The sequence below is a fragment of the Mustela putorius genome, unplaced genomic scaffold (assembly GCF_011764305.1).
Source record: "Mustela putorius furo isolate JIRA1106 unplaced genomic scaffold, ASM1176430v1.1 tig00000196_pilon_pilon_pilon, whole genome shotgun sequence".
In the NCBI taxonomy this organism is placed as follows: Eukaryota; Metazoa; Chordata; class Mammalia; order Carnivora; family Mustelidae; genus Mustela; species Mustela putorius.
The window spans coordinates 1,943,482-2,080,910 of NW_025421310.1; the positions used below are offsets into that span (position 1 = coordinate 1,943,482).

Here is a 137,429-nt window from a genome sequence, read left to right on the forward strand (position 1 = left end):
CAGTCTCTGAATGGACACACACACAAACACACGAGGAGGATGACAGCAAACGTGTTTCAGACACACCCCACAGGCACAACGTGCTCAGAATACCAGCGAGGCATACACCACTCACAAGCCTTCCCCAGAAACAAGTCGCCCACAGACACAGAAACCCCAGGAACTGCCCCCTGCCACGCACTGAAAACACAGCTCAGCTAGCAAACCGAGCACAACAGCTCCCAGAAACACACCTCCCTCACAGACATGCACAGAAAACATCCACACTTCGAGTCACGCTTTACCGAAGAAGGCACCAATTTACACAGAGAACAGTAGCAAAGAGGCTGAGAAAATAATTAGACACACCATGTGTCCCAGGGTTACAACTCCTACACACAGACTCATGTCGCAGAGCCCAGAGAGCACAGCAGCTTCTGGTCAGACACAGACACACCATGGGGACACATGCCAGGGGCACACACTTGGACAGAACCTGTCCATACTCAGCATAGCCGGCGGCCACCCGCTGGTGTGTTAGAAACCTTTCATGCTGGACACACAAAATTCACTGCACAAAACCTACACACACACACACACACACACACACACGTGTCCTGAACCTGTTCAACTTTACATAAACACAAAAGACACCTATAATGAGGTTGAGGGCAGAAGGACCTTTCTCTCTAATCCCCCCTCCCCCTCCCTTGCTCTTCCCACTCCTTCCAGCTGACCCAGCTCCCAGGCCTCTCTGGGGGAGGGGGCAGGAAGGCCTGAGCTGGCCTCCCCAGCCCTGCTTCCTGCCCCATGGGGGCTGGACGGGAAGCTGGGGCTCCAGCCGGAACCCGGGCTCCCCCCACGACTTCCCTCCCCTCCCGGGGCAGCCCGCAGGAGTGGGGGAGGGGAGCGGGTCTCCCTGAACCCCAGGGTCCTGCCTCAGCGCTGGTTGCTTGGCCAGGGCCAGGACTGCCTCCCCCCCCACCCCCCGGACTGGCCCCACCCTGTGGGGCTGGGGGTGCTGGGTAGTAGGGCAGGGGCCGCCTGCAGGCAGTAGAGGAAGGTGCTGAGCCCGCAAGTTTCCCTTCCTGGGCGGCCTCAGCGCCAACTCAGCCAGGCGGGCAGGTGGGCGGGGTGTGTCACGAGGGCGTGGCAAGGGCGACCACGGGGTGTGCAACCCGGGTGTGCGGCCAGGACTTGTCCTCAGGCCGAGGCACGGGCTGGGCGTGTGAGGGCCCCGACCCTGGGGGTGTGTCTGGGTGTGTGGGATGGCTCTGTCTGGGACCCGGGGTGTGACAGCGTGTCTGGGTATGACGGGGCCAGCTGCTGTCTGTGGGGCCTCGTGGGACTCCCCAGGCCTCAGCGTGTGGGGCCACAAGATGTCAGACTGAGTGGGCACGACCGGCCCACAGTCTGCGCGATCGTGACGTGTGTCTCCATGTGTGGCGTGTGTCTGGGTGGAACTGGGACATGTCCAGTTGTGTGTGAGTGCACTATGCCTGTTTGTGAGCATGTCCTCACGGAGGCTGTTTGTGTGACTGTTGGTGGGTCCCGGCAGGAGTCTCTGTGTTACTTCCTGATGGGGCTCTGAGCCTGGGAGGTGTATGTCTGTGCGGGGCACTCTCTTGAAATCTGTACCTGGTTTGCAGTAGCCGTGTTCGTGTGACTATGTTCTGCCACATCTGGTAGATGTTCTGAGGCCAGGCTGTGTATAGGTAATGCGGTGGCATGTGTGGACTATGACTAGTGTCGCAAGTTTCTGTGTAGCCACTGTGGCTCTGAAAGGTGAACATGTCTGCAAGACTGTGCAACGTGGTCCATATTTGAACCTCTGTCATGAGTGTGAACATGTGCATAGCTGTGTGTAGCTGTGCCGCGTTTTCATGGGGCTGCAGGGACAACAGTCTGTGTCACCGTGTGCCTGCGAGTCTGCACACAGGAGGCTGGTGAAAATGGCAGCATGTCCTTACACAGTGACCCCACCTAGGGCCATCCCTGGGCCAGGAGGTCAGGGCCCAGCCCTGGGAAGGGCAAGAGAGCATAGAGGGGTAGGGGGCACCAAAACCTGGGACAAAGAGGAGAAACAGGAGGGGCCGAGAAGGAGGAAGCAGGGGAGAGTTCATGGGAAAGACCAGAGCAGATGGGAAGAAAGAGGGCAGCCAACAGGGAGCTACCCTGGCTCAAGCCCCTAGCATTGCTCACTTGGACAAATGGTCTCCCTATGGCTCTCCCCTCACCCTCTTTCAGTGTACTCAACCATCAGCCAGAGGGACCCTCTGAGCAATGAAGTCGACTCACACTCCTCTTCTGCTCCAAACCCTGACAGGGCTCCCATCACCCTAAGAGTACAAGTTCCCACAGATTCCCACAGGCCCTATGTGGACCCGGAAGCAGTGCCCGTGCCGAGGTTATGTGCCTAGATCCTCAACTCTAGCTGATTGGACTCGAATCCCAGCTCTGTCATGTGCTAGCTGTGTGACCTTAATTGTGCCTCAGTCTTCCCATCCGTAAAGGGGGGGGGGGGTACAAAGGATCTCTATAGCAGGAGCTGGCCAACTGTTTCTATAAAGGGCTAGATAGTAACTATTTGTGACTCTGCATTACAGTTTCTACTCAGCCATGCCCTTGTAGCACCAAAACAGCCCCAGGTGACCACAAAGGAATGAGCATGGTGGCTGTGCTCCAATAAAACTTTATTTTACAGACACAGGCAGCAGGCCAGATTTGGCCTGCGGGTGGTAATTTGCCAACCCCTGCTCTGCTGGGCTGCGGGGAGAATGCGGCGAGCTCCTACAGCCATACCTGGCAGGGGAAGTACCATTACTCTCTGGCCCATGAGCCTTAATCAACTGAGTCAGCTCCCAGTCCCCTTCCCCTGTCCCTCCCTTCCAACCACATTGGCCTTTTCTGTGTCACTCACTCCAACTTCATCCTCATAGCTAGGCTATGCCTAGGTCTTCCTACCGGGAACACTCTTCCCCAGGGCTCCCCCAGACTGCCTTCTTAACTTCCTTCAAGTCCCAGATGCTGCCTCTTCCAAGGAGCCTTCCCTCTTCCCCTAAACCATCTCTCACTCTATCCTGCTTTCCTTTCTTAGCGTCACTTCCCACATCTGTCTCCTCCCCAGAAAGTAGGCTCCTGGTGGGCAGGAACTATTCCCTTAACCTCTCTGGGCTCTGGCTTCCTCAACTTTAAAGTAAGTGTCATCTCAGATGACACTGTATCTCAGAGTTTTGTTACGGTGAGTACATGAGTTAGTCAATATAAGGCATTTGGAACAGGGCACAAAGTGCTCAATAAATAAATCTAGTCTTGCGGGGAGTACTTGGAACTAAAGGAGGTCTCCGCAGGTGTTTGTGGGAGGAAATGAATGGTGGAGAGAGCGAAAGAGGGGGCAGATGCGGTGGGAATCCGGGAACGTTGGCAGTGTTGGGAGGGAGACCCCAGTCAGGGACTCAACGACACGCACAGAGACCCCAGTCCTCTCTCCACTTTTAATGGCTCCCAGGGGGCCTAGGGAATGGTGTCCTTAAATACAGCCCGGCGCAGCGGGCAGGGGCGGGGCCGGGCCTGCCGGGCGGGCGGGGCCTGTCGTTCGGGGCGGGGCCTCAGCTGCACTTGCAGGAGCGCACAATCATGTTGGACAGCTGCTCCACCTTGGGCTTGCGGCCCACGTAGTACACGATGGGTAGGGGCTCCAGGGCTTGTGGGACGCAGCACGGCGCCGCCGATGCGCCAGGATTGTGCTGGTTGTACAGGGCCAGGACCTGCGGGCGGTTGGGGGGGTCGGGGTCAGGGTCGGGGGTGGGGGGTGTGGGCAGGGTGCCCCCACCCTCGCCCACCTCTCCCGCCTCCCTCTCTCACATCTCGGTCTGTTGTATTCTCAGTATCAGTCTCTTGCCTTGTCTTCATTCTCCATCTCGGTGGCGGTCTGTGGACTCTGGCCTTTTTCTCTGCATACTGACTCTCCCCTCCTCCCGTGCTGCCCAGTCCCTATGTCTCCCTGGGTCTCCCCCTGTGCCCAGTCTCTCTACCAGCTCTGACCCAGTCTTCTCCCATTTCTGCACCGCCCCCTCTGATCTCCCCCTGTCTCTACTTCTCAGCTGGTCCATTCCTCTCTGATTTTACCTGTTCATCTCCCTCCACTCCCTTGGTCCCTTTTCCCCCAGCCCATCCCCCGTCGTCCCCACCCCCCCCCCCCCCCCCCCCGCCAGACGCACCTTGCTGTACTGCGTGTCCAGGCTCCAAATGTAGGGGCAGGGCCCCAGGCAGAAATTGGCGTGGTAACCCTTGGGCTCGTGGATCCACTTCCAGCCCAGATCCTTACGGAAGTCAATATAGAGCTGCCGCACGCAGCAGTTCTTCTCCGTGGAGCTGCAGGCGGGAGGGAGGAGGCGGGGTCAGGGGCAGCGGCTGCAAGGGCCAAGGGGGGCAGGTTGCAGGGTGGAGGGCGGGGGACACCCTGGTGGCCCCCAGCACAGTCCCCATCTCAGTGTCCCTTGCATCGCCTGTGACAGTAAAAGCAATAGCTGTGATAGCAACCATAGGCACTAACACCGATAAAGCACTCCAGCTAGTCAAGCCCTGTGCTAAGGACATCACAGTAAACCTTATCTCATGCAAGAAGCCAAATGACCATCCACATGCACTAAGTTCTATGTGTGCACCACATGTTTGTTTAGCCTCTACCCTGTGCTTGGCTGGGATGTACTAGGGACTCAGTATGAATGACACAGACAAAAATCTCTGCCTTCTGGGGCCACATGCTAGAGATTGTCGTGTTGCTCCTCGACTCCGAACATGGCTCAAACATCACTAGGGGCAAATGCCCAACTCCTCACCAGGAACCCCAAGATGCTGCCTGGCCAGCTGATTGCAACTTCCTCCCCACTCTCCCTGACTCCAGCCACACTAGCATCCTCCCTGTTCCTCAAACACACTCCTGTCCCAGGACTTTTGCACTTGGTCTTCCCTCTTCCTGACTTGCTATTCTCACAGATACCCACTCTGGCTCGGTCCTTCACTTCATTTAAATGTATGCTCAGGGGCACCTGGGTGGCTCCGTGGGTTAAAGCCTCTGCTTTCGGCTCGGGTCATGGTCCCAGGGTCCTGGGATCGAGCCCTGCATCGGGCTCTCTGCTCGGCGGGGAGCCTGCTTCCCTTCCTCTCTCTGCCTGCCTCTCTGCCTACTTATGATCTGTCAAATAAATAAATAAAATCTTTAAAAAATAAATAAATAAATAAATAAATAAATAAATGTATGCTCAGATGTCCTTCAGGCAGGGGCCTTACCTCCTAGGACACTGGCTGACATGCAGCAAGTGCTCAATTGATACCCAAAACACCTATCCAAATGATCACGAATTCCACTCAGTGTAATAATAATTATATTTCAGTTATGCAGGAAAATATGGCAGTGTCTATATTTGAAGTGGGGCAAATTTTTTAAAAACAGATTTTATTTTTAAGTAATCTCCACCCAACGTGGGGCCCAAACTCATAACCCCGAGATCAAGAATCGCACGCTGTCCTGACTGAGCAGCCAAGGTGTGCCAAGTGGGAGAAATCTTAATACTTGTTGAAGCTGGGTGAGAATTCATGGGGCTTCTTTATACTATATCTTTGTTGCTTTTGTCCACATTTCAAATTTTCCATAATAGAAGAAAATTTTAACTAGAATAGGAAGAATAGTCTCCAATATCTAGTTTTTTGTTTTTTGTTTTTTTCCCTCTCCTCTTCCTCTGATTTATTTTCCTTCTTAAAACTTATTGCCACATGGGGTGCCTGGCTGGTTCAGTCAGGAGAGCATACAACTCATGATCTTGGGGTTGTGAGTTCAAGCCCCCATTGGGTCTAGAGATTAAAATAAATATATGTTTATATGTATGTGTATGTTAGGTTTTTAAAAAGCACATTGGAGAGTAGTGATGTATAATACTGTACAGCTCTGGGTTCATAATCTCTGTCCCAGGCTCAGAAAGCAAAAGCCAACCCTTCCTAGCTGGGGGCCCAGGCTCCTGCTTATCTGGAAGGAACTGGGACATTTTATGTGCTGGCTTCTGGGGCCATGTCTGAGCTGGGCAAGGACCTTGGCTAAAATGCTTGATTCATCTGCAGCCGAGAACACTTTATATTCCAGGTTCATAACCTATGAAAGAAACACTAGGCAAAGCTACAAGGACGGTATGATCCAAATTCTGTTTTTGTGTGAAAGGACTGGAAGGAACTATATTCAAATATTGACTTTTTTATATGTGGTGATTGATGGGTGAAACCTTTCTGTATTTTCCAAATTTTTTTTTTTTAATTTTCCAAATTCTTGACAGTGGGTGAGTTTTACTTTTCAAATAAGGAAGGGAGGGAAGAAGGAAGGAAGGAAAAGACAGGAGGAGAGAGAGGGAGGGAGGAAGAAGTCTCCAGCATTCTCTCCACATCCCCCCCACCAGAGGATTCTACAATTTGGGCAAAATAAAAAATATATGGAAGGATGGCTGGATGGCTCAGATGGTTAAGCATCTGCCTTCGGTTCGGGTCATGTTCCCAGAGTCCTGGGATTGAGCCTGCTTCTCCCTGTCCCTCTGTCTGCCACTCCCCCTGCTTGTGCTCTCTCTCTCTCCCTCTCTCTCTGCCAAATAGATAAGTAAAATCTGTTTAAAAAAAAATATAGGGTTATGTGTAAGTGTTTCAAAGGCTGTCTCTAGAAGGAGACACAAAGACAATAAAGCCAGCTGCCTCGTCCTCAGAGAGGGACGGGGGTCAGAGCTGGAGGGTCTCGGAGTATTCTATCTGGGTTTGGTCCACATGCAGGTATTTACCTAGTCAGAAATTAATCAACAGGGATGCCTGGGTGGCTCAGTGGGTTAAAGCCTCTGCCTTCGGCTCAGGTCATGATCCCAGGGTCCTGGGATGGAGCCCCACACCGGGCTCTCTGCTCAGCAGGAAGCCTGCTTCCCTTGTCTCTCTCTGCTTGCCTCTCTGCCTACTTGTGATCTCTGTCTGTCAAATAAATAAATAAAATCTTTACCAAAAAAAAAAAAAAAAGAAATTAATCAACAGGGAACGAGTTCATCTCAAAACACTGGGAAGCAGGCCTTATTACTATTCCCATTGGAAGGGTGAAGAAACTGAAGCACAGCGGGTAAGTGATGGAGCTTGGGGCCTGCTTCCCAGCCAGCTCTGCACCACCCAGGAGCCTGAGCACGGCCATGTCAGCTCAGACAGAGCAGGAAGAGGAGATGATACAGCATTTCGCTGAGGCAAGACAAATCCTCTCCAAAAGCCACAGAACCCTGAGAAGGGAGCCAGGAATCTGAAATCCCTATGAGTTCAGCCCAGTTCCTCCCCAGTCTGGTGGGGCCTCAGTTTCCCCATCTGTCCAAAGACCCAGGGGATGTTGGAGCAAATAAGGTGTTGTTAAGGGCCAAGGAGGCATCATGAAGTCCTTGTGTGGGTTCAGCGAGAGGCCTGAGCTCCTGAACCCACGGGCACATGTGTGTGCATTTATAGACTTATTTCTGGGCAGACTGCCTGGCTTTCCACTTTTCGAGGGGGTCCTAAACTCACAAAAGGGAAAGAACCCCTGTCCAGAATAATTTTTCACTTCTGGTTCAACTCTGACCAAAGGTTCTGAGGTCCTAAGATTTGAATAGTCTGTGACTCTTAACACCCACCTGGGACGTTCTCCACATGCGGTCCCCACAGCAGCAGATGGAGCATCTGTGAACTTGTGCAAAATGCAAATCCCCCCCCCAACCAACCTACTGAGTCTGAAACAGGGTTGGCTTGGGGTGGGGAACAGCAGGCCATATTTAACAAGCCTGCAGATGATTCAGGCACTATGTAACCCATGTGTTCAGTAAGAGTTGAACTCTCACTGAACACAGAAAGCTTTTAAGTGCAATCTATGCTCAGTGTGGGTTTGAACCCACAACCCGGAGATCAAGAGTCACATGCTCTACTGACTGGGCCAGCCAGGTGCCCCTCTTGCTAACCTCCTGCAGATTCCCTCTGCCGTCCAGTCAGGGCCTGAGAAGTAAAAGAAACCCACTTGGGGCCCCAGGACAGGCCAAAGGGCCTCACATCGACCTTGGATGCTGGGGAAGCATTCAGGGAGGCTAGCTTCCGCAATCCCACATCATGGCCAAGTTCACTGCATCTCTGCCCCCTCTCACTTCCTCTCCCCCACTGGATGATTTCATAGCCCATGCCATCCACCATGACATCTCTTCCACCTTCTCTCCAAGAAACTCAGGACTATTTTAAAACATCACCACAATACCACATAAGAAAGATTCACGATGATTCCCTCATATCAAGTGTGTAGTCAGAGTTCATACTTCCCTGACTGTCTCACAAATGTCTTTTGTTTTTACTCCTCTGCATTAGGATCCAAATAAGTTCTACCCATTGCAATTGGTTGATCTACCTCTTCAAATTCTTTTAGAAATCTACAGAATCGGGGCGCCTGGGTGGCTCAGTGGGTTAAGCCACTGCCTTCGGCTCAGGTCATGATCTCAGGGTCCTGGGATCGAGTCCCGCATCGGGCTCTCTGCTCGGCAGGGAGCCTGCTTCCCTCTCTCTCTCTCTCTCTCTGCCTACTTGTAATCTCTCTCTGTCAAATAAATAAATAAAATCTTTAAAAAAAAAAAAAAGAAATCTACAGAATCATCTCTCTCCTTCCCCCTGCTCTGCCTTGTGTTTGTTGAAGAAAGCGAGTCAGGTTTCCCACCTTCTAACTGTGGCTGATTTGCAAGCGCATGGTATGGTTTAAACTGTTTTCCTATCCCTGGGTTTCTGGAAAATTGGCAGTTGGATCCACCATCTCGATCAGTTGCACATTCAATTTTTTTGCCCAGCTTCCTAGGTGACACTGTGTCCCTCCCTACAGAGCCTCACATGGCTGGCTGCCTCCCTTCATAAGATTATTAATGTTAGTAGCACTCAATTCGTGCATTCATTCACAGGGTTCCTGGGTTGACTCTCCAGCAGGGAAACGACGTAAAAAGAAAGAGCAGATGTACCATCAGAATATTAAGCAGGGGAGGGACAAGGTCAGGTTATCATTCTAACTCTGCAACATCCAACTCTGAATGTCCACATTCTAAGGAATTCAACTTTTTGACTTTCTTAGACTGTAGTACTTGAGCATCTCAAGGTTCTCACACTCCACTGGCATTTCCAACTTGCTGGGATTGCTACATTCCTGCTTTCTGGGGTCCTGCCATTCATGGGTTCCACCATTTCGATATAGCATCAAAGCATCCCACAATCCGGAGCCCATCACTCAAGAGGTCCAAGCTGCCACTTCCTAAGATCCCAGCCTTGCCAGATTCTACCATGCCAACACAGCCACAACACTCTAGGATCCACTCTGGCTTTCTCCAACCCCAACATCTGTGGATGCTGGTATTTTAACACAGGCTTCCCCCATCGTGATCCCAATATTCAAGGACTCCAGTCTGCCATGGCATAAGGAATCCAATATGCACCTTCCTCCAATTCTGAATTCCCAAATTCTAGGAACCCAACATTCCTGGAGCCCAGCGTTCTCAGATGTCATTCACACGGAATCCTAGTGTCCTAGACTCAACCTTCTAGATCCGCAACCTGCCACCACTGAATTCCCACACGCTCGTGTCCCTCATTTCAACAGCCTGATTCCAGCACACCATCAAGAAGACAAAGTGACCTCAACATTCTAGGGGTCCCAGGGCACCCATCCCAGCATTCGAGCACTCCCAGTGCTTGCTTGTCTTTTGAGCCTCCCAGGTGGGAGGAGAGGCCAGGCCACGCGTAGCCAAGTGCCCAACAGAGAGCACCTGGTCAGTAGCCAACCATCATGTCCCCCAGCCTAGGAGCCCCAGGCTCCTAGAGAGATGATTCTGTGGATTTCTAAAACAATTTGAAGAGGTAGATCAACCAATTGCAATGGGTAGGCAGAAAGGTCACCTGAAGCAGTAGTTGGTGTCCAGGGCCCTGCGGTGCCGGGAGGTGTGTAGGTGTTGGGCCCTCTCCAGTGGTGTGGCCATGAGGAGTAGGAAGGGCCGGTTCATGCCATGAATGGTGGCCAGGTCACCTCGGCGGCTGGAACTGAGCCCTGCTTTGGTTTGGAGGGGTGGGGGTTGGGGGAAGCAGAAACACACACTCTCAGATGGATGAACCGCAGCAGGGGGCGGGGGAGGAGACGCACGCACGTACGCACGCACACACACACTCCGGGCCAGGGAGATGGGCCTCACCGTTGATGTCCACTTGGAGTGTGTTATCTTTGCTGTCACAGGAACAGTGGGCACTGAGGCGAAAGCCCTCTACTTCCTCTGTGGGAGTGGAGAGAGGGAAGGCAGTGTGAGGTATGGCTCACCCTGAAGCTGCAGGGGGCTGGAGCAACGCTGGTTGATGAGGGTGGGGGCTCCTGCCTGCCTTCCTCTTCCCTGTCTACCCTCTCCCTGCATCCTCTTGCTTCCTCCTCCTCCTCTTTCAGGCCTCAGCTCAGTGGTCACCTCCTCCAAGAGGCTCTCCAGGACACAGGCCCCTCCCCCACAGTGACATCACTTTATTTTCTCCATAGTGCTTACCCTCCCTGACATTTGTGTTTGGCTGTTTATCTCCCCCATTGTTCCCTCAGTGGAAAGCAGGATACAAGGGGCAGGGATGCCTGTTTTCTCCTTCCCCGCTGGGCCTAGCCCACAGTCATAAAAACATCTACTGAGGGGCCCTGTTCTAAACACTCTGTGAGCATGGGAGCATTATATCCTTCAACCCTCACCAAAGCTCCCCATTTTGCAGACATGGAGGCTGAGCCCCACGGAGGGGAGAGGACTTGCCCCAAGTGGGAAAATGTAGGGCTGAAAGGCAAACCCACAGGGCTGCTGTGGGAAAAAGTTTTCTTGAATGAATGGGTGATTTTCTAAGCTCCTCCTGGGTGCTCGGCCCCACGCTGGGTGTTCTAGATTCGGCAGTGACTGAGGCTGGCCTTTGTCCAGCTGCACAGGACATTACTCCCAGCTCCCACCTGCTCTTGAACCCCCATCTTTCAACACCTGGCCGAACCACCACTTATCCCACAAGTCTCAACACTATCACTTTCCCCCAGGAAGCCCTCCCAGAGCCCTCAGATGGGTCCAGGTGCCTGAGCACCTCCCGGCCCCCACACTGCTCCTTCCAGTTATCACTGCCTTCTCCGGCTTTGGCAAGGCTTTCTAGATGTCTGGCAATGACTGTGGGCCCCTCGAGGGCAGGATCAAGAAGTGGTCTTAGTTGCCACTGTGTCCCCAGCATCAAGAGGGAGATTAGGAAAAGGGACGTGGGCACCATGGACTCCAATGGGCAGGACAGACACAGTCCTCTGACCAGTCCTCTTACAGACAGATCAGATGTGTCAGGCACTCCCTGGACTCAGGGACTGCCTCGAACGCTCTTGCCCCTCCTTCTTTCCCTGACTGATTCCACTCATCCCTCAAATATCAGCTCCGGGGACGCCTGGGTGGTTCAGTGGGTTAAGCCACTGTCTTCAGCTCGGGTCATGATCCCAGGGTTCTGGGATCGAGCCCCAAATCAGGCTCTCTGCTCAGCAGGGAGCCTGCTTCCTCCTCTCTCTCTGCCTGCCTCTCTGCCTGCTTGTCATCTCTCTCTGTCAAATAAATAAATAAAATCTTTAAAAAAAAAAAAATATCAGCTCCGATGTCCCCTCCTCCAGGAAGCCCTCCTTGACCCGAGGCTGAGTCAGATATCTCTTCTGGGCTCCCCAGGCCAGCCCTACCCAGTTTTCAGGTCTTTCTTCCCTTCTCCCACCCCAACAATGGACCAAGGGCTCTGGGAGGGTAAGGATGGGGCTCTTTGGGTCACTGCTGCATCCCCAGCATCCCCCAGCGTTAGGCAGGTGGTCAGAAAATGGATTAAGGGGGAATCACTCAGGTTTTTGAGGGTCTGGGAGGAAGGCCAGGTCTTGGCTCTCTGGCACTAACATGGGGCAGCAGCTGGTAGGCAATGAGATGGCTCCCATTACAAAATGGGGTGGGGCAAAGAAGCCGTCCTCACCTCCATGGCTCAGCCACTGCCGTACGACTCCAGTGACATCAAAGGACAGCCATTCTGGTGTGTCGCTGGGCGCCAGCAGCCGGTTGCTGAGGTAGCGCCAGGAATCGTTACTGTATTTCTAGGAGATGATGAACGTGGGGGAAGGGTGACAGTGAGTAGATAGTTCTCCGCACCCCCCAAATGCACTGACTGTACCCCCACTCCTGCTCCGCCAAACAGGCCTCCAGAGAGTCCCTCAGATGGTCCCCTCTCAGACAGCCACACTGTGGGGCCCTGCAGGAACCACCACCTGCAGAGCAGACCTGGGAGGAGAGTGGGGAGACCCTGGGACCAGGGAGGGCACAAGGCACTTGGATGGCTCAGCCTCTGCCCTCAGCCCAGGCCTGAGTTCTCTCACTGGTGAAATGCCAGGCCCCCTTCAACTTGTACAACCCACCACGCTAAGATCATCCGAAGACATCCTGAGGTCCACAGAGCAAGCTACAATTCTGCAAAGCTGATGCCCTGACTTCTGAGAGGCTGCAACTTTCTAGGGGCTTCTGTTAGAAGTCATTCCAGAACTCCAGTGCTCGGGAGCACCCCTAGAATTACAAACTCAATGAGCCTGAGAAGTCCGAGGACACCGAACTCCTACATGCCCAGGAGTCTGACACACCCCAAACCCAGATGCTGCTGACGCCTCCCAGACCCTGTGGGGGGATCCTCTGGCAGCCGGGCAGAACACTCCAGGCTCTGGCTTTACAAAGCCGGATTCTCCAGACTCCAAGAAGTTTTGACAATACACCACATTCCTTTGTTATAAGAGTCTACTGCCCACTGTTAAACCTCATGTTCCATAAGACGTGGATTCTAGATCATGTAACTTTCTGGAGACTCCAGCCCTTCCAGGGGCCCCAATCTTCCCAGAGACTCGAAATCTTCTAAAACAGAGCTATTCAAGGGAACTTTCTCTGACGATGGAAATATTCTTTATCTGTGGCATCCAAAATAGCAGCCGCTAACCACATGTGACTATGGAGTACTTGAAATATGGCCAGTGAGCCTGACGAATTGAATTTTTTTCTTTTATTTCATTTTAGTCAACTTAAATGGCCATGTGTGGCTAGTGGCTACCCTATTGGACAGAACCGGCCCAGAGCCTGCGACCTTTCAAACTCCCAGCCTTCTGGGTGTTTAATACCCTAGAGGTGCTAGGAATCTGCGAGTTTCCAAGAGCCCTACGATTCCACTGGGCGTGCGCCTTGGTTCTCCGAAAGTTTGTCTCTGTGGACCTGGCAGCCACTAGCCACCCGGACGCCCACCTTGGCCCCAGCGCGCAGGCGCGGTCCGGCCCCACTGCCCCGCACCTGGTACAGCTCCACGTGCTGCTCCGCTTTTAACTTGAGCCTCAGCAGACGCAACTCTGCCCGGGAAAGCAGGACCGGCTCCGGCACCGCTTCTCGGAGCTCCGATGTGTTGAAGAGCATATATATGCTGTGCGGGCTTTTCTTGATTTTGTCATAGATTCCTAGGCAGGAGGAGCAGAGGTGGGGGGATAGGGATGTCAGGGGTTTGGCGAGGAGCCGGCAGGCACACCCCAAGTCTAAGAGCTCTCCAGAGCTGACAACCTTGGCTGGGAACCCGACTGTGACACTTTTGGGCTGTGGGGCTTGGGCAAATGGCTTGCCCTCTCTGGGTTTGTCTCCTTACTCTGTAAAACGGGGCCTGACCCCTTCTCACCCATCGTGGGTAAAGTGTCCCCTCAGTATGTGGCAGTAGGGGGCCCCTGTGCTTGCTCAGTCCTCCTCTACTTGGAGCCTCAGGTGCAAATTAGGATCAAGAGCATTTGGAACAAGCTCTGTGACTTTGGGCAAGTCCCATTCCTTCCCGGAGCCTCACTTCCCTGCTATTGTTTAGGAACCAGCAACCACATGGAACACCCTAACTCCCAACCAGGCTCTCCTCATGGAAGGCTGTGTAACTTTGGGCCAGAGAATTGCACCCTCTGAGCCAGACCCTTATCTGCAGAACGCCTGACCACAGGGTTATCATGTGAGGTAAGTGAGACAGCACAGTTAAGGCATGCAGCAGAGTCCGCTTGTTGGGGGGGGGGCATGCATATGTTAAAGAGCACTCACTATTTGCCAGGTGCTATTCACAACCCTTCACAAGGGTTAAGACGTTTAAACCTCACAACCACTCCATGAGGAAAAGACAATTATTATACCATTTTGGAGCTGGGAAGCAGGTCATTTGCCCCAGGCTGACAGAAGTAGGGAGCTACAGAGCTGGGATTCAAATTTGAGCGGTCTGGTCCCAAAAACTGCGCTCTTAACCCTGGGCTATGCTGCCTCCCTGCTATTTTGACATTATTATTACTATTATTATTATTATTAATTCCTTCCTCTCTTCTCTCCCTCCCTCAGCTGGTTAGATAACACAAAGTTCATTCTAGGTAGGAATGACTTTGGGCAGGGAGGAAGAAAGTTAGAAAGAGTGTTTTGTAGTCTCAGAAAAGTCTAGGATGAGTAGGCAGGCCGTGACCTTCTGGATGGACTGGGGCACATGCTTTAGGCCCCTGCAGTAGGGGTGCAGAAATGGTGGAGACAGGATCTGATGAGAAAGGGCAGAGGAAGTTCCTTCCATGGGCCCCTGCCTCTACTCCTCCCTATTCTAGCTAGGCCAGCCCCTGTCCTCCAGGAAGAAGCCCTATCTTGACCCAAGGGTTACTCAGCAAACCCCAAAGGAAGGGTAGTGCAGGAGCATTGAAGGGGATGGGGGGGACAGATAGGGAGGAAGAAGAAAGGAGGGGCAGGACTGGTCAGAAAGAGAGATGGAGAGACTGCAGAGATGGAGACAGGAGGAGCAGGGCGTGGAGGAAAGAGGGAGAAAGAGGAAGGAAACAGAAACGGGGAGACCCATGCATGGGGATGTGGGAGAGGTGGAAGGCAGAGATGGGGTAGACACACACGGGAAGAGGAACATAGGGTTTGGGGGCGAGATGGAGGCTGACTGGGAGGGGAGACGAGGATGGAAGGTGCGGTGTTCAAGAAATCTCCACAAGGGGGGCGAAGCGACCACGGAAAAGGTGAGGCCGAGGGGTGGGTGGGGAGAGGCGTCATCCAGCTGAAGCTGCCAACTAGGCGCGCGCAAGGCCCGGGGACCCACAGGTGCACCACCCAAGACCGAAAGGGCAAACCGAGCGGACCCCGCGTGGGCGCCCAAGGGGGGTCGGTGGGCGGACCCAGCGGCAGCCCCGCCCCGAGCTGAAGAGGGCGAGAGGCGCCACTGCCGCGAGGGCGGGGACCCGACCTGCCCCGTCTCGCCCCAGGCTCCGCGCGCCATCCCCGCCCCCCGGGCACGGGAAGGAAAGGGAAGGGAGGGCGAGGCGGCCGGACGCTGGGGTTTCCCCAGCCTCTGCGAGAGGAACTGGGACTCTGGGGTCCAGACTCTTCCCCCTTCAACTCTGCAGGGTCCTCCTCCCCGCGCTTCCGAAAGGACAGGCTCCTCCCTTCGCGCGTGGCACCCACGTGGGGCTCCCTTACGCTTACCCCGACCCAGTCAGTTTTCTCACCCCGATCTTGCAGAGTCGCACCCACCCTTGGGTTGACTAGGGCTTGACTCCTCACTCAGCCCACTTCCTTCCCTCCCGCGACATGGGGGGCTCGCTGCTCCCGGGACAGCACTGTTTATAGCTCTCTATACTCCCTATCGGTCCCCCTTTTCTCGTGCTTGTCTCCCCCCTCTCTAAACCCCTTCTAAAACCCAGTACTCTAGATGTTTTGGGGGTTCGCTTCCCCCGCTGAGCCTGTCCTGTCACGTCCCTATGTCAAATACTTGGGGCACCTCGCGCATATCCCCGGCGTCCCCGAAGGGTCTCCGCTGCTCTACCGTTCTCACCTCCCCCCACCCCACGACCTCGGGTCCACTTATTCCCCGCATTCATCAGCCCCCTGCCTCCTCTCTGCGGGCCCTCCCCCAACCCCGCCTGTTCGCGCAAGCTGCAAGCGGCGCCACACTCCACTTTCCCGGCACCTTCGGGATTCGCTTCACTTAGTTTTTCTGTTCTTGAATTTTCTCGCCTCGTGACCCCTGAGCTCTGGGTCAGCTTTCTCCACTGCCTCTCCTTTCTCAAATGTTGGGCTCTTCGCTTCTCCCAAAGCGGGCTCCCTCCCTGTAGCCCTCACCCCACGAGCCCCCACACTCTAGTGCGGGGTAGAGAGGGAAGTCTTTCTACCCTTCCACCCCCCAATCGCTTCTACCCCTTAGGGGACTGCCTCCACGATCCCGCATGTTCCCATGATCTCTTCTAGAAGCGGTCCCCTTCGCTCACTATCTCCTCGTCTTCAAGGCCGGATACCTGGGAGCTAGAGAGCTCAGTCCTATCCTCTTTGAGACCCCCCGCCCGCGTTCCCGGCAACCCCGGGGGTCCTCTTCCTCTAGCCAGTTTCCTTTGCCAGTAATTTCCTCCCCCGTGACCCCTGCACTCCGGCGCCCCCTGGGGGCTCCCCTCCAGGGTCCCCGGCCCCTCTGAGCTCACTGTTGGTGGTTTCCACCATTAGCACGCGGGTGACCTCCTTGGCGTAGTAGTCCGCCTCAGGCTCGGGCTCCGGCTCGGCGCTCTCCCCGGCCACCCGGTCGCGAGTACTGTTGTACAGGGCCAGCACAGCCTCGGGCAGCGGACCGGGCGGAACCTCCCCCTGGCTTGGGGGGCTGGCGAGTCGCAGCTTGGACAGGATCTGGCCGCGGATGGCCTCGATGCGCTTCCGCTTCACCAGTTCCATGTCGATGGTCTTGCAGGTGGACAGTCCCGCAGCCGGTCGGCCAGGCGTCAGCACTAGTAGCCACAGCAGTGGCAGCAGCAGGGGCAGCAGCCGCAGCCCGGAGGGCGGCATGGGGGAGGCAGCGCCCCCGGCACTGCCGAGAGCGTGAGCCGGGCTGGGGTGGGAAAAGGAAGGCCCCGCCCCTACAGGGGCTGGAGGGTCTCCCGAAGAAAGGTAGGAGGGTCGGGGTGGGGTGGGGGGCTTGATGCCCTCAGAGAGAACGGAGCGGAGGTGGAGGGGAGGCTCTGATGGGTGGTTTCTCGGTATCCCAAGGAAAAAACCGAGATGGGCGAGATCTGGTACCAGAGGTGGGTGGTCTTGAGGAGGGGAGTTGAGGCAGGTCTGAGAGATATCCCGTCTCCCGGATCCCGGAGGAGAAGGGTCCGTGGATGCGCGGGGGCTCAGGAGAGAGGCTGGGGGTGGGGCGCGGCGTGCAGGGGGGTGCGCCCTAGGTCTGGGGTCAAGTCTTCGCGGGAGTCCGGGCTGGCGGCTCCTGAGGGCTGGTCCGGAATGGGGGAGCCTGGGGAACGACGTGGAGGGGGAAGGGGGGAGCAAGCGTCCGAGGCGTTGGTGGGGGCGGTCTGGGGTCCCCGAGTCCTGCCTCCTGGCAGGGCAGCGCCGCGCTAATCGGTCCCCGCGCCTCTGGCTCCCAGCGGCAGCGGAAAAGTCTCAAAACTTTTTTTCCTCTTCTCCCAACCAGCTCGTCCCTCCTCCCGCTCCTCCTCCCCCTCCTCCCCGCAGTGGCGGCGGCGGCGGCGGCGGGGGCGGCGGCGGCTCGTCTCAGACTCTGGGGCCTCGGGCTGCTCCTCGGCGGCTCCTTTCTCCGCTCCCGGCCGAGGCCAGCCCGCGGGCGGCTCCGAGCCGGGGGGGTGCCCCGGAGGGGGCGTCCCCCCTGCCCCCGGCCGGGGGCCTCGCTGTCTCACGGATCCGCGGCGGGAGGAGGGGGTGGGACGGCCCGGGGCGCGAAGGGCGGCGGCGGCGGCGGCGGCGGCAGCGGCGGGGACCGGCTGGAACGGCGGGGGGTTTTGAAGCCGCCCCGGCCCCACCCAGGAAGCGCGCGGGGCGGGGGCGGCCCCCAGGGGGAGGACATGGGGGGGCCGGGCCACCGTCCTCATCTCGCGTGGGCGGGCTCCGAGGGGGGTCCCTTAAGCCCCGGGGGGAGGGGGCGGGCACCCCGGCTCCGCCCAGCGAACGGGGTGCTGCCTCCTGGCGGCGGAGGGCGACCAAAGCGGGCAGATGGGTTGCGTGTGGCTCTGAGGGCTACGCGGGTCACGGAGAGAATGAAAACCTGGCAGGGAGGGCTCACTGGAAGGTTGGGGACACTGGGTCGGGGGGATCAGAGGGCAGGATACCAGCGGACAGAGAGCGGGAAGCTGAGGAAGAGGGCCAGCCAGAAGATGGGGTCCCAGTGGGGAGAGGGGCACAAGAGAGAGAAGCCCCAAGGAGAGGGGCACCCAGAGTGGGGAGGGGGCAGAGGATGAGGGAAGTGGGTGTGTCAGGAGGTGAAGGCCTGAAGGAGGATGTCAGTGGGAAGATAGAGCACAGGACATCTGACCGATGAAGGAAGTCAGAAAAGCACCCACACCTGTAAGAACTGCTCTCCTTTATTGAGCACTTCCATGGGCAAAACAGCCTTTCTTCACCCAGCACCCTGAGACCCCATAAGCTTACTGCCCCCCTTTTACAGATGGGGAAACTGGACCTGAAGGGGCAGCCATGGGGCCTGAGGTGCTCACCAAGACAGAAGCCATGCCAGCTGTTGGCTGGGGTCAGATCCGACAGTGTCCAGAGCCCGCGCTTCTGGGCACTGGGCCATCCTGGCCCTGGGCAGGTCAGCAAGGGTGGGGGTACCAGCCTGTCCTTGGAGGCACCATCAGCACTCCACGCCATAGCGGTCGAAGTGGCGCAGCAGCAGTCCCAGCTCCAGGCGCACGATGCCACCCGCCGCTGTGTGCAGGCGGTAGCGGTCAGCCCCGCTGTAGATGGCGTCCCCGTGCAGCAGCTGAGGGCCGCCACCCACGAAGGCCCGCGCCAGCTGCTCCCTCCAGCTGCCCAGGGGCCGCCATGTGGGGCAGTCCAGCTGGTGGGTGCCTGGACTGCTGGGCACGTGGCAAAAGCCATAGCCTGCAAGCTGACAGCGGCCGAAGCTGTCCTGCGACCACACCTGGAGATGGAGCCGGGGCCAGCCTGCAGGATGGGGGCGGTGGGGTGGAAAGGAGCGATGGTGTAGATGGTCTCCCTGGCCCTGGTCCCCACCTCCTTGATCTCCACAGGCCCAGCCCCCTTCCCACTGGCTGTCTGCACCAGCCTTCTCTCTGGGAGCCCATTCACAAGGCAGCCAAAGGGATCCTTCTGAATCTGTGTTCTTCCCCTGCTAAAAACCCTTTTGTGGCTCCCCAGTGCCCTCAGCATAAGTCCAACCTCAACATTCTGAATCTGGCCTCAGCTGACATCCTCTCTGTAGCCTCCTCTTCTGTGTCCCCCAATCAGGGCAGTGCAGTCCCCAGCTGAGCACTTTGGGCCTAGCCCTGGACACCTCCCTCTTCCTTCACCATGTCCCACTCTGTGTGCTCTGGGCCCAGGACCAGCCTTCTTTCACCTTCCATCTGGGGGTTGGAAGCATCGTTCTCCCACTTCCCTGGGTTTCTCAATATCCTTAGAACATGAGGTTCAGCTCATCAACCTGGTAGGCAAAGCCCTTGGAGATCTGGCCCCATTTCACCCTCCTTCCTGTGCCTCTCTGGGCTAGGCCCTATTCTGGAAGCTGGGGACACAGTGGTGAACAGAGCAGACAAAAATTCCTGACATCCTAGACAACGAATGTAGTAAATAAGCAAATTATAGGGTATGTCAGATGGTGATCACCGCTCTGGAGAAAAATAAAGCTGTGTATGGTGGGGGTAGGGACGCAGTTTTAGAAAGGGGTGAGCAAGGGAAGCTTCACTGAGAAGGTGACATGTGGGCGAATGCCTAAAGGAGGGAAGGGAGTGGGCCAAGTAGATGGATATCTAGAGAAGAACGCCCCAGGAGAAGGAATAGCCAGTGCAAAGGCCCTGAGGTGGGAGCTGTCTGATGGGGGCAGCATGGCTGGAGCGGTCTGAGAGAGGGAGAGGAGAGGCGGGGGCACACCAGATTGAGCAGGGCCTTAAGAATTCACAATAAGGCTTTGGCTTTTACCCTCAGTAAGATGGGGACCATAGAGGGTTCTGCATAAAGAAGGAATGGGACCCAACTTGGGTGTTCATAGAGAGACCCATTCTGGGGGCAGGATGGGAGCACAGAGAAGAGGTGGCTATCATTGTCCAAGAGAGAGGTAAGAGGTGAGGCTGGGAAGACTAGGGGGCCCAGGGAGAGAAGTGGAGGGATTTAGGATACATTTCAAAGGTAAAACCAAAGGATTTCCCGATGGGCAGAATGGGGGTTGAGGAAAGAGGAGGCAAGAATGGGGCCCCCACTAGAGGAAGTGGGGTCTGTAGAGCTGGAGGACAGGCTACCTGTCTCATACTCCAGTCCGTCCCCCACAGACAGCCAGAAGAATCTTTTAAAATTGAGATCTGACTCGTGAGTCACGTGTTGTGGCTCCCTGGTGCCTTCAGGACATGGCCTCAGCCCTATGGCCTGTCTCCTGTACCCTGCCACCTCACCCCTGGCCCTCCTGTCTACCCCTGATCCTCCAAATGCCCCCGGCTCAATCTCCCCTTTGGGCCTTTCACACACAGCTCTCTGCCCACTTCCACCCCTCCAACTTATCAGCTCCTACTAGCCCTTTATGGCAAAGCTCAAATATCCCCTCTTCCAGGAAGCTCTCCCTCAACTCCCTGGCAGTCAGGCATCTCCTCTGGGGCTTCCCTACCCTCTAGGATCCGCACCCCCCCCCCACCCCAGACCTGCCCACTCTGGGCTGCCCTGTCCAGGGACAGCTCTGTCTCTCCCAAGGAGATGGTGAACCACGTGAGGACAGGGCTGGGGGTGTGTGTGTGCTGTCTCAATCACCAACATTTCCCCCTCATCACCCAACACAGGTGGGGCACAGGGCAGACACTCAGTCAATATTATTTATATTGTTGAAATACATGTCATGTTTACCTGGGCTATTTCCTAGAATCCACTCCTCTCCAGTGATCTAAATTTTCCACAAGAAAAGGTTTTCTGATACCCTTCCTCCCCCGCATACTCATTTCCCCTGCGAGCAGCTGAGCAGAGACTGCAAAACAGAAGGGTTGCAGGCCCTGCCTCTCTCCCTCCCAGCCCCCTCCCAGCCTCCTACTGATTGAAGACTCCTGTTTGTCTCTTTGAAAGCCACCTCCCTTCTCTCCCTGGTCCCCACCTTCCCCCCCCTCCCCCTGCAGCCCTGGCCTCTGGCCTAGTCCTACATACTCCAGAGCCAGCCTGCAGAGGCCCCAGCTGAGCCTCTCCAGGGCCAGGTCTGGCCAGGGAAGGGACCCAAAGGGCCTAGGGAACAGGGATGGGGCTTGGTGTGCCCAGGTGCAGCAGCTAGCCCCCCTCCCCTCAGTTTGCTCCAGGGCTCATGCTGGGAACCCACCTTGGAGGCCTTTGGTGGCGAAGTGCAGGTCGATGGGGTGGGACCAGTAGGCCATGTCCCCTACTTGGGGTGTGTCCACCTGCGTTTGGCCCTCCCGCACACCTGACAGGAGCTTCCATGCCGCTCCTGCAGGGAGGGGTGGGAAGCAGACATCAGGAAGGGGAGGCCACTGGGGCTGGGGACCCTGGCTCTCCCTGGCAGTGGGGAGATCTGGGGTTACAAAGTATGGACTCGAGAGCCAAATGTCTGGGTTCAGATTCTGGTACTATTTTGTCCCGCCTGTGCAACCTTGGGCGAGTTACCTGTCTCCGCCTTGGTCTCCCCTTCTGTAAAATGGGTGCATAAGAACACATCCCTCTTGTGAAAAGATTGAATGAGCCAGTATACAGAACGCCCTTGGGACAGGGAGTGCTGGTTAAGTGCTGGATAGCATTTTGTGGCTCTTCTCAGCCCATGTTAGGCCTCGTCCGAGGACTAAGATGAGGCCGAGGGTGTCCTTCAAGAGCTCAAGCACATGGTGAAAGGTACATAATAATAGCAATAGACGGGGGCTGATAATAACAGTGACAGAGAGCCAGATGCTGTGCTCCTGGTTTAGCCATGAATTCATTTCATCTGCCCTCTGGGATTTTTATTCCCCCCTCCTCCCCACTTTAGACTCCCTTCAGGATCCTTACAAGGCCCTGCATGGCCTGGCCTGGCCTGTGCCCCAGTCCTCAACTCACCTCCCACCACTCTCTCCATCCCACACCACCCTGGAGCCTCACTGGCCCGATTTCTACTCCCCTCCTCAGAGCCTTTGCACTGGCTTTGGCCTCTGCCCAGAAAGCTCTGCTCCTGGATGTGCCCGTGCCTGGTTTTTTCTCATCCTTCAGGGATGAGCTCAAGTGTGCTGCCTCTCACAGATGGGTGCTCCCTCATCCTCTTATCTGAACGCTAGTCCCTGGCATGTCATCTCTCCTTTCTTCCTGTAGTGACCACTGTCAGTGATCCCTGTGCTCATTTCCTTACCTGCTTTTTAAAAAATTTCTGTCCCTCTACTTGGGAGCCCCAGGAGACCACGCCTCTTACACACTGCTGAGTCCCCAAGACCTCAAACTTTGATCTCAGTACACAAAAGGTGCTCAATAAATGTTTGCTGGACAAGTAAGTGCTCATAGGATGTGGGTGCTAATATAATCCCCATTTTACAGATAAAGAAACGGACTCTGAGAAGGGAAGTCACTTGGCCATTTATTCCATTAACATTTACTGAACACCTGCTGTGTGCCAAGCACAGTTGCCCACGCTGGGCACAGCAGGAACATGGCTGACTACTGTCCCACGGTGGCACTGGACTCAAACTGTGCTCTCTGACTACAGTGCCCAAGCCCTTGATCTGGCTGCTCCTGAGCTCTCTGTTGGAATAACTGTTCCCCTACCAAGGGGCCCCTGAACTACTAACAGTCATGTTAGTTACTGCTCCCTCCTGGGCCAGGTAAGGAAAGTACCAGGCCCTGAGTCAGGCTCTTCACGTACAAGATTTGTCAGTACCCCTCTGAAAGACAAATATTCCCACTTTACAGATGAGAAAAAATGAGACTCCAAGAGGGGACAGCACCCGGCCAGGGTCTCAGAGCAGGTGAGTGGTAGGGTCCAGATTGGAAACTAAGTTTGACTAGAGCCTGCCTCTTATCAGACCACCCTCCCCCTTCCCCAGAGATCTCAGCCTCCATCCTACCCTCCACTGAAATCGCAAAGGACTCAGGATCTCCAGAGATGACAGATGTAAGCGTTTTCTCTCTGTGGGACAGCACACGCAAGGCTTCACTAATGAACCCCATCTAGTTCCTACAAGCCAGGCAAACATTGCACCAGGCCCTCTTCTCAGTGCTGTTGATACTCATTTAGTCCTCAAGACAAGCCCATGAACCAAGCACTGTTATTATTCCCATTGTGCAGACAGGGAAATCAAGGCAAAGATGAGGGCCAGAGGCCACATAACTAATGTGGTTTTGAACACAGGCAGTCTGCTCTTAACCTCAACATTCTGCTGCCTCTTAGTTGCTGTTAGCTTCATTTTTAGACAAGGAAACACAAAGGTCAAGTCCAAAAGCCATCAATCACTAGGTGAGAAAGTTAGTATTTGAGCCCAGAGCTGGTGGCCTATGGTCCTACCCGTTACACTGGTTGCTATGCTGCCTCTGATGGGGAAACATGAAAATTGGGGTCTCTGCAGTCCCTCCCAGTCTGTGTGGATGAACATGGATGACTGATCGGAAGGGGTTCCTCCATTCTCATAGAGAATTAAAAATACAGGAGGGTGGCCTCTCCTCTGTAAATCTGGGATGGAAACGCATTTCACAGTCAGAACTCAATAAAGCAAAGAATGAAGATAGGGGAGGGACCCTGGGCACCACTAAATTCAGTGGGGTTAGGCTGGCTAGTGTTTTGAGGATTGGGAATATTTGTGGGGGGAGGTGTCTAACCCCATATCTTTGGGGACTGTGTTCAGAGAGGAGCCAGAGTACTCAGAGAGATGGGATGGGAAGAACAATGCCCGATTCACATTGTCAGAGTGTGGCCATGACTGGGGGCCCTGGGAGCCAATGGAAGATGAGGATCAGGAACTAGGCCAGGGGGTGAAAGAAGGAGGGTAGAAACTCTGGTCTGGGGGTATGGGTGGGGAAATGAACCAGGCCCCGGAATACCTGTGTGGACGCCCCACTTGCAGAAGAGGCTACTTTCCGAGAAACCGGTGGCCCCCATGATCTGCCCGATCACGTGCACCTCAGCCATGGCCCTAAGGGAAAAATGTAATCAGAGCCCTAGGAAGTCAGTGTACTGTTACCTCCAACTTGACAGATGGGGAAAGTGAGGCCTACCAAGTCAAGGGGCAGTACCAGCATTCCCAGCTAGTTTCGTCAAACTACTGAGGTTGCAGTCTTAAACGCGATCCTGACCGCCTCCCCATGAGAGCCCCGGAAAAATAAGTGGGGAGAGGTGAGAGCTGGGTGAGGAGCTGTTGACTAACCACCCACCACGAAAACGTCTTCTTTCTGCTCAGCTCGGAGGAAAACCCCGCCCCAAGGCTCCGTGGCCCCACCCACAAGCATAAAGCTCCGCCTCTTCGCGTCCGACCGCCGAGTGGCAACGAGCGCATGCGTCTTCAGTCCAGGGCGGCTTTAGCCCCGCCTCTAAACCCGCGCATGCGTTACTCCTACCTCAGAGCACCTAACGGTTAGGTGGGGCGAAGAGGTAGTGGGGATTGCAGTTCATGGGCCTGACCTGTCCCTGTCTCCACGGACGCCGACTTCCTAGGCTCGGCTCGCGCGTCTCCCAGGATCTTCCTGGCAGCGAGAGACCCGAGGCGCGGACCCTTCCGAGGCTGCGCCCGCCTTCGAGCGCCCAGGTTGTTGCTGGGGAAACAGCAACCTCCTCTCCTACTCTGGCACCCGCCCTGCCATCCGCTAATTGGCCCTAGCGGCTGGCGGGGGCGGGGCCAATATGTGATGGACGTTTTCTCTCCCCTCTCCATTTTGGGAAAAGCGTCTTTCCCAGCCAGACTCGTGGTTCCGCCACTTGGGGCGTGGTCGGGCAGCTGCCATCTTGAGTGTGGCTGAAGAAATTTGCGCGCCAACTGTTCTCCAGGACGCCTTTCTCACAAAATACGCGGAGCCCTCCACGCTGCGAGCCTCCTGAAACTCTCTTCCACCCGGGACCACAAATCAGAGATTTGAGCCAGGACCAAGGGAGAAGCTCCCTATGGTCACTGCGTGCATCCCGAGGTCTTATCATGAGAAAAAAAACCTTCCTCCTTCAGAGAGAGTCAAGTTTGGGAGGGGGTTTTCCTTCCTTTTTTCAGTTTCCCGTGGCTCCTCAAGTGATGATAAATGCAACTTCCTTCTCCTTACTGCCCAGTTCACTATTAGTACGATTCTGAGCGTGGGGAAAGGGGTATGAGAAATGAGGAACTGAGGCCCCTTTATCTGAAGAAAATCTGGTTGTTGAAGGCTGGGCCCTGCCAGTAACTTGTCCTGTGACCCTGCAGGGCATCTCTGTAATGGGTGCAAGTAGCGACTGACTCAGGCGCTGCCTGTGATTTCTTGAGCACTGCGCCTTCCCCATCTTCTAAAACCACTTAAACGCTAGTCTGTTTTTTCCACATTTTCCTATTTTTTTAGCAAAGTAGGAAAAAAATGTTCAAAATTACAAAGAGGGGACATTTAAATAGGATAGTATTTATATAAATAATTCAATAGGATTACATTTCACTGAGAGATCTATTTGTAAGCTACCATTTAGCGAGTATTTTTTTGTGCCAGACCCCGTAAACTGATCGTTTTTGCATGATTTTGTTTAATCCTCAGACATCCCACAGAGTGGTTAATTTTATCAGCTTTCTTTGAGATGAAGAAATTAGGGCAAAATCATTTACTTTAAACCAAATTAACTATAGTTTTGTCTAACTCTATCCCTAAACCTTGTATACTTTTCTTTTTCTTTTTTAAGATGTTATTTATTTGACAGATAGAGATCACAAGGGGGGGTGGAAGCAGGCTCCCCGCTGAGCAGAGAGCCTGATATTGGGCTCCACCCCAGGACCCTGAGACCATGACCTGAGCTGAAGGCAGAGGCTTAACCTACTGAGCCACCCAGGCACTCCCTTGTATAATTTTTTAAAAATATTTTATTTATCTGACAGCGAAAGAGAGACAAGCACAAGTAGGGGGAGCAGCAGACAGGGCGAGAAGCAGGTTCCCCATTGAACAAGGTGCCCATTGTAGAACTCAATCCCAGGACCCTGAGATCATGACGGAGCTAAAGGCAAGATGCTTAACCGACTGGGCCACCCAGGTGTCCCTAAACCATACGTTCTTAACCTCTCTGCTGTCCTTCCTTTCTTGGATGTATGTCTTTCAGTATTTAAAGGAATATGGAGGTTGTGCATGGGTGTCATCCTAGACTCCCATCACTTACTACATCTAAACAGTCAAGTCCTGTCAATGCTCCTTCATTTTTTTTTAAAGATTTATTTATTTTATTTTTAAAGATTTTATTTATTTATTTGATCGACAGAGATCACAGAGAAGCAGGAAGAGAGAAGGAAGCAGGGTCCCTACTGAGCAGAGAGCCTGATGCAGGGCTTGATCCCAGGACCCTGAGATCATGACCTGAGCCGAAGGCAGAGGCTTTAACCCACTGAGCCACCCAGGCATCCCAAGGTTTATTTATTTTAGAGAGAGGGAGAGAGAGAGAAAGTGACTGGGAGAGGGACACAGAGAGAGAGAGTATCCCAGGCCAGTTTCGTTCTGAGTGAGGAGCCAGAGGACCCTGAGATCATGACCTGAGTCATGAGTCAGACCCAAGAGCCCAAGGCTTAACCTACTTGCCACCCAGGCAACCGCACCCCCCCACCCCCCGCAGTGCTCCTTTTTTTTTTTTTTTAAGATTTTATTTATTTATTTGACAGAGAGAGATCACAAGTAGGCAGAGAGGCAGGCAGAGAGAGAGGAGGAAGCAGGCTCCCTGCCGAGCAGAGAGCCCAATGTGGGGCTCGATCCCAGGACCCTGAGATCATGACCTGAGCCAAAGGCAGCAGCTTAACCCACTGAGCCACCAAGGCGCCCCCGCAGTGCTCCTTCTTAAATATTTTCTCTTTAATTGGTTTTCTCCCTACTGATTGATATTAATGATTACAAAAATGGTTCCCAGGTCAACTACCTGGATTCAAGCCTTGGCTCAGCCCCTTTTGTATGACCAATAACCTCTTTGCACTTTGGTTTTCTTTTCTGTAACGTGAGGACAAATGATAGGACCCACCTTATTGGACTGTTGTCAGGATTGGATGATTTAATATCATCTAAGCTGTTTTAAACTATGCCAGCAGATTCGATTCTTTTCTTTCTTTTTTTTTTTTAAGTAAGTGCTGTGCCCAACTGTGGGGCTCAGACTCATGACCTGGAGATCAAGAGTGGCATGCCCTTGAGGTGCCTGGTTGGCTCAGTGGGTTAAAGCCTCTGCTTTCAGGTCAGGTCAAGATCCCGGGGTCCTGGGATAGAGCCCCACATCTGGCCCTCTGCTCAGCGGGAAGCCTGCCCCCCCCCCACTTGTGATCTCTCTCTCTCTCTCTCTCTCTGTCAAAAAAAAAAAAAAAAAAGAGTGGCATGCCCTTCCGACTGAGCCCGCCAGGCACCCCTGTCCACAGGTACTTTGATATGCCTTTTATTATTTTTTTAAATTACTCTTATTATTATTTTAGTTTTTATTTCTTTAATCTCCACACCCAAGGTGGGGCCTGAACTCAGTCCTGAGATCAAGAATCTCATGCTCCAGGGGGCGCCTGGGTGGCTCAGTGGGTTAATCCTCTGCTTTCGGCTCAGATCATGATCTCATTTTGTTGGTGGTGTTGTTACTGAAATGGAATATTTCACATCTCTTTTTAAAAAAAAAAAAAAAAAACAAGGATATTTTACATTTTTTTTCAAGAAGCAAACTGAAGGGACGCCTGGGTGGCTCAGTTGGTTAAGCGGCTGCCTTCGGCTCAGGTCATGATCCCAGCGTCCTGGGATAGAGTCCCACATCAGGCTCCTTGCTCAGCAGGAAGCCTGCTTCTTCCTCTGCCTGCCACTCTGTCTGCCTGTGCTCACTCTCTCTGACAAAAGAAAAAAAAAGTTAAAAAAAAAAAAAGAAGCAAACTGAATATTTAACTACTGGGTATTTTTAAATTTTAAAAGAACTGTGGTAAAAGATATATAATGTAGGTGTTATGTTTTAGCCATTTTTAAGTGTACAGATCAGTGACATTAAGTCCATTTACATAAATATGCAACCAATCTCTAGAACTCTTTTCATCTTGCAAAACTGAAACTCTGTACCCATGAAAGAAAAACGTCCCTGGGGCCCCCCCGGGTGGCTCAGATGGTTAAGCATCCGACTCTTGGTTTCAGCTCAGGTCACGATCTCAGGGGCATGAGATGGAGCGCTGTACTGGGCTCCACACTAGGATTTTCTGTCTCCCTCTTCCTCTGCCCCTCCCACCCCTCACTTCAGCTCCCTCTCTCCCTGTCTAAAGATAAATAAACAAATAAGTAAAAATAAAGCATCATCTCAAGATGATGCTTTCTGATGGTTGCTAGAGGGAAGGGGAGAGGGGATGGGCAAGCTGAGTGAAGGGAAGTGGGAGGAGGAGGCTTTCAGCTGTAGCACGAAGGAGTCGGAGATGGAACGTGCAGAATAGGGAGTATGGTCAGTGATATTGTAATGGCACCTGTAGTGACACCTGTAGTGAGTATAGCATAAGGTTTAGGGCACTTGGGTCACTATGTTAATACCTGAAACTAATGTAACACTGTGCGTCAACTATACTTAAAAAACAAAAAATAAACACTAAACTAAAAACAAACAGGGGTGCCTGGCTGTCTCAGTGGAGCTTGTGACCTTCGATCTCAGCATCATGTCTTGAAGCTCCACATTGGGCTTACTTAAAAATAAAATAACGTAACATAAAAATAAATAAAAACAAACACACAAGCTATAAACAAAAACCAACACCCCACCCTCGTCTTTCCAGTCCTGGCAACAGCCATTCTACTTTCTGTCTCTATTCCTAGAACTGTCTGGATGCCTCGCAGGGGTAGAATGGTTCAGCTGTCCTTTTATAATGTCCTCAGGGTAGTCCATATTGTCGCGTGCATCACAATCTTCTCCTTCTTTGTTTTTTTTAATTATTTATTTTTAAATATTTTATTTATTTATTTGACAGAGGGAGAGAGATCACAAGTAGGCAGAGCATCAGGCAGAGAAAGGAGGGGAAGCAGGTTCCCCGCAGAGCAGAAAGCCGGATGTGGGGCTCCATCCCAGGACCCTGAGATCATGACCTGGGCCGAAGGCAGAGGCTTAACCCACTGAGCCACCCAGGCACCCCTATTTAATTAATGTTTTTAAAGGAGTTTCCATGCCCATCATGGGGCTTGACCTCACAACCCTGAGATCAAGAGTCGCTCACTTTATTGACTGAGCTGGCCAGGCACCCCTGAACTTTCTTGCTCCTTTTTTTTTTTCCCCAAAGATTTTATTTATTTATTTGACAGAGAGAGAGATCACAAGTAGGCATAGAGGCAGGCAGCAAGAGAGAGAGAGAGAGAGAGAGAGAGCGAGCTCGGGAAGCAGGCTCCCTGCTGAGCAGAGAGCCCGATGCGGGGCTTGATCCCAGGGTCCTGGGATCACGACCTGAGCCGAGAGCAGAGGCTTTAACCCACTAAGCCACCCAGGCACCCCTTCTTGCTCTTTTTAAAGGCTGAATTATAAATAGATGCCCCATTTGCTTCATCCAGACACCTGCTGATGAACCCTAGGATTGCTTCCATCTTTTTGGCTATGGTGAACAACATTGCTATGAACATGGACCACTTCAAAACCCTGCTTTCAGTTCTTCAGGGTAAGTACCCAGAAGTAGAACTGCTGGCTCATATGGTAACTCTGTTTCTAATTTTCAGAGGAACTGCCATACCATTTTCCATAGCAACTGTAGGTATTGTTTTAGATCTTGCTTTTTTCCCCTCAGTGATACATCTTCGAAAGTTCCCCAGGTCAGTCTGTAGAGACTCACTTGTTGTTTTTTTTTAAACTGTTTTGAAGTATAATCTCGATACAGAAAAGGGACATAAATCATAAGTGAACAATGGGATTAAATTCCAGAAACTGAACACACCTGATAATCACAAGTGAGCTCAAGAGAAGAATATGATGACCTTTCCCCAGAGTGCCCCAAAGGCCCGAGGGTAACTACTCACTGGGCCTCTACCAACACGGCTTAATTTTGCCTGCTTTTGAATTTTATATAAATGAAATCACACTGTTTAAGTATTGTTTTGTGTCTCCCATCTTTTGCTCAGCATTTCAGTTGTGTGCCTCATGCACACTGTTGCACGTGGCTGTAGATCTTTCCTTTTCTTTGCTGCGTAGTTTCCTTGGTGTGAAGATGCTACAACTTATTTACCCGCAGGAAATCTTATTTATTTATCGCAGGAAATCTGCTTTGTGGTGGACATACATTCACGTCTGGTTGGAGTGGAATTTCTGGGCCGTAGGATATGCCAAGTGATAGTAGAAAGTGCTCCAAGATTTGGTGGAAAACAGGCTGGTGGGAATTCACGCTCCCCTGCCCTCATTTCCTACAAATATGTATTGAAGGGCGACTTTGTGCCAGGCACTGTTCTAGGCCCTGAGGCACAGCAGCGAACAAAGGCAATCAGATCAAATCCCAGCCCTCCTGAAGCTGATACTGATGGGGGAGAGGATTCACACTACCAGCGACAGAAATATGGAATATGTTTCATAGTGATAAGCTGTATGAAAAAAAGAACCAGAGCCAAGTTAAGGAGCTAGTGACAGGTTATCTCTCCCAGATAAAGCAACCTGGCTCCAGGTCCCTCTCATCTGCCCTCCGGTGGGTCTCCCCGCCTGTCGTCTGCCAGAAACCCTGGCTGAGCCAAGTGCACTTGCAGACACCATCTGTTCTCCCCAGGAGTGGGGCCCGTGCCAACTCCAGCGTCTGGACTCTTGGCACAGAGCCCTGGAGCCCTGGAGTCCCGGAGCAAGGGAACCCTGGCCAGCCCCACATCAGGAGGGGAATCCTCCAGTTTGGCTGACTGGGATGGGTGAGATGGAGGGCTTCTGGGAGGGAGAAGCCTGTGCAAGCCTGGTGGGCTCCCTGAGGGAGAGGGTGAGGAAGGTCCCTATTCAGACTGATGGAGCCAGCAGTGAATAATGATATTCACAAACATCATCACATATATTTCAGCCGCCTGCCTTGCCAGGCTTTAGGGAATGTGGAACATTGGTTATTGCTCTGTGTATGTGATCACATCTACATCCAAGAGGAAGGGAGCGTGGCGCCCATTTGACAGATGAAAGAGGGTTCAGAGAGGTGATGCCATTATCCAGAGGTAGGGCCTGTGTGGGTCCCAACACTGACTGATGACCAGGGCTCGTACCACCTGTACCCAGCACATCACCCTATCCCCGGTCCACTCCCTCCTGGCCTCCGAAGCTCCCACCCTGCCTTCTGCCCCCGCCCCCTCCCCCACTCCTGCCTCCTCCCCTTCCCTCCGGCCAGCAACGAATGCAGCCCCGGGGTGCAATCTGCCGGTCTTAGCACCAGTCGTTTACCTCGGGCAAGCGAGCACACGCCTCTGAACCTCACTTTATCTGTGAAACAGAGACAGAAAGAGAGCTGCCGAGAAGAATCGATGCGATGGTGACTTTAGAGCGTCTCAGGCAGCGGCCAGGGTCGGGGCTTAGTCCGCGCTTAGTGAACCGGCGGCGTGCGCCCCGGCAAGTCCCCGGCCTCTCTGCGCCTGTTCCCCAGCTGCGAGCCACACAGGACAGTGCATGACGGGGCCTCTTCGGCAGTGCTGAGGAATCGTGTGCGTGCCCATGCACAGCGCTCAGACCACTGCACCCAGTTAGCCGCGGTTGCTGTTATTAGTATTGGGCAAGCAGAGTGGCGGGTGTGGAGGCGGGGCCGAGCCAGGAAGGCCCTGGAGAATCGGGGGCGCCCCCTCCTCCGCCCCGCTGCTCTTGGGCCTGGGCTGGGGTGGGGGGACGGTCAGGGTCCGCAGTCCTCGGAGCCCCACGCTGGCTCCCGCACACTTGGGGTAGCAGGGTTTCAGCGCTGGGCACTGACGTCGGCCTTCAAGGCCCCCACCCGGGCCGCGGCGGAGGGCGGAGCCGGGAGCCCGCCGCCCCGCCCCCATCCCCGCCCCCGCGCGCTGCGGGCCTGGGGCGTGGAGAGGGGAGCTCAGCGGAAAACGCAGACCCCGCGCCCCCAGGCCCGGGGTCCCGGGGAGCGGAGTTCCGTGTCACCTGCGGGCCGCAGGGTCGGGGCGGGTGTCGGTGCAGGGTCCCAGGAAGTCCCGACATATGGCCGTGGGCGGTGAGTGAGGGGCACAGGTGGGCGGCACGGCCCCTCCACTGGCTCCTAGTATTGGGGATGGGGAGGCAAACCCTTGGTGAGGAGATCGGCTCCAGCCAGGTTTGGAATGAGGCTTGGGAGGCCCTACGGGAAGGGGGGGATCGTAGGGTGGCAACATTCCTTGTGTCTGAGCATGTGTGAGTGTGGTGGGTTGGGACTGTTATGGGGGAATGGTGCAGAGGTGGGTTCTGGTAAAGCAGGAGGCGTAGGGGAGCAGGTGGGGGTGCAGGCAGTTGTGTACCCGGGGTGCATCTGGGTGGGGTAGGGGAGGGATGCGTAGACCGGGTGTTTGGGGCAGGTATGCAAGGAAAGTAAGTGATGGGAACAAGGGAGAGTGGAGTGCATGCATGGGAAGCCTGTTCTTATGTGTGCAAATAGGGGATCTGATGCTAGGAGGATTCGGGGTGTGCAAGGAGTCATTCAGAGTGAGTGTGTAATAAGGTTGGGGGCTCCAGAGGGAGCTGATGTTGTTCAAGGCAAGTTTGCAAGGAGCCCTTTGGGAAATGAGTGCCTGGAGGTGGGGTTTGGGCTTGCCTGGTTGAGTATGTGCAGCCGTGGACGTGGGTATTCAGGGTGCAGACTTGACACAGGGTATGTGTAGTTCATGGGGCAAGTAAGTGCGCAAGGTGTGGTTTGGAATAAGTGTGCTACAGGTATGTGGTTTTGCCTCAGGAGACAGAATCCCAGAATTGAATGTCTAGACCCCGCAAATTCTCTTCACAGCTTGGCCCTCTTTTATTCTGTGGGCCTCAGTTTTAGTCTCTGGCAAACGAGTCTGAGGGTCAGTGAACTAACTAGCATCTTCCAGCAATCTCTCTAGAGTCAGGAGTCAGGGGAAAGATGGTGAGACTTTTAGAACACGTCTTTTTTCTTTCCTCTACCTCCAGGAAACCCGTCTGGGAGCCTTTCCCCAGCCATGGACAGCCCCAGTCTTCGAGAGCTCCAACAGCCTCTGCTGGCGGGCGTGGGCTGTGTGTCCCCCATCCAGAAGCCTGGGGAACCTCAGATGGGGCCTCCCTTTCGAGAGACAGCCTTTGCGGAGTCACTGGGGGGTTGGCACTTCCTACCGTCACCTCTTCCTTCTGTGAGCGCTGGTCTTGGGGAGCTGGGAACCCCTGACCTGGAGGTAGGAGCAGCAGGCCTTAGTGGGATCTGGGGGAAGGGGCTGGAGGTGAGTGAACGGGGCTCTGGTGAACCCCAGGTAGGTTGGAGGCTGGGGTATCTACCTTCGGCCTGGAGTCTCACTTCCCAACTGTGTGGGGACTTCCTAGATGTCCAGTGGTGGTTTTGCCTGTTCTGTGCCTCTCCTGGTTTCTTCCCTCTTTTCTCTCCAGATTTGTCACTCATCTTTCTTCCCGCACCTTTGGCTTCCTGTCTTCCCTCTGATTTCTGGCTCCTCTGTTCTCTGTCTTTCCACCTCTCTCTGTGTTGCTCCTGCTTTTTTTTTCTTCCAAATTATTGTGTTAACTTTGATAATTTCTTATTCCTTGTATACACTGTGAAGTTTGTCATAATTATGTATTTATTTTTTTTTTTTTTTTTTTTTTTTTTTTTTTTTTTTAAAGATTTTATTTATTTATTTGACAGACAGATCACAAGTAGGCAGAGAGGCAGGCAGAGAGAGAGAGAGGAGGAAGCAGGCTCCCTGCTGAGCAGAAAGCCCGATGCGGGGCTCGATCCCAGGACCCTGAGACCATGACCTGAGCCGAAAGCAGAGGCTTTAACCCACTGAGCCACCCAGGCGCCCCTATGTATTTATTTTTAAAAAAGATTCTGAGTAATCTCTACACCCAGCGTGGGGCTCAAACTCACGGCCCCGAGATCACGAGTTGCACGCTCCATGGACTGAGGCAGCCAGACTCCCCCCACTCGTCTTTTATTTCTTACACGTGGTTTTCCGGTTACTATTGCTGCACAAAAAATCACCCCAAAACTCAGTTGCTTAAAACAGCAACAATCATTATGGCTCATGGTTTCCATGGGGCAGGAATATGGGAGGGCCTGGTTTGGGTGGTTCTGCCTCAGGGTCTTTCATGAGGCTGCGGTCAGCCGGTGGCTGGAGCTGGAACAGTCCGGGGGCTGAAGGAGCTGGGGCCTGGGTAGGTGTCTCTCTCTTAATTTAGTCTTGGGGCTTCTGCCTGAGGCTCCCCTCATGGGCTAGTTTGGGCCTCCTCACAACATGGCAGATGCAGCATGGTCCACATCCTTCTGTCCCTCCAGCCTCCAGCACGAGTGCTTTGGCGAGGCAGAAACTGCCTCACCTTTTCTGACTTCTGCTCGGAAGTCATGTGGCATTACTTCCACCACATTCTACCAATTATGAGTGAGTCAGCCTGCCCAGACTCAGGGAGAGGGGACACAGACCTCACCCCTTGGTGGCAAGAGTATATCAGTCACACTGTGAGAGGAGCGTGTGGGATGAGAGATGGTCGTGGCCATTTTTGGAAACACCGTCTGCCATAGCGAGACATTTAGGGTCACCTTGACATCGTTCTGTGTCTGATAATTCCATTCTTTGTTGATTCGGAGGGAGGGCCTTATTATTTCTGGTCTTTTAGGGTTTCTTGTGTGCCTGGTTATTTTTGGACCGTATGCTGGTCATCACAGTTGAAAAGCTATTTTTAGGAAAAATTGTTGTGAGGCCTAGACTGAAGGTACGTACCTTTCTCTGAGAAGAGTTGGTTTGCTTGCCAGCTGCCTGTGGGCACTACCAGTAGTTAGAGATTACTTTTCATCTTGTTCACGGTTGGGTTGAGAGGTTATTTTTCTGGGATTGGCAGTTGGCTTCAGGGCAAAAGAGGCCTTTTCTGTTTGTTTGACCTCTCTGCTAACTTGGATTTTAATTGCAGTTTGGGCCTTATAAGAATTGCTTAAAATCCTATGAGCTGTTTAATGCAAGATTTAAAATTTTTTTAAAAAATCTAGAATTAGTTTTGAGCTGGTAGGTTTTTCCTAGAAACGTAGACACCCAGAGCCATCTCTCTTGGACTCCAACTTTTTGCCAGTTCCTGTCCCTGTTGGTGTCTGCCTCCACTCTTTTTTTTTTTTTTTTTTAAGATTTTATTCATTTATTTGACAGAGAGAAAGATCACAAGTAGGCAGAGAGGCAGGCAGAGAGAGGAGGGGAAGCAGGCCCTCTGCCAAGCAGAGAGCCCGATGCGGAATTCGATCCCAGGATCCTGAGATCATGACCTGAGGTGAAGGCAGAGGCTCAACCCACTGAGCCACCCAGGCATCCCATCTCCCTCCACTCGTAACTCTGAAATTGTACTACCATGATGGGACCTGTGGAGTCTTTGAAATTGAACACAAAACTCTGGGTGTGGGTGGGGGTTCTTCTCTGGAGAGAGGATATACAGCTTCCCCTCAAGGGGATCCAGGCTGTAAAAGTTAAGAGCCTATCTTCTGGAATGTTTTCTTCTTTTTTGGTGCTTCTGGGGAGGCCCTGGTATTGGTCTTTGGGGGTAATGGGGAGCAGAGTGGTGGGGCAGGGAAGGTGGGTGGAGAAGCCCACTCAGGCCCTTTCCCACCCACAGGACCCATCATCCAGCGACAGCGACTCTGACTGGGACAGGGGCAGCCTTCTCTCCCCGCTCCTACCCCACGACCACCTCGGGCTGGCTGTCTTCTCCATGCTCTGCTGTTTCTGGCCTGTGGGCATTGCAGCCTTCTGCCTGGCCCAGAAGGTCAGTCTGTGGGTAGGGCTGGATCTAAGGGGCAAGGGTATTCAGAACAAAACAGAAGTGCTATGCGTTGGTGGGGGGCAAAAGTGGAGAGAAGGACCTGCATAGAAACATGGAAAGGTAAAACTGGTGTTTCAGAGTGGAAGCCCAGAGCGGTGGTTAGGAACTTGGGCTCAAATTCCTAGGCCTGCCACACTCCGTTAATACTTTTGGGCAAGCCACTTAACCTCCCTGGGCCTCATTTTCCTTACCTGTAAAACGGGAATAATTCCTACCTCTGGGTCATCGTGAGGTTCAGATGAGCTCAAATGGTGGCACTGAGTGAGAGGTCTATTTTTATTAGCCACTTGGGCACCCCTGTGCGTGGCCCACAGTGGCTGCTCCCTATTTTTGGAATCTCTGAATGAGCTGGTGGGGGCGGGTCCAGGGCAAGGGTCTGGGGCTGCGGGCTGCAGGGATGCCTGAGTCACCGCTGCCCAACACCTCCACAGACCAACAAGGCTTGGGCCAAGGGTGACGTCCAGGGGGCAGGGGCTGCCTCCCGCCGAGCCTTCCTGCTGGGGGTCCTCGCCGTCGGGTTGGGCGTGTGCACATATGCAGCTGCCTTGGTGACCCTGGCCGCCTACCTGGCCTCCCGAGAGCCGCCCTAGTTGCCCCTGCAGCCCCCACTGTCAATCAGGGGCCGGGACCCGGGAGCGCCGCTGGCAACGTGGAGAATCCGGGTGGATGAGGCGGCAGCAGCGGCAGAACCCTCCTTCCTGGCCACCGCAGCGTGAGATTAAACTCCAGACGCTCTCGAAGCCAAACCTCTGTGTGTGTGTATTGGGGGGGGGCGGGGAGGAGGGAGCTCGGGGAAGACCAGGAAGGGACACGCGACCAGTGACAACAGGATATCCCCAGCGAACTTGGAGCTAGAAAAGGGTGAATCCGTGGGGCAGAGGGTTCCCAAATTGCAGAATGTTCTCCTTGCACTGTGGCCTGTGGAGAATTACCCCAGGTTCCAAGAGTTTACTTCTCCTTAGCTCTGCAACCTTGGCCCAAGTGACTTCTCTTTGAGCCTGTTTTCCCTTCTCCAAAATGGTCCACCCCTGGAGAGGATCAGATAGGTGACACCTGTGAAGGGCAGTATCCCTCTGAACTCTTCCCACAGCTGGCGGCAGAAACCGGACTTGGGCTCAGATGAAATGAGCAGTCTGGTCTCTCCATCTCTTGCCCGCTTTTCCTGTTGGCCTCATTCTGTGCAGGCTTCTGGGAGAGAAAGATGGCCCCAGGAGAATCAGACGGCTGGCTGGAGACCAGAAAGGCTGGAGCTTATAGGTATTGGGGTGCTAGCCCCCGACAGACAGACCCTGAGAGCTCCCCAGAGGCACAGGAGTGCTTACAGAGCGGGCCTGAGAGATGACCAAGTAATGGCGTGACAGACAGGCGGCTTAGCTGTTTAATGCCACTCTGGTGGATCTTAACTAGAAGAAAACACTTTCTCATCGGGTGTTCTCCTGAGTCTCACGGAGCAGTTTCGAGCTAAAGACTCTGATGCTTCTCCTTCTTGGTTACTGGGGACGAAAATGACACAGGCTCCAAGGGGCAATTGTGGGAACTGTATGAACTAGTTCAAGCATGTGAAGCACGCAGCAGAGGGCCCGCCAGACATATAATTTTCACCGTAAACCCCCAAATGTCAGTGCCACACAAAATCTGGCGACCACGTGGCCCAGCTATAGGACAGTTACTCCTCAGGCGATGTGCTCATGTGTTTGGCTCCTTCCCGCTAAATACAAGGGTGGGGGAACCCAGTGGTCAAAGGGCAACTAACCCCCGCCCCCATATTTCCATACACCCTGGAAGGTGCTACCACCCACTGAGAAGAAATAGGCCTCAGCCACTTCTGGTTACAAGTGGGGAACCGCAGTCAGGATCATGCTGGTGTCTCCCCAGACTCCAGGGTTGAGGCTACCCTGCCCCATTACGGACTAGCTGGTGATACGGAGCAGCTCACTGGCTGCTGAGCTGGTTTCTTCAGGTTAGGACAGGGATGCCAAGACCCACAAGGCCTCACCACTGTGCCTGTTCTGTCCCTGACCCATCTCGCTGCTCCAGCCGCCATCACGGGAGCCCCAGGGGAGCCTTGCTGGTGTTGCACGTCCTGTAGGCCTTCTCCCAGGACTTCCCTTAGATGCACCCCCACCTCACCCCACCCCACCCCCAGCAGACGTCCTCCCCAAACCCCTCCTCCCTGCTTTTTGCCTCCTTCTTAGCGTTCACCACCACCGGACCAACACAGATTTTCTTTCCCCTTCACCCTACTGCTCCTTGAACCTGGGACCTTGGGGGGGGGGCTGTCATTCACCCCGGAGTCTTGCACCCAGCAAGACTGCACACAGCAGGTGCCCCACAGGTATCTGTTGGACTGCCAGGTGGGGAAGGGAGGAGTTCCCAGGTCAGAAATGCTTTCCTGGGGGGCCAGGGTGGGTCTGTGCCCCAAGGCCCACAAGCTTATCCAGGCATACAGGGACTGAGAGGCGAGGCCGGCTGCTGGTTTATTTTCCATGGAGGTAGTGGGTGGTAGCAGCGGTGGCGGGAAGGGTGCCCTGCCCTGGCTTGTCTCAGCTCTTGGAGTAACGCCTCTGTAGTGATTCCCGGTAGAAGCGGAAGACGTGTTGCGAGGCAGCCTGGGCCGCAGCCAGGCACTGCTGGAGCTGGAGGAGGGGAGAGAGCTGGTGGTACTGGGGCCTCCCTGCTCCCGCACCACCCGCCTCCACCAACCCCACAGCCTGCCCTGACCCTGGCTGTTTCCCGAAGCCCCCAGACCTCCTGCTTCCCCTGCAGTGAGGCAAGTGGCCAGGAGATTGTTTCCAAGGCCTGCCTTTCTTCCCCACTTGGTGGGCTCTTTCTGAGGCAGATCTGAGAAAAAGGGGAGGACTTCAAGGGTCGAATTCTGGTAGCTCTGGGAGCGTGGACAGGTGGGATCAGGCAACTTGACCCCTGCGAGAGGCCTCAGCCTGGCCCAGCTCCAGCTGGAGATACAGAATTTTTGAGCCACCAGCCCTTTGATGCCAGATCATCTTGGAAGCTGTGGAATCTGGGACGCACCACATATTCCTAGGCTCACGGGAGAAACAGGTCAAAGTGGTCTGGGGGAGCAGAGCACCGGGATTCTGGGAACGCCCAGCTGAGCAGGAGATGCCTCACCTCCCGATCTCAACCTGAGCGCTCTCCTGCTCTGCTCTCGCGACTGGGGCTTCCCTTTCAAATTCCCACAAGGGTTTCTGTGCCTACAACATTTGAAAACGCCTTCTACACACAGAAGGGATATAAGGAAGGGGCTCTCCTTCCACCTCCCAGGGTCCCGACAAGACCACACAACCAGGAGGGAGGGATCTGGTCACCCCCAGTACCTCAGCATCGGAGTAGAGCCCCTTGGTGGTGGACATAAGCAGCTTCCGTTCCACGCTGTCGAGCGCCAAGGTCAGGACAGCCCGGGCCTCCTAGGGATGAGGGGTAGGATGCCTAGACTCTTGCATGGGGCAGTCTCAGTGGGTCCCAAGGAGGGGACCTGCCCCTCCCCCAGCCTGCAGTCTCTAGGGTATCAGATGTAGGTGTTTCGTCTGTGCATCACCTGCTTCCTGGGGCAGTGCCCTTAGGCCTTCCTTCAGTGGAACTGCTTCCCACCCCCGGATGTCACCTGCATGTTTCCAACAGGGGCTTTCAACGGGGGACAGCTGCACAGCCAGTCACCAGCGGGTACTTCTTGGCTCCCCGCTCCCCTTCCCACCTCTGTCCTATCAGGGCTGAAAGCTGGAAGACTGTTTCCCACACTCCCTGCTCTCCTGGTTAGGTGTCCCCGATAATCTGGGGGAGAGGCCGAGGAAGGGAGGGCTGCATCCCGTTCTCAGTCTTGACAGAAGCAGGGGTTATGGCAGTTCCCACCATGGAGGGGAGGAGGCTGGAGGGGAGGGGAGGAGGTTGTCTCCAGACTTCCACTGCCAGGGCCAAGCCAGGACGCCTTGTGAGTGCCCAGACCCAACTGTTGACAGCATCTCCCAACAGCGCAGAGGGCGAGGGCCCTATGGGCCGCTAGCCTCTGAGTATGGCCCTCTTTCCTGTTTGCTCCTTTGGCTCTTCCAACAAGATTCTGACCCATTTCCTGCAGGAAATTCTGTCTGAAATACTTCAGGCATGTTCAGCTTTCCTGATGGGACTCACCCATCACAGTACAGGGTCAGTATCTGGGAAGAGCCAGAGCCCTGGGTGCTGTGAACTTGAGCTTGCGAGGAAAGCATGGAGTTCTAGGGGCTGGTCCCAGCCTCAGGCAAGATGCTGGCTAGTGAATGGAACTGAACAGAACCAAAACGCTTAAGACTGCAGAGAATGAAAAGCCAGATGAGGAAATCCTTACGGTGTTTGAGACCCTGGCTCCAGCCGGACCTCTGTTATATTCCCTTTCCACTTAAGTGGTTCTGAGCTGGGGTTCTAGCATCTGTGCTGATGAACAGACCAGGGCTTGCCAACCGGGACCGACATGATAGGAGCCAAGTGCTTCAGGGAAGTGAGGCCGAGAGGAGGAGTGTCTGCTCACAGCCATTAACTGCCCCAGCCTTCAGACCTACCTTCTCTTGTTTGGCCGTGGGATCCAGCACAAGGGTCCCGTCCGCGTTCAAAGCGCAGGTGACACCACAGAATAGGGCCCGCATGGGCACCCCCGCGTCCACCAATGCCATGCAGGCGGCGTTCAAGCAACAGGCCAGCAGCTGGATGCCACAGGGCAGGGTTAAGAAGCATTCCCTCGATGGGGGTGGCCTGCAGAGCACCCTATCAGTGCTTGTGGCTGAGTCCATTGACTGATCACAGGGAGGCAGCAGGGCACAGTGCTTCTAAGGGGTTTTGGGACCAAGTAGCCTTGGGCTCCTGACCTGCTCTTGGCACCTCTCAGCTGTGTGAGCTTGAGCAAGTGACTTACTCTCTCTGAGCCTCAACCAGGGGTCCTAATGATACTCAACAGATTTGTCCTAAAGCACATGCCAAGCACCATTAGGATACTGAGGGCAGGAAGGGAGGAACCTCCCACAATCACATGGGGAGGTAGTGGAAGGGCCAGGCCTGAAGCCTGGGGACCTGGAGGTAGCCACCACCAGGTGACAGAGAAAGGAGCAGTCATCTTCAGTGGAGAGGAGTGGCTGTAGCGTGGCAGGGGCAAGCCGGGGCCAGGAGCCAGGAGCCAGCCAGCCAGTCCTGCCTCAGTTTCCTCTAGTCTCTGTCCCCAGCCCCATGACAGTGGCTAAGGGTCCAGCTTCAGGGTCAGTCAGTCCCAGCTCTGCCACTGTCCCTCTATTACTTCCCTTCTGGGAAGCCCCTCTAGAAATGCCCAATTCTGGTTCTTGGCCCCAACCTCTCACCAAACCACAGGGATCTTTCTAGGCCAGGCTGCTGACCTAACTACTCTGCCTGTTCAGGACGGCCCTAGCATTGCCCCAGGTCAGAGTGGAGGCCATTGGCACAGGCTCTGCAGGCAGTCAGGCCTGGGCTGCAGTTCTGCCAATGCTGCCTTCCAGCTGTGTGACCCTGGGCAAGCAACGTTTCCTCTCAGGGCCTGCTTCCTCACCTCCAACATGGGAGCACAAGAACACCTATCTGCCAGGAGCCTTTGGGCTCTGGGAGCAGATGGCTTGGGCTCAAAGGAATTGACCTAGCTGTGCCTTAGTTTCCCCATTTGGAACATGGGGATTATAGTGGCACCTGTTTGTTGTGCTGTGTGGATTTAAGTGAGTTAATACAAGTCAGGCACTCAGAGCAGTGCCCAACACGGGGTAAGCGCTCAAGTTGTGTCTGCTGTTCTTCAACAAGTGGGTGACTGTCAAGTGCTTTGAGACCTTATGGGTAACAGAGTGAGGGAGGCCATCAATGAGCTTCTGAAGGACTTCCTGGAGGCGGCAGCCCCGGGGGAAAGGATACAGAGCCAGCATCGCTGACAACCTGCAGCACCACAGTGATGGAGGTGCGGGGGTGCAGTGTTCCCAAGACCACGGCTTCACACGTGTTCCTGATCAGCCGCTCCCGGCTCTTCTCGGCGACGCCTGGGGAAATCAGGGGTGGGGTGGGGTGGGGCTGTCAGCCTCTTCCCTTCCACCTGGCTCACCTTCCTCCATGTGCCCCACCCAAGCCCTCTGGAAAGGGCCTGCCTGTGTCCGCCGGGGTTGGTGCAGGACCCTGCATGGATGACAGAGGATCCCCAGTGGGAAGGGGGCAGGGCCTGACTGATACCCACTTCATCCCTTCCCCCTCTGGCATCCAGCAAGGGAGCCTCTTGGGGGAGGAAAACTCCAGAGTTCCCGTGTCCCCCTGCTGCTGCCCACTTCCGTCCTCGTGAACCCAGCCCCAGGAGTGAGGGGGCGAGTAACCTGGTGGAACAACAGGTTAGTGGAAAGGAGGGGAGATGGAGCCAGGAAAGAGGAGGAAGGACAGACAAAGGTTGGGGGGAGACACCAAGATCTGGGTTTGGGAGAGAGGACACCGGGGACAGTGGCGAGGAAGAAGCTAGAGATCCTGCTGGGCTTGATTACCAGGCAGCCCGATCTTCGGTCTCAGGATCACCTCCAAGGTGGCCTTGTTGAAGATCTCTTTGCTGACCTTCACTTCAGCTGGTCCGTACACGCCCGCCAGGACCGATGTATCCCCTGGGGAAACAGCAGAGGAGGCCTCAGGCACATCGTGCTTTCCTTGAGGGGTCCCAGTGAAGTGCCAAGCCCCTGTCACTCCCAGTCCAGTCCACCACTTGCTGGCAGTGATTCTCTGAGCATTTTCTGTGCTTCCTTACGTGAAATGAGGATGATAATGGTGCCTCCCTCACGGCATCGTGAGGATTAGGTGAGGTAATCCACGTAAGCCACTGTGGACATTGGCATATGCCCAGCGCATGACCTACTTTAGCTATTGCTGACTTGATCAGGAAGTTATTCCCATGAGCTAACCTTCTTCCCCCTTACTGCACTGGTCTCAACTCCTTCCAAAGCTTCCTCCAACCTGTCTTCCCTCAGGCTCACATCCCCCAGTTCTGCAGCAGTCGGGACCTCTGAGAAAGTGAGACATAACCTGGGAGTGGTCCTGAGTGGCATGAACAGCAGCCAGGGAGGTAAGACCTGGGAGTAAAGGCCTAGCTTCTGGGACGCCTGGGGGGCCCAGTTGGCCTTCGGCTCAGGTCATGGTCTCAGAGTCCTGGGATCGAGTCCCGCATTGGGCTCCCTGCTCATCGGGGAGTCTGCTTCTCCCCCTCCCTCTGCCTAGTGCTCCCCCTGCTTGTGCTCTTTCTCTCTCTCTGTGTGTCAAATAAATAAAATCTCAAAAAAAAAAAAAAAAAAAAAAAAAGCAGCCTGGCTTCTAGTCCTGTCTGCCTCCTGCTGGCCCTGTAAACTTGGCTGATGGTGCTTACTTCTCCAGGCCTCCATTTTGCCATCTGCAAAATGAAGAGGCTGGACTACACCCGTGGCTTCCAAACCTTTCTCGCCGTAAGTCCCAAGATAAAAATACATTTAATGGGCACCACTCCAAACTCATGCAAACATCTGTATGTGTAAACAGAACAAAGGCCTCACTAAACAACTCTTACTTTGCTGCTGACACATTCTGACGCTTTCTACTTTATTCGACGTAATTTACTTTTTACTTAATTACTTTTAAAAATTTTCTTTAAATGATCTCCACAACCCACGTGAGGCTCGAATTCACCACCCTGGAATAAAGTCGCACGCACCTCGGACTGACAGAGCCAGCCTGGCGCCCTACTCTATTCCATTAAAAAAGAAAACAGTACAGAACACAGCAGTGGTTCTCAACTCGGGCCGCACACTGGAATCACAGGGGAGAGTGAGAAGATCCTGACACCCAGCCCTTCCCCCAGGGATCCTAACTCAACTGTTGGGGTGGGGCACGGGCACTGGGAGCATCCAAGCTCCACGGGTCATTCCAGCGTGCAGCTGGGCCCACAGTCTGCAGTGGGCAACACAGAGTGGGAGCACAGGCTTCTAAACACAGAACACGGAATCCCCACAGTGGTTACAAATGCCTGGGGCGGGCGGGGCGGGGGCGGGGTGGCGGGGAGACACGTGATGACAGCCTTGGCAGGTGCAAGGTGCATTCTGGGACTCTACCTATTTAACAACCCGTGGAAGACATAAGTGGGTGGGACACACTCTCCACAGTCTGCACGGGTCCTGGGGGTTTGGGAGTTTTAGAGCACGGGAGGGGCTACCCTCCTCAATAATTCTGATGTGGAAGAAACTCCAGGCATGTGAATCGAGCAGCAGAGCTAAGTCTCAGGGAGGACCTGGGAAAGTCCCCAGCATCAGGGCATGTTTCCTGGGTTGGGGAGGAGGAGGAGGGTGCAGGGCTTCTCTTTAGCTCCTGGGGAATCTGCCCTCAGAGAGGAACTTAACCACACAGAACGAGATCCACTTGGTGGTCTTTGTTCTTGTTACTCTGGAGGACCTGCCTGTGGCCCCCATGAACCTAGGCAGACCCTCCCTGTCATGTTCTCACGGACGTGGCTCCTGCAATTCTCTCTTCTCTGGACCCACATCCATCTTCAACTCATCCCCCATGTACAGCAAAGCTCCTAAAGACACATCTCTAACTTGCTTTTTCTTCTCCACCCCCACCGGAGCAGCTCTTGACAGCGTCAGGGATGACATACGTCCAGACCATCCAGCCACAGCTCTGGAGGACAGATGCAGCTGGTGGGCCCTTACAACACTTCTCCAGGCCCCAGGTCAGTGGCCTCTCTTGGTTTTCCTACCTTCCTGACCTCTCCTCTCTCTTCTCCTAGCTTCTCACAGGTTAGAGGACCAAGGTCGAGTCCTGTGACTTCTCTTTTCCTTCTACGCTCATTTTCTTGTTTTCATCAAGTGATTTCATCCAATGAAATACCATCTACAGTCGGAAAATTCCAAATTGTATGTCCAGATGGGGTCTCTCTTCTGAATTGCAGACTTGTAGGTCCTATTGCCCTTTCCATATGGTCGCTGTGATGTCTACCAAGCCCTGCAAACTTACTGTTCCAAAATAAACTCCTCAGAGTCTCTCAGTACAGCTGACTGGGGAAGAAACACCTTGGTGTTATCCCTCTCCTTCCCACATGCCAACACTGAACCATCTGCAGATTTTTATCAGTTTTACTTTCTTTTCTTTTTTTTTTTTTAAAGGTTTTATTTATTTATTTGACAGAGATCACAAGTAGGCAGAGAAGCAGGCAAAGAGAGAGGAGGAAGCAGGCTCCCTGCTGAGCAGAAAGCCTGATGCAGGGCCAAAGGCAGAGGCTTTAACCCACCGAGCCACCAAGGCACCCCATGTCAGTTTTACTTTCAATATACACCCCTAATCTCACCATCTCCACTGCTTCTACTCTGGTCTGAGCTACCACCATCTCCCCTTCTTTCTCCTACCTCTGTAGTCAACACCGCAGGCAGAGAGAGTCTTTTAAAATATATTCAGATCATGCCACCACTCTGAGCAAAACTTGGGAGCAGTGGCTCATAGCTCATTCACCAGGCCTCAAATGACATGCCATCCCCATTGGTTCTCCCCAGCCTCCTCATCGCTCCAGCCACACTGTCTCCAGACTATCCCTCAAACACACCAGGAGGGTCCTTCCTTCAGGGCCTTTGTCCTCGCTGTTCTCCATCTTGGTATGTTTTTTCCTCCTGGAATCTTCAGGTTGCTCCCTTACCTTTACCATCTCATCAAGGCTTTTCCTGACCATCCTGCTGATGGTCAACCCTCTCTGGCAGGTCCTATTTCCCTTCCCTACTATATTTTTCTCCATAGCGATTTCCTGTATATTTTACTTAGTTATCTTTGGTCTGTCTCCCTGACCAAAACATAAAATGTTAGGTCAGGAATTAAAATATATATATATATTTTTATCAATGTATTCCCAGTGCCCAGAACAGTACTTAGCACAAATACATGTGTGTTCAATGTAGAAACGAATGAAAACAGGTTTTGTATCTGGGTAGAAGATAATACTCCTAGTGAGGAAACTGAAGCATTTATGGGGGCAAGCATTAGGCCTATCTCCAGAGGAATACTTACCTGGGTCAGGGAGTTGAGTCTAATTTGAGATGTATATGGCTAGGGGAAGGGGATATTTACCCAGCAGGTAAGACCTGCCCCAAACTCCATATGAGAGGCTCATAGGGAGAGATGTGTATCACAGTCAAAGTGATATTTACCCCACTGGTCGGGAGGAAGGGGGACATCACTTTCAATTCTGAAAGTATTTACTTGGGAAGAAGACATCCTACCGTCCAGAGAATAATGAGGCCGGTAGTGGTGATCTGCCCCTCTTCCAACCAAGTATTTGCGAGGGTGGGGATATCGACTGTCTCTCCTGTAGTCGGGAGGAAGAGAGAACATTATTCTGGCATATCCGGTAGTATCTCCCGGGGTAAAAGAAACTGTACCAGTCTAGAAGGGACATTTATCAGCTGGTGGCATTCCTTTCCATGATGCACTGTGACCTTTTAGAACAAATACAACGTGGCGAACCTGGCCCGGGCAGTATTTACCTAGGTTAAGTTCTTACCTTGCAGGAAAGAGGCAGAACCATCAGGCCGAGACAAAAGGTTCTGTTCACAAGCAAAATGCCGGAGGCTGCAGCTCGGGCCCCGTGGGCCGGACTCTGTCGCGGACTCCGTGCGGATCTTGGCGTCAGCCTGCATCGCCCCCTCCACCGCCCCAGAGCCCACGTGCAGCCGGGGACTCCCGCTTCCGCCCTAAAGCGCGCCTTTGCGTACAGGCTGCGTATCCATTGCGCACGCGCCGCTCCGGTTGCCAGGACCCGCGCTCGCACGTGGCTCCGCGTTTACTAACAATCTGGCTCCTCCCACTCCCGCCCCGCAAGTCCAGGGATGCCATTGGAGAGTAAAGAAGAGGGGGCGGGCATTGGCGTGGGCTCATCCTACCCGAGGCCCCGGGACCTAAAGCCCTGGGGCTCCAGTCAGGTTGTCCTCCTCTTTGCCTGTTCTAGTAACAACTAAGATGAGGCGGTCAGAGTGATTTTGGAAAGCTAGATTGTTTGGCCCTCCCATACCTGTGCTGCAGAGACCTCAGGATTAGCACCTTGTGGTTTTGGGCAGGGCGGTGCTAGCAGTTGAATCAGGTTCATAAAGGGGCAGCCCCCAGCCTAGCTGAGGAGAGGGGCGGAGCGCTGTGGGGTTGTTAGCCAAAATGGCGGTGGCGGTGGCGGCTGCGGCGGCGAGAATCTGGGGCTCAAGTCGAGGCTTGGGCCAGGCTGGCCTCCTCCTGCGGCGGTCTGGGGCTCGCGGCCTGGCTAGATCTGTGAGTACCTGGGGAAGTTTTCTCTGAGGGAAAATAGGGATGTCAACACCGTCTTCCCATGTGGGGGTCTGTGCAGGGAGTGAAGAGGGGACCGTCACAGAAGGGACAGGGGCTGAGAGAACTACTCGGAGAGGACACTCGGGAAGGACTTCCACTTCCTCAGGAGAGAAGTGAGGCAGCTCCTTCGTGGGCCCGGAGGGAGGGAGACAATTTGGGGAGAGGGAGGGGATTCCTTTTTAGTTGCTGCTCATCCCCGCGGGAGGCCGCGTGGACCCGGGACACGGGAGGAAGGCGAAACATTTCCTCGGAGGCATTGGAGAGTGAAACTGCCCAAGGGAGAGACTTTCTTCTTGGTAAAGATTCCCTCTCCCCCTTCAAAAAGGAGAAAAAAAGAGAAAGGGTTTTCCGGCGCGGGCTTTTAAAGTGTCCTGCTTTTCTTTGTTCCTTTACTGCTGTTCTGATTTTAAAATGAATTGCGTAACAAAGTCGTTTGATCTAGTGTCCCGGATCGAATGTCAGAAAAAGGACCTGTCTGTTTCGGTCATTCAGCAGAGGAGATAACGTATAAAAATTTGTTGAGGAAAAGAGCTAGAGAGGTCCAGGCGGAGCAGCACCCTGTCGACATTTCTGAGTAACATTTGAGAAATGCCTAGTTCTTTTTTTTTTTTTTTTAAAGATTTTATTTATTTGAGAGCGAGCGAGATAGGGAGGTTGGGAGAGCATGAGCTGTGTTGAGTGGCAGAGAGAGAGAGAGAGAGAGAAGCAGACTCCCTGCTGAGCAAAGAGCCGGGTTTGGGGCTTGATTCTAGGACTCCGTCAAGACCTGATTGGAAGGCAGCTGCTTAAGGGAAGGCAGATGTTTAACCGAATGAGCCACCCAGGTGCCCCCAAGAAATGCTTAATTCTTATCAAAAGGGTCGGAATCCTCTTGGGTTGATGCTGCTAACTGTAAGTTCACACAGCAGAAGTCTAGCTGGAAGTTTGATTAGAGGGAGAGAGGCACTGGGCTGTGGAAGAGCCATGAACTTAAATTTCACACACCAGAGAGAATGGTGTTTCGGAAGGTGAGTTCATATCCCTGCTGCTTTCCAGCTATGTGGTCTTGGGCAAAGGACTGCTCCTCTGGACCTCTACAGAGGGGTGCATTTTCCTCTTTTTAAAATGCTAACTGACTACCTTGTAGGGTTGTAGTAAAATTAAAGAAATGTAAAGTGAGAACTGGACCTGATATTTGATAAGGGCAATAGGAATGTTGGTCACTGTTGAAAGTAAGGGTGGAGGGAAGGGACAGAAACTGACCTTGGAGATCAGAAGAAAAAAGGAGGTGACCTTGGCAGGACCTGGATTGGTGAAGGCCCTTGAAAGGAAAACTGTCCAGATCTTCTGCGGTTGAGTCTGGCCCTCCGATCCCTAATCCTTTAGGAGAGTAAGGTAGACTCTGTAGGAGGACACTCTATATAAGGAGAGAAGCAGGAGAGGAGAGTGAAGAGGGTGGGCCTGGCATAAGGAGAGCGGACATAGATAGGAAAAGGAGACACTTGAAGCAGGTAATTCTGGAAAGATTTCTGGAGGAGGCTGGGGGTGGGGCAGCTTCCTGTGTTTGGGCTGTTCTTTGTGGCTGTTTTTGGAGCAAGCAGATCCTGATCCTAGTCCCAAGAGTCCATTGGCTGGGCCTGTGGGGCGGGAGGTGGGTAGGGCAGAAAGCAGGGAAAGGTCATTTATGGCAGATTAAATCTGCTTCATTCCAGGCTCAGACTCCCTGCTGCTTTTCCCTCTTGACTCTCCTTCATTTTTTTGGTGGGTGATGTGAATGAAAGGGAGATTTTTTTGGAGGGAGTCTTTCATAGTACTTACGTTTTATTTGTGCATTTAAAATTTTATTTATTTATTTATTTGACAGAGAGAGGACACAAGCAGAGGAAGCAGCAGGCAGAGGGAGAGGGAGAAACAGGCTCTCCACAGAACAGGGAGCCTGATGCAGTCCCAGGACCCTGGGACCATAACCTGAGCCAAAGGCAGCTTCTCTCTCTCCCTCTCTCTCTCTCTCTTTTTTTAAAGATTTAATTAATTTATTTATTTGACAGAGATCACAAGCAGGCAGAGATAGAGGAGGAAGCAGGTTCCCTGGTGAGCAGGGAGCCCGATTCGGGGCTGGATCCCAGAACCCTGGGATCGTGACCCAAGTCGAAGGCAGAGGCTTTAACCCACTGAGCCACTCAGGGGCCCCCTGAAGGCAGCTTCTTAATCAACTGAGCAGCTCAGGAGTCCCTATTTGTGTATTTTTAAGTTTATATATTTGTATAGTCCTTGCTTGCTTTTCCCCACTTTTATTACTCTCACTTATTTTTATTTTTTTATTTTTTCAATTTTTAAAGTAATCTCTATACCCAATGTGGCTCTCGAGCTCACAACCCAGAAATCATGAGTTGAATGCTCTACCCACTGAACAGCCTGGAGTCCCTCTCCCACTTGTATTTTCTAAGATTAAAAAGGAGACCATTTTTGAGAGAAGGGAAAGAGTAGTGGGATTTAGTCAAACAATATTTTTTTTTTTTAAGATTTTATTTATTTATTTGACAGAGAGAAATCACAAGTAGATGGAGAGGCAGGCAGAGAGAGAGAGAGAGGGAAGCAGGCTCCCTGCTGAGCAGAGAGCCCGATGCGGGACTCGATCCCAGGATCCTGAGATCATGACCTGAGCCGAAGGCAGCGGCTTAACCCACTGAGCCACCCAGGCGCCCCATAGTCAAACAATATTTTAAACAATTTTTTTGTTGTTGTTTATTTGCCAGAGAGAGAGACACAGAGAGAAGGAGCACAAGCAGAGGGAGTGGGAAAGGGAGAAGCAGGCTTCCCCCTGAGCAGGGAGCCTGACTGGGGGCTTGATCCCAGGAGCCTGGGATCATGACCCGAGCTGGAGGCAGACAATTGATTGAGCCACCCAGGCGCCTTCTAGTCAAAGAAGATTGCAGACTAGGATCTGTCCGCTAGAACATTCTGCAGTAGTGATGGTGTGTTTTTGTGCTAGGTGTGTGCTGCCCAGTATAGTAGCCACTTGACTACACTTGGGTACTGAGCTCTCAGTGTGATCAGTATGGCCCAGGAACTGAACTTTTCATTTTATTTAATTTTAATCAGTTTAAATAGCCTCAGGTGGCTGGTGGCTGCCATATTGGATGGTGGTGCAGGGCCAAGTGCAGAGATCCTGCTTTGGGGGAGGGTGGAGGGGCTGTGTTGCACCTGACAGGTGGGTGGTTGGGGGAAAGGCTCGGGCTGCCTGACTTCATCTCTGCCTGCTTGCCTCTCTTTTCCACGTTCCTGTTGCTCAGGAGGTGTTCGTCTGATTCCCCTGCTTCCGGGCAGGTGATAGCAGACATTTCAGTGCTCAGGGAGAAGAGGAGAAAGGAAACTTAATTGTCAGGGAGTCCTGAGCTGGTTTCTCAGCCAACACTCCAAGAACCAAGAGGGATCCCAGCCAAGTCACTTTACTTCTGTGAGCCTAGCAGGTGGGGTGACTTGAGTCCCTCCTCTGGGAGGGAGGAAACACCTAGAGCTCGCTCTTTGTGGATCATCAGTGATGTTGTTTCTCTGACTGTCGGGAGCTGAGTCCTCTGTATCGTGAAGGCCACAGAACACAGGGGCTCTGGCAAGCATGATGCGGCCCGGGGCACTGCTAGCGGGAAGTCCCAGCGCCCCATGTGCCATCTCCAGGCGGCGGTGCCCAGTGTGCGTGGAGGCACGAATGGAGATGGGCATTGCTTATCTCCTCACTGTATGGGTCCATTGCCCTCTTGACGGGTGGCTTGAGGTCCAAGGCCTCATTTTTCACATCAGGAAACACTTAGGAGTTACGTCACCAACTCAGTCCGTCATTCCGTCTAATACAGCCACACTGCAAGGTACTGGCAGTTTTCTTCTGTCATGAGTGGGGAAACTGAGGCCTGGGGAGGTGAGGTCTGAACTTGGCCTTCTGGACCGTAAAGCCCAGTGTCTCTCCATAGTACCAGGCTGCTAGGAGAAGCAATAGGGCTTCAGTTCAAGTCTTGCAACATCGTCCTTGGTCTGGTCTTGGGGGTCTGGTCTCGGCGTGTAACAGCAGCTTCTGCTTGGGGTCTTAGGGGCTGATGAGAAACTAGTGGGGGGCACCCCAGCCCCCATCACGCCCTTCCCTCCCTGCCCTTCAGCCCCTTGGGCCCCTTTGCCCTCCCTTGAATGAGCTCCTTCTACCTGGAGGCCTTTGTGGGAATATGATACTTTAGGTGTCAGCTGACCAGCCACTTCCTGGGAGAAGCGTTCCTGACCAGTGTCCATCTGTAAAACGGGGACATCGGTGGCACTTCTCTCAGAGAGACATGAAGATGAAAGCAAATGGTTCTTAGGAAGCACTTGTCCTGAGTACTCGGTAGGATCTCAAGAAGTGGGGAGGCTACAGTTTTTCTCCAGGGACAGTAAGTCTGGGGCTGTCAGAAAGGGTGTCCTCCCTCGGGACTTCCCGCTAGCAGTGCCCCGGGCCACATCATGCTTGCCAGAGCCCCTGTGTTCTGTGGCCTTCACGGTACAGAGGACTCAGCCCGCTGGCAGCATCCACAGAACCGTCCACGGCCAGACCCCCCTTTCTCTCTAGCGCTCCTTGGGCAGCTCTGTACACCACGTTGTCATGATCTCCCTGCCCTGGGGCAAATCACTCCCCTCCCCAACCAGCCCCCAGACCTGAAGTGAGAGGATCCTGCCATCTCCATGGGTTCAGAGAAGGTGGGGAAGTGCATGGTATCAGCTCTCCTTCCTAATGTGTTGCAGCCTCATTCATTCTCTGCTCTCTCCACTCACCTTGGGCTTGCTGGTTGCTGGGGACTGGTGCCTTCCTCCCCCAGCCTCTGCCTGCCTCGCCCCTGCTGGTTCAGCAGGCCTCGGTGTAACTCCCCCTTCTCCAGAAAGCTTTCCCTCATGTTCCCTCTGATGCTGGTCACAGAAGATCCCCCTAGAGCCATCTTCCCCTGCACGTGTGGAGTAGCAGTTCTCGTCCTTTCCACAAGGGGACACTGGTTCAGGGAGACCTGATGGCGTTGCTGGATAGAACAGAGCCCCGACCAAGCCTTTTAGCACTGGAGTCCCTTCTCCTCCCCCTCCTAGTGGGCGTCCACCTGGCACCTGCTGCAGCCTGTAACCCTCGTGTTGGGTGTTGGTCACCTGGCCACCCCTCTCCTCTTCAACCAGTTTAGGGCCCAGTGGGGTGCCATTCAGTAGCTTCGGGCTGCGGGGAGTCTTAATTAACCTTGGGGAGTGGCTCCACAGGGGGCCTGGCACCGAGTACCTGCTGGGCCATGCAACCCTCCAGGGCAGGCCTCTGTTTCCTGTGTGGCTGGAGCCAGGCTTTGTGCGGCCATTGTAAGCTGCCGGCCACCACCTCGGCAAACTATCCCCTCCTCCCCACAGTCAGAAGAAAAAGAGGGTGGAGTCGCATCCTTCCTTAGGCCATTCTACACTCCTCCCCCTGGGGGACATTTCCTCTGGGCTGGCCACTCACCCAGTCAGCACAGTAGCCTTGGGGTCCGCACCCCAGTGTCACAGGCCCAGGAAGGAAGTTCTCCCCCTCCGCCCCGCAAGGCAAGGCCAGTGTGGGGTGTGCCAGGGTGCCCCGGTGGCCGCTGCTCAGCCACCAGAGGCAGGCAGAGCCCTGTCCTGACAGCCCAGTCTGTTCTCAGCCCTGTAACCTCGTCCTCTGCCCCCTGCCAGCCCCGAACCCCCAGCCGGCCTGTTCCACCACCTGCTGTTACTGTCCAGGGTGCCCTGCTGCCAGACCTTCTCCCCAGCTTTTCCTTGTCCTCTTCCCGAAGGGCCAGCCATTTTCTGTTTCCCATTTCATACCCTTCCGAGGTTTTGGGGTGGTTTTCCTTTCTACCAAGTTTTGAGCTCATGAATGCATCCCATCCATGTGCTTTGTGTCCCTCATGTCAGGAACTTTCTGTTTCAGCCCTGTGTAGCCGTTCTACACATGAGGAAATTCGTGGGCACAGGGCGTTTTGCAAAGAGCCACGTGGTGAGATCAGATTCTGGCACCCACATCAGTCGGGCTCCAAGGCCAGCAACCCCACACACTCATCCCTCTGTCCCTTTGGTAATGGCCTGCCGAGTGCCTGCTGTGAGAATCGAGCCCAACACGCTCCCTGCCCTCCCTGAGCTTGTGATCTGTGTGGGAGGCAGACACAGACTGCCGATCCTGGGGGTGGGGGGGACAGAAAGTTCTGGCCTGTGTGGGTGCTCAGGAGGGGGGTGTGGGGGTGGCCGGAGTTCAGTGGCTTCCCTCACAAGCAGGGGAAGTCTGCCGCTGTGGTCACGCCTGGACCTGCCCTGCCGTGGGGAGTGTCGTTTCCTTTATTTCCTCACAGCCATAGACGCAGATAAAAGCCCCCGTGCTCACGCTTCCCCCTGGATCCTTGGCTGCTCTGCCAGGCAATTCAAGGAGGGGGAGTGGGGTGCACACCTGAGCACTTGAGGGGTGTTGGGGAGCCAGCCAGTTGCTTGTTGAATTCCTCCCGGAGGCAAAGCCGTGATCCCCATAGATGGGCAGGCAGAAGCTGGGTCAGCCATGGCAGCTGGGGGGACGAGCAGGGCTTTGGGGTCTGCTTCTCAGCCCGGCCTGCTTTGGAAGCTGACTGACCTGTTTGTAGCTGTGGTGCAGGTGATGTTACCCCCAGTATCTCTGCTTCCTCCCTCCTCAGGCCAGAGCAGGCAGGCTGAGGACCCAGTGATATTGTGGGTGCAGAGCTCCACTGGCAGCTGGCCAGGCTTGCTTAAGGGGAGCACTGGCAGTGCTGAGACCAGGTCAAGGCTGAGAAATGGGGTTGGCACCCAGAGGCTGCCCAGTGGACTTTTCCTGGGTTTTCTCTGCCAGCAGAGGGGGTGCCATGCCCGCCAACCCCCAGGGCTTCTCTAGCCATCCAACTTCTTCCAGTTTCCACAAGTGACATTCCATCCTTCGCTTTCTGTCTTTGGCATGTTCTGTGACCCCGGCCTCCGGGGCTCCTTCCCTGACCCCCAGCTTCCCTCTCACTCTCAGGTTGCTTCCTTAGGAAGTCTGGCTCCTTCCCACTCTCCCATGCTCAAGGCTTCTCTTGGGCAAGGATGGATCAGCCCCAGCCTCAGCTGCACTTGCTTGGCCGCCAGCTTCCTCCCTGGGCAGCAGTGACAGATGTCTTACTTCTCTTAGGTCCCCAGAACCCGGCTCAGGGCTCGGAACAAAGCAGGTGCTCAAATATTTGTTGAAGGAGTCCATCTGGGCCTAGAGGGGTGGGGGTTGGGACAGGAGCATAGAGACCATCGAAGCATGGAAGCTTGCTGGGGGAAGAGGGGAACAGACGTTCAATAAAGAGATGGATGCAGCCGTGTGGTGGTGGCAGAAGTGACCGTTGACATTTCCTGAGCGTTTGCCCTATGACTTCCAAGTACTCTGTTAACCAGTTTTGTGTGCAGGATGTTGTTCAAGCCTCACGACCCTTCCACGAGGTGGTTTCCCTTTTACAGATGAGAAAGGGGCCCCTGGCAGAGGGGAAGTCACTCTCCTCTGATCACCTAGTAAGGGATTTGAACCCAGGCAGGCTGACACCTAAGACCCCAGAGACTTCCTCGATCCTGGGTGTCCACCCTGGTTGTGTGGGGGCAGTGAAGAGCCCATCCGGCCGGCTGGAGGGTACTGAGGGTGGGTGAGCCTGCGGTGGCAGTGGGTGACGGTGAATGGGGGTATCTGGTCAGACTGGAGAGGCTTTGAATGCCAGGGTGAGGCATCGGGGCTTCAGACAGAGCAACTCCTGGTTCTTGAGCCGACTGACTGCTGCTCTGCAGGTGTTTAATCTTTACAGCCGCCGTTTGCAATAGATGGTATCTGCCCCTCAGTTTTACAGATGAGGAGACGCAGAGGAGTTCTGGTGACTTGCCCAAGGTCACACATCAAGAAAGCGGTGGAGCTGCGATCCGTACTCAGTGTGTCAGGCCACAGGGCCCACTGGGGTCCAGGGGCTTAACTACCAGGCCATACTGCCTGCTGCCCTGAGGTCAAGCCAGGAAAGCCTCTGCTTCTCCTGACATGAGCACCCCCGCCCCCACCCTCCTGTCTCCCCAGCTCCCCCAGAGACAGGAGCAGCAGCACTTCCCGTCCCTGGATGACAAGCCCCAGTTCCCGGGGGCCTCGGCGGAGTTCATAGACAAGCTAGAATTCATCCAGCCCAATGTCATCTCTGGGATCCCCGTCTACCGTGTCATGGACCGGCAGGGCCAGATTATCAACCCCAGCGAGGATCCCCACGTGAGAGGCCCTCTCCTTCCCCTACTGTGTCTCCCATGCCTGGGCTCCTTGTCTGTCTCCTCTCTGGTCCCAACTGCCCCGTGTCTGTCTGCTCCGCCCGCAGCTGCCCCAGGAGAAGGTGCTCAAGCTGTACAGGAGCATGACTCTGCTCAATACCATGGACCGCATCCTCTACGAGTCCCAGCGCCAGGTGCGTGTGCTGGGCCTGGGGAGGGGGGTTCCTTAGGTCGCCCTCCCTGTGTTCGAGCCAGAAGATGACTCCCAAGGTGGGGGGGTTGGAGGTCCTTTGTCTTGGTGTCCTCAGAGTCCTTGAGGTTCTCAAGGATAGAGAACATTGGAGGAGAAGTATGGGACGGGTGCTGCCTGAGGGCGGAAGCATGGATCAGATCCTCCCGTGTTCCTGGCCGGGGGCGTGTCTGTGCTGGGGACGATCCGCCAGGAAGACCTGACAGGCTTTCCCTTGGGGAGCTCCCAGTCCTGAGAAACCAGGGTGCCACTCTGTGCTTCTGGGCACCTGCGTCACACAGACTGTGAGCCTCAGCTGTGTTTGTGGTCGTGGACAGAGACCTCGTCAGAGCAGTGTCAACAAAGAGGCAATTTATGGACTCAGGTAACTTCACTTTCAGAGGGTCCTGTTTCAGGTGTGGCCGGATCCCAGGAGCTCAGTGTAATCAGACTTGTTTCTCTCACCGGGTGTCTTTTCCATGCTCTCAGCTTCCTGCATCTGGCAGGTCTAGGCTCAAGGACAAGTGGCGGAGAGAGGATCAGGGCACAGGCTCCAGGGCAGGACTTTACAACCCAAGTCTTCATTCTGCCATTTTGTAGCTGTGCCCTGGGGGAGTCACTTCATTTGTCAGGTCTTCCCGTTGCCTTAAGGACTGCCAGTGGCATATGTTGTGGCCTTAGGAAGAACGACATTGGTGTTTAGCCAGCATGCGGTAAATACTAGCTATCATAATCCTGCCAAGCTCACAACCTTTTTGCTTAGCAGCGGAAAGAGAATGTTTGTTTCCTGAGGTTCCAGCAAAGGCCAGGGCTAATGCTCGTGGTCTGAGCTTTGGTCACAGACCCTGCCTTCAGCCAGCCCTTGGCCAGGAGAACCATGTGCCATCCCTAGGATCCAAGAGAGCAGTGGAATCCATTCCTCCCAGGGCCCAGGGTTCCTGTGGGAAAGGTGGGATGAATGTTGGGCAGTGGGCCCTTGGGTGCCTGCGGCACCTGCTGGGACAGGAGTAGGGATGGGCCTGAGAATCAAGCCCCCAGGCCATCCTGTGGACTAAAGCATGAAACTCCCTGGCCTATGAGACAGGACACTACCTCTGGGTTTTCCAACTTAGGGTTGTACTTCCACCCCAAAACTTGCCCAGAAACTTCCCTTGGCTCCTGTACCCCACAGGGGCAGGCCTGGCCTTTCCTCTTCCCCTATCCCCCATTCCCCTGTGACCTGGGCTCTCTGGGCTCTCTGCAGCCTTACCGCCAAGGCTGGGCCACCCCTCCCCCGCTCTCAACATGCCTGGGCTCCTCCCTGCCTGAGTTGGCTGTGCAGACGGGAGCTTTGGAATCTGAGAGATGCGAGTCTGGTCACAGCGGGGACTTTGGCCAGCGATTTTGCCTGCCTTTGCCTCAGTTTCTTCGGTATGCTAAAAAGTGGGGATAGCAAGGTAGGGGTAGGAATTCTGTGAGGCCCAGCGCACAAAGCGCCTTGTCCCCTGGCTGAGGAGGCCAGTAGGATCAGAGCAGACCTCAGTAAGATCCACTCCTGTGTCAAGGCTCAGCTTATATTAGCCAGGCTTCTGCTCAGCTGTAAGTAACAGACCTCCCCCAGGTGCCCCCCAAATCCTAACAGAAACCAATGCAGTCGCTTAAACAGACAGATTAGGAGGGCTTTTAATCTTGCATAGAGGAAATCTGAAAATGGGGTGGGGCCAGTATGGTGGCCTCACGATGTCACTGGATACCCAGCTTTGGCTTCTAGCCTCGAGGGTCCTTCATGAGCCAAATGGCCACCGGAGCTACCTTCATCATGCCGCATTCCAGGCAGTAAGTGGAAGGAAGGTGGCAGGTCAGACATGGCATGTCCCAGCTATCTCCTCATGCCCACTGTTCTAGAGCTTTGCAGGCAATCCCACCCAGTAGCGTCTGAGACACTGCATGTGGTGCTCCCAGCTGCAAGGAGGCTGAAATGTGGTCTTTCCTTGTGGGCAGCTGGTGCCTGTGGAATGCAATCTCGGTTAGCAAGCACAAAGAGGGGTAGGATACTGGGTAGGTGACCAGTGACCTCTGCCTTGAGCTCGGTCCGGTTTCCTGGGTAGGAGGCCTCTCCAGCTCCTCCCCACACCACCCTTGACAGCCCTCCCAGGCCTCTAGCACCCAGCATCAGCCCATGTGGCTGTGGGAGGTCAATTAACTTTTAATTGGCTCCCAACTTAGAGGAAAGCTTTATTCATCTAGTTCTCCCACCATGACAGCCTGAGCTGCAGAACACATGAGGACTGGGCAGGGGGCATCCCTCAGATACTGACCGGAGCTCTCTCACTTTACATGTGGTGCCGGGGAGCTTAGTTCTGGCTGTGTGCCAGGGGTGCCGCAGATACCCGGCCAGACTTCACATCTTAGCCCCAGATCTACTTGGCTTCTTGCCTTGGCTGTCCCACACCAAGTTTAGCCTGTCCAGACTTGACCTCGGCATCTTCCTCTCTCGGGCTATTTCTCAGTGGAGGGTGCCACCATTCACCCATCTGCCCAAGCTGGAGACCTGCATCTCCTCCCTGTCTCCATTCTCCCCCTCGCATCACTTTCTCCTATCTACTTTACTTTGTCCCTCCCTGTTTAGTTAAAAATCTATTCTGCTGCTCAGCACCACGTCAGGAGCCTAGATTTCCTGCATTTCTGCTTCACCATCGTGGGCGAGTTGGCTTTCATCCCACAGGTGTTGCCTCATTTTCGCAAGATGGCTGCCACAGGTCCAGCCTCCCAGCAGTGTGCCAGGCAGAAGAAGGGCTGGGGCCAGCAACACTCATCTCTTTTATCAGGAAAGCCAGAGAAGTCTCTGGCTGGAACTGTGTCTGTGGCCACCTCTGGCTATAAGGGAGATTTGGAGAATGTTTGGCTTTTCCAGGCTCTAGAGTTGGGGGGCTCAGAAGAAGGGAGTCGGCCAGGGCATCAGTGTGGGCAGGGTCTGCCGCTCCTTGGCACTTTGACTCTGCTTAAGCCTCTCCCCTCCACTTCTCTGCCTGCCTCCTGCCGTGACCAGGCCCAGCTACCACCCCTCTTGCCTGGTGGGCTGCACTCAGTCCTGCCACCACCATCCATTTCCCACATGATAGCCAGAGAGCTGTTCCTGAACTGTTGCTCTGGGAAGAGCTGTGGGCGCAGTTCTCAAGGTAAAGTCCTGTTGTGTCATTCACGGCCTTACTGGGCACTGCCTCTCCGCCTGGTCTGTCCCCACCCCTCCCACTTTCTGTCCCAGCCATTCTGGCCTCGTGGCCTTAACTGTTATCTCTCCTTGGAAACCTGCATCTCCCCCAGCTTTGCCCGGCTCAGGCATTTCTCCCTGCTGCCCCTCTGTGGTGGGCTGCACACACACGTCGGCCTCCTGCAGAGCCCCGGCAGAGTCCCGGCGCTCTGCCTCTCACCAATCTGGCAGTTCCTCTGGGAAGGTGGGAACCCCAGCCTGGCCTGGCCCAGGAAGTGTGTCTGGGGATGAGTGAAGTCTCCAGAAGCTGGGCAGTTATCTGGATGGTTGCCTGTCATTGCCCAGCATAATGGAGCCTGGGCCCCCGGGCCCTCCTGCACCCCCAGGGCCGGATCTCCTTCTACATGACCAACTATGGCGAGGAGGGGACGCATGTGGGGAGTGCAGCGGCGCTAGACAACACGGATCTGGTGTTTGGCCAGTACCGGGAGGCAGGTACGTCTGCCGTGTTGGTGGCCTGCGTCTGTGGTCCCCATGGAGACAGGTCAGGCCCTGTCCCTCTGGGTGGTTAGGGGAGGCCCGTGTTAGCTACCCTGGCTGCTCTTCTAGGAGCAGCTTGATGTCAGGGAGGATTAAAGGACTGCAGGGAGAGCTTTCTGAGCAAAAAAGGGCCAAGCCAGGTCCAGGGGTGTGTGGCGGCAGGCTTCCTCCGTCTGGAGGCCAGGCAGGGAGGCTTATAGAGAAGAGCCTATGCTTGGGCCTCTCTGTGCTCTGCCGGCTGCCACTGTCAAGTTCGGGTCAAATTGCTTCCCTTCTGTGAGCCTCTGCTCTGTGATCTCCAACACAGAACTGCTGATGGCACTGTGACCCCTGCCTGGCGAGTGCTGGCAGCATGCAGTCAGGGCAGGCCTGGCCTCAGGGGCCCCACATGGGGACCCCCGTCCAGAGTGTAGGGCTCCCCTGGCCTCTCTGGGCTCTGTGTCCTTCAGGGAGCAGAGCAAACAGGAGGCCCTGGCAGTGGCAACCCAGACTGGCCCCTTCTGAGTGAGGGAGTGACAGAACGAGAGGTGTGAAGCAGGTGTGAAGCAGGTCGATGAGCATGGAGGAGTGACTGGGTAAGGGCTGTGGAGGGGAGTCACGGGGCAGGGGACACAAAGCCCGCAGCACAGGGTCTGGCACTGGGTAAGCGCTCCAAGTTGGAGGTGATGTGCGATATGCCGGTGGGGGTGGGGGACTCTCACCTGGGACAGCTCTTCAGCAGCGGGCAGGCTGGCTGGGCAGGCAGTGTGGCATTCCCATCTGCTCCTGTCCCTGTCCCCCACGCTCTCCAGGTACAGAAGTCCTGTGTATTGGGTATCCCCAGACACTGAGCTGTGGGCCCCCGCCAGATTTGCTGAGCACCTCCCACCTCCCGCTTGTTTTTGCTGAAGGGGCCTCTCTGGTGAGGGCTCCAGGTGGGATGAGCAAGGGGCTTGGAGCTGTGGGCAGCCACTGGGCTCTCCACACATGGGATGGGGGGCTGGCCCTGGGTGCCCTGCAGGAAGGAGCCCTACCGCGCCGAAGCCCCCCGCAGAAGGCAGCCTGTGTCTGGGCAGCCGCGAGGGGTGGGAGTCACGGAGACCTGTGGCCGGCCTCGCTGGGGCGGCTGCTCCCCTCTCTCAGTCCCCGTCTTTGGGGTGCGGAGAACAAGGGTGCTCGGAGCAGTAGCCAGACCCCCTCCCAGCTGAGCCCTTCCAGGCCCCGGTGCTGTGCTAAGTGCTGGACCTGCTTTTGCCTGCCCTGATCCATGGGAAGGAGCCTCTCAACAGCCACGTTTCCTGTATGAGCCAGGCGGCAGGCAGCCCAGAAGGTTCTGGCCCAGTGTGCAGGCCACGAGCCTCCTGAGGGGTGGAGCCCTCTGTGGTGCTGCCCACGCAGGGCGGTTCGGTGTAAACCAAGGATGTAAGTGGCCTGCTGGCCGTAGCACTGGCAGGAAGGGACCCTCATCAGGGAGCTCACGGGCAGCACGTTCCCACCTAGAGCAGTTGTTGCCGTGGGGCCTGTGGTTTTCCGGGGCGTCGCAGGCCCACCTGGCCCCAGGACTCCTGGCTCTGCCCGTGGCTTCTCGCGCTGTGAAGAAGGCCCCTGACATGGCCCTCAATCCCACACTGACCCGGACACCCCATCTTTGGTCTGTGTTATGTACCACGTGGCCACCCTGTGAGTATGTGTGGGTGACAGGAAACCCCACGTCTAGTTCTATGGAAGGCGAAGGCTGCCGTCCCGCCCAGCACCCCCACCCCGACTGCCACTTCAGGTGTGTGCTTGGGACCTGACTGTCTGGGCAGTGCTCACAGTGGGCGGGGTGTCTTGGCCGTGGCACCCTGTTAGCTGGTAAACACCCCCCCAGCCCCGCTGCAGCCCCAGTCATGAAGGGTGAGCTCTGTGTGGCCCCCCACACCCCACCCGCTGCCTTACGGTGTGACCTCGAGCCGGCTCTGGGAGCTCTCCTACCTCAGTTTCCCTATCTGTAAATGGGGAGAATAATGCTCCCTCAGGGGTCATGAGGATTAAGTTAATCTCTGGAAGGTGCTCCGAAGAAAGGTGCCCGGCCCCAAGCGTTGTATCCATATTGCAGTCCTTCAGGGAGCGTGGGCACAGCCGGCACAAAATGTGGCTGGTGTGCAGTGGGACCCTGATTACATCATCACGTGAAGGAATAGTTCCCCAGTGAAGGAAGAGGTCTGGAAATGCCTGCACCAGCCAGCTGCTGCCCTACAGTGCTCAGGTTCTGGGTGCTTCCGCGCATGTCCTTGAACCCCCAGCGTGGCCCCTCGGCTGTGGGTGTGACGATCGTCCTCCAACGAGAGCGGGTCATTGCTCATTCCAGGACCACCTTGACCTCGTTCTGTCCAACTCAGCAGGCCAGGCGCCCTTCACCCAGAGTGCTTCCATGTGGTGGAGAGGTTTGGTTGGAAGAGAGGATAGTACAGCCGTGAACACATTCAAATATCATCTCTCTAGTTCAGAAATTGTGGGCTAGCGGCCTGTACTTTTACTTGGTTCATGTAATGATTTTGGAAGTAAGGTATGAGTTGAAACATCAATAGTTTCTCATTTAAAAAAAAAAAAAAAAGATTTTGCCTTCTTTTGAAAAGCCAAGCCATGAGCCATCGGGCGTCTCGGAGCAGCTGGGATGTTTGGAACAAGGCCTCCCTTTCGGGATAGGCCCGAGCTCTGTGGTCTGCCCCACCCCCTCTGAGCCTCTGAATCTGCCTCCCCTTCCCTACTCCAATTCCCTCTGGACCCACGGGAACGTGGAACCCAGGTGGCAGGGGCCTTGCCCTGGGACGGCCAGGGGTCGCTCTGACTCCGCGCCAGCCGCAGGCTCACGCGCACCCCGCCTCCCCTGGCCTGCAGGTGTGCTCATGTACCGAGACTACCCCCTGGAGCTGTTCATGGCCCAGTGCTACGGCAACGTGAGCGACCTGGGCAAGGGCCGCCAGATGCCCGTGCACTATGGCTGCAGGGAGCGCCACTTCGTCACCATCTCGTCTCCGCTGGCCACACAGATCCCGCAGGGTGAGGACTCGTCCCGGGCTTGGGGCTCGAACACCAGTGTCCTCCCCGGCGTGGCCCAGCCCTTCTCCTTCCCTGCCCTTCTGGGGGCTCCCGGGGAAAGGGGTGCCAGTCTCGAGACTTTCCAAGCACAGACCCTTCTCATCTGGGAGTCTCCAAAGGAGGGCTCTGGTTTGGCAGGCTGGGGCTGGAATGACCATGCTCTCGTTTCCTGACCTGCCGGTCCCATCGGTCCGCTCACCGACATGGCGACTGCGCGCGACTGAGCGAGAACCAGCTTTTTGCAAAGGGTACCTGGGCAGAACTGAGTTCCTGCCCCCAACCCTGCTCTCCCTCAGTCCTCGGAGTCTGAATCTACTGAAGCTTACTCTGGCCAGCCCAGTCCCTAGAGCAGCGAGAGTCACTTTGCTCAAAAGTGACCGCTTAGGGAGCAGAGCCCTTGGGCCAGGCCCACACCCACATGGCATAGAGACCCCGGAACCTGCCCTCCCTCCCTGCCTGTGGTTCAGTCATGGGCCAGCTGGGCTCCGGCTGTCTCTGACTCCGGGTGGCTGAGAGACATGTGTTGCTATGTCCATGGGGCTGAGCGGTGGGATGGTCGCTGGCCCATCCGTGTGCCTTAGCTCGCTTAGCTCCAGGTGCCTGGAATAAGGCACCGTTGGCACCTCTGAGGTGGGAGGCGGGCGGCGGGCAGGGCAGCTTTGTGAGAGGAGGTGGCATGTTCCCTGAGGGTAGGTGGGATTTCCAGAAGGCTGGGCCCTGGCCCCTTACCCTCCGTTTGAGTGACTGTTAGGCCTCTTGGCTGGCAGACATTGGAATCCCTGCTATGTGGGCACTGTGCTGGGCGCAGTGAGCAAGAGACAGACGCCTCGGTCCTCCGTGTGGGGGACACAGGCAGGAAGCACGCAGGGGGAGCACGGGGAGCAGATGGGGTGGGAGCAGTCCTGCAGGGATGGAGAGGGAGTTTCAGTGATGGAGGAAGGTAGGGGGTTGTGTCACAGGTGACATTTCTTACAGACCAGAAGGAGCTAGGGAGGGTGCCATGTGGGGTTGAGGCAAGTGCGTGCTAGATGGCTTGAGGGTTGGGAGCCCGTGGCAGGCGTGGAACCAGGGCGGGAAGCCAGGAGGGGCTCGGTGGTGGCGGGGGAAGGCTGTGGATCCAGGGGAGGCTGAGAGCAGTGGGAGCCTTGGGGGAGAGAGGTGCCAGGCCGGAATGGCAGCCTGGTTCACATTTTAACCATTTTAACTGGCCTCTGGCTGTCCCCGGGCAACGGGTGGGGGCGGGAGGAACAGGAGGCCAGTGAGGAGGCTGCTGGGAGCTCCGGCAAGGTGACCGGGTGAGCAGACAGACGGGAAGGAGGCCTGGAGACACGGGGTCAGATTCTGGCAGAGTTTTGAGGGTGGAAGAGGTGAGGGGAGCAGCTGGAGTCAGGGGAGTCACCATTGGCCGGGGGGGGGGGGGCAAGAGCAGGGCGGGGGCGCTGGAGTGAGAGGACAGAGCGGTGGGGGACTGCTCCTGCTCACTGCCTCCCCCGCCCCTGCAGCGGTGGGGGCAGCCTATGCGGCCAAGCGGGCCAACGCCAACAGGGTTGTCATCTGCTACTTCGGGGAAGGGGCCGCCAGCGAGGGGGACGCACACGCCGGCTTCAACTTTGCCGCTACCCTCGAGTGCCCCATCATCTTCTTCTGCCGGAACAATGGCTATGCCATCTCCACGCCTACCTCAGAGCAGTACCGCGGGGACGGCATTGGTAGGGGCCCAGTGGGCTGCTCCCCAGTCTGCGTGCTTGCCCTTCAACCCCCGCAGTCCTTTCCCTGCCCTGTCTGCAGCAGGGGGTCGCAGGAACACTGCCTTGCCTGCTCCCTCTCCCTCCTCCCTCTTCTCTGCTCATTGTCCTCATCTGAGCCCCCGCCCCCCCCCCATGCCCAACCTGCCTCTGTCCCTGACCTGCCTTTCTGTCCCCACAGCTGCTCGAGGCCCGGGCTACGGCATCTTATCCATACGCGTGGATGGCAATGATGTATTTGCTGTGTACAATGCCACCAAGGAAGCCCGGCGGCGGGCTGTGGCCGAGAACCAGCCCTTCCTCATTGAGGCCATGACCTACAGGTGCCTGCCTCCCCCATTCCCCCTGTGGCCTTGACCCCATCTTCCCTGCATGGGTCACTGTCCCCAGAATATGACCCCAGAATAGGACCCCATCCCTTTTATTGGATACTCATGTTGGATGCGGCCAAGCGGGCCAACGTCCTTTGTGGCCTCTATTCCATTGCTACTCCTTCTCCCCTAGTCTTTGCCCTCCCTCCTAACCCACTGCAGGGGGCTCCTGCCTGACTCTGGGCCCCCTCTGCCTGCAGGATCGGGCACCACAGCACTAGTGATGACAGCTCAGCCTACCGCTCGGTGGACGAGGTCAACTACTGGGACAAGCAGGACCACCCCATCTCCCGGCTGCGCCACTACCTACAGAGCCGGGGCTGGTGGGATGACGAGCAGGAGAAGGCCTGGAGGAAGCAGTCCCGTAAGAAGGTGGGGGCCTCAGGGGGCGTGGTCCCGCACAGTGTGTGGTGGAAAAGCCTGGAAGGACTGGGGGCACACGGAGCTGGGAGACCTGGGCATAGCCCAGCAGGGTCTCACTGCCGCCTGCAGTGCCAGGCTGCCTGGGCACGTGCCTTTGCCGGGTCCTAGCTGCGTCCTCGGCAGGGACATGCAGAGATCCTCGTCGGGGGCTGTGCGAGTGGTAGTTGCCTTAATCTATGTGCAGTGAGTGTCCCACTCCTCAGCCTGGAGCTGGGGCAGTGCACCCTGTGGGAAGAGCTGTCCTGGGCTCGGGCCCTCCTTCTGGGCCTCAGTTTCCTCACATCTGAATGGCTGCTGCCTGGTCCCACCCCACCAATCCCTGCATTTAATGCAGTGCCAGACCGCGCGGGGCACGATGGGCCTGGCTGGAGGTGCTGACGACGTGGATCCTCTCACCCCTGCCCATCCTCTTTTCTGTGCCCAGATGGGAACCCCGGCTGGGGTCCCACGGGTGCGGGGTTGGGGACCAGCTGCGTGCCTACTGTCCCCCCCCCCCTCCCCCAGGTGATGGAGGCCTTCGAGCAGGCTGAGCGGAAGCCGAAGCCCAGCCCTAGCCTGCTCTTCTCCGACGTGTACCAGGAGATGCCCACCCAGCTCCGCAAGCAGCAGGAGGCCCTGGCCCGGCACCTCCAGACCTATGGGGAGCACTACCCTCTGGACCACTTTGAGAAGTGAGGCCTGCTCATCCCCGACCCCCACCTCAACCACCCTGAGGGGCAGCCCCACTCTGGGAGGCCCAGGGAGCAGCAGGGTACCACCCTCCTCCTGCAGTTTGCTCCCTCCACACTACTGGGGCCAGGCTCCAGCCCCCATCCCCCACTCCTCTAGGCTGTTACCTGGTGGGGCTCAGAACCCCTCCTCTCCTGTTACAGTGCCTTCTCCCGGGGGGCTGGGCTGGGCCGGCCGGGGAGCCTTTAGGACTAGAAGCCCCTTGGGGTGGGCTTGGTGGGTCAGCCTGTGAAGTTACTTCCTCAGTGAGAAGGCGTCAGCAGGTGGCCAATAAACTCTCTTGGCTCGTACCCCTTGCTGGTCTGTTTCCTGGACGTTGGGAGGTGGGAGGAGAGCCTGGACTGGCTGGTTTTGGATCACCCGTCGTTTCACAGACCCCCCCCCCCCCCAGATAAAGAAGTCCAGGCCGTTGAGACATGTACTTCCCCCGGAAACTCTAGCAAGCTGGAGGATGGTGGCAGGGCTGGGGGGGGGGGGTGGTCCTCCCAAGTCAGTCTCCTGTTCTCCCTTAGGTGGGACAAGGCTGCTGTTCAGCAAAGTGACTAGGAGGTCACCAGAGCTGGCCCTACCCAGTAAGTGGGGGGAGGGTGTCCACTGTGAAGGCGGGTGCAGCTGCACTCACTCTGTCAACTCCTCCGGGGCCCCACGGGCGGGCACAAAGATGACTCCAGGTCTCAGAGTGGGGGGTGGGGGTGCATATTTTTCAAAAATAAGTAGATAAAAACAGTCTATCACCTCCTGCTGCCCAGCCCCCTTGCCTGGGAGGATCAAGGAGGGACTCAGGCAGTCACAATTCTAGGGTTTCTCTTTCCCACGGAGGCCCGGGAGAGGTGATGTCCAGGTCCGCCCTCCTCCCTCTCCCCAGCACCCCCACAGCTCAGCACTGGAACTGGGGGTCCTGTAGCTGCTTCCAGAGCCGAATGCTGTTTTGGGGGCTGAGGGGCTGCACCAACAGCAAGTCCCGGAAGGTGCAGGGGTCGGCTGTTTGGTCTGCTGGCCAGGCTGTGCGGAAGCCTTTGTGATCCCTGGGGGCCAGGCCCAGTGCACGGAAGCACAGGCCTGTGTAGACGTCATCGAAGGGGAAGGGGGCCACACGGGCCGCCGCCTGCAGCAGCCAGGGGGCCAGGCGCCCGGCGATGACATAGCCACCCCCACTTGCATAGGCTGGGTAGTGACCTTTAAAGAAGGATTGGGGCACATAGAAGGGCCCTCTAGGCTTCCGGAGGGGCTTGGCCTGGGTGAAGACCTCCCCCAGGTAGAGGCCTTGGGCCCAGCTGGGCGGCAGGCCCCGCAGGTGCTCCAGGAGGGCGGGTGTGCGCACAAAGGCGTCATCTGAAGCCTGTAGCACGAAGCTGACGCCCGGGCAGTGCTCGCCCAGCCAGGCCAGCAGCAGCAAGTCTTTGAGTGTCCGATTGAAGGGGACGTCGAGGAAGTCCCAGAGCAGCAGGTCACTGTAGCGGTGGTTCTCCCAGGCCACCAGTGAGCTCAGGTCAGGCCCCCCTTCACCCTCGGGAGACCCCAGCAGGAAGAGCAGCCGGACTCCTGGAGCCGGGCCGCCCCACGTCTCCCTCACGGCCTGCCGTTCCGCAAAGCGCCCCGGTTCTGACTTCACAGCCAGCAGCAGGTAGGGGACATCGGTGCCTGAGCAGCTGGCCACTTGGCCACTGCCACTCCCAGGCCGCCAGGGTGGGAAGCTCCGGCAGGCTGCCGACAGCAGGAAGCGGCGGAGGCTCTTAGGGTAGGACTTGAAGTCTGGGATTTCGGCAGCCGCGGCGGCCCCCCAAGCCTGGCAGCCCCCTGCCTCTGCACTGTCCCCACCGGGCAGGGACCCCAACCGCCACTGCTGCTGGTTCCAGTAAGCCGAGGGCAGCGGGCCAGTGTGGCCCAGACGGGCAGAGAGGTTAGCCGGCAGGGTGGGCTCAGGGCTGGCGGGTGTGGGGCCTGGTCGGGTGTCTTGGGGTCCCTGGTAGGCTTTGCTGAGCCGAGACTCGGATGTCCACTCGATGTACACCTTGAGGCCCAGGAGCGTGAGCAGCGCTGACAGGCAGAGAAGGCACTTGGGGCAGCGCATGACCCAGCCCAGGGAAGGGGTGGCCACGGGAGCTGCAAAGGAGCCACAGAGGCCTTTGGGGTGCAGGGATGGGCGCCAGCAGTCCCTGCCGGCCCCTGTAACCGCTTCTCTCAGCCCCAGCCCCTAAACTGGCTCCCTGCCCAGGACCCAGCTCTTCCCTATTCCTGGAGCTCGGAACACTGTTCAGTTCTTCCGACTTGCTGCTTCTTCTGCCCGGCCCAGCCCATTCCACGGACCTATTCCGCAGCCCCACCCCAGGGACCAGGGCCTTGGCCATTCCAGCCCCCCTTCATCTCCTCACCGAGAGTCAGAATCGTAGGGTCCATCCTTTCACCTTCTAGAGCCCAGCTTCCCTCCTCCCAACAATCCTCACCCCAGGGAAAGGGGGCCAGAGACCTGCTCCCTCCTTTTTACCTCTGGGTTCAGCTCCCGCCCGCGCGCGGCGTCTGGGGGCCTCCGGTCAGGCCCTCCCTCGCTCGCTCCCTTCTGCCCCTGCCGAGAGGCGGTGCTGTAGTCGGAGCCCAGCCCAGCCAGTCCGGAGGGGCGGGGAGGGGCGGGGAGGGAGGCTGCCAGGGCCCCAGGGGCCGGGAGGGGCTGGGGCGGGGCCGAGGGAGGAGGGACGGGAGGGGGTGGGAGAGGAGGCCAGGAGGCCGACCTGAGGGATGGGGCTCTGGCGTGTTGGGGCTGGTTTTTTGGTGAGACAGCGGAAAGGTGCAGGGGTGGCCAGAGACACAGACAGGGGACCCAGTGAAGCATGGCAGGGAGAGCCAGGGGCCTGGGAGAGTCTGAGGGAGGGTAAGGCTGAGGGGCCAGGCCCGATTCTGGGGTGGGCAGTATGGTGAGGTGGCCCAGGGACAGGCAGAGTCCTAAAGTGGCAGAGCTGGGCGGGGAGGTTGGGGGGGCGGGAGGGGGAGCCAGGCTGGCGCCACGCTGAGGAGGCGGTGGTGAATGTGCTGAGGGGATGGGTGGGCAGTGCCAGAGCTGGTCGTGGCCGTGGCAGTCAGGGTGGGGGTGGGGAAGGGGCTGGTGGAGAGGAGAGATGGACGGGGTTGGGGGAGACCTCTGGGGCAGGCAGGGGAAGGGAGAGGAGGGACGGAGGGTGAAGAGAGGGCTGTAGGGAGAGAGGGAGAGGAGTGGTGTGGAGTTGGGGCAATGCCCGTGCCTGTGCCCGTGCCCCTTCCCGGAGGAGAGAGAAGTTAGAGGCAGATGGGCGACCTGTGGGGTGGGACTGAGAAGGGCGTCTGTGGAGCCAGAGCCAGGGTAGAGCAGGAGGGGACAAGATGGAAGGGGTGGGGGAGGGCGGTGCCAAGCTGGAGGCTAGTGGAGGGAGGCCTCAAGCTGAACTGACCTCCCCACCCCCTCTGCCCCCTTTGGTGCCTGGTGTTTGCCTGGGGGTGGGGATCCATCCCTTCCCCGGCCTCCCCCAACCCCAGCCCATCTAGGCCTCTGGGACAGGAGAGGATGTCAGAGAGGGTGTCGTCAGGTATCTGCATCCCTGCCCCCATCCTGCTGGGGTGGTATCAGCTGTTTGGGGAGGTGGGCAGGCGGTACCTCCTTATCCCCGACCTCTTGGTACCTTGGGGTGGGACCAGGGGCCCCACTGAGCCGGGCCTGACCCCCTTCGCTCCATCCTGGGTTGGGAGGACTGTCTGGACCATCTCATCCTTGGTACCTTGTCTGTCAGCAGCAGCTGATTTATCTGTCCAGAGCTGACTTCCAACCCCCGAGTCTGAGTGATGGAGCCCATGGGAGCAGCTGGAGGAAGAGCGTGCAGTGTGTGTGTTGGGTGTTAATGCACCAGAAGTGAGGGGGCAGAGCCGGCTAGGGGCCCGGGGTGGGACCCTCAGCACCCGGGAGGGGTCTCCCACCCTCCCCCTCCTGCTTCCACCCTGGAGCTCACCTGGCTCCTCTCACTTCTCCCAGGGGTGCCGACACTGCTCCTCTGGGGGGTGGTTGGAAATCTCAGGGTACAGGTTGGGTTGCTACGGGCATCAGCCTGGGTCCAATCAGGAGGTGAAACCACCGGGCAACTGGAACAGGGACAGCCCATCATCGCGAAGGACCCGAGAGGTGCCTTCTTGTGGAACAGTTGGGGGTGGAAGTGCATCTCCCTCGGGAGCCACTCAGTCCATCACTGACCTTGCTGAGCTCTGGGTGCCCCCTCTGGATTCTGCCAGGGTGGCTCCGCTCCTTGTCTCAGGAGCTGGAAGCCACGCTTGAGTCCACGTTGTAGTCAGCAACCTGAAAAAGCCACTAGAGCCGTCCAGCTGCACTGGCTAGCTCCCTCATTCCCTCACATAAGTACCCTGGACCGTGAACTCGGCCCTCACTGGTCTAAATCCCTTAGAGTGGAGCTCCCCCACCACCCCTGGGGTTCTGACTGTTTGCCATTGCTCTGGTGTAGAGGCTGGCCCCTCTGGGTCCTTGCGGGGTGGCTGTGCCCCGGAGCCTGCAGAGATGGAAGCCGGGGCCTCCGGGGGTCTGGTGAGAGCAGGGGTGCTTGTGGTGAGTCTGAGGAAGGGCATCGGCCCAGGGGAGGGGAGCACAGCGTTCCCAGCACAGGCAGGCTCCTGCTCTCCTCAGCCACTGGGCACAGACACTCGAATGACTAGGGGGTCCAAGATCATGTTTCCACAAGGTCCAACCAGGGGACCCCATCACAAATTTCAGGGACCCTCTGTACTAGGCGGCACCCTCACCTGCACATGAGAAACTTATCAAGACTGCAGATTCAACCACTGCCACTCAGCAATCTGCAAACTTAAATGCCGCGTTTTTAGTGCTTCAAGGGATCTTGGGGGCAGCACAGAAGCTCTCCCACTCGAAGAAGGCAGCCTGAGCTGAGCCAACAGCCCTGACCCTGTCCTTGTCTGTGGGTGCTCAAGGGCACTCCGCGGAAGCTTCCAGCACCTATCTTTAGAACTGGCGTTACTGGCACAGCAATCAGGTGCAGCAGCCACAGGGCTCCCAGGCACGTGCCTCAGCGGGCACCCCGGCCAACGGCCAACCCCTGGCCAGAGCTAGACCGACCCCAATCCTGTCTTTGTGAGTCTGTCTCCTGGAACACTCCAGAGGCCAGTGCTGGATCCGTGTGAATCGCGTCAGGAGAGAAAAACCGCACACTAACTCGAACAGGTCAAGTTTAATGTCAAGAATTTGTTGACGTTTAACAGTGAACTAAAATCAGGGACTCACAGATAAGGTGTCTCAGCATTTCCTGGAAGTCCCTGTTCTGGGTTGCAGGGAGAGCCCTTCGCAGGGAGGTGCCTCAGTGGCGGGGGCGCTCTAAGACTGCTGGGGGTGGCATCTCAGGAACCACCTGCTGGGGAGGCTTGAGAGCTCAGCCAGGAGCACGCAGAGCTCCCACATGAAAGCAAAGGCTTTTCTCCTGTCCTCTCTCAGGCGCCCTCTACCGACAAACTTCAGCACGTCACTCGGCCTAGGAAAATGGTTTCAAAGGCCCATGGTCTGTTTTCACGGAGCAAACAGGAAAGCTGGATTTGGAGCGGAGTCAGTGAGTGGGTAAGTGGCAACACTGGAGGCCGTGGGGCATGCCAGGCGTCAGCAAGTGGAGTCCAGGGATGGCGAGCTGGCGGAGAGCTGAGCGGTGTCCCACAGGGAACCGGGCTGGTGGCGCCCCTGTGTCAGAGGGGGTCCTGGCAAGGAGCAGTAACATCTTCAAACAAGGCTACGCTGAGAAGACGCTTGGGACAAGTCAAGAGCAGGGTTTCCCGACATGGCAGGAACTGGGTGTGGGGAAGTCACAGGGCCGGAGGAGGCATAGAGTGTGGCTCCCCTAGGGCTGCTCATCTCCCCTGGGCCTGGGAGGCTGCTGGAACCCAAACTGAAGCCTGTGGAAAGAGCTGCCAAAAGGATGACAGGAGCTGTGACCTTTCAGCCCAGAGTGCAGCGAGCCAGAGTCCCCGAGATGGGAAGTAAGTACGCCCGCAGCACGCTCTCCCCTGACCTGGCAGAGCCAGTCCCCCCAGCCCGCACCCCACCTCTGAGAACTGTCAGCCCCTCCACGGAGCCCCACTGATGCCCAGCTTGACGGGGGCAGGCCGAGGGCTAGGCAGGGATGGGGCTGGCTGTGTCCCGAGACTGCTCCTCTGGCCCCAACCTGAGGCCCTGGGTCCAGTCAGCCCCCAGAACCTCACAGTTGGGCAACATCTCTTCCACCAGGATCTGCGTGAGGCCCGGGTTGGACACGGCAGGGAGGTCGGAGATGTCCAGCCTGCGGAGGTTCCTGAGAGGAGGCAGCAAGGGGTGAGGCCTCTGTGAGGAGGGTGGGCCTCTGCAGGGGGAAGGGCATGGAGTGGGGTGCACCAGCCCTGGCTTCAGCCCTGGAGCCTGAGCTCTTTAAAATCAGAGTCCTTAGCTACCCAGATGTTAGAGAGAGCTGGCCAAGTACAGACCTCCCCCATGGGAATTAGACCACACTCTGGTTCCCCCTGTTCGCAACAGTGTCAGCGTCATTGCGTTTTCATTAAAAAGAAAAACCAGGAGTGCTTCCCCCCACCATGCCCCAGATTCACCGTGATGACTCCTGTGTGTGGACCCCACACTCGCTCCAGGCTGCTTGTGGAGGCAGGGCTACAGGGACCGCCCGCTCCCCGCATCTGTGTCAGGTGCTTCCCCCCCTGCCCCCCAGCTTGGGGCCCAGCCTGAGCTGAGGTCTCACTGGAGGTGGTGGAGGCAGGCAAGGCCCCGTTCAGAGATTCGGGGACAACCGGCCAGCGAGAGTTCCTGCAATGAGTTGGCCAGCGAGTGGAGGCGGCTGAGACACCAGTCATCCACGTGGGGGCAGTGCCGCAGCCACAGGGACTGGAGCTCCTTCAGGGCCACTGCAAAGCAGGGGAGGCCACTGAGATCCTTTCTGGAGCCCTGCACGGAAGGGCAAACGCACAAGCCCGCCCATCTCCGGCCCACTCACGGAGGTTGTCCAGGCCGTGGTAGTTGATGGCACTGCCGCTGGCATCGACTGCCTCTACAGGCACCTCTGGGAACTTCAGGAAGTCAAGAGAGAAGCGGCCGCGGGTGTTTGGCCGGATCCATTCCTTGCCCTGAAACCTGGAAGGAGATGGGCAGTGACCAGGGCACCCTGCCTCCCCAGGCCTCCAGCTTCTGGAGGATGCTCCCAGCCCCATGTGAGGACCTGGTCACACGGGGTCTGGTGCACTCGCTGCACAGCAGGCCCTGCACTAAAGGCCTTCCATGTCGGGTCTCCCTGGGCCCCGGATATTCCCATGAGAGATGCAATGTTTGGCCTCCCCCTCCCCCACTTTTCTAAGTAGGCACTGCGTGTAGTATGGAGCCTGACACGTGGCCTGAATTCACAACCCTGAGGTTAAGAGTTGAACGCTCAATGGACTGAGCCACCCAGCCACCCCCATTTGGCCATTTTTAGTGTGGGTCAGAAAAACTCGGTTAACATCAGAGAAAAAGGCAAGAATGCCAGAATCTTCACTGACTGCCAGAAGTTGAGACCCACTCGGATGTGTGCACCGTTTCTGAGGAACATGCCGGAGGAAGGTGCTCAGACCAGGAGAACATTTTAACTGGAGCCAAGCGAGGGGTAGGTGGGTGCATGAGCTACATTTTCCAGAGAAGAGGAAAAAGGGGAGGAAAAAACAGAGGAGGAGGGAGGGAAGGAGGAGAAAGGAAGGAAAAGGAACAGCGATGTTTACTGAACTTCTAGGCTGTATCGGGTCTGTGCCACACACTTCATGGCAGTAAGTCTCTTGAGTCTTTCCAGCAAACCTTGCAGGTTCATACAACCACCGCCCTGTTTTACAAGTGACAGAGCAAGAGCTCAGGAACAAGGTCTGAGCGGAGCCAGCAGGGACAGAGCCCAGGGTTCATGAAAAGTCCCAAGGGCCTCTGGCTCAGTGCTCCACAGCCTCCCCCACCCCACGCTGACGCTTTAGCCCTCATACTTGACTGCGCCGCCCTGCTTCAGGATGAAATAGGCACCCGCGGCGTGGGGACCAAAGCGTTCCTTGATGTGGGTGAAGGGCCTGTAGAGAGAACGGTGGCTGAGGTTGAGCACTGCACCCCGGTGTCATGCTGTCATGCCCCCACCCCCCGCGAGGGTCAGAGTTCACAGCACAAGGAGCGAGCCAGACAGACTGACCCACCGAGACAGACTGCGGATATTTACTGAGTGTCCGTTAAGGACCCGCATCAAGGCAGACAGCGGTCCACGCTCTGTGTGGTTAAAGTTACGAAAGGAATCGGGTGGCCCACCCGGAAGTTAAGAGCAAACTGCAGCAGCAGCTCCTTGCTGGAAGTAACAGAGGGACTGACTGGGGAGTGGCTTGGGGCAAGGGTGGGGATGGAGAAGGCTACTTCAGTTTGGGTATTAAGAAATACCTTCTTGGGGTGCCTGGGTGGCTCAGTCAAGCACCTGCCTTAGGCTCAGGTCATGACTCTGGGATCGAGCCTCTGCCTGCCCCTCTGCCTACTTGTGCTCTTTCTGTTGAATAAATAAAACATTAAAAAAAAATAGTAGCTTCTTGCAGGAGGTGACATCTGAGCAGAGCTTTGGTGGGAAGAAATTCAAAGCTCACGGCAGGAGCCTGCCAGGCCAAGGGAAGAGCTGGTGGATACACTCAGAGGCTCAACTTAGAACGGCAGGACAAACAGCACTGAGGATGCCATGCTGGTGGGGGTAAGGGGAATCCCTGGTAGGCATCTCAAAGCTCAGCTTTTAGGCTTTAGAGTCTGGCTTTTATTCTAGCAACCAAATGGCTGCAATGGGAAACCATTTGAGGGTTTTAAGCAAAGTGGTGTTTTTCTATTTTAGTGGTTTAAAAAAAATTTTTTTTTTTTTTTAGATTTTATGTATTCATTTGATGGAGAGAGAGCGCAAGTAAGGGGAGTAGCAGGCAGAGGGAGAGGGAGAAGCAGGCTCCCCACTTAGCAAGGAGCTAAGGAGCTGGACATGGGACTCAATCCCAGGATCCTGGGATTCTGACCTGAGCTGGAGGCAGACACTTAACTGACTGAGCCACCCAGGCACCCTGTTTTAAGAGTTCCTTTAGATGATTTATAGACTGGAGAGGGCAAAAGGTGACCAGTTCAGATTACTGCGCTCAACCAACCATAAAATGAAGGGGCTCAGAACAGGCTACAGACAGGAGGTAACAACTGGCACATCTGGGATGGTCTGGTGTTAATGGACTGGATGTGGAAGATAGAAAAGAAGAATCAGGGAAGGCTCCTTAGAATTTGGCTTGAGTAACTGGGGACAGTGCTGCTGTTTCCTGGGATGGGGAAGACTCGGGGGTGAGCAGACTTTCTCAGGAGGAAAGCAAGGCTTTGTCATTAGCCATTAGCCATGTTAGGTTTGAGGTACCAGAGTGCCCTCTAAGGTGGTGGACAGCGGGCTACTTATGAGCTGGAGCCCCTGGGAAGGGCGTGGCTGGAGAGGATGCAACTCCAAGGGCCTGGTATAGAGACTGCAGGCGCAGGATCTGAGCTCTGCCTGGTAAGGCCCCAGCAGCAGGGTCTTGCCCACCAAGAGTTCTCACCGATTTTTCTGGTGCACCTTCAATACCTGCTTTCGGAGCAGGTACTCCCTGAGGGCCTGCACGTCATAGAAGTGGTCAGCCAGGAACTGGAGCAGGGACCTCCCCTTCCTCTGACTGTCCTCCGGGGCCACAGCCTTGCTTAGGCCATGGATGCCCCTGGTACCCTGGTTCCATACTGGCGCCATCAGGTGCAGGGGCTGGGGAGAACAGGAAAGGAGAGGCTGAGCCTGGAGCCTGCTGTGAGGGTCAGAGCCAGATCCCCCTGTTCCTGGTTCATGAACCTCCCCTCCTCCCCACTGCTTCTTCCTGGCTGACAAAATTCTTTCTGGATTTCCAAATTCTGCTTTTGAGATCCCCCAAATTTTCCCAAGTTCCTTCCCTAATGAACCCTAAATTCTCTCTTTGCTTTGGCCAAACATTCTTGGTCTTCCCAATTCTCCTCTGATCTTTTCTCAAACCCTTATTTTTAATACCTCTATTACCTGACCTCCTAATTTCCCACAAGCTACCCCCTTAATTTTGTCCAAGTTTCCCTGGAGTCTTCCTGAATGACTCATGTCTTAACCCCCAAATATCTTAATTTATCTCCAAATCAGCCTTAATTTATCTCCAAATCAGTTAAAGCCCCCAAATGCTTCCTTCAGTCTCCCTTCAGTCTTCTCTTAGCCTGCTCCAATTTCTTTTTCTGCTTCAACCAAATTTTCTCAGTAATTTGCCCAAATCCTTACTTTCTCCTCAAAATTGCCCAAGTTCTCACCCTAACTTCCCCTAAATCTATTCCTTGACTTTAGGTCTTTCCTCCTAAATTCTCTCCACGAATACCACAAATTCTGCCCTTAACTTCCCCTAGGTCTTTACCTTGGAACTCTCATATTCATCTTTTGGTTCCTGTCCCTCACTTCCAACTTCCCTTTGGTTTCCATAAAAATGAATAATTTTCCCATGAGCTCCTCTCACCTATATCCTTGGTCTCCTACCCTTGGACCTCAAATTCCAGCTTCTCCACTAAACTCACCCAAGACCCTCTTCCCCTGCAGATTCTGTTTCACGCCCCGCCCCCCACTCCCAGCGCCCCCTCAATTGGGTCCCTCCTTCTGATTGGCTGGGTGCGCCATCTTCGGAACCCGCACTCTGCTTCCCCATTGGTTTCGCTCTGCCAAGTCCCCACCCCGCGTCCGCTCTAAAGGGCCCAGGCCGTCTGAGACCTGCCCCAATCGGTCTCAACTGCCAAGGTCGCATGTCAGTGTTCCCAGCATGAGCTGACAGGGGAGGCCTCCTGCTCCCTTTTGCCCCTTGCTCCCTGGGTCTTAACAGAAGCTCTGAAGGCGGAGGCAGCAGAGCAGACTTTAATTTTGGGGCTCTAGGAGCTCCGGTCACTTACCGCCCTGGGTGCCGCCATCTTGCTAGAATTACAAAACCGGAAGGGGCCGGTTTTTGTAGTCCACCCACTCGGTTCACTTCGAGAGTTCTTTCCCTGTGGCCACGCCCCGTCCGTTTTCCAACTCTCCTCTTAAAGGCACCCGCACTGTTTATTAGTTGAGCGATTGCTCCGAGCGTCATTCCCAGTGAGACTCTGCAGCCTTTCCCTGGGAGAGTAGTCAGCCCTTCCTGTTAGAGTACCCTCCCTCCCACTATATTCACGACCCTGAGACTATGATCTGAAGAGTCAGGGAATTAACAAAATGAGCCACCCAGGCGCCTCTGATTTATGTTTTTTTTTTTTTTTAAACAATTTTGGGGCGCCTGGGTGGCTCAGTTAAGTGTCTACCTTTGTCTCGGGTTACGATCCCAGTGTCCTGGGTTTGAGCCCAGCATCGGGCTCTCTGCTGGGTTGGGAGCCTGTTTTTCCCTCTCCCTCTGCTTGTGCGCTCTGTCTCTCTCTCTGTCAATTAAATAAAATCTTTTCTTTAAAAGATTATTTGAGAGAGAGAGAGAGAGCATGAGAGGGGATAGGTCAGAGCAGCAGCCAGATGCGGGACTGGATCCTGGGACTCCAGGATCATGACCCAAGCCAAAGGCCACCACCCAACCAACTGAGCCACCCAGGTGACCAATTCAGTAATATCTTAAAAAAAAAAAAAAATCATTTCTGCCAGGTGGAGAACAGACCTTAGGAAGCAAGGTGGAAGTGGGGACCAGCAAAGAGGCTACTGCAGCAGTCCAGGCAAGAGATGAATGGAGACAGGAGCAGAGATGGGGTAATAGGAACTGGGGAGAAGTGCTCAAGTTGAGTCTACTTTGAAGGTTGAGCCAATAACTCCACAAACTAAAAGGATGGGGATGCCACTTAGGAGACAGGGAGACTAGGGAGACAGGGAGACTAGGAAAGTGATAGGTTTGAAAAGCAGGTGTGGTGGATTGAATAGTGGATCACCCCCACCCCCAACACACACAAAATTCATGCCCTAATCCTTGGAACTTGTGAATTTGTTCCTCTATATGGGAAAAGGAAGAGTGATACAGGGAAGGGGCAATAAGTCAGGGCCTGAGGCAATGGTGGCTTCTGGATGTGGAGGGAGGCCGACAACCCAGTCTTTTCTGTGGCAGGGCCTGCGCTGACAGTGATGGTATGTGTGAGCAGGTCAGGACTCCGCAAAAATGGCTGTTCAACTGTGTGTATCAGTAGCTGGACCATGAGGTACCACAGCTGAGGGATCGTGGCTCCTCGGGTGCACTAATCAGGAAGCTTTTGGGTGGCCCAAGTACAGAAGACAAGGTCTAAGTTGGGCCAGCTGTGGGGCGCTTGGGTGGCTCAGATGGTTAAGTGTCTGCCTTCAACTCAGGTCATGATCTCCCAAATCCTGGGGTCAAGCCCCACATAGGCTCCTAGCTCAGCAGGGAGTCTGGTTCTCCCTCTCCTGCTCCCCCTGCTTGTGCTCTTTTTCTCAAATGAATTAAAAAAACAAAGTTTAAGCTGGGGCCAGCTAGAGTGCAGAGGAAGGAAGAATGGAGGCTGAGGAGGGGATGCGGGGGGGCCCAGGAGAGGGCGGGACACATGAGGCCAGGCATCCACAGACACCCAGTCTCCTCGAGGGGTTAGGCCTGAGAATGGTCAAGGGAGGGGCCATGGCTAGACTCTTGTGAGCAGAGTTGAAGTTAGACTTTAGAAGGAAGAAAATCCTCATGAGGCTGTCAGTTCTCACCAGAGAATGGACTTTGAAATGCTGATCCATGCACCCCGTCATGCCCTTTGCTCCCCACTTCCCTCACAGGCTCCTCAGGGACTGGGTCATTCTGGATCTTGCCATTTTCTGCTCCTGGCAGCCACTGTTCAGAGACTATGGAGCTGTGGGGGCAACTGAGGCAGGCGGGACTGGTGCCCCCGGGGCTGGGCCCCCCTCCCCGGGTCCTGAGGGAGGTCCCCCCGGTGGGGAGAGCTGGCCAGACCCTCCTGTCCCCAGGGGCAGACACTGCAGGTGCCAGGGAGTGTGTGCTGTGGATCTGGGAGGAGCTGGTGAGTAAGGGGTTCAGATGGGCAGGAGATGGGGCACAGGTGGGGTGGGGGGAGAGAATGGGTGTGTGAATGGGAACGTATGGAATTGCAAAGGGCCAGAGACTGAAGGACATCAATTCAGAGACAAGAAAAGAGAAACAAGCAGAGAGAGACAGAGACATAGATCCAAGAGTAAGAGCAAGGAGTAGAGAGACAGGGACAGAGACACACAGAGGGGAGACAGAGATAGAAAGAGGTTGAGAGTAACACCAGAGACTGATTAAATCTGAGACGGAGAGAGACAGTCAAAGGCAGGGGCAGAGAAATAGTGGCAGAAGGGGATATGGAAAGACAGAGACAGAGAAGGAGAGACAGACAAGGCAGGGCAGAGAGAGACCGTAAGGGAGGCACAGAGACGCAGAGCCAGTGAGGGACTAGAAAGGGAGAGACCAAGTCAGGGAGAGACAGGCAGAGATAGAGAACATCTGGGAGAAGCTGGGGGCAGTCAAGGTCTGGCAGGCCCGGATTATTAAAGAGAAACTTACTTATGGCACCTAGCTAGTGACACTGTAGGTGTAAGGGCCACTGCAGCGGGGTCGGGGGGGTGGTGCAGAGAGATGGGCTCAGCTCTGAGCACAGCAGGGGCAAGTGGGGATTTCTATGGAAGAAGATGGCAGGGGTCAGCAGATGGGAAATCACTAAGCAGGGCATCTGGCTTAACGGACGCTCAGGGCTCTTGCTGGAGGCAGGCCAGGGACATGAGGTGGGGCCTGGTCAGGGATGGGGCCGGGGTGGGGGGTGGAGGGTGGTGAGGAAACAGATCAGATATCAGGGGTGATCAGACATGGAGGATGGAAGATTGTTGGTAAAATGGGATTTTACAAGGAAGTGCACAGATGGGCCCAGGAGAAGGTTTAGGAGCTTAGCTGAAGTTTGGTCAAGCAAAGAATCTTGGCCAGAACTTGAGCGTGTTGGGAGTGGGGGGCACCCTGACGCCATGCGCCACCCCCGCCCCCTGCGGGGTGGGATGCCCATGACTCCACCTTCCCATGGGCAGGAGCGCCTCCGCCAAGTGGACCTCCAGCTGCTGGGCCAGCTGTGCAGTCTGGGGCTGGAGATGGGGGCGCTTCGGGAGGAACTCTTCACCTTCCTGGAGGAGGAGAGCCTCATCGAGGAAGAAGAGGAGGAGGAGGAAGAGCCTGAGGGGAAGCAGGAGGAGGGACACCTGGGGGCCTTCGGCTCAGCCCTGCACCACCAGCCCCCTGACTTCGAGATGACCATCTGAGGCCCTGCTTCTGAGTGACACATGAATGAGATGCAAATTTATGCAAAGGACAGAGCATTTGCAGTTAGATCTACCTGACCTGCCAGGGGGCTCAGGAATCAACCAGAGCAGATGCACCCTGGGAAGCTGTCTGTCCCCATCCTGACGGAGGGGCTGGCTGGTGAGCTCTCTACAGGTGTACTGCAAGGAACTGCAAGTGAGTTGCAGGGGACCTGTGGGTCTTTGCAGAGAGGGTCACCTATAGGTGACCAAGGCCACCCAGCATGGTGGCCGCTGCCTCGGGTAGAACCAGAGAGCCCATTCCAAAGGCTTAGTGTGATAAAAAGAATATAGAACAGTTTGATAATCTAAAACTTTTGTTGGAATGCTAGTATTTCCTGCATAATGGGATAAATAAAAATATTACTAAAATGAATTTCACCTGAGTATCTGAAAATTTTTTAACATGGTAAAATATATATAATAAAATTTGCCATTTTTGCCATTTATAAGTGTACAGTTCAGTGGTATTAGACTCATCCACACTGTGCACAACCATCACCACCATCCATCTCTGGAACTCTTCATCTTATAAGCCTGAAGCTGGACCCATTAAACAACTCCCCAGTCCCCCTTAGAGAGAGAAAGAGAGAGAGAGAGCGCGAGCGGGAGTGAGTGAAGGAGAGCAAGGGGGGGTGGGGTGGGAGGCAGAGGGGGAGTCTTAGGTGCAGCTCAATCCCAGGACCCGGAGACCATGATCAGAGCCAATCAAAAGTCAGACACTTAACCAACTGAGCTGGCCAGGTGCCCCTTTTTCCATTTTTAAATAGGACTGCTAGAAAATTTTAAATTACGTTAGGCTCTTCCGCTGTATTTCTGCACAGCACTATTTGAGAGGTTTGAAAATGGAATGTGGGTGTGAGCAGAGGGGTGGTGGGGGTTCCCAGCTGTTCCCAGATGTGTTGCAAATGTGTCGTATCTGAGGATGGTGGCCGAGGAGAAGCCTGCTGCACCTGCAACCATTCCCGGGGTCTACGTTTGCAGAAAAGAGGCCCACGTCAGCAGGCGGAGGGCGCCAGCCTGAGGGGAGACATCTCTTCAGGGCAGACATTTGGACATTCGTGGAATTATTACTCCCCGGGAAGACAAACACACGCTTACATGTTTGCCATTCGTCATGAAAGCTTTTTTATTTAAAATTTTATTTACTTATTTGACAGAGAGAGATACAGCAAGGGAAGGAACACAGGGAGAGTGGGAGAGGGAGAGGCAGACACCCCCCCCCCCCCAGCAGGGAGCCTGATGCGGGGCTTGATCCCAGGACCCTGGGATCAAAAGTGTTTTTTTTAAAAAAGTGTTTTTTTAAAAACAAACACTTTTTAGTTGGGGGAAAAAAAAAAAGGATGTGGAGGTGATCTGGCTGCAACATCTGTCACCCCATTGATCACCAGAGTTGATTCGGCTGAGCTGGCTGGCTACACAGGTGTCCCCTTCCTCCCTTACTGCTCTGTGTGCCTCCTTCCCGAAGCTTCGCACTCCGGCCCAAGAAGATGACCTTCCCCAAAAGAAGAGGACTATTCTACAGTCAAGGGTATACAGGAGTAGCTGTGTTCCCCCCTACAAACAAGCTCTCAAGGTCCATGAAAAAAAAAAAACAACCAAACAAAAAAACCCCACACACGAAAAAAAACCACTTTCTTGTTGGGAATGAGGGTGTTCCCAGAGATAGGAGATGTTGGTGGAAGAGGTGCTGAGTCCCTATCTGTGAGCATTTCCTCCTTAAGGGAGCCTGGGTGGCTCAGTGGGTTAAGCCTCTGCCTTTGGCTCAGGTCATGATCCCAGAGTCCTGGGATGGAGCCCCACATAGGGCTCTGCTCCGTGGGGAGCCTGCTTCCTTCTCTCTCTCTGCCTGCCTCTCTGCCTACTTGTGATCTCTGTCAAATAAATAAATAAAATCTTAAAAAAAAACACAACAACAACAAAAAACAACCTGCTGCTTTCTGTCCAGGGGAGTTTTGTAAGACTAGGGGAGGGATGCAGGGGAATTAAGGGGTTCAGGCTCCATCCCAAACTGGCCTTCCTCTGCCAACTTCTGCCAGGTCTGCAGCTCCTGGGAGATCCGCTGTGGGGGTGCGGGAGGGTGTTGGAAGTCAGACCCCAGCACCCAGGGAAGGAGAAAGACACCGCAGGAGCGTGCAGAGGCAGAGTCCCTCTCCCTCTGGGTATACTCTGGGCTCTCTCTGCAGCTGTGTCCAGGCTGAGGGCGCCATGAGGGCTGTGGGGGGGGACACAATGAGGGCTGAGGGGATGGCTTCATTGCTACAGGGTCTGGGTTGTTCTTGGGCGGAAAGGGATGGGAGACACTGAGGAGAGACTGGCGGGGGCACTAGGGAGAGAACGCTCACTCTGCGAGAGCGGCATGACAGGGTCAGTAAGATTCTCCTTCGTTAATAGGACATAATTGGAAACATCGGTGAGATCATCAGGGCTCTGATTCCAATGTCCCAGTTGAGACTGATGCCCATTGGATCACATGTGGCCCAAGGTCAACTGGGTCAACTGAGCTAAGGTCAACTGGATGGGTATTTTGGGGACCAGGAGAAAAGAGTTATAGAGATGCAGACAAAATTTGAGGGGAGAGGCTTTTTAAAGGGAAGAGGCTATTAGCGTCCCTAAGAAAACCTGCTCCAGAGCAATCTATGTCGGGGGTATGCGGCCCTTCCATACCTGCATAAATAATCAGGCCCAAGCAAGTAAGACCAGCCATACTTTAGGATCAAGAATAGTTTTGCCCCGGGGCAAGGTGTGGGGGCGCTCCCGGAAGGGCTCAGTTGGGTAAGGGTCTGACTCTTGATTTCAGCTCAGGTCATGATCTCAGGGTCCTGGGATCAAGCCCCACAAGGTTGGGCTCCACGCTCAGTGGGGAGTGGGGAGTGGGGAGTCTGCTGGAAGTTCTCTCTCCTTCTTCCTGTGCACCTGCACCCCCACCCTCCTCTCCCTCTCTCAAATAAATAGATAAATCTTAAAACAAACAAACAAACAAAAGAATAGTCTGCCTTGGGGGTGAGCTTTGAGCAAAGGGAAGTGACTGTAGAGAGAAACTGTGTCTCCATGGAAAACGCCAGCAAGCACAGTGTTCTGAGAGGCTCTGGCCACTGGCCGTCTCTTACCTGTTGTGCAGGTCTTCAACTGCGGGGAGACCGGGGAGACCGGGGAGACTGTGGGGAAGCAAAGCAAACCGGGTCTTTATCAGAGAGGGAGCTGAGTTTCCCTCCTGCTGTGCAGAAAGCAGTTTCAAGTGGTTACAAGCTAGAGGCCACCCAGCACCCCCAGCCCCCAGAATTACCATTTCTAATTGCAGATTCTTTCTCTGTCCCTTTTGAGATGTTTCCCTTTTCTGAAAAGGGGCGCCTGAGTGGTTCCGTCCCTTAAGCAGCTGCCCTCAGCCCAGGTCATGAACCTGGGGTCCTGGCATGGAGCCCCAAGTTGAGCTCCCTGCTCAACAGGGAGTCTGTTGCTCCCTCTCCCTCAGCCCCTCCCCCCATGCTCTCTCTCTCTCCAATAAATAAAATCTTTAAAAATTCTTTTAAAAAGCCTCCTGTCAGTCTTAGGATCCGGGGAATGCCTCTGGAGTTCATCCCTGCAAAATGTAATCCTCCTGCAGACAGCACCCTTACCTCCCAGGCTCTGAAGGAAAGCAGGAGCCTAACCTCCGAGGGTCACCTTTCAAGTGGAGACATAAAAGCTCTTTCAAGTGAAGCTGATCAGCCAGCAGATGGCCTCTAAGTCCCTCTCCTTAATTAAAAATCTCTCCAGCTGTGCTTTAGGAGGGCTGAGTTCAGTCGTCCTCACCTGTTGCATTGACTTTGAATCAAAGTTCTCCTCGCCTCTTTGCTTTTTCGGTACAGATTTTACTGAGATGACCTGCCTGTTAGTAGCTGAGCTATCATCTTGCATGCGCTGTCCATCTTGGCCATCATTTTTTTTTTTTTTTTAAGATTTTATTTATTTGACAGAGATCATAAGACAGACAGGCAAGCAGAGAGAGAGGAAGGGAAGCAGGCTCCCCGCCAAGTAGAGAGCCCGATGCGGGGCTCAATCCCAGGACCCTGGGATCATGACCTGAGCCGAAGGCAGAGGCTTCAATCCACTGAGCCACCCAGGCGCCCCTTGGCAATCTTTTCAAATCTTCCAATCTCTTCCCCTATCTGGCTCCATCCTCCAAACACATGTTTCCAATTTGCGTCCCTCCTGAGTTGGTGTCCACAGCAGGAGGGGGCCTGATGGCCCAGACCCTTCAGATGGCCTCAGGTGGCCTTGTAGCTGGCCTTTGTCCCCAGGATATGAGAAGCAGCGTGAACTAAGGCACAGGACTTCCTAGAGACCTGGAGGAACGCCAGCCCCAGCGGCCCCAACTCCAACAGTTTGCAAATGCACAGATGTTTTCACTTCACCCTCAACGAGGGAAATCACACTGACTTCAGGAGACATTCTGTCGTAAAACACAAGAGGCCGGGGCAACTGCCTGGGGAAGGGGCCATTGCCAGGCGGGGCGTGGATCTCAGCAGTCAGGGCCTCAGGTACTCTGGCTCTTGGAGAGCTTACATTTCATGAGCTAGGAGTTTGGCATCTGATACCCCCAGAGTTTTTTCCTTTGGCCCTGTGTGGAGCCCAGTGTAGGGCTTGAACTAATGACCCTGAGCTGGAGACCTGAGCTGAGATGAAGTGTGGATGCTCAATGGACAGAGCTACCCAGGCGCCCTCCCCAGAGTTTACTTAAATTGGGAATTCCCATTCAATCTGTTTTCCTCTCTCAATAGGATATAGACATACATTTGCCTGATGTCACTGTTTACTGAGGGGAAAATATTTATCTTAATTTTGAAAAACGTGTAACATACAAACAGAAAGAAAATCAGTCACATAACCACACAGAGATAAAACTGTCATCATTTTTGGGTCTTATTTGTCATCTCTCTGTCTCCATCCATCTATCATCTATTAGTTTTTTTCTGGAACATTTACAACTTAATTACAGACGTCACCACACTTTGCCCTGAATGCTCCCAGCTGCCTCTTTTCGAAGATGAGCAGTCCCCCTCATGCCACTGGCGACACCTGACAGAATCATAATTTCCTAACATCAAATACCCTGTCCATGTTCAAACTTCCCCACAAGTCTGTGGTCATTGGTAATAGAGCGATAGGGATATGCCCCAGACTTGCTGAAAGGGTATGTTTAAAATATATAACGTTTTATTCTTATGTTTTAAAAGATTTTATTTATTTATTTGACAGACAGAGATCACAAGTAGGCAGAGATACAGGCCGAGAGAGAGGAGGAAGCAGGCTCCCTGCTGAGCAGAGCCCTATGTAAGGCTCGATCCCAGGACCCTGGGATCATGACCTGAGCCGAAGGCAGAGGCTTTAACCCACTGTGTCACCCAGGTGCCCCTCCTTTGCTGATTTTTATTTTTATATTTTTATTTTATTTTATTTTTTTAAAGATTTTTTTATTTATTTGACAGATAGAGATCACAAGTAGACAGAGAGGCAGGCAGAGAGAGAGAGAGAGAGAAGCAGGCTCCCTGCTGAGCAGAGAGGCTGATGCGGAACTCAATCCCAGGACCCTGAGATCATGACCTGAGCCGAAGGCAGCGGCTTAACCCACTGAGCCACCCAGGTGCCCCCTTTGCTGATTTTTAATATGAAAAAAAATTTTAATTGAGTTGTGTATGTCTTTGTGTATTGTAGATATGAGTCCCATATCTGATACATGGTTGGCAAAATTTTTTCACCTGTTCGGCGGGTTTTTTCACTTTAGTGACAAAGTCCTCTGAAGCACAAAAGTGTTCACTTTGGGGTGTTTGTGTGGTTTAGTGAGTTAAAGCCTCTGCCTTTGGCTCAGGTCATGATCCCAGGGTCCTGGGACTGAGCCCTGCACTGGGCTGTCTGCTCAGCGGGGAGCCTGCTTCCTCCTCTCTCTCGGCCTGTATCTCTGCCGACTTGTGATCTCTGCCAAATAAATAAAATCTTAAAAAAAAAAAAGTGTTCATTTTGGATGACTCAAAGTTTATGATTTTTACTTTTCTTGCTTGACCCCAGGAATATTTCATGTCATTTTTCTCTGGTCAGAATTTACACAAGGGTCCCACATTGCATGTGATATTTAGAAAGTCCTTCTTTTTCTAAAAGCTTGACTTTATGTGGGGTGGCTGGTGGTCTTTGGGGGTCCATGTGTGAGACTGTCTGGCCGATTTCTCCGGGGACCTCCCTCTTGCCTCTCCAACTCCCCCCCTGTACTTTAGACTGCAGGGGAAGCCTAGACTCAGGGGGACTCATTGCAGTTTAGGGGAAGCCCCATGTGTGCAGCTCTGAACAGCACCCCTACTCCCATCTGGGATTGGACCAAGAGGGTCAGGCTGGCTGTAGTGGATTGAATGCTGACCCCTGCCGCCCCCCAAAAGATATGTTCATGTCCTAAACCCCAGAACCCATGAATGCGACCGTATTTGGAAAAAGTTTCTTTGATGATACAACGAATCTTGGGATGAAATCATCCCGGGGTATCTGTGTGAGTCCTCAATTGGATAAGAAGTGTCCTTATAAGAAACGGAAGAGAAGACACACAAAGGGCACACAGAGGAAAAGGCCACGTGAAGACAGAGGCAGAGTTTGGAGTGACTCAGCTACAAGCCAAGGAATGCCGTCCGCCACCAAATGCCGGAAGAGGAAAGGAACAGAATCTCTCCCAGAGTCTCTGGAGGGAATGTGGTCCTGCCGATACTTTATTTTGGATTTCTGGCTGCCAGAACGGTGGTAGAACAAACTTCTTCTTGTATTAAGCTACCCAGGGTATGGTAATTTCTTATGGCAGCCACAAGAAACTGATGCACGGTCCCCCTCGAGGGCGAGAAAACAATCCTCCCAGGAACGGGGAGATCTGTCTTCTCATCATTATCTCCCTAATCTCTCTGATTCTGCGGGGCCCTGAGGGGACACCTAATGCCTGTGCATGTCACTTTCCCCAGACCCCTGCCCCCATACCCCCTACACCAATCCTACATCCTGTTCTTGGCCTGAGCCCACGGTGCACAAGAACAGTCACTAACTGTGATCCCTCCTGGGTTCAGACACAGGCACCTTCTGTGCAAAGGGGCTTCCCTCATCCCTGGACCCTGGTCTCTGCTGGAAGGACAGGACTCAGGCTTTCAGGGTGAAGAGTTGCTTCTTGACACCTCTAGTGTGGGACAGGTTAGAGGATGGTTTTTGCACTCCCTTTTTTAAAAGATTTTTAAAATTTATCTGACAGAGAGAGACACAGCGAGAGAGGGAATACAAGCAGGGGGAGTGGGAGAGGGAGAAGCAGGCATCCCATCCGCCGGGCAGAGAGCCCGATGTGGGGCTCAATCCCAGGACCCTGGGATCATGACCTGAGCTGAAGGCAGAGGCTTAACAACTGAGCTACCCTTGCTCCCTCTTTTCTGAGGGTACTTATAGATATTCATATAATAATGTGTTTCACTGATTTTTTCATCTCCAATTTGGTCATTGATTTGGCCAGAGCAAAATACCAGGAGAAATTTTTGAAAAGAAAGAAAACTCTCCCGCTGTAGAATTAAAGGCACTCAAGGCTCAACATTTCTGTAGGTTTTTGGTGGCTTGAGCTGGTGTGGAATTCACATGGAGGACGAACATAGCCATCTGCCCTGTGGGGCAGGGCTGGCTTCCTGGGCTGGCGATCTGTGCAACCACTCAAAGCACTAACAAGGGCCTGTGGCCGTGTGTAATGCTGTGCTTTTACCACCCTGAAATTCTTAACGATTTTTGAGCAAGGAGCGCTGCATTTTCGCTTTACGTGGGGTCCTGCTGTTGATGTAGCTGGTTGCCCCAGCAGTGACAGTGGACTGGTAAGTCTCCTCTTGGAAAAAGAAAGGTTATGAGGCCACTTAGGGGATGCAATGCACACTTCAGCCACCAGAAGGCGGCACCACCGCAGGGTAGCCTGGAGGGTTGGCGAAGAGCACCAGCAGTTTGGCTCACCTCTTGGGTCCTCAAAGGTCTCTGTCTCCACCCCTTCCCTTCCCTCTCTCCAGCTCACAGAGGGAACATTCTCAGCCCTGATGTACTTCGGTGATACCCATTTTTTTGGGGGGAGGGATACACATTTTTGACTCCACAATCCAAGGTCGGGGGCCAGGTGATCACAATTATTTAGCTCAAATACGAACGGCATTAAATAGACATAATAAAGTCTACACATAATATTGGTCTCAGGAAAATCCTGCAGAGGCAGGGATTGGGAGATGTAGTGGGGAGGGGAGATCCGTCTGAGTACCCGTTTTCCAAGAGGGAAGACTTAGCGCTTAAAGGTGAAACTTCACTAAGGAGCCTCAAAGCCTGTGGAGCAGAGATGATCCGGGCTCGATCCAAGGGCGCTGGTGCTGCCCCCCGCAGACATCCCCAGTGTGGCCCCCAACGGAGAAGCTGGGGCTTTCCTGGGATCATCTGAGACACAACACACAGCAACGTCCAGTGTGGTCACCAATATAAGAAAGGGAACATCCGATGGGAGTGAGCCAGACCGGTTTTGCTCACAGTGTGAGTACCGGGACTGGAGTACATTTCACCGCTGGACCTGCAGTCGGGCTGTGTGACCACGAGGGCACATCTCCCTGGGGTGGTGAGTGATCCCCATCAGAATGAGATGTCTGCTCTGGGCCAGCCTTGTATACCTGATTAAGATTCGTTCAAGAAGCCCAAACTTCTTCAGTCTTTGTCCGCGGGACATATGATGGGGGCTGACTTCTCTCTCTGTCTCTATCTTGCCATCAGAAGGTCGGAATTAAAAACTCATACCCTTTGGTTGATTCAGGACGCAGGATCATCACCAGTCTGCAAATGGCCTGTCCTCCTTTTTTTTTTTTTTTTAAGAGAAATATTGCTTCTTTAACTGAATTTTTTATTTTTTACTTATGTAATTGGACACAGGCTCAAGTTGTAGCTTTCAGAATGACCAAGGTGGGATTGGAGAGACGGCTTGGTAAGAAAGCTGTCACTACTTCCTGGAGGGGAAACACTAGGAAATCAAGACACTGTGTTGGCTTTGTGCCACAGACCTCTGTAGCCTCTTGGTAGCAACAAGGTTGGGATCCACTGGCTCCATGGCCTTGAGTGCCCGGGAGGCATAACCAGCATGTCATAGATCCACACTCCATATGTGCGACTCGGTGGTTAGTGAGCCCAGAAACTGCTGTGTGTGGCTTGTCAGCATGTACTTTCCAAGGGGATTGGAGGAGAATGAGTTAAGGCAAGCTGGGGCATCTCTCCTAGACCTCATCAGGGAATCTCCACAGCCGAGACCTTTATTCCTACCACCTCCCAACCTGATGCTCCCTGAGTCTGCCTCTTCTCACCTAGAGAGTCAAGTGCATCCCACGGGGCCTCAGTCCAGGAAACTTGGCATTATCTGGGAGGCTTCTTCTCCATCAACAAACACTGCAAGTTGCCTTCGACCTATAAATAGAGTGCAAACCCTCTTCCAAACCGCCATCACTCCTAAATGAGGGTATTGTGACAGTCTCCTGAGTGGTCTCCCAACTGCCTCCTTGTCCCCACCTGCCCGTACGACAGTCTCCTCACTGTAAGATCTCAGATCCTCAGAAAGCAGTTCCTCTCAAACCCAAGGTCATTCTTCTTCTGCTCAAAACCCTCCCGTTTACTCACGTCTCAGTCACACCCCAATCCAAAGTCCTCCCCACAGCCCACAGGCCCTACGCTGGGGCTACTGGGAGTGCCATTTATTTGTTTGTTTATTTATTTTTAAGAGGGAGAGAACACATGAGTAGGGAGGAGGGACAAGGGAAAGAGGGTGAGAGAGAATCCCAAGCACTATGCTCAGTGCAGAGCCCAACATGGGGTTCAATCCCATGACCCCAAGATCATGACCCTGAGCCAAAATCAAGAGTCAGATGACCAACTGACTGCGCCATCCAAGCAAACCCCCCTCCCAGGTGCCCTGCTTTCTATATTTTGGATATCAATCTCTTATTAGACAGATGATTTAAAATTTTTCTCCCATTGGGTAGGTTGCCTTTTCATTCTGCTCACGGTTTCCTTCTCTGTGCAGAAGGTTTTTAGTTTGATGTTGTCCCACTTGTTGATTCTTTACTTTTATTGCTTTTACTTTTCTTGTGACATCCAAAAAATCATCACTGTGTCTGATGTCAAGGAACTCACTGCTTGTGCTTTCTTCTGATAGTGTTGTAGTTTCAGATCTTACATTCCAGCCTTGAATTCCGTGTGAGTGAATGAATATGGTGCAAAATAGTGGTCCAGTTTCATTCTCTTGCATATGGTTGTCTGGTTTTCCTAATACCGCCTAGTGGAGAGACCTGCCCTTTCTCCACTGTATATTCTTGGCTCCTTGCCTGTCAGTTATTTGGCCATTGATCTGTGGGTTTATTTCTGGTGGCCACTCCAGAGGATGAGGGAGAAACTCCGAGAAGGGTCACCTCTCCGAGCGTCAGACCTGTTCCCATACAGTGTTCCTTCCTTATCTGCTAAGCACTCTCAGAGTGTGTGTGCTATTTCAAACACTAAACCAGACTTGCCATTGAGGGCCTATGTCTCCCGGCGTCAGTGGGTTTGATGTGAAACTACTCAGATTCAGAATCTGTATGAAGTGGATGTGCTCACAGTAGTGCGGTTGTACAGGCTTTTCACCTTCAACAGCGGCCTCCTGTTACAACTACCTGTCAAAGTGTCAGCCAAATGGGAGCAGTAGATTCAAGAGAGCAAAAGCGCCCTCAGGACCGCATCCATGTCTTTTGTGTGAAAGTATCAGGGCTTCTTGTAGCTGTAAAAGATGCTGATGGTTAAATACACTGTTTAGAATGATGAGGCAAAAGAGCCAGAACATGGCGGGCTGTGTATTTCCAGGGAGCCCCAGGAGAGATGTCTCTCCCCACCGGGTGCTTATTCCTTTCCCCTCCATAGTCTCTCTCAAGCCAGGATCCTTCCTCTGGGTCTTCAGTTTCATCACGTGCCTTCATCCTAGCCCATGTGTACCCAGGAGAGCAGCCCCTGCAGGGAAGCTCTCTCAGGCCACTGGCAGGCAGGGAGGTTGGGGGTTCATGGTCCCAAGCTGCAAAGGCTCCTAGATAAAGGGAAGGTCCATTCAACAAGCCCAGGGCTCACCAGTGTGGCTACTATGGCATGGGAGTCAATAAACCATGGTAAGAAATCCCGTCTCTTAACATGAAGCCCAGTGGTACTCCTGAGTGCAGAATGAGGACAGGCCCCAGGGCACCATCTGGCTCTCTTGGGTGAGGATGATTGATATTCCAAGAAGCAGTGGCTCTGGTTCCTTTCCCATGACATGGCAGCTCTACCCACTTGGAGGGGTTCTCTCAATGCCTATCCTGGAGCTTGTGAGTGGGAGGAACGTCATCAAGAGACACATTTTCTTTTGCAAAGTGTCCTCTATGCCCTAACCATCTGTCAACACCATGAGTGAATCTTCTCCTCTCTCCTCTTCGCTGCCTGCTAGACACTTCACCTGTAGGGTGCTAATTCCATTTAGTGTCTTCAGAAAGGCTAATATTTTCTTGAACACAAGGGAGCTTCAAAGGCCACATAGCAGCTGACTCAGGAGCTTCCCAACCTGCTCACCTAAGGTTTCTCCCTTCTCACCAACCTCTGTTAATTTGTATTTTATTTTTAATTAAAAACATTTTAAAGTAGGCTCCATGCCCAGTGTGGAGCAGGATATGGGGCTCAAACACACAACCTGGAGGTCAAGACCTAAGCTGAGATCAAGAGTTGGACCCTCAACCAACTGAGCCAACCAGGAAATCTGCCTCCCTTTTTCTTGTGAAGAAAGGTCTATGTGGGGATTGAACCCATTGCACGGACACAAGAGTCTCATGTTCTATGGACAGAGTTCACCAGGCACCCCTTTTATCCTTTTCTTTCTTTCTTTTTATTTTTGAATATGACATCTTGGACTCCTCAGCTCTCTGAATCCTTTCATTTGCCCCTTCCACAATGTTCCCTCTCTACCCCCGTTTCCATTCCTGCCTGCCCCTTCCCCTCCCGCATCTCCCGATTATCACTGGAGTTTGAGCCTCCTCCCCACTGTGGGCTTTTGAGGGGCTCAGAGACCCAACAAAAAACCATCAGCGGTAAAATGCGCTGACTGGGAACAAGAAACAAACCTCACTGACCAACACAGTGTATCTGTCACACCCCGAGCTTCCTCTTTGAGGCAGGAAGGTTTCAAAGGTCCCAAGATCGTTCACCACAATTTCTCCCGTCAAGATATCCGTTAAAAATTATATTAAAACACAAGTACATTACATTTACTAATTTTAAACCGTCAGCCACTGTATAGTTCACCAGTGTACATATTCTCCTTGTCGTACAACGCATTGTAACATATTCATTTGGTGACCGAAAATCGGTACCCACAGCTCCGTGTTCCCTCCTCCTCGCCCCCACTGGCTCCACAGTTCTTTCTGTTTCTGTCGATCTGACTACTTTAATTTTTTATTTTTTATAAACATATATTTTTATCCCCAGGGGTACAGGTCTGTGAATCACCAGGTTTACACACTTCACAGCACTCACCAAATCACATACCCTCCCCAATGTCCATAATCCCACCCCCTTCTCCCAAACCCCCTCCCCCCAGCAATCCTCAGTTTGTTTTGTGAGATTAAGAGTCACTTATGGTTTGTCTCCCTCCCAATCCCATCTTGTTTCATTGATTCTTCTTCTACCCACTTAAGCCCCCATGTTGCATCACCACTTCCTCATATCAGGGAGATCATATGATAGTTGTCTTTCTCTGCTTGACTTATTTCGCTAAGCATGATACGCTCTAGTTCCATCCATGTTGTTGCAAATGGCAAGATTTCATTTCTTTTGATGGCTGCATAGTATTCCATTGTGTATATATACCACATCTTCTTGATCCATTCATCTGTTGATGGACATCTAGGTTCTTTCCATAGTTTGGCTATTGTGGACATTGCTGCTATAAACATTCGGGTGCATGTGCCTCTTTGGATCGCTACATTTGTATCTTTAGGGTAAATACCCAATAGTGCAATTGCTGGGTCATAGGGCAGTTCTATTTTCAACATTTTGAGGAACCTCCATGCTGTTTTCCAGAGTGGCTGCACCAGCTTGCATTCCCACCAACAGTGTAGGAGGGTTCCCCTTTCTCCGCATCCTCGCCAGCATCTGTCATTTCCTGACTTGTTGATTTTAGCCATTCTGACTGGTGTGAGGTGATATCTCATTGTGGTTTTGATTTGTATTTCCCTGATGCCGAGTGAAATGGAGCACTTTTTCATGTGTCTGTTGGCCATCTGGATGTCTTCTTTGCAGAAATGTCTGTTCATGTCCTCTGCCCATTTCTTGATTGGATTATTTGTTCTTTGGGTGTTGAGTTTGCTAAGTTCTTTATAGATTCTGGACACTAGTCCTTTATCTGATATGTCGTTTGCAAATATCTTCTCCCATTCTGTCAGTTGTCTTTTGATTTTGTTAACTGTTTCCTTTGCTGTGCAAAAGCTTTTGATCTTGATGAAATCCCAATAGTTCATTTTTTCCCTTGCTTCCCTTGCCTTTTGCGTTGTTCCTAGGAAGATGTTGCTGCGGCAGAGGTCGAAGAGGTTGCTGCCCGTGTTCTCCTCAAGGATTTTGATGGATTCCTTTTGTACATTGAGGTCCTTCATCCATTTGGAGTCTATTTTTGTGTGTGGTGTAAGGAAATGGTCCAATTTCATTTTTCTGCATGTGGCTGTCCAATTTTCCCAGCACCATTTATTGAAGAGGCTGTCTTTTTTCCATTGGACATTCTTTCCTGCTTTGTCGAAGATTAGTTGACCATAGAGTTGAGGGTCTATTTCTGGGCTCTCTATTCTGTTCCATTGATCTATGTGTCTGTTTTTGTGCCAGTACCATGCTGTCTTGATGATGACAGCTTTGTAATAGAGCTTGAAGTCCGGAATTGTGATGCCACCAACGTTGGCTTTCTTTTTCAATATCCCTTTGGCTATTCGAGGTCTTTTCTGGTTCCATATAAATTTTAGCATTATTTGTTCCATTTCTTTGAAAAAGATGGATGGTACTTTGATAGGAATTGCATTAAATGTGTAGATTGCTTTAGGTAGCATAGACATTTTCACAATATTTATTCTTCCAATCCAGGAGCATGGAACATTTTTCCATTTCTTTGTGTCTTCCTCAATTTCTTTCATGAGTACTTTATAGTTTTCTGAGTATAGATTCTGTGTCTCTTTGGTTAGGTTTATTCCTAGGTATCTTATGGTTTTGGATGCAATTGTAAATGGGATTGACTCCTTAATATCTCTTTCTTCTGTCTTGCTGTTGGTGTAGAGAAATGCAACTGATTTCTGTGCATTGATTTTATATCCTGACACTTTACTGAATTCCTGTATAAGTTCTAGCAGTTTTGGAGTGGAGTCTTTTGGGTTTTCCACATATAGTATCATATCATCTGCGAAGAGTGATAATTTGACTTCTTCTTTGCCGATTTGGGTGCCTTTAATTTCCTTTTGTTGTCTGATTGCTGAGGCTAGGACCTCTAGTACTATGTTGAATAGCAGTGGTGATAATGGACATCCCTGCCGTGTTCCTGACCTTAGCGGAAAAGCTTTCAGTTTTTCTCCATTGAGAATGATATTTGCGGTGGGTTTTTCATAGATGGCTTTGATGATATTGAGGTATGTGCCCTCTATCCCTACACTTTGAAGAGTTTTGATCAGGAAGGGATGCTGTACTTTGTCAAATGCTTTTTCAGCATCTATTGAGAGTATCATATGGTTCTTGTTCTTTCTTTTATTGATGTGTTGTATCACATTGACTGATTTGCGGATGTTGAACCAACCTTGCAGCCCTGGAATAAATCCCACTTGGTCGTGGTGAATAATCTTTTTAATGTACTGTTGAATCCTATTGGCTAGTATTTTGTTGAGTATTTTCGCATCTGTGTTCATCAAGGATATCGGTCTATAGCTCTCTTTTTTGGTGGGATCCTTGTCTGGTGTTGGCATCAAGGTGATGCTGGCCTCATAAAATGAGTTTGGAAGTTTTCCTTCCATTTCTATTTTTTGGAACAGTTTCAGGAGAATAGGAATTAGTTCTTCTTTAAATGTTTGGTAGAATTCCCCCGGGAAGCCGTCTGGCCCTGGGCTTTTGTTTGTTTGGAGATTTTTAATGACTGTTTCAATCTCCTTACTGGTTATGGGTCTGTTCAGGCTTTCTATTTCTTCCTGGTTCAGTTGTGGTAGTTTATATGTTTCTAGGAATGCATCCATTTCTTCCAGATTGTCGAATTTATTGCCGTAGAGTTGCTCATAGTATGTTCTTATAATAGTTTGTATTTCTTTGGTGTTAGTTGTGATCTCTCCTCTTTCATTCATGATTTTATTATTTGGGTCCTTTCTCTTTTCTTTTTGATAAGTCGGGCCAGGGGTTTATCAATTTTATTAATTCTTTCAAAGAACCAGCTCCTAGTTTCGTTGATTTGTTCTATTGTTTTTTTGGTTTCTATTTCATTGATTTCTGCTCTGATCTTTATGATTTCTCTTCTCCTGCTGGGCTTAGGGTTTCTTTCTTGTTCTTTCTCCAGCTCCTTTAGGTGTAGGGTTAGGTTGTGTACCTGAGACCTTTCTTGTTTCTTGAGAAAGGCTTGTACCGCTATATATTTTCCTCTCAGGACTGCCTTTGTTGTGTCCCACAGATTTTGAACCGTTGTATTTTCATTATCATTTGTTTCCATGATTTTTTTCAATTCTTCTTTAATTTCCCAGTTGACCCATTCATTCTTTAGAAGGATACTGTTTAGTCTCCATGTATTTGGGTTCTTTCCAAACTTCCTTTTGTGGTTGAGTTCTAGCTTTAGAGCATTGTGGTCTGAAAATATGCAGGGAATGATCCCAATCTTTTGATACCGGTTGAGTCCTGATTTAGGACCGAGGATGTGATCTATTCTGGAGAATGTTCCATGTGCACTAGAGAAGAATGTGTATTCTGTTGCTTTGGGATGAAATATTCTGAATATATCTGTGATGTCCATCTGGTCCAGTGTGTCGGTTAAGGCCTTTATTTCCTTGCTGATCTTTTGCTTGGATGACCTGTCCATTTCAGTGAGGGGAGTGTTAAAGTCCCCTACTATTATTGTATTATTGTTGATGTGTTTCTTTGATTTTGTTATTAATTGGTTTATATAGTTGGCTGCTCCCACATTGGGGGCATAGATATTTAAAATTGTTAAATCTTCTTGTTGGACAGACCCTTTGAGTATGATATAGTGTCCTTCCTCATCTCTTATTATAGTCTTTGGCTTAAAATCTAATTGATCTGATATAAGGATTGCCACTCCTGCTTTCTTCTGATGTCCATTAGCATGGTAAATTCTTTTCCACCCCCTCACTTTAAATCTGGAGGTGTCTTCGGGCTTAAAATGAGTTTCTTGGAGGCAACATATAGATGGGTTTTGTTTTGTTATCCAATCTGATACCCTGTGTCTTTTGACAGGGGCATTTAGCCCATTCACATTCAGGGTAACTATTGAGAGATATGAATTTAGTGCCATTGTATTGCCTGTAAGGTGACTGTTACTGTATATGGTCTCTGTTCCTTTCTGATCTACCACTTGTAGGCTCTCTCTTTGCTTAGAGGACCCCTTTCAATATTTCCTGTAGAGCTGGTTTGGTATTTGCAAATTCTTTCAGTTGTTGTTTGTCCTGGAAGCTTTTAATCTCTCCTTCTATTTTCAATGATAGCCTAGCTGGATATAGTATTCTTGGCTGCATGTTTTTCTCGTTTAGTGCTCTGAAAATATCATGCCAGCTCTTTCTGGCCTGCCAGGTCTCTGTGGATAAGTCAGCTGCCAATCTAATATTTTTACCATTGTATGTTACAGACTTCTTTTCCCGGGCTGCTTTCAGGATTTTCTCTTTGTCACTGAGACTTGTAAATTTTACTATTAGGTGACGGGGTGTGGGCCTATTCTTATTGATTTTGAGGGGCGTTCTCTGAACCTCCTGAATTTTGATGCTCGTTCCCTTTGCCATATTGGGGAAATTCTCCCCAATAATTCTCTCCAGTATACCTTCTGCTCCCCTCTCTCTTTCTTCTTCTTCTGGAATCCCAATTATTCTAATGTTGTTTCGTCTTATGGTGTCACTTATCTCTCGAATTCTCCCCTCGTGGTCCAGTAGCTGTTTGTCCCTCTTTTGCTCAGCTTCTTTATTCTCTGTCATTTGGTCTTCTATATCACTAATTCTTTCTTCTGCCTCATTTATCCTAGCAGTTAGAGCCTCCATTTTTGATTGCACCTCATTAAAAGCTTTTTTGATTTCAACTTGGTTAGATTATAGTTCTTTTATTTCTCCAGAAAGGGCTTTTATATCTCTCGAGAGGGTTTCTCTAATATCTTCCATGCCTTTTTCGAGCCCGGCTAGAACCTTGAGAATTGTCATTCTGAACTCTAGATCTGACATATTACCGATGTCTGTATTGATTAGGTCCATAGCCTTCGGTACTGCCTCTTGTTCTTTTTTTTGTGTTGAATTTTTACGTTTTGTCATTTTGTCCAGATAAGAGTAAATGAAGGGGGAAGTAAAATACTAAAAGGGTGGCAACAACGCAAGGAAAATATGCTTTCAGAAAGTGGTTGTTTTTCTGTTTCCAGAATTGCTGTTCTTCTTCCCTTCGATCTGCCGATGGATTTTCAGGTGTTTGCAATCTTTAGATAAGCTATCTAGCTGATCTCCGGCTAGCTGAAGCAGTCTCAGCTTGCTACTTCTCCGCCATCTTGACTCCTCCCCCCGATCTGACTACTTTAGATACCACACAGAAGTGGATCACAGGATCGTTGTCTGTGACTTGCTCATTTCACTTTGCAGAAAGTCCAGAATGACCTTCCTTTCTAGGATGGAATAGCGTCCCATTGTATGTAGATGCCAGGCGTTCTTTCTCCATTCCTCCGTGTGTGGACATGTGGGTGCTTCTACCTCTTGAGTCTGGAGAAGAACCCCGCAGTGAATGGGGATGTGCGAGTAGCCCTTCGCTGCCTCCTAGACACTTCACCTGTAGGGTGCTAATTCCATTTAGTGTCTTCAGGGGTGCGATGGCTGCGTCGCGTGGTAAGTCTGTTTCCTCATTGGGAGGAAACTCTGCACTGTGTTCCAGGGCAGATGGGCCATTTCACATCTTCACCTAGACCGTGCCAGGGTTCCAGTTCCTCCAGGTCCTCGGCAACACAAGCTGTCGTAAGGTGTGTGGCTTTGGGTTCTTTGGGCTACTGTTGTTGCTAGCGGCCATCCTCACAGCTACCCCATGTTATGTCTTTGTCATTTGATTTGTTTTCTGTAATGAGTACTGGTGCTGAGCATGTTCTCAGAAGCTTGGTGGCCTTTGTCTGTCGTTGGAGAAATGTCTTTTCAAGTCTCCTCTCCACTGTCTAATTGTCTAGTTAGTTTTTCTTGTTGTTGTGCCTTTTAGATTTTTTTTACATCTTCTGGATATGAATCCCTTAAGAGACATCGGAAGTGCGAATCGTTTTCCCCATCCGGTAGGCTCCCTTTTCACTCGGTTGACTGTTTTTCTTCGGAGGGCCACCAGTTTGTAAGGTCGAAATGGCCCCGTTTTTCTAGTTGGCTTTTGCTGCCTGTGTTTCTTGGTGTCATGTCCTAGACCTCATTGCCAAATCCAAGGTCATGAAGTTTTGCTCCTGTTTCCCTCTCTCAGCTTCATGATCTTAGGTCCTCTGTGGAGATGCCTTCTCTATTTTCAATTAATCTTTGCGTGCTTTAGAAAGGAAGGGTCCGGTTTCCTTCTTTGCATATGGATACCCTGTCTTCCCAAGCCTTTTCATTAAAGAGACTGTCCTTTCTCATTCTAGTGGGAACGGCACCCTGCAGAAGATCATTTGGCCATGTGTGGAAAGTTTTATCTGAGGGCTCTCTGTTCTGTTCCTTCTATGTTTGTGTCTCTGTGTCGATGCTGGTAGCTCACTCTATTGTTTCCTGTGGCTCAGTAATATGTTTTTGAAATCGGGATGTGCAAGCCGCCTACTTTGTCCATTTCTAGATTGCTCGGGCTCCTTGGGGTCTGTTGAGATACGGTATGATCTGAAGGATGAATGTTTTCTAATTCCTGCCCAAAATGCCATTAGGATTTTAAGGTGGATTGCATGGAATGTGTACATCACTTTGGGGGTACGAACTGTTCTTTCTTTCTTTCCTCTTCTTCTTCTTTTTTTCCTTTTTTTTTGATTAGACGTATTTATATGTGTGTGAGAGATGCGGCAGGTACAAGTTGTGGAAGGGGCAGAGGGAGAGGGAGAAGTAGACTCCATGCTGAGCAGGGAGCCTGATGCAGGCAGGCTCCACATTTCCAGGCCAGCCCCAGGACCTTCAGGGTTCCCCAGGGAGGATTGTTCCACTCACACCCTCTCTCCCTCCACAGGGTCTCTCCTGACCCACGGGCGGCATTTTTGTGAGCCTTCCGGGTTTCACCCCCCCCTCCCCCACATCCCAACGTTGGTCCCCTGGAACATGAGTTTTCGGAGCCCTATTCCTTGCTCAGCTCAGTCCTTTACACAGCTGTCTCTACCTGAGCCACATTTGGGATACATGCCCACGACTCCTTTAACCAGTTCATGGTTTGCCCTTCTCTCACCGTGAACTTCTCCTGGGGAGAGGAGACATCTTCAAATCTCCCCTCCTCCGCTCCCCCCCCCCCCCACCAAGACTGAGCCCCCGGATATCAGCCTCAGAAAAAAGCAGTCCCCCAACCCCATCCACCACGCAGCAAATCTCAACTGGGCCAGTGACCCATTCTTCACAGCCCACCCCACCCCATGGCATGGAGCGCTCATGCTCATCGCCATGGGGTTTTCCTATTCCTCCTCGGATCCTGGCCACAGACCCTGAACCACACAGGAGAAAGAAGTCAGCCTAGAATGGGGCAATAAGACTCCAAGACACTCCATTTGTTGAAACTAGGTTTATTTGTTCCTTTGTGTTCCAAAACAAGAAATTGCGGCTGCAAAGCAAAACAGAACTTTTTTGAAGTCTGGGAGACACAGATTCAAGAGGAACGGGAAATGGGCTCTGGGGGAGGGGAGGGGGGGTGGGGGGGGAGGGGAAAAGGGGGGATGAAGGTAAAACCACAGGCTCCTGTAAGTTCTTGGGACAGAATGATGACTGGCGCAGCACAAATAGTCGGCTGTACTATATATAGATAGATGGTAGGCGCTGGGGGGGAAGTTCAGCAGAATGAGCTTCCTTCAGAGAACCAGGCCAGAACGGAGCCGTTGGTGGTAGGCACAGGCTGGAAGTTCATGGGAAGTCCAGAGGTGGGCGCGGACTCTGGGCGCCATGTTAGGACTGCTTAACATTAGTGATTCAAATTCAGTGTTTCCCTTTCCTTGTGAGCTAGTCTTCTTGGTGAGTTTGGTACATGGGGCCAGCCTCAGGGAGAGCCGAGCACACACACAAGCCTCCTCTGGCCGTAGAGAAGCGAGGAAAGTACTTTCTTTTCGTCCCGGTGCTAAGCTAAGTACTCCCCAGAGCACCCAGATGGCTTAGACGGAAGAGTAGCTAAACCACAACCACGGCTGCGGCTTTAGAAAACGTCTTCTTGTGTCGAAAACGATATGGCATATTTATGACGACTTCTCCGACAATCCGTTTGTGTATAACGGAAGTAAGATGGCGCAGGACATAAAAAAAGGTCTTCCCCAACAGAAACCGGCACGCTGTTTTTAACCAATCTGTGAAGTCCCATGGGGTTCTCCGGTAATGTCATGAACAATGCAGGAAAAGAAATTCTTACTTTACCCAGGACATAGGTAGCGACAATTTCCACCGGTAAGTCCAGGAGCCAGTGTGTGATTATTGAACATAGTTGAATTGTTCTAGAACAGGAGCGTGTGCCGTTTGTCTGACTCATTCGCAAAAAAGATTATCTAGCGGAGACCTGGCCTTTTATAACCTCCGCAGTGAGTCATGCAGCGTCATCAGTAGGAAGGGCTCCTGGCCAACCAGCTTGTTGCACGTGTCCCAGCAGCCCGCTGACCTGGAGGCAGTATAGGGGAAGTCCAGTCTTGTTTCTCACAAGGCAAGTGGGGAAAGGCAAGGCTTATCTGGGTGACAATGCTGGGGAACCGAAAGCCCCACGTTTGGCTCTGTTTCTCTCTCTATGTACACTTATGTTTTAATACGTCTTCTTTTAAAAAAAAATCACATACCTTTCCTCCTTTAAAACATGAATGCTGCAAATTACACTGAGTTTCTTCTGTTTAACTCTATTCCTGGAATAAGCCCGATATTCAGTGATTACCTCTAAAAATGGACCAGACTGAGTCAAAAAGGAAGAAACACACGAAGTGGCCATACGAGCCAACAAACAAGCTGAATTAGTATTTTGGAACCTAGATCCATTGGCAGGAGAGATGTTTAAACAAGAAACATGAAACATTCTAATCTTACTCCTACTCCTACAGAAGAGAGAGAGAACATAGCCGCAGCTCTTACCGAGGGGCTAAAAAAACCTTGACCCCCAAACCGGGAAAAATACAGAAGGGAAAAGAGCAGGCGAAAGTCAGCAGATACGAACATCCGACACGAATAGGAGGCACGATGCAGCAATAAATGGAAAAGATAATGTGCATGATATGTAGGGTTTACTCCAGGAAGAGAGTTGGTTTAACACGGGAAAGTCAATGTAATTCACAACATTAATGGCTTGAAGAAGGAAAGCCTTATGTGTTTTTTTTTTTTTCCCCAAAAAGATGCATTAAGTGAAAAGAAGGGCCATCTGTACCCCAATGTTTTATAGCAGCAATGGCCACGGTCGCCAAACTATGGAAAGAACCACGATGTCCTTCAACGGACGAATGGATAAGGAAAATGTGGTCCATATACACTATGGAGTATTATGCCTCCATCAGAAAGGATGAATACCCAACTTTTGTAGCAACATGGACGGGACTGGAAGAGATTATGCTGAGTGAAATAGGTCAAGCAGAGAGAGTCAATTATCATATGGTTTCACCTATTTGTGCAGCATAACACACAGCATGGAGGACACGGGGAGTTAGAGAGGAGAAGGGAGTTGGGGGAAATTGGAAGGGGAGGTGAATCATGAGAGACTATGGACTCTGAAAAACAATCTGAGGCGTTTGAAGTGGCGGGGGGGTGGTGGGAGGTTCGGGTACCAGGTGGTGGGTATTATAGAGGGCAAGGATTGCATGGAGCACTGGGTGTGGTGAAAAAATAATGAATGCTGTTATGCTGAAAATAAATAAATTTAATAAAAAAAACAAAAACAAACAGAAAAACAAACACAAGAAAACCAACTCTACCTAACTTCAGCCTCACGTTCCTGGTAAAAACTCAGTCAACCAAAAATAAAAAGGAACTTCCTTAATCTAATAAAGAGTATCTCCAAAATGCTACAGCCAACATGATATTTAGATCAGGGGCAAGGCTCGCTGGGGTGGCTAGTGTCACTAGGCAGGGGATGTAGGGCGTCCTTGCCATGCAGCAAGACAGAAACATACAAGGAAGGAAAAATGCAGAAACGACGTCCCCGTTCCCAGTTCATAGTATTATTGCCTGGATAGAAAACTCAAATGAATCCGACACATTTTTACAATCGATACTGTAGTTTACCAAGAGCGCCTGATATGAGCATCTTTTTTTTTTTCTTTTTAAAGATTTTATTTCTTTACTTGACAGAGAGAGATCACAAGTAGGCAGAAAGAGAAGAGGAAGCAGGCTCCCTGCTGAGCAGACAGCCCGAAGTGGGGCTCCATCCCAAGACCCTGAGATCGTGACCTGAGCCGAAGGCAGAGACTTTAACCCACTGAGCCACCAGGGCGCCCCTGATATGAGCATCTTTATGGGAAGCTCCGTGGAATGGGTGTATAAGAGCACAGGTGATTTTTTGTTTTGTTTTGTTTTGATCCTTATAACGTTTTATTTTCTTGTGGTGTGAACTTTTGAGATCTCCTCTTAGCAACTTTCAAGTGTGCAGTACAACAGGATGAACTACAGTCGCCATGCTCTCCATTACTTCCCCATGATTATTTACTTCCTAGCTGGATACTGTTATGCTGAAAGATGTGGGAAAGACAAATAACAACAGTTAACATTTACCGAGTTCTTAGGACAAGCCAGATATTTTTCTTGAAGCATTTTTTGCTTTAAAATTTAAAATCAATTAGTTAATGTCTTATTGGTTATAGAGGTACCGGTCTGTGATTCATCGGTGTTTTATACTACCCAGTGCTCATTACATCCTGTGTCCTCCTTAATGCCCATCACCCAGCTAGCCCTCCCCCCCAGCCCTCTCCCTTCCAGAACCCCCTCATTTTGTTTCTTATGACTAACAGTCTTTTATGCCTCCCTCTCTGGTTTGATCCTGTCCTGTTTTTGTTCCTCTCTTCCCCTGGGATCGGTTGTTTTTGCTTATTGAATTCCACATTTGAGTGAGAGCCTATGATACTTGTCTTACTCTGACTGATTTGTCTCACTTGGCATGATCCTAGTTCATCCACCTCGGTGCAAATGGCAAGATTTCTTCTTTTGATGGCTGCATAATATTCCATGGCGTATATACACTGCTTCTTCTTTATCCATTCATCTGTCAAGGGACATTTGGGCTCTTTGCACAGCTTGCCTATTGCCGACATTGCTGCTGTAAACACTGGGATACAGGTGCCCCCTTCATGTCACTATTTGTATCTTTGGGGTAAATACCCAGTACGGCAATTGCTGGGTTGTAGGGTAGTTCAATTTTCCACTTTTTGAGGAGCCTCCAAATAGCTTTGCACAGTGGATGCGCCAGCTTGCATTCCCATCAACAGCGTAGGAGGGTTCCCCCTTCCCTGCATCCTTGTGAGTTTTAGTCATGTTGACTGGTGCGAGGTGGCATCTCATCGAGGTTTTGATTTGTTGATGTTGATGTTGAGTGACATGGAGCAGTTTTTCATGTGTCTGTTGGCCATTCGGATGTCTTCTTTGGAGAAATGTCTGGTTCATGTCTTCTAGCCATGTCTTGCTTGGGTCTCGTCCCCATTGCGGACTGTTGAAGAGCTCAGAGGCCCCACGAGCAACCATCTGGGGTGAAAGGAGCTGGATGGGAACAAACCAACGTCTTGTTTTTGTCACACACCCAGAGCTGCCTTTTGGAACGTTTCACAGGTTCCGAAGGCCCCAGGATTCTTCACCCCAATTTCTCCCTTCAAGAGATCTGTTAAAAATTATACTAAAACACAAGTGCATTACATTTACTTCTTTTAAACCATCAGCCAATGTATAGTCCAGCGGCATATACATATTCTCCTTGTCGTACAACGCGTTGGAACATATTCATTTGGTGACGGAAAATCGGTACCCACAGCTCCGGGTTTCCTCCTCCTCGCCCCCACTGGCTCCACAGTTCTTTCTGTTTCTGTCGATCTGACTACTTTAGATACCACGCAGAAGTGGAATCACAAGATCGTTGTCTGTGACTTGCTCATTTCACTTTGCAGAAAGTCCAGAATGACCTTCCTTTCTAGGATGGAATAGCGTCCCATTGTATGTAGATGCCAGGCGTTCTTTCTCCATTCCTCCGTGTGTGGACATGTGGGTGCTTCTACCTCTTGAGTCTGGAGAAGAACCCCGCAGTGAACGGGGATGTGCGAGTAGCCCTTCGCAACGTTGCTTCCAGTTCTTAGGGATGTCAAGTCAGGAGTGCGATGGCTGCGTCGCGTGGTAAGTCTGTTTTCCTCATTGGGAGGAAACTCTGCACTGTGTTCCAGGGCAGATGGGCCATTTCACATCTTCACCTAGACCGTGCCAGGGTTCCAGTTCCTCCAGGTCCTCGGCAACACAAGCTGTCGTAAGGTGTGTGGCTTTGGGTTCTTTGGGCTACTGTTGTTGCTAGCGGCCATCCTCACAGCTACCCCATGTTATGTCTTTGTCATTTGATTTGTTTTCTGTAATGAGTACTGGTGCTGAGCATGTTCTCAGAAGCTTGGTGGCCTTTGTCTGTCGTTGGAGAAATGTCTTTTCAAGTCTCCTCTCCACTGTCTAATTGTCTAGTTAGTTTTTTCTTGTTGTTGTGCCTTTTAGATTTTTTTTACATCTTCTGGATATGAATCCCTTAAGAGACATCGGAAGTGCGAATCGTTTTCCCCATCCGGTAGGCTCCCTTTTCACTCGGTTGACTGTTTCTTCGGAGGGCCACCAGTTTGTAAGGTCGAAATGGCCCCGTTTTTTCTAGTTGGCTTTTGCTGCCTGTGTTTCTTGGTGTCATGTCCTAGACCTCATTGCCAAATCCAAGGTCATGAAGTTTTGCTCCTGTTTCCCTCTCTCAGCTTCATGATCTTAGGTCCTCTGTGGAGATGCCTTCTCTATTTTCAATTAATCTTTGCGTGCTTTAGAAAGGAAGGGTCCGGTTTCCTTCTTTGCATATGGATACCCTGTCTTCCCAAGCCTTTTCATTAAAGAGACTGTCCTTTCTCATTCTAGTGGGAACGGCACCCTGCAGAAGATCATTTGGCCATGTGTGGAAAGTTTTATCTGAGGGCTCTCTGTTCTGTTCCTTCTATGTTTGTGTCTCTGTGTCGATGCTGGTAGCTCACTCTATTGTTTCCTGTGGCTCAGTAATATGTTTTGAAATCGGGATGTGCAAGCCGCCTACTTTGTCCATTTCTAGATTGCTCGGGCTCCTTGGGGTCTGTTGAGATACGGTATGATCTGAAGGATGAATGTTTTCTAATTCCTGCCCAAAATGCCATTAGGATTTTAAGGTGGATTGCATGGAATGTGTACATCACTTTGGGGGTACGAACTGTTCTTTCTTTCTTTCCTCTTCTTCTTCTTTTTTTCCTTTTTTTTTGATTAGACGTATTTATATGTGTGTGAGAGATGCGGCAGGTACAAGTTGTGGAAGGGGCAGAGGGAGAGGGAGAAGTAGACTCCATGCTGAGCAGGGAGCCTGATGCAGGCAGGCTCCACATTTCCAGGCCAGCCCCAGGACCTTCAGGGTTCCCCAGGGACGGTTGTTCTACTCACACCCTCTCTCCCTCCACAGGGTCTCTCCTGACCCACGGGCGGCATTTTTGTGAGCCTTCCGGGTTTCACACCCCCCCCCCCCCCACATCCCAACGTTGGTCCCCTGGAACATGAGTTTTCGGAGCCCTATTCCTTGCTCAGCTCAGTCCTTTACACAGCTGTCTCTACCTGAGCCACATTTGGGATACATGCCCACGACTCCTTTAACCAGTTCATGGTTTGCCCTTCTCTCACCGTGAACTTCTCCTGGGGAGAGGAGACATCTTCAAATCTCCCCTCCTCCGCTCCCACCCCCCCACCAAGACTGAGCCCCCGGATATCAGCCTCAGAAAGCAGTCCCCCAACCCCATCCACCACGCAGCAAATCTCAACTGGGCCAGTGACCCATTCTTCACAGCCCACCCCACCCCATGGCATGGAGCGCTCATGCTCATCGCCATGGGGTTTCCTATTCCTCCTCGGATCCTGGCCACAGACCCTGAACCACACAGGAGAAAGAAGTCAGCCTAGAATGGGGCAATAAGACTCCAAGACACTCCATTTGTTGAAACTAGGTTTATTTGTTCCTTTGTGTTCCAAAACAAGAAATTGCGGCTGCAAAGCAAAACAGAACTTTTTTTGAAGTCTGGGAGACACAGATTCAAGAGGAACGGGAAATGGGCTCTGGGGGAGGGGGGGGGGTGGCTGGGGAGGGGAAAGGGGATGAAGGTAAAACCACAGGCTCCTGTAAGTTCTTGGGACAGAATGATGACTGGCGCAGCACAAATAGTCGGCTGTACTATATATAGATAGATGGTAGGCGCTGGGGGGGAAGTTCAGCAGAATGAGCTTCCTTCAGAGAACCAGGCCAGAACGGAGCCGTTGGTGGTAGGCACAGGCTGGAAGTTCATGGGACGTCCCAGAGGTGGGCGCGGACTCTGGGCGCCATGTTAGGACTGCTTAACATTAGTGATTCAAATTCAGTGTTTCCCTTTCCTTGTGAGCTAGTCTTCTTGGTGAGTTTGGTACATGGGGCCAGCCTCAGGGAGAGCCGAGCACACACACAAGCCTCCTCTGGCCGTAGAGAAGCGAGGAAAGTACTTTCTTTTCGTCCCGGTGCTAAGTACTCCCCAGAGCACCCAGATGGCTTAGACGGAAGAGTAGCTAAACCACAACCACGGCTGCGGCTTTAGAAAACGTCTTCTTGTGTCGAAAACGATATGGCATATTTATGACGACTTCTCCGACAATCCGTTTGTGTATAACGGAAGTAAGATGGCGCAGGACATAAAAAAAGGTCTTCCCCAACAGAAACCGGCACGCTGTTTTTAACCAATCTGTGAAGTCCCATGGGTTCTCCGGTAATGTCATGAACAATGCAGGAAAAGAAATTCTTACTTTACCCAGGACATAGGTAGCGACAATTTCCACCGGTAAGTCCAGGAGCCAGTGTGTGATTATTGAACATAGTTGAATTGTTCTAGAACAGGAGCGTGTGCCGTTTGTCTGACTCATTCGCAAAAAAGATTATCTAGCGGAGACCTGGCCTTTTATAACCTCCGCAGTGAGTCATGCAGCGTCATCAGTAGGAAGGGCTCCTGGCCAACCAGCTTGTTGCACGTGTCCCAGCAGCCCGCTGACCTGGAGGCAGTATAGGGGAAGTCCAGTCTTGTTTCTCACAAGGCAAGTGGGGAAAGGCAAGGCTTATCTGGGTGACAATGCTGGGGAACTGAAAGCCCCACGTTTGGCTCTGTTTCTCTCTCTATGTACACTTATGTTTTAATACGTCTTCTTTTAAAAAAAAATCACATACCTTTCCTCCTTTAAAACATGAATGCTGCAAATTACACTGAGTTTCTTCTGTTTAACTCTATTCCTGGAATAAGCCCGATATTCAGTGATTACCTCTAAAAATGGACCAGACTGAGTCAAAAAGGAAGAAACACACGAAGTGGCCATACGAGCCAACAAACAAGCTGAATTAGTATTTTGGAACCTAGATCCATTGGCAGGAGAGATGTTTAAACAAGAAACATGAAACATTCTAATCTTACTCCTACTCCTACAGAAGAGAGAGAGAACATAGCCGCAGCTCTTACCGAGGGGCTAAAAAAACCTTGACCCCCAAACCGGGAAAAATACAGAAGGGAAAAGAGCAGGCGAAAGTCAGCAGATACGAACATCCGACACGAATAGGAGGCACGATGCAGCAATAAATGGAAAAGATAATGTGCATGATATGTAGGGTTTACTCCAGGAAGAGAGTTGGTTTAACACGGGAAAGTCAATGTAATTCACAACATTAATGGCTTGAAGAAGGAAAGCCTTATGTGTTTTTTTTTTTTCCCCAAAAAGATGCATTAAGTGAAAAGAAGGGCCATCTGTACCCCAATGTTTATAGCAGCAATGGCCACGGTCGCCAAACTATGGAAAGAACCACGATGTCCTTCAACGGACGAATGGATAAGGAAAATGTGGTCCATATACACTATGGAGTATTATGCCTCCATCAGAAAGGATGAATACCCAACTTTTGTAGCAACATGGACGGGACTGGAAGAGATTATGCTGAGTGAAATAGGTCAAGCAGAGAGAGTCAATTATCATATGGTTTCACCTATTTGTGCAGCATAACACACAGCATGGAGGACACGGGGAGTTAGAGAGGAGAAGGGAGTTGGGGGAAATTGGAAGGGGAGGTGAATCATGAGAGACTATGGACTCTGAAAAACAATCTGAGGCGTTTGAAGTGGCGGGGGGGTGGTGGGAGGTTCGGGTACCAGGTGGTGGGTATTATAGAGGGCAAGGATTGCATGGAGCACTGGGTGTGGTGAAAAAATAATGAATGCTGTTATGCTGAAAATAAATAAATTTAATAAAAAAAAACAAAAACAAACAGAAAAACAAACACAAGAAAACCAACTCTACCTAACTTCAGCCTCACGTTCCTGGTAAAAACTCAGTCAACCAAAAATAAAAAGGAACTTCCTTAATCTAATAAAGAGTATCTCCAAAATGCTACAGCCAACATGATATTTAGATCAGGGGCAAGGCTCGCTGGGGTGGCTAGTGTCACTAGGCAGGGGATGTAGGGCGTCCTTGCCATGCAGCAAGACAGAAACATACAAGGAAGGAAAAAAATGCAGAAACGACGTCCCCGTTCCCAGTTCATAGTATTATTGCCTGGATAGAAAACTCAAAAGAATCCGACACATTTTTACAATCGATACTGTAGTTTACCAAGAGCGCCTGATATGAGCATCTTTTTTTTTTCTTTTTAAAGATTTTATTTCTTTACTTGACAGAGAGAGATCACAAGTAGGCAGAAAGAGAAGAGGAAGCAGGCTCCCTGCTGAGCAGACAGCCCGAAGTGGGGCTCGATCCCAAGAACCTGAGATCGTGACCTGAGCCGAAGGCAGAGACTTTAACCCACTGAGCCACCAGGGCGCCCCTGATATGAGCATCTTTATGGGAAGCTCCGTGGAATGGGTGTATAAGAGCACAGGTGATTTTTTGTTTTGTTTTGTTTTGATCCTTATAACGTTTTATTTTCTTGTGGTGTGAACTTTTGAGATCTCCTCTTAGCAACTTTCAAGTGTGCAGTACAACAGGATGAACTACAGTCGCCATGCTCTCCATTACTTCCCCATGATTATTTACTTCCTAGCTGGATACTGTTATGCTGAAAGATGTGGGAAAGACAAATAACAACAGTTAACATTTACCGAGTTCTTAGGACAAGCCAGATATTTTTCTTGAAGCATTTTTTTTGCTTTAAAATTTAAAATCAATTAGTTAATGTCTTATTGGTTATAGAGGTACCGGTCTGTGATTCATCGGTGTTTTATACTACCCAGTGCTCATTACATCCTGTGTCCTCCTTAATGCCCATCACCCAGCTAGCCCTCCCCCCCAGCCCTCTCCCTTCCAGAAACCCTCATTTTGTTTCTTATGACTAACAGTCTTTTATGCCTCCCTCTCTGGTTTGATCCTGTCCTGTTGTTTTCCTCTCTTCCCCTGGGATCGGTTTGTTTTGCTTATTGAATTCCACATTTGAGTGAGAGCCTATGATACTTGTCTTACTCTGACTGATTTGTCTCACTTGGCATGATCCTAGTTCATCCACCTCGGTGCAAATGGCAAGACTTTTTCTTTTGATGGCTGCATAATATTCCATGGCGTATATACACTGCTTCTTCTTTATCCATTCATCTGTCAAGGGACATTTGGGCTCTTTGCACAGCTTGCCTATTGCCGACATTGCTGCTGTAAACACTGGGATACAGGTGCCCCCTTCATGTCACTATTGTATCTTTGGGGTAAATACCCAGTACGGCAATTGCTGGGTTGTAGGGTAGTTCAATTTTCCACTTTTTGAGGAGCCTCCAAATAGCTTTGCACAGTGGATGCGCCAGCTTGCATTCCCATCAACAGCGTAGGAGGGTTCCCCCCCTTCCCTGCATCCTTGTGAGTTTTTTAGTCATGTTGACTGGTGCGAGGTGGCATCTCATCGAGGTTTTGATTTGTTGATGTTGATGTTGAGTGACATGGAGCAGTTTTTCATGTGTCTGTTGGCCATTCGGATGTCTTCTTTGGAGAAATGTCTGGTTCATGTCTTCTAGCCATGTCTTGCTTGGGTCTCGTCCCCATTGCGGACTGTTGAAGAGCTCAGAGGCCCCACGAGCAACCATCTGGGGTGAAAGGAGCTGGATGGGAACAAACCAACGTCTTGTTTTTGTCACACACCCAGAGCTGCCTTTTGGAACGTTTCACAGGTTCCGAAGGCCCCAGGATTCTTCACCCCAATTTCTCCCTTCAAGAGATCTGTTAAAAATTATACTAAAACACAAGTGCATTACATTTACTTCTTTTAAACCATCAGCCAATGTATAGTCCAGCGGCATATACATATTCTCCTTGTCGTACAACGCGTTGGAACATATTCATTTGGTGACGGAAAATCGGTACCCACAGCTCCGGGTTTCCTCCTCCTCGCCCCCACTGGCTCCACAGTTCTTTCTGTTTCTGTCGATCTGACTACTTTAGATACCACGCAGAAGTGGAATCACAAGATCGTTGTCTGTGACTTGCTCATTTCACTTTGCAGAAAGTCCAGAATGACCTTCCTTTCTAGGATGGAATAGCGTCCCATTGTATGTAGATGCCAGGCGTTCTTTCTCCATTCCTCCGTGTGTGGACATGTGGGTGCTTCTACCTCTTGAGTCTGGAGAAGAACCCCGCAGTGAACGGGGATGTGCGAGTAGCCCTTCGCAACGTTGCTTCCAGTTCTTAGGGATGTCAAGTCAGGAGTGCGATGGCTGCGTCGCGTGGTAAGTCTGTTTCCTCATTGGGAGGAAACTCTGCACTGTGTTCCAGGGCAGATGGGCCATTTCACATCTTCACCTAGACCGTGCCAGGGTTCCAGTTCCTCCAGGTCCTCGGCAACACAAGCTGTCGTAAGGTGTGTGGCTTTGGGTTCTTTGGGCTACTGTTGTTGCTAGCGGCCATCCTCACAGCTACCCCATGTTATGTCTTTGTCATTTGATTTGTTTTCTGTAATGAGTACTGGTGCTGAGCATGTTCTCAGAAGCTTGGTGGCCTTTGTCTGTCGTTGGAGAAATGTCTTTTCAAGTCTCCTCTCCACTGTCTAATTGTCTAGTTAGTTTTTCTTGTTGTTGTGCCTTTTAGATTTTTTTACATCTTCTGGATATGAATCCCTTAAGAGACATCGGAAGTGCGAATCGTTTTCCCCATCCGGTAGGCTCCCTTTTCACTCGGTTGACTGTTTTTCTTCGGAGGGCCACCAGTTTTGTAAGGTCGAAATGGCCCCGTTTTTCTAGTTGGCTTTTGCTGCCTGTGTTTCTTGGTGTCATGTCCTAGACCTCATTGCCAAATCCAAGGTCATGAAGTTTTGCTCCTGTTTCCCTCTCTCAGCTTCATGATCTTAGGTCCTCTGTGGAGATGCCTTCTCTATTTTCAATTAATCTTTGCGTGCTTTAGAAAGGAAGGGTCCCGGTTTCCTTCTTTGCATATGGATACCCTGTCTTCCCAAGCCTTTTCATTAAAGAGACTGTCCTTTCTCATTCTAGTGGGAACGGCACCCTGCAGAAGATCATTTGGCCATGTGTGGAAAGTTTTTATCTGAGGGCTCTCTGTTCTGTTCCTTCTATGTTTTGTGTCTCTGTGTCGATGCTGGTAGCTCACTCTATTGTTTCCTGTGGCTCAGTAATATGTTTTGAAATCGGGATGTGCAAGCCGCCTACTTTGTCCATTTCTAGATTGCTCGGGCTCCTTGGGGTCTGTTGAGATACGGTATGATCTGAAGGATGAATGTTTTCTTTTCTAATTCCTGCCCAAAATGCCATTAGGATTTTAAGGTGGATTGCATGGAATGTGTACATCACTTTGGGGGTACGAACTGTTCTTTCTTTCTTTCTTCTTCTTCTTCTTCTTTTTTTTTTTTTTTTTTTCATTTGATGTATTTATATGTGTGTGAGAGATGCGGCAGGTACAAGTTGTGGAAGGGACAGAGGGAGAGGGAGAAGTAGACTCCATGCTGAGCAGGGAGCCTGATGCAGGCAGGCTCCACATTTCCAGGCCAGCCCCAGGACCTTCAGGGTTCCCCAGGGAGGATTGTTCCACTCACACCCTCTCTCCCTCCACAGGGTCTCTCCTGACCCACGGGCGGCATTTTTGTGAGCCTTCCGGGTTTCACACCCCCCCCCCCACATCCCAACGTTGGTCCCCTGGAACATGAGTTTTCGGAGCCCTATTCCTTGCTCAGCTCAGTCCTTTACACAGCTGTCTCTACCTGAGCCACATTTGGGATACATGCCCACGACTCCTTTAACCAGTTCATGGTTTGCCCTTCTCTCACCGTGAACTTCTCCTGGGGAGAGGAGACATCTTCAAATCTCCCCTCCTCCGCTCCCACCCCCCCACCAAGACTGAGCCCCCGGATATCAGCCTCAGAAAGCAGTCCCCCAACCCCATCCACCACGCAGCAAATCTCAACTGGGCCAGTGACCCATTCTTCACAGCCCACCCCACCCCATGGCATGGAGCGCTCATGCTCATCGCCATGGGGTTTTCCTATTCCTCCTCGGATCCTGGCCACAGACCCTGAACCACACAGGAGAAAGAAGTCAGCCTAGAATGGGGCAATAAGACTCCAAGACACTCCATTTGTTGAAACTAGGTTTATTTGTTCCTTTGTGTTCCAAAACAAGAAATTGCGGCTGCAAAGCAAAACAGAACTTTTTTGAAGTCTGGGAGACACAGATTCAAGAGGAACGGGAAATGGGCTCTGGGGGAGGGGTGGGGTGGCAGGGGAGGGGAAAGGGGATGAAGGTAAAACCACAGGCTCCTGTAAGTTCTTGGGACAGAATGATGACTGGCGCAGCACAAATAGTCGGCTGTACTATATATAGATAGATGGTAGGCGCTGGGGGGGAAGTTCAGCAGAATGAGCTTCCTTCAGAGAACCAGGCCAGAACGGAGCCGTTGGTGGTAGGCACAGGCTGGAAGTTCATGGGACGTCCAGAGGTGGGCGCGGACTCTGGGCGCCATGTTAGGACTGCTTAACATTAGTGATTCAAATTCAGTGTTTCCCTTTCCTTGTGAGCTAGTCTTCTTGGTGAGTTTGGTACATGGGGCCAGCCTCAGGGAGAGCCGAGCACACACACAAGCCTCCTCTGGCCGTAGAGAAGCGAAAGGAAAGTACTTTCTTTTCGTCCCGGTGCTAAGTACTCCCCAGAGCACCCAGATGGCTTAGACGGAAGAGTAGCTAAACCACAACCACGGCTGCGGCGGCTTTAGAAAACGTCTTCTTGTGTCGAAAACGATATGGCATATTTATGACGACTTCTCCGACAATCCGTTTGTGTATAACGGAAGTAAGATGGCGCAGGACATAAAAAAAGGTCTTTCCCCCCAACAGAAACCGGCACGCTGTTTTTTAACCAATCTGTGAAGTCCCATGGGTTCTCCGGTAATGTCATGAACAATGCAGGAAAAGAAATTCTTACTTTACCCAGGACATAGGTAGCGACAATTTCCACCGGTAAGTCCAGGAGCCAGTGTGTGATTATTGAACATAGTTGAATTGTTCTAGAACAGGAGCGTGTGCCGTTTGTCTGACTCATTCGCAAAAAAGATTATCTAGCGGAGACCTGGCCTTTTATAACCTCCGCAGTGAGTCATGCAGCGTCATCAGTAGGAAGGGCTCCTGGCCAACCAGCTTGTTGCACGTGTCCCAGCAGCCCGCTGACCTGGAGGCAGTATAGGGGAAGTCCAGTCTTGTTTCTCACAAGGCAAGTGGGGAAAGGCAAGGCTTATCTGGGTGACAATGCTGGGGAACTGAAAGCCCCACGTTTGGCTCTGTTTCTCTCTCTATGTACACTTATGTTTTAATACGTCTTCTTTTAAAAAAAAAAATCACATACCTTTCCTCCTTTAAAACATGAATGCTGCAAATTACACTGAGTTTCTTCTGTTTAACTCTATTCCTGGAATAAGCCCGATATTCAGTGATTACCTCTAAAAATGGACCAGACTGAGTCAAAAAGGAAGAAACACACGAAGTGGCCATACGAGCCAACAAACAAGCTGAATTAGTATTTTGGAACCTAGATCCATTGGCAGGAGAGATGTTTAAACAAGAAACATGAAACATTCTAATCTTACTCCTACTCCTACAGAAGAGAGAGAGAACATAGCCGCAGCTCTTACCGAGGGGCTAAAAAAACCTTGACCCCCAAACCGGGAAAAATACAGAAGGGAAAAGAGCAGGCGAAAGTCAGCAGATACGAACATCCGACACGAATAGGAGGCACGATGCAGCAATAAATGGAAAAGATAATGTGCATGATATGTAGGGTTTACTCCAGGAAGAGAGTTGGTTTAACACGGGAAAGTCAATGTAATTCACAACATTAATGGCTTGAAGAAGGAAAGCCTTATGTGTTTTTTTTTTTCCCCAAAAAGATGCATTAAGTGAAAAGAAGGGCCATCTGTACCCCAATGTTTATAGCAGCAATGGCCACGGTCGCCAAACTATGGAAAGAACCACGATGTCCTTCAACGGACGAATGGATAAGGAAAATGTGGTCCATATACACTATGGAGTATTATGCCTCCATCAGAAAGGATGAATACCCAACTTTTGTAGCAACATGGACGGGACTGGAAGAGATTATGCTGAGTGAAATAGGTCAAGCAGAGAGAGTCAATTATCATATGGTTTCACCTATTTGTGCAGCATAACACACAGCATGGAGGACACGGGGAGTTAGAGAGGAGAAGGGAGTGGGGGGGAAATTGGAAGGGGAGGTGAATCATGAGAGACTATGGACTCTGAAAAACAATCTGAGGCGTTTTTGAAGTGGCGGGGGGGTGGTGGGAGGTTCGGGTACCAGGTGGTGGGTATTATAGAGGGCAAGGATTGCATGGAGCACTGGGTGTGGTGAAAAAATAATGAATGCTGTTATGCTGAAAATAAATAAATTTAATAAAAAAAAACAAAAACAAACAGAAAAACAAACACAAGAAAACCAACTCTACCTAACTTCAGCCTCACGTTCCTGGTAAAAACTCAGTCAACCAAAAATAAAAAGGAACTTCCTTAATCTAATAAAGAGTATCTCCAAAATGCTACAGCCAACATGATATTTAGATCAGGGGCAAGGCTCGCTGGGGTGGCTAGTGTCACTAGGCAGGGGATGTAGGGCGTCCTTGCCATGCAGCAAGACAGAAACATACAAGGAAGGAAAAATGCAGAAACGACGTCCCCGTTCCCAGTTCATAGTATTATTGCCTGGATAGAAAACTCAAAAGAATCCGACACATTTTTACAATCGATACTGTAGTTTACCAAGAGCGCCTGATATGAGCATCTTTTTTTTTTTCTTTTTAAAGATTTTATTTCTTTACTTGACAGAGAGAGATCACAAGTAGGCAGAAAGAGAAGAGGAAGCAGGCTCCCTGCTGAGCAGACAGCCCGAAGTGGGGCTCCATCCCAAGACCCTGAGATCGTGACCTGAGCCGAAGGCAGAGACTTTAACCCACTGAGCCACCAGGGCGCCCCTGATATGAGCATCTTTATGGGAAGCTCCGTGGAATGGGTGTATAAGAGCACAGGTGATTTTTTGTTTTGTTTTGTTTTGATCCTTATAACGTTTTATTTTCTTGTGGTGTGAACTTTTGAGATCTCCTCTTAGCAACTTTCAAGTGTGCAGTACAACAGGATGAACTACAGTCGCCATGCTCTCCATTACTTCCCCATGATTATTTACTTCCTAGCTGGATACTGTTATGCTGAAAGATGTGGGAAAGACAAATAACAACAGTTAACATTTACCGAGTTCTTAGGACAAGCCAGATATTTTTCTTGAAGCATTTTTTGCTTTAAAATTTAAAATCAATTAGTTAATGTCTTATTGGTTATAGAGGTACCGGTCTGTGATTCATCGGTGTTTTATACTACCCAGTGCTCATTACATCCTGTGTCCTCCTTAATGCCCATCACCCAGCTAGCCCTCCCCCCCAGCCCTCTCCCTTCCAGAAACCCTCATTTTGTTTCTTATGACTAACAGTCTTTTATGCCTCCCTCTCTGGTTTGATCCTGTCCTGTTGTTTCCTCTCTTCCCCTGGGATCGGTTGTTTTGCTTATTGAATTCCACATTTGAGTGAGAGCCTATGATACTTGTCTTACTCTGACTGATTTGTCTCACTTGGCATGATCCTAGTTCATCCACCTCGGTGCAAATGGCAAGATTTCTTCTTTTGATGGCTGCATAATATTCCATGGCGTATATACACTGCTTCTTCTTTATCCATTCATCTGTCAAGGGACATTTGGGCTCTTTGCACAGCTTGCCTATTGCCGACATTGCTGCTGTAAACACTGGGATACAGGTGCCCCCTTCATGTCACTATTTGTATCTTTGGGGTAAATACCCAGTACGGCAATTGCTGGGTTGTAGGGTAGTTCAATTTTCCACTTTTTTTGAGGAGCCTCCAAATAGCTTTGCACAGTGGATGCGCCAGCTTGCATTCCCATCAACAGCGTAGGAGGGTTCCCCCTTCCCTGCATCCTTGTGAGTTTTAGTCATGTTGACTGGTGCGAGGTGGCATCTCATCGAGGTTTTGATTTGTTGATGTTGATGTTGAGTGACATGGAGCAGTTTTTTCATGTGTCTGTTGGCCATTCGGATGTCTTCTTTGGAGAAATGTCTGGTTCATGTCTTCTAGCCATGTCTTGCTTGGGTCTCGTCCCCATTGCGGACTGTTGAAGAGCTCAGAGGCCCCACGAGCAACCATCTGGGGTGAAAGGAGCTGGATGGGAACAAACCAACGTCTTGTTTTTGTCACACACCCAGAGCTGCCTTTTGGAACGTTTCACAGGTTCCGAAGGCCCCAGGATTCTTCACCCCAATTTCTCCCTTCAAGAGATCTGTTAAAAATTATACTAAAACACAAGTGCATTACATTTACTTCTTTTAAACCATCAGCCAATGTATAGTCCAGCGGCATATACATATTCTCCTTGTCGTACAACGCGTTGGAACATATTCATTTGGTGACGGAAAATCGGTACCCACAGCTCCGGGTTTCCTCCTCCTCGCCCCCACTGGCTCCACAGTTCTTTCTGTTTCTGTCGATCTGACTACTTTAGATACCACGCAGAAGTGGAATCACAAGATCGTTGTCTGTGACTTGCTCATTTCACTTTGCAGAAAGTCCAGAATGACCTTCCTTTCTAGGATGGAATAGCGTCCCATTGTATGTAGATGCCAGGCGTTCTTTCTCCATTCCTCCGTGTGTGGACATGTGGGTGCTTCTACCCTCTTGAGTCTGGAGAAGAACCCCGCAGTGAACGGGGATGTGCGAGTAGCCCTTCGCAACGTTGCTTCCAGTTCTTAGGGATGTCAAGTCAGGAGTGCGATGGCTGCGTCGCGTGGTAAGTCTGTTTCCTCATTGGGAGGAAACTCTGCACTGTGTTCCAGGGCAGATGGGCCATTTCACATCTTCACCTAGACCGTGCCAGGGTTCCAGTTCCTCCAGGTCCTCGGCAACACAAGCTGTCGTAAGGTGTGTGGCTTTGGGTTCTTTGGGCTACTGTTGTTGCTAGCGGCCATCCTCACAGCTACCCCATGTTATGTCTTTGTCATTTGATTTGTTTTCTGTAATGAGTACTGGTGCTGAGCATGTTCTCAGAAGCTTGGTGGCCTTTGTCTGTCGTTGGAGAAATGTCTTTTCAAGTCTCCTCTCCACTGTCTAATTGTCTAGTTAGTTTTTCTTGTTGTTGTCCTTTTAGATTTTTTTACATCTTCTGGATATGAATCCCTTAAGAGACATCGGAAGTGCGAATCGTTTTTTCCCCATCCGGTAGGCTCCCTTTTCACTCGGTTGACTGTTTCTTCGGAGGGCCACCAGTTTGTAAGGTCGAAATGGCCCCGTTTTTCTAGTTGGCTTTTTTGCTGCCTGTGTTTCTTGGTGTCATGTCCTAGACCTCATTGCCAAATCCAAGGTCATGAAGTTTTGCTCCTGTTTCCCTCTCTCAGCTTCATGATCTTAGGTCCTCTGTGGAGATGCCTTCTCTATTTTCAATTAATCTTTGCGTGCTTTAGAAAGGAAGGGTCCGGTTTTCCTTCTTTGCATATGGATACCCTGTCTTCCCAAGCCTTTTCATTAAAGAGACTGTCCTTTCTCATTCTAGTGGGAACGGCACCCTGCAGAAGATCATTTGGCCATGTGTGGAAAGTTTTATCTGAGGGCTCTCTGTTCTGTTCCTTCTATGTTTGTGTCTCTGTGTCGATGCTGGTAGCTCACTCTATTGTTTCCTGTGGCTCAGTAATATGTTTTGAAATCGGGATGTGCAAGCCGCCTACTTTGTCCATTTCTAGATTGCTCGGGCTCCTTGGGGTCTGTTGAGATACGGTATGATCTGAAGGATGAATGTTTTCTAATTCCTGCCCAAAATGCCATTAGGATTTTAAGGTGGATTGCATGGAATGTGTACATCACTTTGGGGGTACGAACTGTTCTTTCTTTCTTTCTTCTTCTTCTTCTTCTTCTTTTTTTTTTTTTTTTTTTGATTTTAGATGTATTTATATGTGTGTGAGAGATGCGGCAGGTACAAGTTGTGGAAGGGACAGAGGGAGAGGGAGAAGTAGACTCCATGCTGAGCAGGGAGCCTGATGCAGGCAGGCTCCACATTTCCAGGCCAGCCCCAGGACCTTCAGGGTTCCCCAGGGAGGATTGTTCCACTCACACCCTCTCTCCCTCCACAGGGTCTCTCCTGACCCACGGGCGGCATTTTTGTGAGCCTTCCGGGTTTCACACACCCCCCCCCCCCCACATCCCAACGTTGGTCCCCTGGAACATGAGTTTTCGGAGCCCTATTCCTTGCTCAGCTCAGTCCTTTACACAGCTGTCTCTACCTGAGCCACATTTGGGATACATGCCCACGACTCCTTTAACCAGTTCATGGTTTGCCCTTCTCTCACCGTGAACTTCTCCTGGGGAGAGGAGACATCTTCAAATCTCTCCCCCCTCCTCCGCTCCCACCCCCCCCCACCAAGACTGAGCCCCCGGATATCAGCCTCAGAAAGCAGTCCCCCCACCCCCCATCCACCACGCAGCAAATCTCAACTGGGCCAGTGACCCATTCTTCACAGCCCACCCCACCCCATGGCATGGAGCGCTCATGCTCATCGCCATGGGGTTTTCCTATTCCTCCTCGGATCCTGGCCACAGACCCCTGAACCACACAGGAGAAAGAAGTCAGCCTAGAATGGGGCAATAAGACTCCAAGACACTCCATTTGTTGAAACTAGGTTTATTTGTTCCTTTGTGTTCCAAAACAAGAAATTGCGGCTGCAAAGCAAAACAGAACTTTTTTGAAGTCTGGGAGACACAGATTCAAGAGGAACGGGAAATGGGCTCTGGGGGAGGGGTGGGGGTGGCAGGGAGGGGAAAGGGGATGAAGGTAAAACCACAGGCTCCTGTAAGTTCTTGGGACAGAATGATGACTGGCGCAGCACAAATAGTCGGCTGTACTATATATAGATAGATGGTAGGCGCTGGGGGGGAAGTTCAGCAGAATGAGCTTCCTTCAGAGAACCAGGCCAGAACGGAGCCGTTGGTGGTAGGCACAGGCTGGAAGTTCATGGGACGTCCAGAGGTGGGCGCGGACTCTGGGCGCCATGTTAGGACTGCTTAACATTAGTGATTCAAATTCAGTGTTTCCCTTTCCTTGTGAGCTAGTCTTCTTGGTGAGTTTGGTACATGGGGCCAGCCTCAGGGGAGAGAGCCGAGCACACACACAAGCCTCCTCTGGCCGTAGAGAAGCGAGGAAAGTACTTTCTTTTCGTCCCGGTGCTAAGTACTCCCCAGAGCACCCAGATGGCTTAGACGGAAGAGTAGCTAAACCACAACCACGGCTGCGGCTTTAGAAAACGTCTTCTTGTGTCGAAAACGATATGGCATATTTATGACGACTTCTCCGACAATCCGTTTGTGTATAACGGAAGTAAGATGGCGCAGGACATAAAAAAAGGTCTTCCCCAACAGAAACCGGCACGCTGTTTTTAACCAATCTGTGAAGTCCCATGGGTTCTCCGGTAATGTCATGAACAATGCAGGAAAAGAAATTCTTACTTTACCCAGGACATAGGTAGCGACAATTTCCACCGGTAAGTCCAGGAGCCAGTGTGTGATTATTGAACATAGTTGAATTGTTCTAGAACAGGAGCGTGTGCCGTTTGTCTGACTCATTCGCAAAAAAGATTATCTAGCGGAGACCTGGCCTTTTATAACCTCCGCAGTGAGTCATGCAGCGTCATCAGTAGGAAGGGCTCCTGGCCAACCAGCTTGTTGCACGTGTCCCAGCAGCCCGCTGACCTGGAGGCAGTATAGGGGAAGTCCAGTCTTGTTTCTCACAAGGCAAGTGGGGAAAGGCAAGGCTTATCTGGGTGACAATGCTGGGGGAACTGAAAGCCCCACGTTTGGCTCTGTTTTCTCTCTCTATGTACACTTATGTTTTAATACGTCTTCTTTTAAAAAAAAATCACATACCTTTCCTCCTTTAAAACATGAATGCTGCAAATTACACTGAGTTTCTTCTGTTTAACTCTATTCCTGGAATAAGCCCGATATTCAGTGATTACCTCTAAAAATGGACCAGACTGAGTCAAAAAGGAAGGAAAAGAAACACACGAAGTGGCCATACGAGCCAACAAACAAGCTGAATTAGTATTTTGGAACCTAGATCCATTGGCAGGAGAGATGTTTAAACAAGAAAAACATGAAACATTCTAATCTTACTCCTACTCCTACAGAAGAGAGAGAGAACATAGCCGCAGCTCTTACCGAGGGGCTAAAAAAACCTTGACCCCCAAACCGGGAAAAATACAGAAGGGAAAAGAGCAGGCGAAAGTCAGCAGATACGAACATCCGACACGAATAGGAGGCACGATGCAGCAATAAATGGAAAAGATAATGTGCATGATATGTAGGGTTTACTCCAGGAAGAGAGTTGGTTTAACACGGGAAAGTCAATGTAATTCACAACATTAATGGCTTGAAGAAGGAAAGCCTTATGTGTTTTTTTTTTTTCCCCAAAAAGATGCATTAAGTGAAAAGAAGGGCCATCTGTACCCCAATGTTTATAGCAGCAATGGCCACGGTCGCCAAACTATGGAAAGAACCACGATGTCCTTCAACGGACGAATGGATAAGGAAAATGTGGTCCATATACACTATGGAGTATTATGCCTCCATCAGAAAGGATGAATACCCAACTTTTGTAGCAACATGGACGGGACTGGAAGAGATTATGCTGAGTGAAATAGGTCAAGCAGAGAGAGTCAATTATCATATGGTTTCACCTATTTGTGCAGCATAACACACAGCATGGAGGACACGGGGAGTTAGAGAGGAGAAGGGAGTTGGGGGAAATTGGAAGGGGAGGTGAATCATGAGAGACTATGGACTCTGAAAAACAATCTGAGGCGTTTGAAGTGGCGGGGGGGTGGTGGGAGGTTCGGGTACCAGGTGGTGGGTATTATAGAGGGCAAGGATTGCATGGAGCACTGGGTGTGGTGAAAAAATAATGAATACTGTTATGCTGAAAATAAATAAATTTAATAAAAAAAACAAAAACAAACAGAAAAACAAACACAAGAAAACCAACTCTACCTAACTTCAGCCTCACGTTCCTGGTAAAAACTCAGTCAACCAAAAATAAAAAGGAACTTCCTTAATCTAATAAAGAGTATCTCCAAAATGCTACAGCCAACATGATATTTAGATCAGGGGCAAGGCTCGCTGGGGTGGCTAGTGTCACTAGGCAGGGGATGTAGGGCGTCCTTGCCATGCAGCAAGACAGAAACATACAAGGAAGGAAAAATGCAGAAACGACGTCCCCGTTCCCAGTTCATAGTATTATTGCCTGGATAGAAAACTCAAAAGAATCCGACACATTTTTACAATCGATACTGTAGTTTACCAAGAGCGCCTGATATGAGCATCTTTTTTTTTTTCTTTTTAAAGATTTTATTTCTTTACTTGACAGAGAGAGATCACAAGTAGGCAGAAAGAGAAGAGGAAGCAGGCTCCCTGCTGAGCAGACAGCCCGAAGTGGGGCTCCATCCCAAGAACCTGAGATCGTGACCTGAGCCGAAGGCAGAGACTTTAACCCACTGAGCCACCAGGGCGCCCCTGATATGAGCATCTTTATGGGAAGCTCCGTGGAATGGGTGTATAAGAGCACAGGTGATTTTTTTGTTTTGTTTTGTTTTGATCCTTATAACGTTTTATTTTCTTGTGGTGTGAACTTTTGAGATCTCCTCTTAGCAACTTTCAAGTGTGCAGTACAACAGGATGAACTACAGTCGCCATGCTCTCCATTACTTCCCCATGATTATTTACTTCCTAGCTGGATACTGTTATGCTGAAAGATGTGGGAAAGACAAATAACAACAGTTAACATTTACCGAGTTCTTAGGACAAGCCAGATATTTTTCTTGAAGCATTTTTTGCTTTAAAATTTAAAATCAATTAGTTAATGTCTTATTGGTTATAGAGGTACCGGTCTGTGATTCATCGGTGTTTTTATACTACCCAGTGCTCATTACATCCTGTGTCCTCCTTAATGCCCATCACCCAGCTAGCCCTCCCCCCCAGCCCTCTCCCTTCCAGAAACCCTCATTTTGTTTCTTATGACTAACAGTCTTTTATGCCTCCCTCTCTGGTTTGATCCTGTCCTGTTGTTTCCTCTCTTCCCCTGGGATCGGTTGTTTTGCTTATTGAATTCCACATTTGAGTGAGAGCCTATGATACTTGTCTTACTCTGACTGATTTGTCTCACTTGGCATGATCCTAGTTCATCCACCTCGGTGCAAATGGCAAGATTTCTTCTTTTGATGGCTGCATAATATTCCATGGCGTATATACACTGCTTCTTCTTTATCCATTCATCTGTCAAGGGACATTTGGGCTCTTTGCACAGCTTGCCTATTGCCGACATTGCTGCTGTAAACACTGGGATACAGGTGCCCCCTTCATGTCACTATTTGTATCTTTGGGGTAAATACCCAGTACGGCAATTGCTGGGTTGTAGGGTAGTTCAATTTTCCACTTTTTGAGGAGCCTCCAAATAGCTTTGCACAGTGGATGCGCCAGCTTGCATTCCCATCAACAGCGTAGGAGGGTTCCCCCTTCCCTGCATCCTTGTGAGTTTTAGTCATGTTGACTGGTGCGAGGTGGCATCTCATCGAGGTTTTGATTTGTTGATGTTGATGTTGAGTGACATGGAGCAGTTTTTCATGTGTCTGTTGGCCATTCGGATGTCTTCTTTGGAGAAATGTCTGGTTCATGTCTTCTAGCCATGTCTTGCTTGGGTCTCGTCCCCATTGCGGACTGTTGAAGAGCTCAGAGGCCCCACGAGCAACCATCTGGGGTGAAAGGAGCTGGATGGGAACAAACCAACGTCTTGTTTTTGTCACACACCCAGAGCTGCCTTTTGGAACGTTTCACAGGTTCCGAAGGCCCCAGGATTCTTCACCCCAATTTCTCCCTTCAAGAGATCTGTTAAAAATTATACTAAAACACAAGTGCATTACATTTACTTCTTTTAAACCATCAGCCAATGTATAGTCCAGCGGCATATACATATTCTCCTTGTCGTACAACGCGTTGGAACATATTCATTTGGTGACGGAAAATCGGTACCCACAGCTCCGGGTTTCCTCCTCCTCTCGCCCCCACTGGCTCCACAGTTCTTTCTGTTTCTGTCGATCTGACTACTTTAGATACCACGCAGAAGTGGAATCACAAGATCGTTGTCTGTGACTTGCTCATTTCACTTTGCAGAAAGTCCAGAATGACCTTCCTTTCTAGGATGGAATAGCGTCCCATTGTATGTAGATGCCAGGCGTTCTTTCTCCATTCCTCCGTGTGTGGACATGTGGGTGCTTCTACCTCTTGAGTCTGGAGAAGAACCCCGCAGTGAACGGGGATGTGCGAGTAGCCCTTCGCAACGTTGCTTCCAGTTCTTAGGGATGTCAAGTCAGGAGTGCGATGGCTGCGTCGCGTGGTAAGTCTGTTTCCTCATTGGGAGGAAACTCTGCACTGTGTTCCAGGGCAGATGGGCCATTTCACATCTTCACCTAGACCGTGCCAGGGTTCCAGTTCCTCCAGGTCCTCGGCAACACAAGCTGTCGTAAGGTGTGTGGCTTTGGGTTCTTTGGGCTACTGTTGTTGCTAGCGGCCATCCTCACAGCTACCCCATGTTATGTCTTTGTCATTTGATTTGTTTTCTGTAATGAGTACTGGTGCTGAGCATGTTCTCAGAAGCTTGGTGGCCTTTGTCTGTCGTTGGAGAAATGTCTTTTCAAGTCTCCTCTCCACTGTCTAATTGTCTAGTTAGTTTTTCTTGTTGTTGTGCCTTTTAGATTTTTTTACATCTTCTGGATATGAATCCCTTAAGAGACATCGGAAGTGCGAATCGTTTTCCCCATCCGGTAGGCTCCCTTTTCACTCGGTTGACTGTTTCTTCGGAGGGCCACCAGTTTGTAAGGTCGAAATGGCCCCGTTTTTCTAGTTGGCTTTTGCTGCCTGTGTTTCTTGGTGTCATGTCCTAGACCTCATTGCCAAATCCAAGGTCATGAAGTTTTGCTCCTGTTTCCCTCTCTCAGCTTCATGATCTTAGGTCCTCTGTGGAGATGCCTTCTCTATTTTCAATTAATCTTTGCGTGCTTTAGAAAGGAAGGGTCCGGTTTCCTTCTTTGCATATGGATACCCTGTCTTCCCAAGCCTTTTCATTAAAGAGACTGTCCTTTCTCATTCTAGTGGGAACGGCACCCTGCAGAAGATCATTTGGCCATGTGTGGAAAGTTTTATCTGAGGGCTCTCTGTTCTGTTCCTTCTATGTTTGTGTCTCTGTGTCGATGCTGGTAGCTCACTCTATTGTTTCCTGTGGCTCAGTAATATGTTTTGAAATCGGGATGTGCAAGCCGCCTACTTTGTCCATTTCTAGATTGCTCGGGCTCCTTGGGGTCTGTTGAGATACGGTATGATCTGAAGGATGAATGTTTTCTAATTCCTGCCCAAAATGCCATTAGGATTTTAAGGTGGATTGCATGGAATGTGTACATCACTTTGGGGGTACGAACTGTTCTTTCTTTCTTTCTTCTTCTTCTTCTTTTTTTCCTTTTTTTCATTTGATGTATTTATATGTGTGTGAGAGATGCGGCAGGTACAAGTTGTGGAAGGGACAGAGGGAGAGGGAGAAGTAGACTCCATGCTGAGCAGGGAGCCTGATGCAGGCAGGCTCCACATTTCCAGGCCAGCCCCAGGACCTTCAGGGTTCCCCAGGGACGGTTGTTTCCACTCACACCCTCTCTCCCTCCACAGGGTCTCTCCTGACCCACGGGCGGCATTTTTGTGAGCCTTCCGGGTTTCACACACCCCCCACCCCACATCCCAACGTTGGTCCCCTGGAACATGAGTTTTCGGAGCCCTATTCCTTGCTCAGCTCAGTCCTTTACACAGCTGTCTCTACCTGAGCCACATTTGGGATACATGCCCACGACTCCTTTAACCAGTTCATGGTTTGCCCTTCTCTCACCGTGAACTTCTCCTGGGGAGAGGAGACATCTTCAAATCTCCCCTCCTCCGCTCCCACCCCCCCACCAAGACTGAGCCCCCGGATATCAGCTCTCAGAAAGCAGTCCCCCAACCCCATCCACCACGCAGCAAATCTCAACTGGGCCAGTGACCCATTCTTCACAGCCCACACCCCACCCCATGGCATGGAGCGCTCATGCTCATCGCCATGGGGTTTTCCTATTCCTCCTCGGATCCTGGCCACAGACCCTGAACCACACAGGAGAAAGAAGTCAGCCTAGAATGGGGCAATAAGACTCCAAGACACTCCATTTGTTGAAACTAGGTTTATTTGTTCCTTTGTGTTCCAAAACAAGAAATTGCGGCTGCAAAGCAAAACAGAACTTTTTTGAAGTCTGGGAGACACAGATTCAAGAGGAACGGGAAATGGGCTCTGGGGGAGGGGTGGGGTGGCAGGGGAGGGGAAAGGGGATGAAGGTAAAACCACAGGCTCCTGTAAGTTCTTGGGACAGAATGATGACTGGCGCAGCACAAATAGTCGGCTGTACTATATATAGATAGATGGTAGGCGCTGGGGGGGGAAGTTCAGCAGAATGAGCTTCCTTCAGAGAACCAGGCCAGAACGGAGCCGTTGGTGGTAGGCACAGGCTGGAAGTTCATGGGACGTCCAGAGGTGGGCGCGGACTCTGGGCGCCATGTTAGGACTGCTTAACATTAGTGATTCAAATTCAGTGTTTCCCTTTCCTTGTGAGCTAGTCTTCTTGGTGAGTTTGGTACATGGGGCCAGCCTCAGGGAGAGCCGAGCACACACACAAGCCTCCTCTGGCCGTAGAGAAGCGAGGAAAGTACTTTCTTTTCGTCCCGGTGCTAAGTACTCCCCAGAGCACCCAGATGGCTTAGACGGAAGAGTAGCTAAACCACAACCACGGCGGCTGCGGCTTTAGAAAACGTCTTCTTGTGTCGAAAACGATATGGCATATTTATGACGACTTCTCCGACAATCCGTTTGTGTATAACGGAAGTAAGATGGCGCAGGACATAAAAAAAAAGGTCTTCCCCAACAGAAACCGGCACGCTGTTTTTTAACCAATCTGTGAAGTCCCATGGGTTCTCCGGTAATGTCATGAACAATGCAGGAAAAGAAATTCTTACTTTACCCAGGACATAGGTAGCGCGACAATTTCCACCGGTAAGTCCAGGAGCCAGTGTGTGATTATTGAACATAGTTGAATTGTTCTAGAACAGGAGCGTGTGCCGTTTGTCTGACTCATTCGCAAAAAAGATTATCTAGCGGAGACCTGGCCTTTTATAACCTCCGCAGTGAGTCATGCAGCGTCATCAGTAGGAAGGGCTCCTGGCCAACCAGCTTGTTGCACGTGTCCCAGCAGCCCGCTGACCTGGAGGCAGTATAGGGGAAGTCCAGTCTTGTTTCTCACAAGGCAAGTGGGGAAAGGCAAGGCTTATCTGGGTGACAATGCTGGGGAACTGAAAGCCCCACGTTTGGCTCTGTTTCTCTCTCTATGTACACTTATGTTTTAATACGTCTTCTTAAAAAAAAAAATCACATACCTTTCCTCCTTTAAAACATGAATGCTGCAAATTACACTGAGTTTCTTCTGTTTAACTCTATTCCTGGAATAAGCCCGATATTCAGTGATTACCTCTAAAAATGGACCAGACTGAGTCAAAAAGGAAGAAACACACGAAGTGGCCATACGAGCCAACAAACAAGCTGAATTAGTATTTTGGAACCTAGATCCATTGGCAGGAGAGATGTTTAAACAAGAAACATGAAACATTCTAATCTTACTCCTACTCCTACAGAAGAGAGAGAGAACATAGCCGCAGCTCTTACCGAGGGGCTAAAAAAACCTTGACCCCCAAACCGGGAAAAATACAGAAGGGAAAAGAGCAGGCGAAAGTCAGCAGATACGAACATCCGACACGAATAGGAGGCACGATGCAGCAATAAATGGAAAAGATAATGTGCATGATATGTAGGGTTTACTCCAGGAAGAGAGTTGGTTTAACACGGGAAAGTCAATGTAATTCACAACATTAATGGCTTGAAGAAGGAAAGCCTTATGTGTTTTTTTTTTTTCCCCAAAAAGATGCATTAAGTGAAAAGAAGGGCCATCTGTACCCCAATGTTTATAGCAGCAATGGCCACGGTCGCCCAAACTATGGAAAGAACCACGATGTCCTTCAACGGACGAATGGATAAGGAAAATGTGGTCCATATACACTATGGAGTATTATGCCTCCATCAGAAAGGATGAATACCCAACTTTTGTAGCAACATGGACGGGACTGGAAGAGATTATGCTGAGTGAAATAGGTCAAGCAGAGAGAGTCAATTATCATATGGTTTCACCTATTTGTGCAGCATAACACACAGCATGGAGGACACGGGGAGTTAGAGAGGAGAAGGGAAGGGAGTGGGGGAAATTGGAAGGGGAGGTGAATCATGAGAGACTATGGACTCTGAAAAACAATCTGAGGCGTTTGAAGTGGCGGGGGGGGTGGTGGGAGGTTCGGGTACCAGGTGGTGGGTATTATAGAGGGCAAGGATTGCATGGAGCACTGGGTGTGGTGAAAAAATAATGAATGCTGTTATGCTGAAAATAAATAAATTTAATAAAAAAAACAAAAACAAACAGAAAAACAAACACAAGAAAACCAACTCTACCTAACTTCAGCCTCACGTTCCTGGTAAAAACTCAGTCAACCAAAAATAAAAAGGAACTTCCTTAATCTAATAAAGAGTATCTCCAAAATGCTACAGCCAACATGATATTTAGATCAGGGGCAAGGCTCGCTGGGGTGGCTAGTGTCACTAGGCAGGGGATGTAGGGCGTCCTTGCCATGCAGCAAGACAGAAACATACAAGGAAGGAAAAATGCAGAAACGACGTCCCCGTTCCCAGTTCATAGTATTATTGCCTGGATAGAAAACTCAAAAGAATCCGACACATTTTTACAATCGATACTGTAGTTTACCAAGAGCGCCTGATATGAGCATCTTTTTTTTTTTCTTTTTAAAGATTTTATTTCTTTACTTGACAGAGAGAGATCACAAGTAGGCAGAAAGAGAAGAGGAAGCAGGCTCCCTGCTGAGCAGACAGCCCGAAGTGGGGCTCGATCCCAAGAACCTGAGATCGTGACCTGAGCCGAAGGCAGAGACTTTAACCCACTGAGCCACCAGGGCGCCCCTGATATGAGCATCTTTATGGGAAGCTCCGTGGAATGGGTGTATAAGAGCACAGGTGATTTTTTGTTTTGTTTTGTTTTGATCCTTATAACGTTTTATTTTCTTGTGGTGTGAACTTTTGAGATCTCCTCTTAGCAACTTTCAAGTGTGCAGTACAACAGGATGAACTACAGTCGCCATGCTCTCCATTACTTCCCCATGATTATTTACTTCCTAGCTGGATACTGTTATGCTGAAAGATGTGGGAAAGACAAATAACAACAGTTAACATTTACCGAGTTCTTAGGACAAGCCAGATATTTTTCTTGAAGCATTTTTTGCTTTAAAATTTAAAATCAATTAGTTAATGTCTTATTGGTTATAGAGGTACCGGTCTGTGATTCATCGGTGTTTTATACTACCCAGTGCTCATTACATCCTGTGTCCTCCTTAATGCCCATCACCCAGCTAGCCCACCCCCCCAGCCCGCTCCCCTTCCAGAAACCCTCATTTTTGTTTCTTATGACTAACAGTCTTTTATGCCTCCCTCTCTGGTTTGATCCTGTCCTGTTGTTTCCTCTCTTCCCCTGGGATCGGTTGTTTTGCTTATTGAATTCCACATTTGAGTGAGAGCCTATGATACTTGTCTTACTCTGACTGATTTGTCTCACTTGGCATGATCCTAGTTCATCCACCTCGGTGCAAATGGCAAGATTTCTTCTTTTGATGGCTGCATAATATTCCATGGCGTATATACACTGCTTCTTCTTTATCCATTCATCTGTCAAGGGACATTTGGGCTCTTTGCACAGCTTGCCTATTGCCGACATTGCTGCTGTAAACACTGGGATACAGGTGCCCCCTTCATGTCACTATTTGTATCTTTGGGGTAAATACCCAGTACGGCAATTGCTGGGTTGTAGGGTAGTTCAATTTTCCACTTTTTGAGGAGCCTCCAAATAGCTTTGCACAGTGGATGCGCCAGCTTGCATTCCCATCAACAGCGTAGGAGGGTTCCCCCTTCCCTGCATCCTTGTGAGTTTTAGTCATGTTGACTGGTGCGAGGTGGCATCTCATCGAGGTTTTGATTTGTTGATGTTGATGTTGAGTGACATGGAGCAGTTTTTTCATGTGTCTGTTGGCCATTCGGATGTCTTCTTTGGAGAAATGTCTGGTTCATGTCTTCTAGCCATGTCTTGCTTGGGTCTCGTCCCCATTGCGGACTGTTGAAGAGCTCAGAGGCCCCACGAGCAACCATCTGGGGTGAAAGGAGCTGGATGGGAACAAACCAACGTCTTGTTTTTGTCACACACCCAGAGCTGCCTTTTGGAACGTTTCACAGGTTCCGAAGGCCCCAGGATTCTTCACCCCAATTTCTCCCTTCAAGAGATCTGTTAAAAATTATACTAAAACACAAGTGCATTACATTTACTTCTTTTAAACCATCAGCCAATGTATAGTCCAGCGGCATATACATATTCTCCTTGTCGTACAACGCGTTGGAACATATTCATTTGGTGACGGAAAATCGGTACCCACAGCTCCGGGTTTCCTCCTCCTCGCCCCCACTGGCTCCACAGTTCTTTCTGTTTCTGTCGATCTGACTACTTTAGATACCACGCAGAAGTGGAATCACAAGATCGTTGTCTGTGACTTGCTCATTTCACTTTGCAGAAAGTCCAGAATGACCTTCCTTTCTAGGATGGAATAGCGTCCCATTGTATGTAGATGCCAGGCGTTCTTTCTCCATTCCTCCGTGTGTGGACATGTGGGTGCTTCTACCTCTTGAGTCTGGAGAAGAACCCCGCAGTGAACGGGGATGTGCGAGTAGCCCTTCGCAACGTTGCTTCCAGTTCTTAGGGATGTCAAGTCAGGAGTGCGATGGCTGCGTCGCGTGGTAAGTCTGTTTCCTCATTGGGGGAGGAAACTCTGCACTGTGTTCCAGGGCAGATGGGCCATTTCACATCTTCACCTAGACCGTGCCAGGGTTCCAGTTCCTCCAGGTCCTCGGCAACACAAGCTGTCGTAAGGTGTGTGGCTTTGGGTTCTTTGGGCTACTGTTGTTGCTAGCGGCCATCCTCACAGCTACCCCATGTTATGTCTTTGTCATTTGATTTGTTTTCTGTAATGAGTACTGGTGCTGAGCATGTTCTCAGAAGCTTGGTGGCCTTTGTCTGTCGTTGGAGAAATGTCTTTTCAAGTCTCCTCTCCACTGTCTAATTGTCTAGTTAGTTTTTCTTGTTGTTGTGCCTTTTAGATTTTTTTACATCTTCTGGATATGAATCCCTTAAGAGACATCGGAAGTGCGAATCGTTTTCCCCATCCGGTAGGCTCCCTTTTCACTCGGTTGACTGTTTCTTCGGAGGGCCACCAGTTTGTAAGGTCGAAATGGCCCCGTTTTTTCTAGTTGGCTTTTGCTGCCTGTGTTTCTTGGTGTCATGTCCTAGACCTCATTGCCAAATCCAAGGTCATGAAGTTTTGCTCCTGTTTCCCTCTCTCAGCTTCATGATCTTAGGTCCTCTGTGGAGATGCCTTCTCTATTTTCAATTAATCTTTGCGTGCTTTAGAAAGGAAGGGTCCGGTTTCCTTCTTTGCATATGGATACCCTGTCTTCCCAAGCCTTTTCATTAAAGAGACTGTCCTTTCTCATTCTAGTGGGAACGGCACCCTGCAGAAGATCATTTGGCCATGTGTGGAAAGTTTTATCTGAGGGCTCTCTGTTCTGTTCCTTCTATGTTTGTGTCTCTGTGTCGATGCTGGTAGCTCACTCTATTGTTTCCTGTGGCTCAGTAATATGTTTTGAAATCGGGATGTGCAAGCCGCCTACTTTGTCCATTTCTAGATTGCTCGGGCTCCTTGGGGTCTGTTGAGATACGGTATGATCTGAAGGATGAATGTTTTCTAATTCCTGCCCAAAATGCCATTAGGATTTTAAGGTGGATTGCATGGAATGTGTACATCACTTTGGGGGTACGAACTGTTCTTTCTTTCTTTCCTCTTCTTCTTCTTTTTTTCCTTTTTTTTTGATTAGACGTATTTATATGTGTGTGAGAGATGCGGCAGGTACAAGTTGTGGAAGGGGCAGAGGGAGAGGGAGAAGTAGACTCCATGCTGAGCAGGGAGCCTGATGCAGGCAGGCTCCACATTTCCAGGCCAGCCCCAGGACCTTCAGGGTTCCCCAGGGACGGATTGTTCTACTCACACACCCTCTCTCCCTCCACAGGGTCTCTCCTGACCCACGGGCGGCATTTTTGTGAGCCTTCCGGGTTTCACACCCCCCCCCCCCCACATCCCAACGTTGGTCCCCTGGAACATGAGTTTTCGGAGCCCTATTCCTTGCTCAGCTCAGTCCTTTACACAGCTGTCTCTACCTGAGCCACATTTGGGATACATGCCCACGACTCCTTTAACCAGTTCATGGTTTGCCCTTCTCTCACCGTGAACTTCTCCTGGGGAGAGGAGACATCTTCAAATCTCCCCTCCTCCGCTCCCACCCCCCCACCAAGACTGAGCCCCCGGATATCAGCCTCAGAAAGCAGTCCCCCAACCCCATCCACCACGCAGCAAATCTCAACTGGGCCAGTGACCCATTCTTCACAGCCCACCCCACCCCATGGCATGGAGCGCTCATGCTCATCGCCATGGGGTTTTCCTATTCCTCCTCGGATCCTGGCCACAGACCCTGAACCACACAGGAGAAAGAAGTCAGCCTAGAATGGGGCAATAAGACTCCAAGACACTCCATTTGTTGAAACTAGGTTTATTTGTTCCTTTGTGTTCCAAAACAAGAAATTGCGGCTGCAAAGCAAAACAGAACTTTTTTGAAGTCTGGGAGACACAGATTCAAGAGGAACGGGAAATGGGCTCTGGGGGGGGGGGGGGGGGTGGCTGGGGAGGGGAAAGGGGATGAAGGTAAAACCACAGGCTCCTGTAAGTTCTTGGGACAGAATGATGACTGGCGCAGCACAAATAGTCGGCTGTACTATATATAGATAGATGGTAGGCGCTGGGGGGGAAGTTCAGCAGAATGAGCTTCCTTCAGAGAACCAGGCCAGAACGGAGCCGTTGGTGGTAGGCACAGGCTGGAAGTTCATGGGACGTCCAGAGGTGGGCGCGGACTCTGGGCGCCATGTTAGGACTGCTTAACATTAGTGATTCAAATTCAGTGTTTCCCTTTCCTTGTGAGCTAGTCTTCTTGGTGAGTTTGGTACATGGGGCCAGCCTCAGGGAGAGCCGAGCACACACACAAGCCTCCTCTGGCCGTAGAGAAGCGAGGAAAGTACTTTCTTTTCGTCCCGGTGCTAAGTACTCCCCAGAGCACCCAGATGGCTTAGACGGAAGAGTAGCTAAACCACAACCACGGCTGCGGCTTTAGAAAACGTCTTCTTGTGTCGAAAACGATATGGCATATTTATGACGACTTCTCCGACAATCCGTTTGTGTATAACGGAAGTAAGATGGCGCGCAGGACATAAAAAAAAGGTCTTCCCCAACAGAAACCGGCACGCTGTTTTTAACCAATCTGTGAAGTCCCATGGGTTCTCCGGTAATGTCATGAACAATGCAGGAAAAGAAATTCTTACTTTACCCAGGACATAGGTAGCGACAATTCCACCGGTAAGTCCAGGAGCCAGTGTGTGATTATTGAACATAGTTGAATTGTTCTAGAACAGGAGCGTGTGCCGTTTGTCTGACTCATTCGCAAAAAAGATTATCTAGCGGAGACCTGGCCTTTTATAACCTCCGCAGTGAGTCATGCAGCGTCATCAGTAGGAAGGGCTCCTGGCCAACCAGCTTGTTGCACGTGTCCCAGCAGCCCGCTGACCTGGAGGCAGTATAGGGGAAGTCCAGTCTTGTTTCTCACAAGGCAAGTGGGGAAAGGCAAGGCTTATCTGGGTGACAATGCTGGGGAACTGAAAGCCCCACGTTTGGCTCTGTTTCTCTCTCTATGTACACTTATGTTTTAATACGTCTTCTTTTAAAAAAAAATCACATACCTTTCCTCCTTTAAAACATGAATGCTGCAAATTACACTGAGTTTCTTCTGTTTAACTCTATTCCTGGAATAAGCCCGATATTCAGTGATTACCTCTAAAAATGGACCAGACTGAGTCAAAAAGGAAGAAACACACGAAGTGGCCATACGAGCCAACAAACAAGCTGAATTAGTATTTTGGAACCTAGATCCATTGGCAGGAGAGATGTTTAAACAAGAAACATGAAACATTCTAATCTTACTCCTACTCCTACAGAAGAGAGAGAGAACATAGCCGCAGCTCTTACCGAGGGGGCTAGCTTAAAAAAAAACCTTGACCCCCAAACCAGGAAAAATACAGAAGGGAAAAGAGCAGGCGAAAGTCAGCAGATACGAACATCCGACACGAATAGGAGGCACGATGCAGCAATAAATGGAAAAGATAATGTGCATGATATGTAGGGTTTACTCCAGGAAGAGAGTTGGTTTAACACGGGAAAGTCAATGTAATTCACAACATTAATGGCTTGAAGAAGGAAAGCCTTATGTGTTTTTTTTTTTTTTTCCCCAAAAAGATGCATTAAGTGAAAAGAAGGGCCATCTGTACCCCAATGTTTATAGCAGCAATGGCCACGGTCGCCAAACTATGGAAAGAACCACGATGTCCTTCAACGGACGAATGGATAAGGAAAATGTGGTCCATATACACTATGGAGGAGTATTATGCCTCCATCAGAAAGGATGAATACCCAACTTTTTGTAGCAACATGGACGGGACTGGAAGAGATTATGCTGAGTGAAATAGGTCAAGCAGAGAGAGTCAATTATCATATGGTTTCACCTATTTGTGCAGCATAACACACAGCATGGAGGACACGGGGAGTTAGAGAGGAGAAGGGAGTTGGGGGAAATTGGAAGGGGAGGTGAATCATGAGAGACTATGGACTCTGAAAAAAACAATCTGAGGCGTTTGAAGTGGCGGGGGGGGTGGTGGGAGGTTCGGGTACCAGGTGTGGTGGGTATTATAGAGGGCAAGGATTGCATGGAGCACTGGGTGTGGTGTGAAAAAAATAATGAATGCTGTTATGCTGAAAATAAATAAATTTAATAAAAAAAACAAAAACAAACAGAAAAAAAACAAACACAAGAAAACCAACTCTACCTAACTTCAGCCTCACGTTCCTGGTAAAAACTCAGTCAACCAAAAATAAAAAGGAAACTTCCTTAATCTAATAAAGAGTATCTCCAAAATGCTACAGCCAACATGATATTTAGATCAGGGGCAAGGCTCGCTGGGGTGGCTAGTGTCACTAGGCAGGGGATGTAGGGCGTCCTTGCCATGCAGCAAGACAGAAACATACAAGGAAGGAAAAATGCAGAAACGACGTCCCCGTTCCCAGTTCATAGTATTATTGCCTGGATAGAAAACTCAAAAGAATCCGACACATTTTTACAATCGATACTGTAGTTTACCAAGAGCGCCTGATATGAGCATCTTTTTTTTTTTTCTTTTTAAAGATTTTATTTCTTTACTTGACAGAGAGAGATCACAAGTAGGCAGAAAGAGAAGAGGAAGCAGGCTCCCTGCTGAGCAGACAGCCCGAAGTGGGGCTCCATCCCAAGAACCTGAGATCGTGACCTGAGCCGAAGGCAGAGACTTTAACCCACTGAGCCACCAGGGCGCCCCTGATATGAGCATCTTTATGGGAAGCTCCGTGGAATGGGTGTATAAGAGCACAGGTGATTTTTTGTTTTTGTTTTGTTTTGATCCTTATAACGTTTTATTTTCTTGTGGTGTGAACTTTTGAGATCTCCTCTTAGCAACTTTCAAGTGTGCAGTACAAGGAGGATGAACTACAGTCGCCATGCTCTCCATTACTTCCCCATGATTATTTACTTCCTAGCTGGATACTGTTATGCTGAAAGATGTGGGAAAGACAAATAACAACAGTTAACATTTACCGAGTTCTTAGGACAAGCCAGATATTTTTCTTGAAGCATTTTTTGCTTTAAAATTTAAAATCAATTAGTTAATGTCTTATTGGTTATAGAGGTACCGGTCTGTGATTCATCGGTTTGTTTTATACTACCCAGTGCTCATTACATCCTGTGTCCTCCTTAATGCCCATCACCCAGCTAGCCCTCCCCCCCAGCCCTCTCCCTTCCAGAAACCCTCATTTTGTTTCTTATGACTAACAGTCTTTTATGCCTCCCTCTCTGGTTTGATCCTGTCCTGTTGTTTCCTCTCTTCCCCTGGGATCGGTTGTTTTGCTTATTGAATTCCACATTTGAGTGAGAGCCTATGATACTTGTCTTACTCTGACTGATTTGTCTCACTTGGCATGATCCTAGTTCATCCACCTCGGTGCAAATGGCAAGACTTTTTCTTTTGATGGCTGCATAATATTCCATGGCGTATATACACTGCTTCTTCTTTATCCATTCATCTGTCAAGGGACATTTGGGCTCTTTGCACAGCTTGCCTATTGCCGACATTGCTGCTGTAAACACTGGGATACAGGTGCCCCCTTCATGTCACTATTTGTATCTTTGGGGTAAATACCCAGTACGGCAATTGCTGGGTTGTAGGGTAGTTCAATTTTCCACTTTTTGAGGAGCCTCCAAATAGCTTTGCACAGTGGATGCGCCAGCTTGCATTCCCATCAACAGCGTAGGAGGGTTCCCCCTTCCCTGCATCCTTGTGAGTTTTAGTCATGTTGACTGGTGCGAGGTGGCATCTCATCGAGGTTTTGATTTGTTGATGTTGATGTTGAGTGACATGGAGCAGTTTTTCATGTGTCTGTTGGCCATTCGGATGTCTTCTTTGGAGAA

At 51.7% G+C, this 137,429-nt stretch overlaps 8 protein-coding genes and 1 long non-coding RNA gene across 18 annotated transcripts; 4 read left to right on the plus strand and 5 right to left on the minus strand.

The window, feature by feature from the left end:
* Positions 1–2,655: 2,655 nt before the first annotated feature.
* TGFB1 (transforming growth factor beta 1) lies at positions 2,656–17,528 on the minus strand. 2 transcript variants are annotated; one of them, XM_004776066.2, is made up of 7 exons: positions 16,535–17,528; positions 13,362–13,522; positions 12,016–12,133; positions 10,218–10,295; positions 9,928–10,078; positions 4,200–4,353; positions 2,656–3,746 (listed from the first exon to the last, which is right to left on the minus strand). In XM_004776066.2, the coding sequence occupies exons 1-7, from the start codon at positions 16,887–16,889 to the stop codon at positions 3,588–3,590; spliced, it is 1,176 nt and encodes a 391-aa protein (XP_004776123.1). In that variant the 5' UTR covers positions 16,890–17,528; the 3' UTR covers positions 2,656–3,587. The 2 variants fall into 2 exon arrangements, with proteins under 2 accessions (XP_004776123.1, XP_044932779.1); XM_045076844.1 differs by having other exon boundaries at positions 9,928–10,075; positions 16,535–17,525.
* An 875-nt stretch (positions 17,529–18,403) lies between these two features.
* B9D2 (B9 domain containing 2) lies at positions 18,404–24,807 on the minus strand. The gene is made up of 4 exons (XM_004776065.3): positions 24,628–24,807; positions 24,051–24,142; positions 21,361–21,486; positions 18,404–19,004 (listed from the first exon to the last, which is right to left on the minus strand). Exons 2-4 carry the CDS (start codon positions 24,136–24,138, stop codon positions 18,691–18,693), a joined length of 528 nt encoding a protein of 175 aa, XP_004776122.1. The 5' UTR covers positions 24,139–24,142; positions 24,628–24,807; the 3' UTR covers positions 18,404–18,690.
* Positions 24,808–31,920: 7,113 nt separating this feature from the next.
* Positions 31,921–36,806, plus strand: TMEM91 (transmembrane protein 91). Its single transcript, XM_004776063.3, has 4 exons — positions 31,921–32,278; positions 33,205–33,443; positions 35,854–36,003; positions 36,492–36,806. Exons 1-4 carry the CDS (start codon positions 32,266–32,268, stop codon positions 36,648–36,650), a joined length of 561 nt encoding a protein of 186 aa, XP_004776120.1. The 5' UTR covers positions 31,921–32,265; the 3' UTR covers positions 36,651–36,806.
* A 1,707-nt stretch (positions 36,807–38,513) lies between these two features.
* EXOSC5 (exosome component 5) lies at positions 38,514–46,839 on the minus strand. Its single transcript, XM_004776059.3, has 6 exons — positions 46,574–46,839; positions 42,558–42,671; positions 41,950–42,071; positions 40,608–40,748; positions 39,396–39,485; positions 38,514–38,696 (listed from the first exon to the last, which is right to left on the minus strand). The coding sequence occupies exons 1-6, from the start codon at positions 46,707–46,709 to the stop codon at positions 38,604–38,606; spliced, it is 696 nt and encodes a 231-aa protein (XP_004776116.1). The 5' UTR covers positions 46,710–46,839; the 3' UTR covers positions 38,514–38,603.
* BCKDHA (branched chain keto acid dehydrogenase E1 subunit alpha) lies at positions 44,660–66,200 on the plus strand. 3 transcript variants are annotated; one of them, XM_045076845.1, is made up of 9 exons: positions 44,660–44,758; positions 55,445–55,627; positions 55,731–55,817; positions 59,429–59,537; positions 62,442–62,603; positions 64,145–64,351; positions 64,569–64,710; positions 64,959–65,130; positions 65,686–66,200. In XM_045076845.1, the coding sequence occupies exons 1-9, from the start codon at positions 44,675–44,677 to the stop codon at positions 65,854–65,856; spliced, it is 1,317 nt and encodes a 438-aa protein (XP_044932780.1). In that variant the 5' UTR covers positions 44,660–44,674; the 3' UTR covers positions 65,857–66,200. The 3 variants fall into 3 exon arrangements, with proteins under 3 accessions (XP_044932780.1, XP_004776114.1, XP_004776112.1); XM_004776055.3 differs by lacking the exon at positions 44,660–44,758 and adding an exon at positions 47,036–47,328; XM_004776057.3 differs by lacking the exons at positions 44,660–44,758; positions 55,445–55,627 and adding an exon at positions 47,032–47,328.
* Positions 66,201–66,584: 384 nt separating this feature from the next.
* Positions 66,585–68,511, minus strand: B3GNT8 (UDP-GlcNAc:betaGal beta-1,3-N-acetylglucosaminyltransferase 8). Its single transcript, XM_004776054.2, has 2 exons — positions 68,396–68,511; positions 66,585–68,013 (listed from the first exon to the last, which is right to left on the minus strand). Exon 2 carries the CDS (start codon positions 67,979–67,981, stop codon positions 66,788–66,790), a length of 1,194 nt encoding a protein of 397 aa, XP_004776111.1. The 5' UTR covers positions 67,982–68,013; positions 68,396–68,511; the 3' UTR covers positions 66,585–66,787.
* A 2,597-nt stretch (positions 68,512–71,108) lies between these two features.
* Positions 71,109–76,996, minus strand: DMAC2 (distal membrane arm assembly component 2). Of its 7 annotated transcripts, XR_201089.2 has the most exons (7): positions 76,895–76,995; positions 75,514–75,710; positions 73,918–73,998; positions 72,915–73,051; positions 72,663–72,825; positions 71,983–72,227; positions 71,109–71,844 (listed from the first exon to the last, which is right to left on the minus strand). XR_201089.2 is itself a non-coding variant. In XM_004776052.2 (6 exons), the coding sequence occupies exons 1-5, from the start codon at positions 76,910–76,912 to the stop codon at positions 71,995–71,997; spliced, it is 666 nt and encodes a 221-aa protein (XP_004776109.1). In that variant the 5' UTR covers positions 76,913–76,995; the 3' UTR covers positions 71,109–71,844; positions 71,983–71,994. The 7 variants fall into 7 exon arrangements, 6 of the variants coding, with proteins under 6 accessions (XP_004776109.1, XP_004776105.1, XP_004776106.1 ...); XM_004776052.2 differs by lacking the exon at positions 72,663–72,825; XM_004776048.2 differs by having other exon boundaries at positions 71,109–72,227.
* Positions 71,776–72,502, plus strand: LOC123391155. Its single transcript, XR_006605782.1, has 2 exons — positions 71,776–71,916; positions 72,164–72,502. It is a non-coding gene; the product is annotated as an uncharacterized LOC123391155 (long non-coding RNA).
* Positions 76,997–78,607: 1,611 nt separating the features above from the next.
* On the plus strand, positions 78,608–80,646 carry ERICH4 (glutamate rich 4). The gene is made up of 2 exons (XM_004776047.3): positions 78,608–78,967; positions 80,004–80,646. Exons 1-2 carry the CDS (start codon positions 78,794–78,796, stop codon positions 80,229–80,231), a joined length of 402 nt encoding a protein of 133 aa, XP_004776104.1. The 5' UTR covers positions 78,608–78,793; the 3' UTR covers positions 80,232–80,646.
* The last annotated feature ends 56,783 nt before the right edge of the window (positions 80,647–137,429 follow it).

Bases quoted from the DNA above. Each gene is read 5' to 3' on its own strand.
- TGFB1 (XM_004776066.2), bottom strand. From the start codon at position 16,889: ATGCCGCCCTCCGGGCTGCGGCTGCTGCCCCTGCTGCTGCCACTGCTG. The intron at 10,296-12,015 runs GTGAGGACGGCT...CCACTCCCACAG, and splicing joins GCAGTGGCTGAGCCATGGAG to AGGAAGTAGAGGGCTTTCGC. The intron at 3,747-4,199 runs GTGCGTCTGGCG...AACCGCCCGCAG, and splicing joins TGGACACGCAGTACAGCAAG to GTCCTGGCCCTGTACAACCA.
- B9D2 (XM_004776065.3), bottom strand. From the start codon at position 24,138: ATGGCTGAGGTGCACGTGATCGGGCAGATCATGGGGGCCACCGGTTTC. The intron at 21,487-24,050 runs GTATTCCGGGGC...CCCTCCCTGCAG, and splicing joins CAAGTGGGGCGTCCACACAG to GAGCGGCATGGAAGCTCCTG. The intron at 19,005-21,360 runs GTGGGTTCCCAG...CCCATCCTGCAG, and splicing joins CGCCACCAAAGGCCTCCAAG to GCTGGCCCCGGCTCCATCTC.
- TMEM91 (XM_004776063.3), top strand. The intron at 33,444-35,853 runs GTAGGAGCAGCA...TCCCACCCACAG, and splicing joins TGGGAACCCCTGACCTGGAG to GACCCATCATCCAGCGACAG. The intron at 36,004-36,491 runs GTCAGTCTGTGG...ACACCTCCACAG, and splicing joins CCTTCTGCCTGGCCCAGAAG to ACCAACAAGGCTTGGGCCAA.
- EXOSC5 (XM_004776059.3), bottom strand. From the start codon at position 46,709: ATGCAGGCTGACGCCAAGATCCGCACGGAGTCCGCGACAGAGTCCGGC. The intron at 42,672-46,573 runs GTAAGAACTTAA...CTGTTTCCCCAG, and splicing joins TTCTGCCTCTTTCCTGCAAG to GGGATACATCGGTCCTGGCG. The intron at 38,697-39,395 runs GTACTGGGGGTG...CCCCTCCTCCAG, and splicing joins GGCTCTACTCCGATGCTGAG to CTCCAGCAGTGCCTGGCTGC.
- BCKDHA (XM_004776055.3), top strand. From the start codon at position 47,218: ATGGCGGTGGCGGTGGCGGCTGCGGCGGCGAGAATCTGGGGCTCAAGT. The intron at 55,818-59,428 runs GTGCGTGTGCTG...CTGCACCCCCAG, and splicing joins TCTACGAGTCCCAGCGCCAG to GGCCGGATCTCCTTCTACAT. The intron at 59,538-62,441 runs GTACGTCTGCCG...CCTGGCCTGCAG, and splicing joins TGGCCAGTACCGGGAGGCAG to GTGTGCTCATGTACCGAGAC.
- B3GNT8 (XM_004776054.2), bottom strand. From the start codon at position 67,981: ATGCGCTGCCCCAAGTGCCTTCTCTGCCTGTCAGCGCTGCTCACGCTC.
- DMAC2 (XM_004776048.2), bottom strand. The intron at 73,052-73,917 runs GTATGAGGGCTA...ATCTCCTTCCAG, and splicing joins AAGCAGGGCGGCGCAGTCAA to GTTTCAGGGCAAGGAATGGA. The intron at 72,826-72,914 runs GTGAGTGGGCCG...CCTGCTTTGCAG, and splicing joins CCACGGCCTGGACAACCTCC to TGGCCCTGAAGGAGCTCCAG.
- ERICH4 (XM_004776047.3), top strand. From the start codon at position 78,794: ATGGAGCTGTGGGGGCAACTGAGGCAGGCGGGACTGGTGCCCCCGGGG. The intron at 78,968-80,003 runs GTGAGTAAGGGG...TCCCATGGGCAG, and splicing joins TGTGGATCTGGGAGGAGCTG to GAGCGCCTCCGCCAAGTGGA.